Source organism: Canis lupus, chromosome 14 (assembly GCF_003254725.2).
Source record: "Canis lupus dingo isolate Sandy chromosome 14, ASM325472v2, whole genome shotgun sequence".
Classification (NCBI taxonomy): Eukaryota; Metazoa; Chordata; class Mammalia; order Carnivora; family Canidae; genus Canis; species Canis lupus.
The window spans coordinates 34,686,862-34,831,040 of record NC_064256.1 but is presented as its reverse complement, the minus strand read 5'-3'; the positions used below and the strand labels follow the sequence as shown (position 1 = coordinate 34,831,040).

Sequence of the window (144,179 nt, the reverse complement as noted above, 5' to 3'; positions counted from 1 at the left end):
AACAGTTGCTTTGGGGAAAATGCATTTTGTGTGTGGATCAGACTGCAATGGGGCTGTATCTGCCAACAGCTCAGCGACAGGGAAAGCCCTTGCTGGATGGATGGAAGACCTGCTTCTGTGCGAGGCACACGTGTCTAAACCCCCACAGAGGCAGGCACTGAGCAAACCTCAGGGGAACAAGTCCAGTGATAGATTTCTCTTACAACCAGTTGACATATGTTAAGACAAGGTTGCTCTATGTTGGTGTCTGGAAGGAAATGAAGCCACTGAGGTGTTAGAATATCCACCTTAGCAAAGAAAGTCATTTGGGGCAGTTTGGAAGACCTCTATGAAATCACTGATGGGGGTATTTGGCCATATTATAAAAGAATGAAAACTAACTTTAAAATGCACATGGAGACTCACATTGTTATTCTCTCCTATAGGGAGCAATGTCTCAATTCTTAGAATGCCATTCTTAAAGTTATCTTCTAAAAAAAAAAGATGTACCCACTGAAATACATCAATCTTAGAAATATTTAAGTTGGTAAGAAGGTAAGCCTACAAAAGACTTCTCCACTTCCTATGAAAAAAAAACACCATTGCGATACAACTCCAGATATTTCGAGGAAAGAGTTTTTGTTTTGTTTTGCTATGAAACATCCACACTTGGACTCTGAAATTTTATTTTGCCAGGCAATAATAAATTTCCAATAGCAGCAAATGTAATTTAAAACTACTTACTGAAAAACTCCTCGATGCCAGCCTCTGATAGACGGTGAGGATACACATGAAGAGTTATAGCTACTTTCCTAGGCTGAATGTACTGGGAAAAAGGGACAGGTCAACAATTGTCTTAATTCATCGTGGTGAGTGTTCCATAAAAGTGTGCTGTGCTATAGGAACACAGTTGAGAGGGATCAAAACTGCCTGGAGAAGAAAAGAGGCTTTCATGAAAAAGAACCAAGAGAAAACACCATTTCATTTGGACCTTGAAGGATGAGCAAGAATTTTCCAAGGTGAGCTGGGAGAATGGAGAGGAGAGGTGTCCTTGTCGCTGGGAACAACGTGATAAGACAGGTATGGAGGTGTGAGAATGTGTGCCAAGGTCCTGCAATGGTAAAGATTTCAGGAGACCAACAGAACAAGGGATAGTAGGGCACCAGCACAGGTACACGCACTACTTGTGAACTTGTCTAGAGTAGCTTAAGATGACTGTTTCTCAGAATGGGAAAGTGTCAACACTGGATGTGTCCGTTAGACAAATCATTGCAGAGGCAATGAGGACACAGCTGTGACAGTTCAGGCAAGGGATGACCCAGCCCTCATCTCCAGGAGGGCTGCTACATTTATATGTCCCCCCAAAGTTTTTTCTCTATCTAAGCACATTAGTTTCTCCTGTTCAGAATTTTATAAATGCCCTTTTTCCCTGCGAATAATTCTGTTGTGCTTGTTCTAGATAAAGAGAACAGATCCATGATCCCTGGGAGCAGTGAGGCAGTACAGTGGTTAAGAGCCGAGATTCTGGAACCATAATGATTCAGTGTTTGGCTCTGCTTTTTATTCATGATTTGATTTTGGATAAGTTACTTACTTTGCTGGGCCAGTGTGTCACCCAACATGAAATGGCCATAATATTAGCACTTACCCTTTAGGCTTGTTGTGAGGATCAAACTGGTTAATGAATTAAATGCTTAGAAGAGTGTCAGATTGCCAGATCTCTTTCATCAAATCTGAAAAAGGATTTCAAGACTAGCATAATGGAAAAATGATCTAGACCTAAATATTATAATACAGTCAAATATGTTGACCAGTGATTTCAGGGAGGCCCCTCAAACTGTTCTAAATGACTTTCTTTTCTAAGATGAATATTCTATTACCTAGCTGGTATCCTTCCAGGTTAATCTAAATATCTTGATATGTATATTGCTCCATATGACGATTCAGATCCATTTTGATACATATCAGAGGCATTAAAAAATATCATGGTCTAAAAAGTGAGGTTGCTGAGTCATGGCAGGTGAAACCCAAAGAAAATGAGTGGGGTCATTAAAAACTGTCAGGGCACACACAATGTTATTATTTGCCTCCTCACATCTGAGTCAGAGAGAACCCAGCAAAGATGCTGCTACAGAGGACTAGAGACTCTCCAGAAAGGACATATTCTGGAAGATAAGACACTGACAGAGTCAAAGTGGGTCACTTCTGGAAGGCAAGAAAGACACCTAGTTTCACCATATCAGTATGAGCATGTGAACATGGCACTTAAACATGGGACTTTGGGGACGCCTGGGTGGCTCAACAGTTTAGCATCTGCCTTTAGCTCAGGGCGTGATCCTGGGAGAGTCCCACATGCATGGAGCAAGCATGGAGCTTGCTTCTCCCTCTGCCTATGTCTCTGCCTCTCTCTCTCTCTCTCTCTCTCTCTGTGTCTCTCATGAATAAATAAATAAAATCTTAAAAAAAAATTTTTTTTAAACATGGGATGAGGTAACAAGAACCCTTTAGTAAAAATGCTGAAAGATTTCCCTATATGACAGTGTTAAGAAGTGGCCTTACCAACCCTTTGTCCTTCTAAGTTTTTTAACTTTTTCTTTTCTGGATTTAGAATTATGGCTTACCCAGTTGTGGGTTTTTGTTTTTTGTTTTTTTGGACATTTTTCATCTGACTAGAAGTTCTGCAAAGTGAACCAAATCTTTGTCATCTCCACTCTCTGCACCCCGTCTAGGGCTGCATTCCAACTCTGCATGTAGACTCTATTATATGACCTACTCCTGTTCCCAGCCCCTTCTCTAGGCCAAAAAACAAAAACAAAAACAAACAAACAAAAAAAGGAGGCAATAGCACTCACCTAGTGTCAACAAGGATCTGTGAAAGCAGAGCTGGAAGAGGAATTCCCATTTCTTGGATGGTAGTAGCAGAGTTATTCACTTCTCTTGTTCTCTAGAATATTACAAATTATTCTCCCTGGATGTGAGTGAACTTGGATTTGGTTCCCAGGTAAGAACTAAGATAATTTAAGAACTTCAAATTCTATCACATATATGTTACTGAGTAAAAGTGATTTATAAACTCTCAAACTGGCAATAAGCAGATGTAAGTCACATGACATCCATGAGGAAAGTTAAGTTGAAATCAAGAGACTTACTTTCCAAATTCACTCTTATTTTGAAAAAACCGGGGGCTCAGTGGTTTAGCACCGCCTTCAGGCCAGGGTGTGATCCTGGAGACCCGGGATCAGGTTTCACATCGGGCTCCCTGCATGGAGCCTGCTTCTCCCTCTGCCTGGGTCTCTGCCTCTCTCTCTCTCTCATGAATAAATAAATAAAATCTTTAAAAAAAAAAAAAAAAAAGGGAAAACCACCTGAACTAGTAGATTTCACACTTTGAAGTTTGATTTAAAAGTGAAACTAAGACATTGTAATTGTCTACACTTAACACATGGTACAGACTCAACAAGCACTTATTGAATGAGTGCTTCTGATTTCTAAAATAGCAATTAATTCCAATATGGATTTTTAGTTATTTTACTTTTTATTAAAGTAAAAGGTCTCCAATAGTAAACTGGAACACATGTCAGATATATAACTAATTCAATGTCTACTATCATTTAGAACAAAATTCATATAAAATTAATGAAATAAAATGAATTATAAAATGAATGACACAACAATATGGGTATCATTTACCTTTAGATTTGTGAGGCACAGAGAACCAGGCTTCAAGTGTTCAGTTTCAAAAAATCAAATGTTAATTTGTGTTATCATTCCAAAGTGATGGCTAGATAACCATCACTTCTATGATGTAACTCTCAGGCATGTAACTCACCAGCCTTGGTTCAGTTTTTTCTTATATAGGAGAATATTTATACTCTCCTTGATATATATTTTACTGTAGTGGTTTTCTTGCCTTCATTCATTCATTTTTAATTGTGGTAAAAAAAAAAAAAAACACCTTACCATCTAACCATTTTTAAGTATACGGTTCAGTACCATTAGGTATATTCACATTGTTGCTACCGTCACCACCATTCATCCATAAAACTCTTTTCATCCTGTAAAACTGAAATTTTCTACCCACTAAACAATGACTACCCATGTCCCCCTCTCCCCTGCTTCTGGCAACTACCATTCTACTTTCTGTCTTTATAATTTTGATGACTCTAAGTGCCTCATCTAAGTGGAGTCACACAGTATTGGGTTTTGTGTGTACATGTGCCTGGCTTATTTTCACTTAGCATAATGAGATTCTACTTCATACCCATTAGGATGGCTACTATCAAAAAACAGAAGGGGCTACATGGCTGGGTCAGTCAGAGTGTATGACTCTTGATCTAGGGATTTTGAGTTTGAGTCCCATGTTGGGTGTAGAGCTTATTTTTAAAAAATCTTTAAAAAAATACTTCTATTTTTGCCTGGGTGGCACAGTTGATTAAGTGTCATGTCTCCAGCTTAGGTCATGATCTCAGTGTCCTGGGATGGAGCCCATGTGGGGTTCCCCACTCATGGGGAGCCTGTTTCTCCCTAGCCTCTGTGCCCCCCAACTCGTGCTCTTTCTCTCTCAAATAAATAAATAAAATCTTTAAAAAAAATACTTCTAAAAAACCCAGAAAAGGGCCACCCAGGTGGCTCAGTGGTTTAGTGCCGCCTTCAGTCCAGGACATGATTCTGGAGACCTGGGATTGAGTCCCACGTTGGGCTCCCTGCAATGGAGCCTGTTTCTCCTTCTGCCTGTGTCTCTACCTCTCTCTCTGTGCGTGTCTCTCATGAATAAATACATAAATCTTAAAAAATAAAAAAATAAATAAAAATAAAAAATAAAAAACCCAGAAAATAACAAGTGTTGACAAGGATGCAGAGAAACTAGAACGCTTGTGCCCTGTGGGTGGAATGTGAAATGGTACAGCTGCTGTGGACAACAGTATGGTGGTTCCTCAAAAAATTAAAGACAGAATTATCATATAATACAAGTTCATTTGTGGGCATATACTCTAAAGAACTGAAAGCTGGGACTCAAACAGATATTTATATATCTGTGCTCATAGCAGCTTTATTTACAGTAGCTAACATATGGAAACAATCCCAGTGTCTACCAATGGATGGATGACTGGACAAGGACAATATGACATATGAGCAAATTGGAATATTATTCGGCCTTTAAAAAGAATGAAATTCTGGCATGGACATGGACACACCTTGAGGATGAGAATTGATTTCTGCAGATTGCTACCACAGCCACCTCACCCCTACTTTAGGTTACTGTGGATACCAAATGAACTGTATGCTCCTGAGTGAACTGTATGCTCCTGAGCTAGTAATATTGGACAAGGAAGGCAAAGGAAGGCAAGTACTCATTTTATCTCTCACCTTTTCATTTGTGTAAAAGGAATACACAGATGTTTTCATTTTCCCAGCCAAATGGTAAAGAAGTCATTTCTTTTTCCTCATCTAGCATGTGAAATATTAAGGAGCGTTCCTTTGTTCGAATCAATTAACAATGTATTAATGAAAACCACATGGTTCTTGGTGAATACTCTGAAATAATGAATGCTTGATAGTTTCTTCTTCATTCTAACTTTATGGCTTTTTGGTTTTATCTTATATATTTATATACTCTATAAATGCAAGTTTAATTTTTTAATGTCTGAGTTCAATGTTATGAAGTTGCATAGGATAAAGAACCATGAAACAGTGAAACGGGCATACTAAAGTAAACCAATCACAAAATTCAGTAATGTTTTACTGTGTACCATGTAAGCACACCCAGTTTAATTTAACTCAGTGCTACTGCATATAAATTGTAAGGATCTGGTCCAGAAGGAGATGAGATGAAGTTATAGTCATTAATTTATTCTTTTTAAAAATTCAACCATCAATATATATTGATAACTACATGTATTCTCAATCTGAGTCAGTTACTGGAGCCTGTTTTTATTCTTATCCTAATAAATATTTCCATATGGTCATTACTCTTCCCAGAAAATTCTATTCGTTTGTCCCGTTATGTTCATTTTCTTATGAAATCATTATTTTATCAATTTGATCTCTATATTGTTTCTTCAGATTGAAGTCTGTCCCATGACTACTTAAAGTTTTCTTTCTGTTGAAAGAAATAACAAGAGATAACAGAAAAATAATGCTTCTGAAATATTTTCTCAATTAAGTTCAACTAATCCCACTTAACTTTGTCTCATGTAAAGTATTTCCTGTTTACCAATTAAGTTTGTTTACCTTCTTTAGCAACCTAATTAATACTCACTGGAAGAAGGTAAACAACCCAAAATTTAAAAAGCACAAGGAATGTAGAAAATTATTTAAATTCACTAATTTGCTATAAGTCCCTTTCAGAGGTTTGCTTTCCATCTCTCTGCCGCTCTTGCTCTTGCCGTTTTATTCTCTTGGTGATTCAGACTCTTCAGGAATGCCAAAGGAAAATCCCATATGGATAATGTTCCATTTGATTTTGTCTGTGCTAATGATTGCCCATGATGCAAATACTCAGGAAATGTCTTAACTTACAAATTAGATATTTTTAAAAAATGAGTGAAATGATAAACACTAACCTATTTTATTTTACTATTTTTCTCCTATCATATTATCCATACATATTCATTGTAGAAAATGTAGAACAAGAAAAATAAGGATCCAAAGCATCCATAATCTTAACATTATACCCAGAAATTATCACTGACAACAGTGTATGAAATTCTGGTCTTTTTAATGCATGTTTAAATAGATCTATTTTAATGTTTTTACTGAGATAATGTAAAGATATTTTGTATCTTTTTTTAAAGTAAATACTTTTTCATTAACATCTTTCCTATTTGATAAACACATTTGTTTATTTTTTTATTATGGAAGGGCTACACTTTATTTAACCAAACTCCTATTATTGGTCCTGTAGGTTATATTCAAGTCTTAGATATTATAAACTATTAACATCATCAATTAAGTTTTGCACATTATCTTCATTATTTCTCAAGTGCACTTTTCTAGAAAGTGAAAACATTTGATAAAAGGAAGTGTCAGTAATTTTTTTAAGGTGACTCTCTCTACTTTTTCTTCAAGAATAATCAAAGCAATGATAAACTGATCCCCTAAGTATCTTTTTGAGTATTTTCCCTTCCTATGAAGGCAGAGTAAAACCCATCGAGATCCTTTTTTTTTTCATTGAGATCTTTTTGACTCCGTTTTCTTCCAATGCAGGGCAGCCCCAACTTTGAGAAATCATAATGACAGAGGAAGCAACAGGTGCTTAGAGATGTAGATTAAACTACATAAAATTGCCATTTTTGTAGGCCAAAAATGTCTGGAAACAGGCAATTTTATGTTGCTCAAAATCACTTAATCTAATAGTGCAAATGGCTTTTTCTCTGGTCTACCTCATTTAGAGTATTTTGTTAGTGTCATGTGTTTTGGTGCCCTCAGCAGGTTTTTTGGGGGGGCGCGGGGGGCTTGTGATAGAGAACATTGCTTATTGTATCAAAGTGGTTAACTGGCTTTTGTATAGTATATGTATCAAGTCAAATAAAATATATTCCCAAAATGTAAATAGGTTCTGGGTACATTCTGAATGATTACAAGTTATATTAAAGGAGAATAATAAGAATGCTCCAACATAAAGTTGTGCACATTAATTGAGAGGATGTTCTGATTTCATTTTAAGGAAGAAACTATCCCAAAGTAGTACTGGGCATTCTGAGCCATCTAAATAGATACCAGCAGTTATACTGTTGGCTCAGAATTTAAAATTATGGAAATTCTACATTGGCATGCTCTGCGGGCCAACATAAAGGTACTGTAACGTATGCCTATGAAAGAAAATATAGAACTTTCATGCATCAAATGAGCAACGCTTGACAGGCAGTTCCATTTTGATATGGGTCATGCAGCTGATAACTACCACGCTTTTTAAAGGTTACATTTTAAAGGTTACATTAATGTTGAAGCTGTGCATGAAGATGAGTACCCTGTGTAACCATAAGCTTTATATTTCATTCATCTCTTGTCATCTTAAAAATATAGTTAGTGATACAAATGGGACATAACATTTTGAAGAGCTCACTTGGTATGATAAAGACTTACCCAACCAAAGTACCATTTTTTTCTGAGTAGTAATTCCATTAAGGGGGAAAAAATCCGTATGACCTTATTTTTTTCCTGTCTGCTTTCAATCATACCACAATATTATGAAACAAATTACTACTAACAGTGAGACTCATATTCAGGAATGAAATGGGTGAGCCCATGGAGGCAAATGATTGGCACAGTGCAAGTTTCCTTTTATCAGTTACATCGCTCAACAAAATACCAATGTTTCCTTTTATCGATTACATCACTCAACAAAATACCAGTGGCTCTACAAAGTCGTGAAATACGATGCACCCCATTTACTGAACACTAGGATGTACTCATGTAGATTCATTCTAGAGCTCATCGATAAACAGATCAGAAATTCAATCACTTTAGATCATAATTCTCACCTGCAAAAAGCTAGGTCACTTCCAAGAAGACACTTAATTGTATAGGGTCCTGGTATTATCTATAAAATGGAGATAACAGTGTTCAATTTCACCACAAAAATATGCAGTACTAAAATCAAACTGATGAGGCATGAACCCAGAGCCTTAAAACCTGCATCTATTAATAATTTGAGACTTTTCATAGATCTCTCCAGACACACACTTTTTACTTTGATAAGTTTTTTAAAGTGACTCATTCATTCCACAAATATGTATTGAGCACCTGTTGTGTACTAGGCACCGTGCTAGCTGTTGAAGATAAAGCAGGGAACTGGACAGACATAGCCTCCTTCTCATCAGGAAAATGGAGAGAAAAACACTGAACTGAGGGAAAAACTTAGAAACACATGGAGTCTTTTGGTTTCATTTTTGATCTCCATTGCTCACCAGTAGTCCCCCGATCAAAGTTTAAGATTCTGTTACTGAGTTGAGTGGTTTTTAAGCTCTGTTCACTGCAGTACTACAGCTCTTTGGGTGGGAAATGTGAGAAGAGTAGAGAGTGCTGAGCAGGGTCTATGAGAAGAACCCTGACTACCCACTGCAGACTCCACCATCACAATTCACTTTTAACTGTTTTTACCTATCACAAAGATTTTATTTGGGGGATGACTGTACTTTGCTATTTGTTAGAAAAAAGAAGAAACTCTCAGGATTAAAACAAATCTTTTATCTTTCAGATAGGGCTATTGAGAAAGAGAGTAATAAATAGACTTGTTAAAGGTGTTGAAATAGTAGCACACCAAGGGTTCTAACCCAGGCCTCTGAAGAATTAGTGTAGGGCTTTTTGTACTTTGTTCTTCAGTTGGTTAGGCATATACTCAGCTGCCTGTGGAGTAACTTGCAATTTTTAGCTTTTGAATATTATAATCTTAGAGCTAGAAAAATGTTAAGAGTTATCTAATGCAAGCCCTCCATGCTATGTTAATAGTGTTTTTCCTACTGTGGACTATGATCATTAGTTGGTCAAGAAATTGATTTAGCAGGCAACAACCAGCATATATATCTTTTAAGATGAAAGAGAATAGGACAGAAAATATCAAAATGCATATTGTGTGGGATAAGACTTAAGAGTTTATATGTCATAAAACCTGTACATAAGTGTTTAAAATATATATATACACATGCACATATAAAAAAATTCACCAAAAATAAAAAAAATTCATACACAGATAAATACATATATATGTGTATACACACACACACACACACACATATATATATGTGTGGTCATAAATAAAATAAATGTATTTCTCACTATGGACATGGTCAAAAAGGTTCAAATATCACTGATACATAGGAACCCCTTTACCATTACTCTAAGATGAAGACTCCAATAACAGAGTCACAGAGCTCTCATTCCTTCATCAGGCAACCATTTCTAGTCCTATTAGATCAAGATAGCCATAAAACATTATCCCTTGATCATGTTATTATTATTATTATTATTGCCAATTAATCATTTCATATTTCCTCAGTACATCCCCCTGTGTTAATTTCCAGACCTGATTTCACACCCTGGATGTTGCCAACGGCTTTCTCAGAATGAAACATTCTTAATTCAAAATAATCCTTTTGCTCAAATCAGCTACATAACGAAAATAGGGAGCCTTCTGTTCAAAAATTCTTAAGACTTTTAGAACAGGGACTACAGAACATTAAGACAAGCATGGAGTCCTTATAGGCACTGGGCCCACAGGTAGCGTGTCCATGAAGTTGGCCCTGTCTAGAGACTACCTGCCTCTCACAAGGTAGCCTGGGTGTTTGTGGCTGGTGTTTCAAGACTCACTCCTCTATTATCACAGCTCTGACCACTGGAGCTTATTATTTCCAGAGTGAGCAGTGACTGTAAATGACCCTTGCCTACGAAACTCCAGCTAGTCTCCTAGCACACTGGGAAGAACTCAGCCTGCTTTGTGCATTCTCATTTGCCTTAGCCATACCACCCCCTTGCATCCCTGTTCCTCCAGCATGGAGGTCTTTGATGTGAAATTTCATGCTCAATCTCATGGTAGCCAGACCCATGAGTTATGCTGTGCTCAGGGTTCCATAGACAGCAGTGTTTAGCATGCCTGGCTACCAAGATCAATTAAAAAATGCTCTGTTTAAGTACTGAGTTGCTCATTAAAATGCCCTAAGTTGATAAGATATCCTTAAAATAGATGTTGTGTAAAAAATCCCAGCAAATCTGTGAAAGCTGAATACTTAATGAAAACTAAATGTGATATTACTTAGAAAGATGGCTATGAGAAGTCTATCTCACATTAACAAACAAGCCAATTAAGATAATTTCATCCTAAGATAATGAAAGCAATCAGGTCTTTATTTTAGAAGGATATCATGAGTAAGAAGTCTCAATCTTTTATTTTAGAAATATTCTTCTAAATTGCAAATATTTTAAAACACAGGTCATTTGAAATTTTAGGATAAATATTCATTGAATATCAAAATAGTATCTAGGGACCAAAGTTAAATTAACTATATTCTTTCAAAGTCATTATTATGAAATTTCCCTTATATCTCTTAAAGCGAGTAGAAATAAGTATTGACATATGCAATTTAATGTATTATAAGTATTGGCACACTTTTTAGAATGGACTGTTCTAGGTAAAGTAAGTCTCTCTTTAATATAAAATTCTGTTCTTGGGTCTGTAATTTTTTGCTTTTGTTCCACTCTCATTTAAACAGAGATTGTTCTAGGGATACCTGGGTGGTTCAGTTGGTTGAATGTTCAACTCTCCATTTTGGCTCTGGCCATGATCTTGTGATTCTGGAATCCAGCCCATGTGCATGAACTCTTTACTCACCTGGGAGTCTGCTTCAGGAGTCACATCCTCTCCCTCTGTCCCTCCCCCCATGCTCTTTCTTGCTCTCTAAAATAAATAGATAAATCTTTAAAACAAAAACAAAAACAAAAAACAGGGGGCAGCTGAGGTGGCTCAGCGGTTTAGCGCCACCTTCAGCCCAGGGTGTGATCCTGGAGACCTGGGATAAATAAATAAATAAAATCTTTAAAAAATAAAAAAATAAAAACATAAACAGGGACACCTGGGTGGCTCAGCAGTTGGGCTTCTGCCTTCAGCTCCTGGGTTCTGGGATGGAGTCCCACATCGGACTCCCTGTGGAGAGCCTGCTTCTCCCTCTGCCTGCGTTTCTGCCTCTCTCTCTCATGAATAAATAAATAAAACCTTTTAAAAAATAAACATAAAAAATAAACATAAAAAATAAAATAAAATTTAAAAATAAACATATTATTCTCATGTTAATTTGTTTAATTAAAAGAAATTCATTATTTTTTAAAGATTTTATTTATTTATTCATGAGAGACATACACACAGAGAGAGAGGCAGAGACACAGGCAGAGGGAGAAGCATGGTTCCTGCAGGGAACCTGATGTGGGACTCGATCCCAGGACTTGGGATCAGGCCTGGAGCCGAAGGCAGACACTCAACTGCTGAGCCACCCAGGCGTCCCAAAAGAAAATTATTTTAACGCTGCATTCTAAAAGAAGTCTCTGTCATAGCTGACCCAATGCATGCCACCAGACTGTGAGGCTCTTAGAGAGGAGCTGTGACTCTCACTACATATCCCCGCAGTGTTGGACTTGCAAAAAATCATCAGCAAATATTTACTGAATGACTGAGATACTGAATGCATTCTCCACCCAGGCCTCCACAATTTGGAGACTCTCCTTACTGAGAAATCATCACTCTGATTTACACACATTTTTTTCAGTGTTAGGAAAATAACTTTGCATTTTGGTTTTTGGAACTGCTTCCCAAATAGCTCAACATGAGTGGAGGGCATCTCAAACATTTGTCTCCTTCAAGATCTTCTTGTACAATACATATTAAATAGAATGAATGTCTGTATCATTCAGGACTTAGGCAGAAGTAGTAGGTTTAATTTGTTTTAGGCTCCATCTCCCTGGATTTTAACAGCCCTCTCCCTCCTGAGTCTTGCCATTTCTTTATCTGCTGCTCAGCTAACTGAAGATGAGCCCTTGAGAAATTCACCTTAAGGGGCACCTGGGTGCCTCAGTGGTTGAACATATGCCTTTGGCTCAGGTCATGATCCTGGATTTCTGTGATTGAGTCCCATATCAGAGTCTCTGCAGGGAGCCTGCTTCTCCCTCTGCCTATGTCTCTGCCTCTCTCTCTCTCTGTGTGTCTCTTGAATAAATAAATAAAATCTTAAAAAAAGAGAAATCCACCTTAAGAGAGAGAAAGGAGATATTTCTATGTACATGGCTCTATTAATAGCCTTTTCTTAGGTGGAAATCTGCTTATATCAAGATACCAGTACCATCTACTACACCATTATGTGAGTGACAATAATGCTTGTCACCCAGAAGGTGAAATGTAAGGAATCCTTCACTGATCAAGAGTCAACTGAAAAAAAATTGTAAAGACAAGAATTATACTGATTCCCAGGGAAGGACATACTTCTGTAAAAAATAATCTCACAGAAACCTATGGAGAATTCTGGAGGCACCTGCCTGGCTCAATTGGAAGAGCATGCAGCTCTTGATGTCAGAGTTATGAATTTAAGCCCCATGTTGGTTGAAGAGATTACTTTTAAGAAATAAATAATTTTTAAAAAGAAAAAAGAAAGAAATCTATGGAGAATTCTAAATCCTGTTGTGCATGATCAGACACTCAGGCTTTCCCTTCCTTTCCCTTTTCTTCCTTCCTTTCCCTTCCTCTTTTCCTCCCTCCCTCTTCCTTCTCATCGTCCTCCTCATTTAGTGGGAAGGCAATAATAACTTGCAGACTGTCCACAGTTAGAATCTCAGATCCACCACTTACAAACCATCTGATTTTAGAAATCTTGCTTAATCTCTCTGAACCTCAGATTCCTCTTTTATTAAATGAGAGTGATAATAGTATCTACTCACACAGTTATTGGGACTATTCAATGGATTAATAATGTCAAAAAGTACAGTGCCTGGCTCATAATAAACCCTAAATAAGCATTAAACACTGTTTATTATTATTACAAGTATATCAAATACCTATATTCTCCCTCAAACAAACAGAGCCAACGAACTAACTCAGAATTGTCAATCCTGTTCCACAAATTTCATTAAGTCTTCTCTATGGCATACTATTTCCATCTGTTCTTAAATTATACAACCATCCTGAGGGTGAGCCACAGTGAAAAATTATCCATTAATTGGAAATTAGAGATGTGAACTATTTTTTGTGGCAATGTTCCACAGTTTATCTTCTTGTAGAGAAGGAATGAAGGCCAAGTGAACTCAGAGAATTTTCTGCTTCCTTAGGAGTATCATCAGTGGTGAAAGTGCATTGCATCATCATACAGGCTATAAAAAAAACAAAAACAAAAACCTTAGTCTCTATGAGGGGTCAGTTAGTACCACAGGGTTCATCTAGTTTATTCTTTATTCCTGTTTGGAGCGAATGGATGCTATCTGGTATAAGGAGTATGTGATGCAAGAGGATGAATGACCCCCAGGACTCAAAAGCCCACAGGAGTGCAAGGAATGGCTTGTGGTGGTGCTGCAGCACAAAAGGGCACATCGAAAGAGCTAGATTTCTAAGCTATAGAGCAGACTGAAAACTTTAAATACACTATTTTTTGTTCATAAATGAAAGAACATATTAAATCCACTCAGGATATTTACTAAAGATGTCATAAATTCTCAGGGAAATCACCCTTTCATATGGGGATATTCCCCACAACCAACCTCAAATCCTTTTATTCAGCTTTGTGGTAAATACAGAAATTGGTATATGAGTCTGTATAAAAGGGAATATAAGGTGCTCTCCAGCCTCTTGCTTTTTTCCCCACATTTTCCCCACATTTTGGTTATTGGGTCTTATAATATGAACCCTCAGAGATAGAACACATGGTTCATTGTCATTTAAAAGAATCAGGAATACACACAAGTGTCCACTAGCTACCCATGGCAGAGTGAGGATTGGGATATCAAGCAGGAAAACACCTAGGTTTTGCTTAAATCAGTGACACATGTCTCATATACAATCTCAAAAAACATTTCATTGTGGCTGTAATTTATTTGCAGATCACTTGAAGTGGAACCAACAACTCCTATTCCCCCAACCTTATTCCAGCCACTCCCCCAAGCCCCGCCCTGCTCATTACAGGAAGGAATCTGTTCATTATTCTTACTGCAATTACTTTGAAAGAGCTTTGGACTACAATGAGGTGGTTCCAACCATCAACAAACTCCAACAACAAACCCAAGAGTATATCATTTAACAGGAATGAGCTGGACTGGGTGGATATTTACTATACTTAGAGTGTTTAAGAGCCTTTCTATAGGAAGGAAGAAAAAAAAGGAGAAAGAGAAATAGCTGCCGGAGCCTTTGTGAGCATTGGCATTCATAAGAATTCTTCCTTCTGCAAGGAGAAGTTGAATTCGAACACTTGAGTTTATCTTAGAGTTTTGCATGTAAAACATGAACATCAGTACCAGAGCCTAATCATGTATAAAGAGATGAAAGAGTGAAAGATTCAGGGACTGTGGGGCACACTCCATCCAGTTCCTCAATAACTGCTTAAAATATTCTGGAAAATGCAAGGTGTCTGCTAGCCAACCAGCTTTGCCTCCACAGCTTGAGGAAGAAAAAGTAGAAGCTTGGAAACAAAGCTCTTCGGGTAGCAGGTCACAGGCTCCAGAGCCGGACAGCTAAGGTTCATATCCCAGATGCATCTCTGGTTCACTGCGTGCCCTTGTGTCAGCCTCTAAGTCTTCTCAGCCTCAGTATCCTCATCTATAAAATGGGAATACTAGCAGGACTGCTGGGAGGAATCAATGAGATGAGCCAGTTACAGTGATAAGCATACTACCTGGGAATTCATAAGCCTGAGCTACCTTAGCTGACGTAACTACCATCCATTTCACCATCATGAGAGTCAGTATTGGTTTAGAAAGATGAACGATGGGCAGCCCAGGTTGCTCAGCGGTTAGCGCTGCCTTCAGCCCAGGGCATGATTCTGGAGTCCCAGGATCGAGTCCCACGTCGGGCTCCCTGCATGGAGCCTGCTTCTCCCTCTGCCTGTGTCTCTGCCTCTCTCTCCTCTCTGTGTATTCTCATGAATAAATAAATAAAATCTTTAAAAAAAAGAAAGATGAACGATGAGAATGATGGTTCACAACCAACCTCTGATGGTAACATTTCCAATAACTGCAGTGTGTGCTAACCCATGAGCTTTTCCCCTCTCATAAATCTCCACTGCCCCCCATCCAACAAAAGTAAAATCATCTTAAGGGTCTTTCACGATAGTTATTTAACAAAGTCCCTCCACAAGATGAAAATTTTTCTGGGTCCTGCACCCAATTAACGACACACTCATTTTTAAGTCCCATGGTTTAAAACCCAATAAAATACCCCAGCAAATGTCATTTTGTCATCTATAAACATGTGACTATGTTTAAAGTTAGGAAATCGAATCAGGGGTCTAATTGTTCCAAAAGAATATATGTTGCTGATAGAAAATAATAACTGTATTAGACCTCAATATCACAGTAAAATTGGTTGTTATGAACACTTTCAGAAGCAGCAGATAATAAACACATTTCTTTGCTTTCAAAGAATAAGATGCTGTGCTGTAAATAAATCATTACATTACATCAAAGGTACTAAAATCAACAATCACCTGATCATCATTGGCAAGCCTGGTCTGAACTCCATTTTTTTCCTAATTAAATGAGAGAAGAGAGTAAAAGAAATCTTTGCAAAATGTCCCTCACACAATAGAGTTTCTAACTGTAGGGGGTAGAACGATGCATCCATTTCCACTTACTGTATTAGAGAATGACTAAATTACTTGAAGCTCCCTTTCTGCACGTACGCCTAGGAGTAATGATATAATTTTCTAAATCACATAAAAATACGTAAACAGGATTCACTCCAGTTCCATGCCCCATCTTTATGAGAATCCATGTGGGCGTTAATTTTATAGGCTGTTTCTTAAGGGAACTTTAAAAAGAGGCTGTCTTAGTTCTGTTGCAATTCAGGCTACATGTCTGGATTGTACATATGTTAAGCTTTGCATGTGTAGAATGGTGGTGTTTTGCTGTGTTTTGGCATCTATATGCAGAACCTGAGATCTTAAAAATTCACTATTTCTCAGCTCGCTTACCACTTTCTCTTATAAAATTAAGCTTTCATGCCAAGTCTTAATATTTGAGTTATTTCAAGCTCTTTTTTAAATGCTGAGTGACCATAAGACCAGCAATGTGAATTTCGTTTTAATTGATTTTGTATCTTCATCGCCACTCCTTAAAAAGAATCTTGTCTTATTACTAGAGATAATGTATGTGTCAAAAAAGAAGCCTCAAATGCACTTCCTGTGCACTTGACAGGGTGACAAAATATTTCTCCTATCCTTTCCTAATTGAGCTGCAGTACAAAGGAGGACATTATAATAATATTAATAATAGTTACATGGATATTTGTAGGTACTGTGTAACCCTTCAGTCCATTTTCCCAGACAATAGTGGCTACAAAGAGGCTTCAAAATAGAACATCGCACAATATGAATGCCACTTTTTTCTATCTTACATTTTAAAAACATCATTGAAATCAGAAAGTTCATTTACAAAGGACTGGCAGTTGCAATCACAGCAATAATGTAGTGCTGAGAAAAAAAGGGTAATTGGTTTGGTAAAGATCGCTTTCCATTACACCATAAAGCACTACACAATAGGAAAGGTCGCCAATTAAGCAATCATGAATACCAAGTACTGAAGCTGATGAAAATAGGGCAGTGGTTTAAATAGATTTGCAAGCAATTTACCTTTTCACAATGTTGGCAATCTGATGCAATTTGCTTGCAATTTTGTCTGCTTTCAGTAGCACTCGCCGCTGACACTACACAGACCAAATGGCAAAGAGGCCCTGCATAGAAAATGTAAAACTATCTTGGCTGCATCAGGAAACCAGAATGGTGGTTCATCAGGAAAATTACAACAATTAACATAAGTGCTGCAAAAATCAACACTTTAAATGTCACACTCACTAGTCTGTCCAAAGACTGTAAAAGTACCATCCCCATCGCCGGACTAACAGTAAATATGAAGCAATCACCACCAAACCTTGGGGCTGATGGCTTTACAATTGATGTGACATTCTCTGAGTGATAAAATAGCCTCTCATTTTACAAAAGTAAGTATTTTTCTTTTTTAGACTTAACCTGGATGATGTCAACACAAAATTTACGTTAGTTTTTTTTTTTTTTTCAACTTTTTCGACAAAGCCATTCTGTGCTAGTGTGGGTGTAGTTGGTCTTGACATTTAAAAAAATAACTTTATATTTCAGAGAATTAGAGCCAAGTTGATAAAAAATAATCCCTCCTCAACTATTGATCTGGTGCTTTCAAATGTAAATCATGTTCTAGATTTATGTCGAAAGCTGTTAGACTGTGTGAGGTACAGTGTGTCTGACCAGAGCCTGTTTTATTATCTTAGAGAGGACTCCAAAAAAGCGTCTGTGGATATTCCCATGAGGACTGGCTGGAATTACAGATGCCATCACATATCTATATCAATGTTCCCAGCTAAAAGTTAGACACCTTGAAAATAATTGATAACTTCTACTTTGGCATCCATGTTTTGAGAAGCTATAAATTTGTCAGGCTTCGAGGAGAATTGGCTTATAGTGTAGACCTAATGATTTCTCAGTGAACTGGGAGGATCTAGTAGGGAGAAAACAAGAGTGAAGTGTCAGAAACTCTAAGTTTAATTTTCCTCTCTATATTGGCTGACTCTGGGCCATGTCTACAGAGGGCCTATCTTCTATTTTGAGTGAATTGACTGATTATTCAGCTTAAGAACAAAGTTGGACTCTCCTCCCCACCCCCCAAGAACATCTCTGTCTTACTTGGGTTTAAACACCAGGATTTCCATGCCAGAAGAGAAAGAAGAGTATCACACATTCATGTGTGTGATATGCACACAATTAAGAGTAAATAATTTTATTATGAGCTTAGTGAAAAGGTCCATTGTGATAACACGCCATCCCCTGTTCACTTGCACTGCTCAGTGGGGCTCATCTTTTACTTCCTCTCAGTCTATAAAAAAATCATTCCTTAAAAGAGAATCCTGGCCTGTAGACCCCAGGTTTGTCCAAAACTATGGGATCTAACGTATTGTGGAACACCTATCTCCCCAGAAGACTCCTCTCATCATCACTAATAAGTTGTCTCATTCTGTCAAGAGTTACTTCACTCCAAACATCTTATTCCCTACTACTCTGTACTAAGCAACAGTGTCAACTCCAGGGAAAGGTTTTATCAGCTACCCCTTGCCATGATCATCTTAACGAACATCAATAAGCAGTACTCTGCTGACAGGGTCTCTGTCATCCAAGCTGCCCAATGAAGGCCAACCCCAGACACTGAGGGCATTGTCCAGAGGACTGGGGTTCAATGGTGCCATGCTAGCTCTTTATTGCTTGGCTGAAAGAGAGGGCTGAGCCTCTGTAGGGAACTGCACAATTCTCTTAGAAGGGTTTACGGTTTCTGTGAAGTGAAGCTGGCAGAAGTAGGTAAGAGTTTCTTCCCCAGTTTTGGGTGGCCTGTGCGTAACCATTTTCTAAAAGTATGTATGTGTTTGACACCTATTCTCTGACAGATTCGGAGAATAAGTCACTCCAGAAAGGGAGTGACCTTCTGTTGCCATACACAACACGACAGGGATGATTCTATGGAATGGTGGCATCAGTAGCCTCAAGAGTAAATTACAGGCTGGGAATAGCAGTAAGACATTTGCTATCTCACCAATCCAAAATACTCAGAACTTTGTAATATTGCTTCCAAAGAAACAGACATTGAGAAGAATTAGCTCCCCCCCCACCGTGTGTGTGTGTGTGTGTGTGTGTGTGTGTGTGTGTGTGTAAAATGCAGCATGATCAAGAGAGTGGTATACAGGAGGGTGAGGAGAAACTATAGTTAATTTTGATAAATATAATGACCTGTGGGGTTTTTTTCTCAGCTGTTGATTGGTGCCACGAAAACAATTATTACTGGTTAATTTAGTTGCTGGCATAGTGCACAGTAAATATTTTTGTTGTATCACTCTTTATTAACTGCAGAAAAAGCATTTGGATTTTACTTATCAAGTTAGTTAAAAATCACACACAGCAACTATATGACCATAAAGCAGATAGTGTCAGAATTTTCAAAGCTATTTTCAAATCACTATTCTAGTTCCCATGGTCTATCTCAGAGAAGGATCTGAATTTAGTGTAATCATATCCTCAGAGACTTGAATCTAAAAGATAAGATTTGCTAAAGAGGAGGTTTAAAGATTTCAGAATCTTTACTAGTTTGGATTGAACTAAATACATTCATTGGTTAGACTTGCCCAATAAGTCATGTAAATTCTTATAAAACTACTCAGTGGGACTTGCCACCACCAAGCAAGCAAAATATATAAAAACCATCGCCCCTTTCAGGGAACAATGCCATTTATCCACGTAAAAATTTTTGGTCCTCAAAGTATTTTAGAAAACAATGAAAGTATTTCTAAATTTAAAAAGTATTTAAAATGTCAAAGAAGATTCCCTTGAATGGCAGTTACACAATCACTTAAAGGTTAGATATGGATTGAATTTTGGCTCTGCTACTTATTAGCTGTGGAGCCTTAGGCAAGTCACATAATCTCCCTGAGTCCAAATCTTGTCATCTGTAAAATGGAAAAAATAAACTTACAGAATCTGTGAGCAGAGACAGTACTGCATGAGATGTGTACATATTGGATATTTAATAAAGCTCTTCTGCTATTATGATTGTGATGGTTGTTTTTGTTGTGAATGCTGCTGCTGCTGGTTGGAAATCCAACCAGGTAAGCATTTAAAAGCTTCTATCTTAATGGGTTTTTTTTTTCTATGTATTTCAAATGCAGACAGTGTATCCTTGGATAAACGTGGATATAGCTACTATATTCAAATGAAGTAACCTATTAAAAATGTTTAAATGTGCAATAAAACTCAAGCAACATTGTACTATTTCTTTTTCATAAAGAGAAAAACTTTCTCAAAAGGTATTTTTCAAGTCAGAATAAAATCACATTTCAATTCTTTGTCTTTTGGTGAGTTGCTACAAGGTAGTTTTCAAGATAGAATGAACAAAATTCCAAAAGCTTGGCATATGTTTGAAAAATGTAAATTGTTTAGTTTCTCTAAAATCCACAAAGTTAAGCAGAGAGCTGTGTTCCTACAGTATTTTCTATCCTCTCGGTTCTTGATAAACCAAGAAACCAGTGCAGAAGGCTCTGTGGAATGTCAGTGGGAAGCATCTTGGGGAGAGAGGTGGAAGTGAGACAGGAAACCCACTGGGCTCCAGAGCATCTCTGAGCCTCCGAGCAAGGCTACCACAGAAATCCCAGTTCACAACAAACTGGGCCAGCCCTAGACAAGCAGGATCCCCAGTACTCTCCAGGTGTCACTGCTTTAGGGCAGTCAGACAATTCTCAATGCTTTGGGAATTCTGGTTATCATTGTTCAGAGAAGTCTGGCCACTCTTTTTTTTTTTTTTTTTTTTCTTTTAAAGATTTATTTATTTTAGAGGTAGGGCGAGGGACAGTGGTAGAGAATCTTCACGCAGACTCCTGGCTGACTGTGGCAGCCCAATGCAAGGCTGCATCTCACCCCCCTGAGATCATAACCTGAGCCAAAACCAAGAGTCAAACTCTTACTGGATGAGCCACTCAGGTGCCCCTGGCCATTCTTAACTTGAGTGGAATACTGGCAGATGTTTCTGACACTACCCCATACCACTCTGGGCTCCCGCCTGGCCTGTGGTAGTTGTCTCAAGGCAGCTGGAGATATCAGTCAATTCTCATCATTCATGAGTTTTTTAGTTGTAGCAGATACTTTAACCAAGAGACCTAACACTAGGTCTCTGAGCCAAATAATACAGACTCAGTAAACATTTACTAAGACCTTATTGTGAACTATACTTTATGGGATACAGAAATAATTCATTGTCCCTGTCTCCAGGGAGCTTACAGTCTAGTATAAGAGACGAAAGATATTTTATGGCATATAAATATTTTAAATAAGAGATAGAAATGGCAAGTACCATAAAAGAAATGCAGAATGCCAACTGTTGAGAAGAGGTAGATGATGTAAGTAAAGCTGTAGTATAGGATGTAGTTATTTCAGTAAATTTTGCCCTTTCTTTGAAACTAGATCAATGCTGTTATATAACAGTTGGTGCTTGAGATCACACTTAACTCCTTGACTAGGTAAGCTTTGGAAGGATAGGGGAGGTATTCCAAGGTAAAAGAAAGAGTAAGAAGGAAAGAAGGAAGAAGAGAGGGAAGGAAGGAAAGGGAGGGGGAAGGAAGGAGGAAGGAAAGGAGGGAGGGAGGGAGGAAGGAAGAAAGGAAGAAAAGAAGGAAGGAAGAAAGGAAGAAAAGAAGGAAAGAAGGAAGGAAGGAAAGAAGGAAGGAAGGAAGGAAGGAAGGAAGGAAGGAAGGAAGGAAGGAAGGAAGGAAAGAAGGAAGGAAGAAGGAAGGAAGGAAGGAAGGAAGGAAGGAAGGAAGGAAGGAAGGAAGGAAGGAAGGAAAGACCTCGCTTAGTCCAGACAATTCAAGTCCAGTTTGGCTAGAGTGTTATAACAAGAGCATTCAGAATTCCTGTTTGAGTTCACCTGAAAAATTCTGAAGGCTCTGGGTAAATGAGTTTTCCCATTTATAACTTACACATCAAGCATTTCATAAAGCATGTCTTCAATTACAGAATTGCAGCATACATTGTAATTATACTTCACGTATGCTTGGGAATAATAATCCTGTACTTGAATTATCTTGAAAAGATGATACCAAGTTAGAAAAAAGGCTGATTTTTCATTCTTCCTAGGTCAAATCACACGCTAATAAAATCTGATGTTGTAATCTTATATATTCTTAATCTTTCAGGTTGAATCTGAACTTGGCCCCAGGCAAGCCAGCTCTTATATAAAAGGTTGTTGCAGAGCAAATGAGGATTTCACCAGCTCAGGAACAAACTGCACTTTCCAGTTTACTGCTAGTTTGAACAGGAAGTTATGATTTGTGCCCAGCCACAGGTCAATGGAAGTTTTTATTGACATTGGAAAACCCTCCATACACTGGACTAATAAATTTGATAAAATCAGAGCTTTTGATTTCACTTGCCTCCTGTAGCTGTCAATAGCCACAGGACTGGCAGGCAAATTCTGCTTTCAAAACACTCAGTTTCTTTTTTCTTGCCTCCTTTTTAATAGCCGATCCTCCAGTACCTCGACACTTTGACAGTACACTACCATGTTTCCAGATTAGCTGAGAGCTACTCCTACTTAAAACAAACAAAACAAAAATCAGTTTTTCAGAAGCTGTAGATTACCCTTCAGTCCCCCAGATGGATTCTAAGAGTCTTTCGGATGAAGATCTTGGAACCAGGATTATCAAATGTCACCGAGCTAACAGGTCTAACGGCCTCACTGCTGTTGAACTACTTGATCTCTCAGCTCCCAAGTTTGGTGGGAATAAAAATATTGCACAGATGGGACTATAAGTGACCGTAGCCTGCTCCATTGTATGTCCAACCATCTCTAATTACAGCAACACACGAGAGGAAGAGATTTGAAAGGGCAGGTGACGGGAGAGGAGAGGAACCTGGTCTGACTTAAACAGCACAGGATCCCTCACCATCAGGCCTGATGTACATCAGCCTGACAGCTAATTAGGGTAGACATGAATTTTTCCAATGTAACAGATGTTCGCTAATCAGGCCAGATTTGGAGCCCTTGCGCCAGCAACATTTCATGCACAATTTAACTATCTAAAAGGAATAAACTACTTAATGCATTGTACTGAAGGCACAGCTGTTTCACAATCAGAAAATTTGCTGTCAAAGATGTTCTCTTTAAAACTGACATGTTTTTATATAACTCTGATGGGGTGTTTATAATGTATTAATAGTTGTCAGCAAGAGCTGCTGTCATCATCAGAAGTAAAATATTTCTGAAGGTATATTAAAATGAACAGACTCCTTTCTCTTCCCCCAAAATCCATTCAGATAATTTAACTAGGTCGAATGTGGTCTGCTGGGTTCCAAAATGTATTTGAAACAAAGAACATCAACGTATTCTTTCAGTTTATTTTAAATTTAAGACAAAAATGCCTGTGCCTTGCTTTTTTGGTTAAAATGTTTAAAACAATCATAGGTCCACATTTGTTTATAAAGCCAGATTTTTTTAAAAAAATTGTTTTAGTTTAATGGAAATACACCAGGGGGAACATCATTACCACACCAAAAATGCTTTATTGGGTAAAGTGAAGGTTTGACATCTTCATAAGCACAAACTAATTTGGTTAAGAATGAAATGGGATTTCTCTTTCTCTCTCTCCCTCTCTCTTTGCACCTCCTGTGCTGACCCTCTATTATAAGAAAGGACTCCTAAATGTAAACTGGAAACTTTTTCCTTTTGACAGTTTAGTTTTGAAATTTGTTGTTTGTATTTTTTAAATGGTAAAGCTATTTGATACCTTAAGGATATTGAAAAGTTCACATCATTTATGGATTGCAAATCTTAGGAATCCATATTTGAAGTAGGTGTTATGTTGGTGACTTCAAATTCTACAATAAAGACCAGTTGTAGGGCTTTAGTAATCCATTTGTATTGCACACATAATTTAGCAATTTGTTCATTTTTGTAACGTTTTTAGCAGGTTCCCTCACGATTTTATGATTTATAACTTGTGTGCATTATTTTCAACCAATAATGTTAACAGTATCATCAATTACGCTTTATCAGGCAAGAGAGCACTGAAAGGTAATGTAGTTTCTATGGTGACTACGTTACTACTGATCCTCGTTTTCATGTGCTGGCCCAAGAAGATCTGTGACTCCTGAAAGGTATTATATTGAATGAATAGCACCAGTAGCTCAGATCTTTTGGCAAATTCAGGGATAATATCTTTAGAATCCAGTCTCAGAGAACTCCTAGATAAAGCAGTCTAAGATTCTCTGCTGAGACTTGAGTATCCTATTTTTAGGATATGTTTTTCTGATGGGATGACTTATCCACTGGAAACTGGCTATAGACCAAATGTTTAAAAAGTCACATTTCCAGATGATGACAAATGATGCCATACCTAGAAATGAGAGTTTTCATATCTGTATTCCAAATCCAGTTAGCCCTGAGAGATATTAAAAATTAACTTCACAAAGGTTAAAAATGAGATGCCTTGACTCTGTCACTCTCTCTTTGGATGCTCTATGTAAGTAGGTTGTTTGCCATCTTCAATTCCAGTATCTTGAAGACATGAATCTTTCAATCTTTAAGCCAATTTCATAACTACCAGCAGTTCTTTCACATGGGGCACCTTTTCAACTAAATTGTAGATAAAGCTTTTAAAAATAATAAAGCTCCAGACTATCAGCCACTTCATCTTTAGGTAATTTAACTTTGCACTAAGTTTTATGGGATAATTAAATTCTTAAAAGATTATCTATAGACTTAGATTTCACTTAGAATAAAATCCATACCCTTTATCACAACCTACAAAACTCCACATCATCCAGTCTCTCCTATCTACCAACATCATTGTCTGTCACTTGCTCTATGATCTAACCATAGATCTTTCTGAGACTTCAATACACCAACGTCCTTCTCTTTCTAGGGCTGTTTTACTTGCTTCTTTCAGTCTAGAATGTCCTTTCCCCTCCTCTTGGCGTGTCTGACTCCTTATCTTCACTCAGGTGTCAGTTTAATGGAAACTATTCAGGGGTGCCTGCATGGCTCAGATGGTTGGGGTCTGCCTTCAGCTCACATTGTGACCCTAAGGTTCAGAGATTGAGCCCCATGTCCATGTCAGGCTCCCTGCTCAGTGGGGAGTCTGCTTCTCCCTCACCCTATACCCTTCCCCCTGCTTTTGTGCTCTCTCTCTCTCTCAAATGAATGAATAAAAAAAAATCTTTAAAAGATAAATAAATGGAACCTATTCAGTGAAAACTTCCCTGAAAATCCTAATTAATATTGTCACTCAACCATCCCATATATCCTGCTTATTTTTCCATAGCACTCATCAAAATAAAAAAATTAATTTGCTTATTTGTTTATTTTCTGTTTCCCCAAATCCTCAAACCCTCTAGAACTGTGAAGTCCAATACAGTAACCAGTAGCCACATATGGCTATTTAAATTAATTAAAATTTTTAAAAATTGCAAATTCCATTCCTTAGTTGGTCTCAATAGCACAGATAGAGAACATATCTCACAGAAAGTTCTATTAGACAATGTTAATCTAGAATACAATCTTTGAGAGCAAGAGAAAGCTCTGACCAGTGTCTGGAGTAGCAATAGATCAATAGTAGTTCTCAGTTAGTTAAATGGATGGATGGATGCAATGATAGGTGGTTTGAGGCATAGGTAGATGGATTGGTGGCTGTAATGGAACTTCCATTTACACATAATCACTGAGAAATATGATATTCCAGCTAATGTAATACTATGACTTCTACTCAATCTTCTATTCCTAATATGATTTCATTTCTTAAAAGATAAATTTTATTTATTTATTTATTTATTTATTTATTTATTTATTTATTTATGAGACAGAGAGTATGAATGGAGGGAGGGGCAGAGGGAAACAGTGAAAGAATCTCAAGCAAACTCCGCACCCAACACAGGGCTCAATCTCATAACTCTGAAATCATGACCTGATTTAAAAAACAAGAGTCAGATGCTCAATCGAATGAGACACTCAGGTGCCCCATATTCCTAATACTATTTTAATAGAGTGAGATAAAGTACATTGACTCTAAAGTGTATTTAATATGATTTCATCTTTTTTGAAAGTACTCTTGAAAGGAGGGGATCCCTGGGTGGCTCAGCTGTCTAGCGTCTGCCTTCGGCTCAGGTAGTGATCCTGGAGTCCTGGGATTGAGTCCTACATCGGGCTGTCTGCATGGAGTCTGCTTCTCCCTCTGCCTATATCTCTGCCTCTCTCTGTGTGTGTCTCTCATGAATAAATAAATAAAATCTTAAAAAAAAAAGAAAAGAAAGAAATTTGCATGACTTGAACTAGAACCAAGGATCATAAAGATCCCTTAGAAATAAAGAAGCCTTAAGCTTTTTTTTTTTTTTAAGATTTTATTATTTATTTGTGAGAATACACAGAGAGGAGACAGAGAGAGAGAGGCAGAAGTATAGGCGGAGGGAGAAGCAGGCTCCATGCAGGGAGCCCTAGGCGGGACTCGATCCAGAGTCTCCAGGGTCACGCCCTGGGATGAAGGCAGGCGCTAAACCGCTGAGCCACCCGGGCTGTCCAGCCTTAAGCTTTATATCACAGCTATGGCAAAAGTAGAAAGAGCAGGAGTTTGTACTTTGGTAAATGCAATCTCAAATCCTAATTCTTATAGTTACTAGTTGAGTTTTTTGTGTGTTTTGCTGTTGTTGTTATTTTGGAGAATTTACCTAGTCTCTCTGAACCCTATTTCCCTCATGTAAAATGGAAGGAGTACCAACTTCACAGGGTTATTCTGAGATTAGATGCTCTCAGTGTATAGTAGGCTCCTACTATCTGGTAAATGCCATTATAAATTTTCTTGAATTAATGGCATGAAGGTAATTAGAACTTTGGAAATCCTAGTCTATCTTGTATCACTTCTTCTCTGGCATTGTTCTTTGACTCCGAAATTTTAGAACTGAAGCCCTGCCCATAAACATAGTCATTAACTCTTGGAGCCTTGTCATAAGCATAGTACTAAGGATAGAATATAGAAAGTGTTAGGACTGTGGATTAAGGTTGTGGGCATAGGGGAATATGCTAAATCCAGAACACCTACTTACCAGACAGCTCTTGAAATGGACTGTCTTGTGTTTTAAATGTTATTAAAATCCCTGAAGGTATGGAAGGTTTCTAAGGCTCAATAAGTACATAATTATATGCAGTATCCACTGCATCACTTAGAGAGTTCAAGTAGCTATTGTTAAGCTTAGGAACCATGCAAAATGGATCCTAAGAGATCAAATGGCAGGAGATTCTAGTTGTATGTGTTTCTCTGTTTATAAAAACAAAAGGGTAATTTTATAATGTCATCAAAGACCATGAAAATCCACCACCCTTATTACATTTTCCCATAGGGAGAGGGCTTATAGAAGATCAACCTGAAGTTATCAGATTGTCCTCGTAAGCCTATAAAAAACAAAACGAAACAAAAAAGTAGATGGTACACACTTGGGAAGGACTATATTTTAAATCAGAATATGAGTATAAAATGAGAACTTTCACTACTAGTGTATTTAGCTGATTTTCTACATTTCCAAAAGGTAGCAAGGGGTGGGGGGTGTTTTTTTCTTTCTTTCTTTACAATTTCCATATTATCTTAGACCATGATCTTCTTTGAGGAAAAGAACAGGAGCGAATTCTGTCTTTAAACTCTAAAGTGATCATTCCTAACTACCTGGATTCTTGGGAATATTTGGAAGTTATTTAGTTTAGAACAAAAGTATAGGGATGCCTGGGTGGCTCAGTGATTGAGCGCCTGCCTTCAGCCCAGGGCGTGATCCTGGAGTCCCAGGATCAAGTCCCACATTGGGCCCCCTGCACAGAGCCTGCTTCTCTCTCTACCTATGTCTCTGCCTCTCTCTGTGTGTGTCTCTCATGAATAAATAAAATCTTTTCTTTAAAAAAAGAACAAAAGTACAGAGTGTTAAATATTTTCTTGAATGACAAGTGAGAATTCCTGTTCTTCCATGATGAGTACATCTTTTGGTTTTTGTTTGCTTGGTTTTTCTGAGAGTTAAGTCCAAAATAGAATGGTCTACATTGGAGGAATCAATTTTACTGTTAAGTCACACATGAAGGTTAAGAATATCTTTGTTGTAAACCTTGGTGTGATGTGGGTCCAAGAGCTGGGAGAGAGAACATATTCTTTTTAAAGATTTTATCCATTTATCTTAGAGAGAGACAGAAAGTGCACAAGCTGTGGGGGGAGCAGAGGGAGAGGGAGAAACACAGAACTGGTTCAATTCACACAGGTTCAATTCCATGACCCTGAGATCATGACCTTGAGATCACAACCTGAGCCAAAACCAAGAGTCGGAAGCTCAACAAACTAAGCCACCCAGGTGCCCGAAGAACATATTTTTGTACTAAGTGTGAGGAGGAAAGAGTTTACTAATGTTCTCCTGTTTCTGGAGTAAAATATTAAACGCTTCCTAGTCCACCACAGAGAAAAACACATAAGAAGAATAAACTGATTAAATAGCAATTTGGGGGAAGAACTCTGCCTTAAAAAAGAATATATTGAGAAAAAAAAAAGGAATATATTGAGGAATATTCTGGAAGAGTTTTTTGTTTTGTTATGTTTTGTGCGGTTACTTTTTTCTTTTTTGGTAAGATGCCTGCAGTAGAGTATATATAATATATTATAGACCTAGAGTTTCTGAGGATCTATAACACTGTATGTTAACTATGCTGGAATCAAAATAAAAGAAAAATAAAGACCCTAAGGGAGAATTCTTTCCTTTATGGCTTATAGACAATAAGAGATGATTTTTTAAAAATCTCTTGGCACCATTTTACAGAAAAGCCTTGCAATGAGAATAGTAGAGCCATGGTCACACAACTTTTGAACTTTGTTTCTCAGAACAAGCTTCTTTGGGCCTACTTCAGCACAAATAATATTTTTTGTGTATGTTTATTTCATATGCATGCCCATTACTTGCTGGTATCATTTTACTTTCACTTACAAAATTAATCTCTCTCCCCACCCCCTCTTCCCTACCCTCCTCCTGTTTTGTAGAAATAGTCAACAATGATTACTCATGCTAAATGAGAACTTCCAAATGAAATAAAATGGAGAATTAGAAAGAGATACTACATGAAAATAAACAAGCAAGTAATGAACAAAACAAAACATAACAAGACGCTAGACTGGAAATCTCAGACATGTTTTTTGTAATCCTAGATTGATCTCTTCACAGTGCAAGGTCTTGTCTTCCTTTACTATAAAATGAGGACCTCTCAATATTGTGGCTTTAAGGCTTCTGCTCTACCTCTTGGGAATCTTTGGGATATTTCTCAGTCATGACCTCTAGACAAATCCATGTTAACAGTCTCATGTTATATGCATTTCCCTGATTATGAGTTATCTGCCTTTTCTTCTCCATTAGCCTTTGAGTAGATAGTTTCTTTGGACTTTCCTGGAACCTGTCTCTCTGCATGTGGGTGTTGATTTTACATATGGGTGCTAATTCTGGCATCTCTACCATCTGACTTCCTTCAAGTTTCCCTTTCTCTTTACTTCTCTTTTCCAATCCACTTTCAATGTTATTTCCCTGTACGTTTTCTAGGAATACTTTTCACCATTTTTAAAGCAAAAACATGTTGACCCTGAATAGGATCTCAATCATTTTTATGTCCTGGAACTTTCCCTCTACCCCAGCAAGGGTCAGGTTACCAAAAAGCATTGACCATAGTGCAAAGAGCACATCAAAAATGCCATTCCTCCTGTAATTTCCAATCCTATTTGGATTACAATGCATGAAACATGATATGGCAGAGGCTTTCTTAGTGATTTTACTCCAGGACTAAAGTTTACAAAGTTAACCACTGGTAAAAAAACAAACAAACAAAACAAAAAACAAACAAAAAAAAGAACCAAGTAAATGCAAATCCCCAATGGCTGAAATATGTTAATCACCATGCTAAATGAGGTGGGTAGACCCTTTGAAAAAATTCTTGGATGGCTAATATATCTTCATAATTTAAAAATCAACAAATGTTAAGACATACATGGTAAAAGCATTTGCTTCTACTGCTGTCTCCCTTTGGCAGTTCCTACAATCTTCCAAACAGTACAGTTTTATTAGTTTCTTTGTATAATTATTTGTATAAATAATGTTTTATGCAAGACAAATATACTTCTCCATTTTCTCTCCCAGAATAAAAGGTAGCATATTATATGCACTGTTTGGCACATTGCACTTTTTTTCTTCATATATCTTAGAACTCTATCTATATTGATAAACAGAGAGACTGCTCAATTTATTTATTCAATTGCATAGATAGACCATGGTTAAACTCAAACAATCCCCTAGTGGTAGATATTTGGGTTGACACAGTCTTTTGCTATGAAAAACAATGCTGTAGTACATAACCTTGAACATATGTGACTTTGCATGTGTGCACGTTTATCAGTAAGTAGGAAAAACCCCTAGAAGCAGGATTGCTAAATCAAAGGACATACACTTTTGTTACTTTGAAAGATAATGCCAAAGTTCCTTCCAGAGATGCTACATCAATTTACACTATCAGCAAAGTATGAAATGGCCTGTTTCCCCACAGCCTTGAAAACAAAATGTTAGTAAATTTCTGCATTTTGGAAAATCTGGAATTTTGATTACACACTCTGGTAAAATTGTGGTATCTTGGTGTGGTTTTACTTTGCTTTTCTTTTATATTGAGTGAGGCTGTGCATTTTTTCATATTTAAGGGCTATTCCTTTTCTATAAAATGCTGTTCCAATCCTTTGCTTATTTTCCTGTTGGGGTTTTAATCACTTATAGGAATCTTTTTTCATATTAAGGCAATTAGCTATTTGGATGCCATGCAATCATTTTCCTGTTTTGTTATTTTTCTCTGAATTTGCTTATTGTTTTGTTTCCATTCAGAAGTTTAAAATTTATTCTTCTATAAATTTATTGAGTGTTTTTGTTACAGTCTTTAGACTTTAGTCATAATTATAAAGGTCTTTCTCAGTCCAAAGTCATAAGGGTTCTCTCATGTAATCCTCTCCTACTATTATGGCCTCATTTTTTAAATCTTTGAAATTTTTGGAGATAGTATTAGAGTAGGATAAAAAGAAGGAATTATACTTAACTTTTTTGGATGGCCTTACCATTGTCCAGCTTTATTTATTGAATAATATATCTTTTCTCCCACCAATCTGAGATTCCACCTTTGGCCAATGCTAAGTTCCTTATATATACAGCTTTCTGTTTCACTGGTGTATACACTCACTTTGGATTTAACTAGAGAGAGCTTTCTTGTTTTTTTTTTTCCAACCATCCATGCTCTAGCATTCAAAAGTACTCTTCCATTCCCAAGTCTTCAACAATGGAGCATCCCAGTTACATTTATGCCTTTGCACAGGCTGTTCACTCTGCATGGAATGTCCACCTTGCTCTTTTCTGTCTAGCAAACATTGTTTGTCTGCTAAGACCCAGATAAATTATCACAGTTCCAAAGAAATGAGGAGCAGAAAATGCTTCTGTAATTATCAGGTTGGGGAGAGGATATTATGTACATATGTAAACAAGAAATGATGAGAGTAGTTGCCTCTGGGAAGAGAAACTGTGACATTATATGAAAAGGAGATAGACTTTTCACTGAGTTTCCTCTGTACTGTTTGAATTTTTATCACATGAATGTATTAGGTTTTTGAATATATAGTATTTTTTCAAGAACAATTTCATGTTCTAGGAATGGCATGTAGACAGTTTATCTTTGCTGTCCAATAAAATGAACAGTGTAAAAATGTAATAAATAAAAGACCATGAGAGAATTTTTTGTATCAATAACATAATCTCCACTGTGAAGCACCCCTCACCATTACTCTATTCTCTACAGCAATTAAAGGCTCTGTCAGCTATGTTCCCAAAACACATCATACAAACTTCCAAATGGAAGCATATTGCGCATTTTGGTGCTATCATTTGCCTGTCACTCCATTGAACTGTTGGCTTGCTGTTCATCTTTGGAGCTCAGACTCTGAACACCAACTGCTGCCTCTTACTAAGTGTACAATGTTTGAAGAAGGAAGGGAGGGAGGCAGGAAGATATCCAGGGATGTTACATTAGAGGTACCTGGAAAGAGAGGAATGAGGAAGGAAATAGGCGTATAAGTAAATAAAGCAAGTAAGTGGCTTTACATGGATCAAAGATGAAAGTGTGCCATGAACCAGAGTGTAACCACTCAAGTTCTCCCTTCTCTCATACTCCACTCCCAATATTTCTAGTCTGCATTTGGCAGCTAGAGTAATCTTGTTTAAAAGTATGTCAGATCATGTGTTTCCTCTGGATAAACTCTTAGCCACTGCCCCCGGCCAATGGAATCCGATTTTTACAGCATATACATCAATGTTACAATGGTCAGTGTGGCCCCACATAATGGTTCCTCATCACTTCTCTGACCTCCTCTCTTATTATTCTTCCCCTAAAGACTTTTTCCCCCTTCCATGTTGTCTTCCTGGCTATTGTTCCAACACTCTATATATACTCCAACACTCTAGAGCCTTTGCATTTGTCTCTTCTGCCTGGAATATTCTTTCCATTGCTAACTCTATGATTCCCTCACCTCATTCAAGTCATAGACAGTACTTTTCCTGTAAGCTGCCCTTGAACCCTGATCTGGCATTCTCTATCTACTTTCCTTGCTTTATTTTTCTTCATAGTACATAATAGCTTTTAATATACTTCATAGAGTGCCAAATTACTTTGTCTATTCCTACCAGAATAAAAGTTCATGAAGGAAGGGGGCACCTGGCACAAATTAAGTATACAGTAAATACTCACTGAATTAAAGAACAAAAGCATCTTAAGATCTATCAAGCAAAAACGACCTTGCAAGAAGCAGCAGTAGACTTACCATATGTTTTACAAACTGCTGCTCACCCCTGCATCTACCACCAAACAATGTGTCCTGAGATCTAATGGGTTTGGGCTGTGATCCTCTTTTCTTCTCACGTTCTTACTTAATAGTCTTCTCTACTGCCCTGAATTCAATTTCCACCCATATTATCAAGTCTATTTTCAAATGATATCTAAGTGGAACTCTAGCTCAGAGCTGTCTCCTAAATTCCAGATACCTTTGGACCTTTCTGCTCTGATGACTCACAGGCCCCTTAAATTCAACATGTCTCTACTGAATTCATCCTTGGCTCCTCTAAACCTGCTGCTCTAGCTTCCTTTCTTAGAGAACAACATGACATTCTTGCCAGTTGCCCCAGTCATCAATCAATCTGCATGTCATCTTGACTTCTTTCTCACCCAGACTCATTCACTCAACTGCAAAGGGCTACCAATGCTAATTTCTCCATATTTTTTTGAACAATTCACTTTCGCGGGGACCTATTTCCATTGTCCCCTTGTAGGTCATTACTACTTTCCATTTGAATATTGCAACTTGGCCTCACTTTTCCCCCTAGTTATTCAAATCTAATAAAAGTAGTTAACTATATTGGGCACGGTCTAAGCACTTTACACCCATTTAAACCCTACAGAATCCTATACAATAGGTTCTATTATTATCCCCATTTTATAAGTAAAGAAACAAAACCAAAGGCAAGTGTCTGTGTAACATCTCAAGGTCCTGTCCCTACAAAGCAGTGGATCTGAAATTTAAATCCAAGTAGTCTGGCTCGAGAGCCCATGTTCTTTACTATTATCTACTTAGGTTCTTTAGATTTAATTACCCTTGCTTAAACATTTTAGTGGTTCCCACAGTGCCTGGCTGGTTCAGTCTATAGAGCATGTGACACTTGATCTTGGGGCAATGAGTTCAAGCCCCATATTGGGTGTAGAGATTACTTAATAAAATCTTTTAAAAAATTTTTTAATGGTTCCCCATTACCTTTAGGATGAATGCTCAAATTCCTTATTATTCCCACCAAAATCTGAATCTTGTTCATCTCTCCATCTCCTTACTATTCCCACCAAAATCTGAATCTTGTTCATCTCTCCATCTCTATCTTTTACTTGAGCAGCCACCTTCACCCCCCTCCTACTCATACTTCCCTCACCATACCCTTTGCTCTATCAGTAATGAACTTCTTGCAGTCAGTTCCTTGAATGGTTTTGTGTGCTTGCATGTGTTATTTTCTGTGCCTGAGATGCTTTCATTCTACCCTATGCTCACTGGCCTGACTTCTCCCCATCCACCCTGCATGTCTTGCCATAGGCCTTTCTCGAGGAAGCTTCCCTGATCACTCTCTCTTGTACTCCCACATCTAGTTCTTGGGACCCTCCATTTTGTTTCTATGCCTCAAGATTGTGCTCTAGGACTCCTTCTTTTTTTTCACTATACATGGTCCCACCATGAATTGGTCCAGCTTTGTGTCAGTGGCTCCTAATCTGTATCTGACCTCTCTCTTCGATGTCCGAATGCTAATCTGACATCTCTTCCTGGAGATCAAAAAAGCCCTACTCAAGCTTAATACATCCCAAACAGAATCCTCTCCCCATCACCATCTATTCACCTGCCCACATCTAGAAGTTATTTTTACTGCTCTGGCATCTTAACACTCTAATCTAATCCTGCAGCAAGCCTGGTTAACTGTTTCTAAAAGATATCCCAAATCTATGGACTTCCCTCATTCTCTCTTGCCTAGAATATGTCAACAGCCTTATAACTAGACTCCATGCTTCACACTTGCCACATGGCAGCAAAGTAAATGTTTAAAATGTAAATCAGATCATGTACCCTCCTTCTCAAAACATGGCTTCCCAAAATGGCTTTCCATCGCACTTTAAATAAAACTCTACTTGTTATATGGCTTGGTCACTATCCTGACTTCATCTTCTACAATCCTCTCCCTGCTACTATCTTCTAGTCATACTGCTCTTGTTTCTGTTCCTTGTATATGCATCTTATATCTGCTATGTTTGGATTCTTCTGCAAGAAATAGAAAATACAAAATAAAGATGATTTACCCATATTGGCTATTACGCTCTCAAATAAGAGATTCAAGAGTAGTCCAGGGTTAGTACGGTAGTTCCATCATCATCAGGGTCCCAGGTTTCCTCTATCTTAGAGCTCTATTATTCTCTACGCATGGCTTAAACTACATGGTCCAAGATGTTAGTTCGAGCTCCAGCCATCACATTAACAATCCAGCCAGCAGGAAGGTTAAAAGGCATATTTCTGCCTTTACAGGATATATGTGTTGTTATCCCATTGACCCAAACTCTGTGATATGGCCACAATACACTTCAAAAAAACCCAGTATCAATAGTTACTTTTCATTGCTAAGTAGTATTTCATAGTACAGACATACCACAGAGTGTTTATTCATTCGCTGTAGGATACTTGATTTTCTTCTAGATTCAGCTATAAATAAAACTACTATGAATATTCATATGAAGGTTTTAGTATAAACAAATTTTCATTTCTCTGGGATAAATTCCCAAGACTGTAGTTGTCAACTCCTATGATAAGCACTTGTTTAGGTTTTTAAGAAATTGTTATACTTTTTCTAGAGTAGCTGTACCATTTTACATTCCCATTGCAAACGTGTGACTGAATCAGTTTCTTCACATCCTCACCAGCTTTTATGGTTATCATTATTTTTTATTTTAGCCATTCTTATAGACACAGAGTAATATCTCCCTGTAGTTTTAATTTGCGTTTCTCAAATGGCTGATTGTGTTGAACATTTTCCATGTGCTTATTTTCTATCTATATATCTTTTCTGGTGAAATTCATGTCACTTCATGTCTTACAGTCATTTTTTAATTGTCTTTGTTCATTTATCCTTGTTGAGTTTTGAGATTTCCTGATATACTTTAGATACAAGCACTTGTCAGTTATATGGTTTGCAAATGGTTTCTCTCAGTCTGCAGCTTATCTTTTCATCCACATCACAGGGACTTCCACAGAGCAAAAGTTTTAAATCCTGATAAGGTCCAATTTGTTATTTTTTTCTTTTTTGGATCATGCTTTTGGTGTCAAGTCTAAGAACCCCTTTCTCAGTCCCAGGTCCCAGAGATATTTTTTCCTATGATGTTGTCATGGTTTCCTATAAGTTTTATAGCTTTGTATTTTATATTTAAGTCTATGTAAAGATGTTTTGAGTCAACTTTTGTAAAAGTTGTGAGAATTAGATCAAGATTCTTTTTTTTTCTGTTTTTGGATGTCTAATTGCTTCAGCAAGAAAATATTTGAAAATAAATCATTAAACAGATCATTGTCCATGCATAAAAAAGAAAGTGATGATTAATAAGAAAAAAAATGGGTTCACTAAAACTCAGGCCAAATTAGCTTTTCTCTCTCTCTCTTTTTTTTTTAAACAATAAGATTTCTATGGGCAGCAATTTGGAAAATGCTGGCAAAGTAAAATAAACTTAACATATATAGACCTAGATGGAAATATAGTGTTCAGTGAGAGAGAGAGAGAGAGAGAGAGAGAGAGAGAGACATCATTGCCCCACTATATTTGATACTTGTCAGAGCATTTCTGGAGTAGAGCTCTGCCTGTCAGTAATATGTTTTAAGAGCACATCAAGGTGTGTGTGGGAAGAAAGGCCAAATGGTGACAGGTCTGCAGCCATGACTTTTGAGGATTTGCTGAAGAACATGTACTGCTCATTTCACTTTCAATGGATAGTGAGATAGTGGGTAATGAACCTAGGAAACAGTAAGCATAAAGAAGACATGAAGTAAATTTGAAATGTTCGGCAGGCCATCTCACTAAAGGAGTGGTGGGTTATGCACAGCTTTGAGGAGGACAAGCCAGGACAAGAGGGTGGAAGTTAGAGGAAGCTTGATTACAGTTCAATGTGAGGAAAGTCTTTCAAATAATTTATGCTAATCAATCACAAGTTACAATCTATCTCAAAATATACACATGGAATAATCTACTTCAAAACATAGTGAATTCCCTATAGATAAAATGGCATGAGCTATAATGAGATGTTGACCCACATGACCTCACAAGTCTCTAGCCAGGATGAGAAACTTTGAATTTGGTGGAGGAAGATTTTCTTACAGGCTGGAGAAGTCAGGCAAGATTTCAGAGTGGAGAGTGCCTTTTAGGTTTGTTTGGTTTTTAAAAAAGATTTATTTATTCATTTGAGAGAGAGAAAGTGTGTGTGTGTGTGTGTGTGCACACGTGCATGCGTGTACGCTTTTGCAGGCAAGCAGAGCAAAGGGCAGACGGAGAGAGAGAATTCTTAAGCAGACTCTGAGCAAGGAGCCAGACATGACTCAATCTGAGGACCCTGAGATCATGACCTGAGCTGAAATCAAGAGTTGCATGCTTAATCAACTGAGCCACTCAGGCTCCCCATCTTTTAGGTTTCTTAAATGGTTAGTGACTCTGTGTTTTAAAGACATGAAGGTAGGGATCGTGGTCAAGAAAGAGATAGCAAGTTGTTCTTTCTGATTGAAGCAGAGACTTTTTCTGTGGGGAGTATCATCTAAAGTCTCCTAGCTCTGAACCAACAGTTAGGTCACATCTAGACTGTGATTGTCTGAAGGAATGTTCGTCTAGACATAGACTCAACCAAATGGTTGTAATAAGGACATACATAGTAGACTGAGATCCCAGCTTGAGTTTTATTGTATGAAGTCAACATTCATACATTCTTCTAACTACACTTTAAATGGAAAAATAAAATGTTAGAAGTAAAGGGGCCTTAGATACAATCACTTCTAATATACCCATTTTATAAATGGGAAAAAAGAAAAAAGAAAAAAAGCAGACTTAAAGAAGTTCACATTTTTCACTCAAGAAACATTTTTCATATGTAATTAGTGATAGATAGCCTAGCCTCCTTATTCCAAAGAATTGATATTTATTGGGTACTTTCTATATGCAGAGCACTTCATATGGATTATATATTTAACAATCATAATAATTCTATGATTTGGCTATTATTATTAATGCCATTTTGCAAATGAGGAAACTAAGACTCAAAGAAAAAAAATTACTAGCTCTAAATTACACAGCTAGAGAGCAGAGGGGCCAGGATTTAAAGCTAAACTACCAGAATGGCTAGAATAAAAAAGACCAGATATAACAAGTGTTGATGAGGATATGGACCAAAGGGAACCCCGTGTTCTACTGGTAGGAATGTAAATTGGTGCAGCCACTGTGGGAAACAGTATGGAAGTGGGACACCTGGGTGGCTCAGTGGTTGAGCGTCTGCCTTTGGCTTAGGTCATGATCCTAGGGTCCTAGGATCTAGTCCCACATCAGATTCCCCACAGGGAGCCTGCTTCTCCCTCTGCCTGTGTCTCTGCCTCTCTTTGTGTGTCTCTCATGAATAAATAAATAAAATCTTTAAAAAAAAACAGTATGGAAGTTCCTCAAAAAATTAAAAATGGAAATACCATATGATCCAGTAATTCTATTAGTGGGTATTTACCCAAAGAAAATGCAAATACTAATTCGAAAAGATATATACACCCCTGTGTTTACTGCATCATTATTTATAATAGCCACAGTATGGACGTAATCAAGTGTCCACTGATAGATGAATAGATAAAGAAGATGTGGTATATACACAATGGAATATTACTTAGTCATAAAAAAGAATGAAGTCTTGCCATTTATGACAACACGGATAGATCTGGAGGGTATAATGCTAAGTGAAGTAAGTCAAACAGAGAAGGATGGATACTATATGAATTCACTTATATGTGGAATTTTAAAAACAGAACAAACAAAAAGCAGAAACAGACCCATAAATACAGAGAATAAATTGGTAACTGCCAGAAGGGAGGGCTGTGGGGGATGAACAAAACAGGTGAAGGAGAGTAGGAATTAAAGGCTTGCAACAATGGAATGAATAAGTCATAGGCGTAAAACGTATAGAGAATATAGTCAATGGTATTAGAATAGTGTTGTACAGTGACAGATGGTAGCAGAGCATAAGGAAGAGAGTTGTCAAATCACTATGTTATCTGAAACTAATGTAATATTATGTGCCAACTCTATTTCAATAAACATAATAAATTAATAAAGCTATCAATTTCTAAGATTACATTTTTTAACATTTCTATTTTATTACTAATTTTTAGTTACAAAGGTAATTTGAGTCCAACATTACAGAGATGTATAAAGAAAAAGTTAGTAATTTGCCTCTCTCCTCTCCCCAACCACTTTCCTTGGGGTAAACAGTGTTTCCAGTTTGGTACATAAGATCTCAGAATCTTCTCTAAACACTTGGCCTTTGTGTTACATGGCCTCCTTAATTTAGCCTTATTTCTAGCACAGAAAACTACCTCCAAATAAAAAAAAATGGGAAGGGAAGTTTTAGAAATGACACAGTAAATAAGTATCAACTGCTCTTAGTAAATCGATATTTAACAAAGTATATTAAACTCACCAGAATAAGAGGCTTCATGTGGGGCTAAACATTTTCTGGTAAGATTTACTCTGATGAATGTGTGTAATTAAACTGAAATGGGAAGGTCTAACTGTGTATGTGACTGTGCTATGGACAATCATTACTTTGTCCCAATAGCAAACAATTATTCCTTGTATGAGAGCCAGATTTGGATGCTAAATTTCACTCTGGAAAATAAGTGATCATAGATAATTGTAGGAAACTCTGAAAATAAGTCTTTTCTAGTGGGGATTCAAGGGGGCCTTATCTAATGTGGTAAGATCACAGTGTAGAGCTCTCTTTCATCCTATCAAGAAGCAAGGTACACCTTTTACTTTTCAGGGAAAAACAAATTTCCATTTTCCATGGGACAACTGTATTGAAATACCTGTTTCTGAAGAAGTGACAGATTAAAAGGGACAGAATTAGTTAATTCTGTATAATCTGATGTTTAGGAAATAGTGCACAATATAATCTCACAAATAAAAACACATATTTACCCAGTCTTTCCTATTTTGATTCGTCACCTTCTGTTGCTTTTAAAATCTGGGGGGAGAAACTGTCACAAAACTATTCTGACTATATAGCACGAGTCCTCCAAAATGTGCTTTTCCCCAATCTTTTCTTATGAAACTTTCTGTGGAATAATGTCTCCCTTCATGGTTTCAAACAGCTTAACAGCAGATCAAAATACAAGCTTAACATCAGCATATTGAGATGTATCCAAAATAGGAACATTTTTCTTGTATCTAAAAATAAACTGCGACTATTTCAATTTGTGGAACAAATAAAATGGATCAGGAAGGGAGAGCCTGTAGCACTACCTACAGCTTGACTGACTATTCATTTCCTTCCTCATAAATTTAACAATGCAAATTTAGTGATGGCTTTGCCCAACGGTTGCCAATTTGGGCACCAACTTTCTCGAAGAAATAGCCTGATTAGGAAATAATTGTACTTCTTCCCCGCTACTGTTACCACACCTGCACTTTTCATTTCCTATAAGGTACGGTGGCAAAACTGCATCTTTCAACTCTGCCTCTTTTATCTGATGTAGTGGATGACAGGTAATCTAGCTGAAAGTTCCGACAATTGCACCACCAGAAAAACACTGGCTGATGAAATCTGAGCAGTTATCACACTAACCATCACCTGTCAAGCCTCTTGCTTCAATTTAAGGGCGCATCAATTTTCTGAAGAGGAAATCAAGGACAAAGAATAAAAGCGCTTCAGATAAACACTGACAAAGGCCCTTTCTGCCTTTTTTTTTTTTAATTTATGATGGGATGTACTATCATAGGTTGCTCCGTGAGGTTTTATCAACTGTCCTGATACATCCCAGATAGCTCAGAATTCTTTGGCCATTGATGAAGTGCTATACTTGCACTTACTGAAAGGGCAGAAGATTTCCAACTGAAAATTACTTTCACTAAATACCACAAAGATATTGAAGGCAGAGAGAGCGGGGAGATGGAACAAATGACAGCTGCATATAACAATGAACCTCTCAGTTCTCGAGGCTGGCAGACAAGACTGATTAGAGCAAGAACATGAAATAATGTTTTCTTAAAGCCAGGGAGCATATTGTGTAAAGTGTCAGGCACAAAGAATTCATATGTCCTTTGTGGCAAGTTGGGAGCTCAGCGCTGGCTGCCAACTGTACTTACGGTGTGTCCTGTCACAGCTTCCAGACCCAGATTGTTTTCTAGATTTCCTACAGTGTGTCTGGTTACCTCCTTCAAGAGACACAGGCAAATGATGGTATTCGGTGAGAGGCAAGATGAAGGCTAGGGAAGTAAAGTAAAGGACAGTGAAGTCGATTCTGGGAGGCACTTGGAACCTGGCCCATATTAAAACAGATCAGCTCTTCTTTGGGGATTGAAAGCCATAGGGCTGAGGTGCTGGGCCTTCACTGTAATTCTTTTGGCATATCCGTGGAGAGCATTTTCAAGAGGGGAAACAACATATTAGAGCAAAGACGAGCTCTTGATTGGTGTCGGGGTCTAAGAATGGATGTGAGGCTAACTGTGATGTCTCCCCCCCTCCTGATGGATTTGGTAACTCTTCTGCCCAATGGAAAGTGTACTTGGTGTATCCTGGAGGCTGCTGGAGTTTTCAAAGGAAGTGCCAGTTACTCACTGTTTTGATTCCTTCAAGTTGTGAACCCTTTGGGAGATAGACAAGGCAGCCAGAGATGAAGACAGCAGCTTTATTCGCAATCAAGGGAGACTAGAGAACGTAGGTGGAACACACCTGTCCCCAAGGGCTTAACCAGCAGCACAGAGGAGACCGGGCACAGCCTGCCCTCGGGCAAGTTCTGAGCGAAATCACCAAAGGCAGTGGGGGCCACCTGTGTGCACCTCTTTCCAATTCTCCCCGACATGTCAGCAGCCTCTCCTTGAAGGTGGGGTGAAAATGAGGACAAGGCAGAGAAACGAGGACAACACATTCTGGCAGGATAGAAATCTGAATTTTGTGAACTAAAGCCCTATACTCCGCAGTGTTTTTACCTGTTTACTGATTTGCTGGTGGGCCCACTTGGGTAGGAATGAAAGGAGAGTACGAAGCAGCCTCTTTTGCCTTGGAGGGCAAGGCACATTCTCCAATCCAGTGCCATCAGGAGTAAAGCTGATTCTCAGCTGACGCCCACGTTTCTGCTCTCACATCTCAGAGGAGAAAGCAATGTCATTAATATGCTCAACAGCTCAGACTTCTCCAGATCTCAACTGGACAGTTTCCCAGAGGCCTATGAGAGCAAGTCTCTAGAGTAAGGGTTGAAACTATTAATGAGAAATTTTTATTTTGGAACAGTGACGCTTCAGGTCCGGTTCAGCTCTCAGTTCCCTCGGGACAAAACAATTAAAAGGGATATATTCTAAGCTCTGGTTTACCAGGGAAAAAGCAATTGTGTGTTTTTGACCTGTTGGTATAATGGATTTCTCATTTGCATTTTTTCATGAAAATCTAAATCCAAACCACAAACACACTTCGCTGTGTTCCCTTAAATGAGACTGTTTTCCTTTACCATTCACACATAAAAGGAAAGCATGGACTTCCTAGGACCTCGCAATTATAATTGTAGAGCATCCCTCCTTCTTTCTCATACCTTCCCAAAGTAGGGTTCTGTCGTAAGATGCCACTTTTTGTATTTATTCCTTCTAAGGGGCTCAAAGCACTTACAGACAGCTCCTCAATTTGTGCAATAGTCCTAAGACTAATGAATGAGAGAAGAATGAAGTTGGAATTAAAAGGAGGTGTGCAAACAGCCATGATGGTACCCATGTTACTCAGTGAAGCCATGCCGCAGTGGAATACAAGACCCCCCATCCCAACCCCAGTGCTGTGCTTTCTGCATCCACCCAAAGCATGTGGCTCTATGATTTTGATCTATCTCACAGTCGTTATGATGGAATTCCTCCTGCCTGTGCTTGTTACCCTCATCAGACTGACCAGAGCACCGAAAGGCAGAACTGATTGTACGTATTTCCCCCCAGCGCACATTAGATTGGCTAGAAATATTTATCCATTTTCACATGATAAAGGAAGCAAATTCACAAATGTACAAGTTTTTGAACAGAGGGTCTTCATCTCTATGAGGATACACTTGGGATTCTTGCCTTTTTTAAAGGTGGGAAAGGAAGAGAATTGTTTTACTTTTTCATTTTTTTGTCATTTTCTAGATATCTTTTATATGGCAATCTTGCATTTTCTGCTTATTTCAATGCCCCCTTGACCAGAGGTACTCTATGAGCATGGGGTGTGGGGGGGAGGCAATTATATTCAAACGGAAATAGATTCAACTGCCACTTCCGAGGGCAACATTCTGAATAGCTGGAACATTCAGCTCCTTGTCTGAAATTCATTAAGTTTGTTGGGGTGATTAAATAAGATGACATGATGTACATGCACCCCCCAAAAATCACTCATGAATGTTCTGTTCATCTGCTCATTTTCCCTTCTCTGAATATTCAAATTATCAGTGTTTACTCCAATTGTATTTACGCTTGGATGAATCCATCTGAAGGCAGCATTTCTGATTTTTTGTTTGTTTTGCAGGGGGATGTCTTTATTTAAAGTGGCATTGCTTTCCCACAAAAGTCATGCAGTGTACCAGTGACCCAGGGGTTGAATCTATAAATGGGAAATATTTATTTTGGAATAGTGGTGGTTCAAGTATGATTTGACTCTAGACTGTCTTCTATGATAGTCCTTGTGCCACTAATTTTGCCATAATTATTGACAAAAATAGGAATCACCTCATTTATGGGCATGAGCCATCAGAGGCAGTTCTATTCTTTTCTATACTAGAGAATTATTTTAATAGCGGTAAAGGACAGGGTGGCAGAAGGTCTTTTGTCCTCTCCAATTTACACATTAACAAAGACTTGAGAATCACTGTTTTATGGCAATGAATACATACTCTTGGTCAGAGCTAGCAAAAATGAAGGACCAAGTATTCAAGTTTGTTTGATTAGGTAGGAAAGCAAACTGACTAAATTCTTTCCCCTGGACAATGTCTTCTTTTAGCAGTCCTAAAAGAAGGGTGGGGCTGGAGATTATTGTTCTTTTTTATAATGGACATAAAAATAAGACAACTTTCTCTCCTCTGTGGATGGCAGGATGGGTGCTCTTTCCATCCAGTGGAAGAAGAGAATAGAAGATATCTCTTGCAGTTTATTTCTAGCTCTAGACAAAAGTTACTAAGTCAAGAGAATTGATAATATAACCCAAGGTCTTTTTTCCTGTCACCTTAAATTTCTGGGCATGCAAGCCAGGAAAAAATTTTTTAAAAAATTAAATTTAAAAAATTAATCTGCATTTCCACTTTTAAAGTGCCTTTCGTTTAGGGCACCTGGGTGGCTTAGTGGTTGAGCGTCTGCCTTTGGCTCAGGTCATGATCCCGGGGTCCTGGGATGGAGTCTCACATTAAGCTCCTCTTAGAGAGCTTGTTTCTCTCTCTGCCCATGTCTCTGCCTCTCTCTGTGTGTCTCCTATGAATAAATAAATAAAATCTTTTAAAAGTAAATAAATAAAGTGCCTCTGGTTTAATGTAGTTAATTCCTCCATTTGGGGGAACCGTAATATCCCCATTGTTGTTCAGGCGATTCCACATTCCCCTCCTTCAAGTCATTTGGGGCTCGAGGTAGGCCAAGCACAAAATCTGGATGCAGAGATATACTAGATTTCCTTTTCTTGATAAATGGAACTGCTCTCCTAGAAATATGAAATGTATGACTTCTTTTTTCTTCCTTAATAACATAGAGGCTTGGGTTACATTTGCACATGTGCCTGTCTCCTCCTGAGCCTATGTTACACCTGCTTGCTCCTTATTTCTCTCCTCAGGTTGCATAATTAATTCTTTTTTTTTACTCAGGGAAATTATTATATTTTTGTATTCTAAAGCCCCATTTCAAATAAGAGATGCTAATGGTGCTCAGAATTGCCTAAGCTGAGCTCTCATGCACTCTCACACAAGCAGTATAAAATGCATATATAAAAGAGTTTGCTTGGCTAGAGGTGATATTTGAATAATCGTTACCAAATCATTATACTGGGTACCATTAACATAAACTCTATTACTCGTTATTAAATATTTTTAAATAAAAAAGAACTAACATAGTAATACAACATGTTTAGACACTTGGAGACTATGTTTTAAAACCTCAAATATCTTTATGACATCATAGATCAAAAGTTTCAGTTTTATTTCACCATAGATCCATAAGATTTTTTATGAAGAGAACCTGAAATGAAATTAGTTACCTTCAAATAGTTTACAATTGATTGTTGGAAAATCATTTTTCTAAGCCTTCGGCTAAAGACTCAGAAAGGTACAGAAGAAATTCTTTCCACATTAATTTTTGGTTGAATTATATTTCACTTAGTATCATAGCCTTGCTGTTTAGCTAGAAGAAACCATCCGCCGGCTTTTAAATACACAATATTCTATGTAGATACTTAATTATCTCTAATTTCATTAAATGCCAAAGCTACTTGGAATGTGTTCCATTCAAAATCAATTTTAAAATTTACTCTTTAAGAAAAAGAGATTGCAAAACATAAACATCATCTATCCTTTAAGGGCAGAGAGCTGGTCTCCTACTGCCTTAGCTTCTACATACTCCAGGTCATTCAGCAGATACTCAATGAGTATTTCTTTTAAAAAATGGAAACAGGGAACATCATAGCTCCTGATTCCATAATTCTAAAATCTAAGGAATTCATGTTTTTAAAAGAAAAGCATTAAATTATACACCTATGATTTTCATTTGCCTGAATGGGAGAAATGAAGCAATTCTTTTAACAACACAAATAGTGAGTTGCCTTCTGACTGAATGGAATGATACATCTAAGTGACCATGCTGGATGCCATCATAAAACTCATTTGCACTATTAAGATTAATGTTTACCTAACAGAAGTTCTTGTTTTTACAAGAAAATATTATTCTAATATCCCACTTCCAATTTATAAAATTCCTCCTCAAAGAGCAACCAGACACACGGATTGTGGTACTGGGCAGGATGACAGTAGATATGAAAAGAAAAAAGGACTAGACCAAGCACCCTATATGAAAAGATAAGAGGGATGCCTGGGTGGCTCAGCAGTTGAGCGTCTGCCTTTGGCCCAGGGCATAATCCTGGAATCCTGGGATCGAGTCCCACATTGGGCTTCCTGCATGGAGCCTGCTTCTCCCTCTGCCTATGTCTCTGTCTCTCTCTCTCTCTCTGTGTCTTTCATGGACAAATAAATAAAATCTTAAAAAAAGAAAAGAAAGAAAAGACAAGAGGTCTGGGTTTAATTTGTGCTTTTTTTTTTGGTCTCAACATGTTTCGTGTTAGTCTCCCTTCCACATGCACAATCACCAAAGTCATAGACAATGAGAAGGCAGTCGAGAGTTTAACAGGGATTACTAACTAGTTTATTTTTCTGTGATGCTAGTTGTGCACACTGAGTTGAGTGATGAACGTGAAATTGCCAAAAAGCACAAGAACCTTGGCAAATATTCACAGAGTAGAGCACAATGCTTAAATACAACTAAATGATTTAATGACAAGTAGGGAATTACTGTAAAATAGAATGCTGGAGAAAGGCAGCAAACAGCACCTGCTGGCTAGACTAAGAAATCCAAAATGGATTCCAGGAAGAGAGTACAATGCCCAGCTGCTGCGGTAGTTGCCTGTTCCCCCTATACTGTTATTACTGTTCAACAGTCCTGAAATCTGAATGACAGTGGCCTGAGCCCTTTCAAACAACAGAAAGAAGGTCAATTTTTGTAATGAGGAAATGGAAGTGGTGGCGCCGAAGATCACTGACCCTTACAGTTTCTTGTGCGATGAAGGAGCAGTGAAGTGCACCAGGAAATTATGGTGTAGGAAAACAGTGACACTACCATCATAAAACACAGAACCAAGGAACAAGTAGCAAATGTGCTAAAATGTGCATAAATCAAATATATGCTATCAACCCTGGGTTTATTCCTCTTCTCAAACTGTGAGAAATTGGGCCAACACTTCTGTGAAGAAAGGAAAAGGCAGAAGGCCAAAACTTAACTTCAGGAGTCTAAAAGGATACTTTTAACCAGGGGTAATATTTTAAATATTTAGCTACTAGATGGTCTAGGTACTGACCGATCAGAACACATGCTGATCAAGATGCTGGAGGTGAAGGCTTGCTGCTCTGCCAGAGGCTAACTGGTTAATTCCCAGGTCCTGGGTGGGTCTAGGACTCCAGAGAGAAGCCAGGGCAGCTCAGGCAGAGAGGTGGGGTGGGAGGACTTAGGGCTGGGCCAGTGGTTGTTTACCCACTGACCAAAAATTATTTCAATATTTGAGCATCTCATATAGGCCACCAGCTCATCAGCGCTACTCTTAACCCTGCCTCAGTCTACTGCTATACCTATTTACACAGCATTTCGTGGGGTAAAGCAGGGCAATAGTAGCGTGTTAGCAGGGCCAGTTGAAAACTTGTCTTTGATTGATATCTGATGGCCTTTCCCATTTCGTGTCCTTTGGGATTATGTTACCAAGTCATCCTCATAGTCATAACTCAGGTGTTTCTGAATGAGACAGGGGATGTGTTCAACTCACTGATAGACTCAGTGAAATTTATTTCACTGGATAATAATGACGCTTGATTATCTGATGTTTCCAAGCATCCTAGATTTCTCTTTGGTAATGAAGCAGGGTTGTGATTCTGAACAGGTCAGACCAGACACGGCAACAACGTTTACGGATTTGATGACTTTGCATTTATATTTCATTTTTATCAGTTTAGTAGGTGCAGTGATTTTAAATCGCAAAATGTGAAATATTAGCAAATGGGATATAGAAGGAAGGTTTGGAAGAATCAAAACTTCCAAACTTGGAACTTCAAACGGACACAAAAACCAAATGTTAGCGATCTTCTAATATAGAGTAAATGTGATCACTTAAAGATGATTCTACTGAGAGTGGCTGAGAATCTTAAGACACCTGGGAGATAAAGAAGCTGTAATAAAAGCAGTCACTTCTCCAAATTTATTCCCCATGTGTGACAATGGAAGAAATGCCTATCCTCATAAAGAAAAGGAGATGCCTAATCATCAGGAGGAAGCCAGGATGCTCTCAGTTTGTGCAATGCACAAGACTGGAATGTCATTCATAAATATCCAAAAGAAACATTTAATTAAACATGAATTGAGCTTCCAAGCAGGTAAGTTATTCCAGGGAAAAAAAGTTTTCTCAGGCCACAAAGAGATAAATATTTGATTCGAATTTTCAAATACAGTTATTAAACACTGAAAGTGCCATCATTGTACTGGACACTTTGACTACAAGTGCTATTGGAAAGCAATCAGCAAATACAGAGTAAGTGCAGGAACTGGTGATGAAAATGGGTAATGGGGATCCCTGGGTGGCGCAGTGGTTTGGCGCCTGCCTTTGGCCCAGGGCGCGATCCTGGAGACCCGGGATCGAATCCCACGTCGGGCTCCCGGTGCATGGAGCCTGCTTCTCCCTCTGCCTGTGTCTCTGCCTCTCTCTCTCTCTCTCTGTGACTATCATAAATAAATAAAAAAAAAAAATTAAAAAAAAAAGAAAAGAAAATGGGTAATGAAATAATGTATATCTTTAGTCTACCTTGCAATGTACCAAAAATTGAAGTCTTTTTTTTTTTTTAATAGTCAAAAGGAAATAAACTGAATTCTAAACTTCTTTTAAGTGTCAGCCTTCAAGGGGCATCTTCTTTGAGGCTACACATCTAAGGAAGTGGGAGAAAATGTCCATAAATTTGAAAAACTAGGTGCTCCTCATACATTGAAGTTGACATCTTAAATTAATCATAAGTGAAAATAGTTGTAAAGGATGTAATATTGACATTTTAAAATACAACTTTACATCGCTCTTTTCAATGAATTCAATGGGACATAAATGCCATAGTGATTTTACACCCACCATCATCCATTGAAAAAGAGATTTCAACCAAGTCTTCTCAAATAGTTGCAAATTTCATATGATTCCTTTGTCTCATTGAAATTGTTTCCATTCCTCTTTTCTCATACAATTTTATCTTACTATAATAGGTGTTTAATATTTGAAAGCACTCTATTGATTATGTTCTCATACTTCTCTGCAGTCACAAAAAAAAGCATATAAATTGAATTTTTTAACGTAAAATTATCCTGTTATCACATGGTACTGAGTATTAAAAAACATTCTGAGTTTTTTTAAGTATTGGTAGTATACAATTTGACAAAATAATATAAATATTTCAAAAATATGTGATAAATATTAAATATAGAAATAAAATTTTATTAGAAATTCATCTTCTTATGAGATGAAGGAATAATTATGCAGTCTTAATACAGGAGGCTTCTTCCACACACAAATAAATTGTCCCTTCATGTAGCACTCTGGAAGTTTTTAAACCCTGGGGCTACTGGGGAGCATTATAGCGATGTCTCTAACTTTGGAGTGTAATGTAATCTCAACACTGCATAGCACTGAACTTTCCACTGTTCAGCACAATTCCCAGCACCTCATAGGTATTCAATGAAAAATTGAATTTTCTTGGTCTCATTTCTCATCCTTCCAGCGTTCAATCTTGCTTGGGCAACCAGTAACCTAACAAATTAAGCCGCCCCAACATCAAGAGCTTCGTTTTAATAGGGATCTTCTCAGATAAATGGGTATAAACAGAACCTTTTCCTGATGTCCTCACATCCCCTTCATAGCAGGAAACAAAGGTTTTTAAAAACAGGTTTATACGTGTGCATGCACATTTAATCAAATGGTTTAATGTAATGTATGCATATAAAGCTCTAAACCCAATGTTATTGAAAAATTAAGAAGTTCTATGTAAGGGCATTTAAATGGTGACATTTATTGCAAAAATACACTAACTCAAAAAGCTCCATTTCTTTTCCAATAGTAAATGCTGATAGTATGTCAAGCAAATGGAAACTGCACTTGGATACACAATACCTGGAACATTTGAGTCACTTTAAAAAAACACAGATGGTATTTTAGAAAGAGCCTACCTTTCTATTAGCATAAGTAGGCTGTGGTTTTTTCAAAAGTAATGACTTCTGTTTCTACCCCCTGCCTGAGTGTACCGCCTACTACTGAACGGTCTGAATCTACACTTCCCCACTGGTCTCCCCTACTCTTCTCACACAGGGAAACATATTCCCCAGCAGGTACTTTTTATTTTAACAGATAAAAAAAATATTAATGGCTCATTATCCTTTTTTAACCACAGATTATTTTTCACTCTTATTATTATTATTATTTTGACTAGGATATTTCTGCTTCTCTACCAAAGAAGTGTGCCAAGTATTTAAAACCTCTCTAAAAAATAAAATCTTGTTTCAAAATAAAGATTTTAGGAGAATTTCTTTGTAGAAGCGAACCATTGCATTTTAAGTGTCTTTTTTGTTAGCAAGCCCTAATATAGCAACTCAGCAGTAATTGCTATTTTATAATCTCCTGAATATTGAACTATTTATTATGCAAATTAATGCTCTTTGGAGTATGCACCCGCCTAGCCACTGAGTTCTTTTTTGTTTACATATTTTACTTTTGCAGCTTTTGCCAGTCTGGGTAAAGAGGCATCTTGATATTTACCAAATCCAGGCATAAACAGATTTCTGCCAGACACGTAGCAGCTACACTTCATGTCTTTGTTTTTAAATTAAAGAAAGACATATGGAAGATTTGCAAAATAGGAGGAAACAATATTTTGGTAACAGCTAGACATTCTCTTCAGCAGACTTTAGTCTCATCATGGCTACAGAGCTCCGGGACCAGGGTATGACTCCACAGTGCCCAGCAGAATGTGGTGGCTTAAGAAGATGAACTGGGTTGAACCAGTAGAAACTGTCATTTTGACCCAATTTTTATGGAACCAAAATGGTCAAATATTGCAATTTCATATGGTTCAAACAAACAGTTGCTGCCTATCAGCTCTTTCCTCAGATGAAGTTCCACAAGATAGACCTCCTGGGGAAAATGCTATAGAAATGCCCCCTCAGGAGCTATTTCCTAAATTTGGTACATTTTCATAATATATTATTTATTTTATTTCAATATATTCTATCAAATTATTTCATGAAGACTCGATGAACACGTGTTCTCCTCTTAGAACAGATGTCTGTTAAATCCTTCATGGCCTTTCTTCCTCCAGGAGGAATGGGCCCCATCCCAGTCCCAGAAGTCTCGATGGGGGGTAAAGGATGCCCATCCTGGGCCAAAGTAGAAGGGAGTCAACAAGGAAAAATGGTCTGACCACACAAAAATATACTGACCATCTTAAAGATTGTTTATGATCACCACACTGGTCCCAAAATCATTCTACCTTACCTTGGTATGAATACACACCCAAGGTAAGCAGGGTATACTATTATTTCCATTTTACAGATTAGGAAACTAAAGCTTCAAGATTGCAAGCAACCCAACTCAGGGGCCCCAGTGAGGTAACAGCATATCTAAATTAGAACTGCTCTGTCTCTTGGTTGATTTCACTGGGAGATAGTATTTGAACATTGAGGATACTAGGCAGAGTGTCCCTCCAACTTCCTCCTCTAGTGCCCTTCTCCTTTCCTCCTCTCTTAAGTGCCCTGCCCACAAGCTAAAGCTAATGCAGTAAGAGGACTTGGGGTGGCAGGCTGGAAAGGACTTCACAAAGAATCAAGCACTTGTCTGTTTCTATGAAGCAAGGGATTAAAATGGCAAAACAAACAAACAAACAAACAAAAAACAAAAAAAAAACCCACATATTCCTTTGGAGAGAAAAGAGGGTGAAACAGAAAGTGAGAATTTCATAGATTTCATGAGAAGAGACATCAAGAATCCTTGTGTCAGTGCAGGGGGGAAGAAGAGAGAGAAGGAAAGACCTGTCCTCTTTGGCAGAGAGAGCTGTAGGGTTATTTCTGGGTTTCATTTTCACCACAACTTGAGTTGAGCACACTCTATGGATAAAGCCCAGTGAGACAAAGGAAATCTCTCTCACGCACACACATACACTCTCTCCTTTTCTCCTTTCTCTCTCTCTCTCTCTCTCTCTCTCTGTGTGTGTGTGTGTGTGTGTGTGTGTGTGTGTGTGTGTGTCTCGTTGACTTTAAGAAATGTACAGTCTGGATAAGCTTGGACAAACAAATGAAAAAAATGCATGGCAGAGAAACATATGAGTGTTAATATGGATGCTCAAATGCTTGGAATGATAGATGCCATAAAAGATCAGCTATAAAAACCTTGAGTAGAAATTGACCCTCAAAAAGCTGGGAATTCTAAAGAGATGCTTAAAATTTCATATAATTGCCAAACACTGAGCACAGTAAGATCAATACAGCACACTTCTCTTTGAGAAAAAGCGCTTACCTGTTGAGGTGCCAAGTAGCCTGGCTATACCTAGCAACACTTGACTTTAAACTCTATTCCTCTAGCTCCACCATAACATAAGGGTCAATAAAAATAACTTGAATTTGTGTAGTTAATTTTCTTCTGCAGATGCAAAGAAAAACATAAGAGAAAATGGCAGATGTGCTTAAAAATAAAGTCCATCCCTTCTATCAAAAAATATGCTCAATATTTCCACCCCAAAGTAACTTTTTATTTTTGCAATGTTGTGTAAAATGTTCATCATGTCATAGTAATCATATCAATTTTAAACCAGTTAATCTTAAAGGCAAGAGACACTTGTCACAATGTGTAACTTTCTGTATACATAATCACTTTTCTTTTTTTTAATTTTTTTTTTCATAATCACTTTTCTTAGAATACTCATCTACTCTGAATCCTACGTCCTTATGTCCCTGACTTTTTGTGCTACATCAATTTGTGGAGCTCTGTTTGTATAATGTGGATAAACTGAATCTTACAGAAAAGCAAGATGTGAGAGAATAAGGTATATGAGAAATTTGTTTAGAATGTGTTCTTGTCCTGTCTGTAAAAACTCAGAAATCAAAGCTACCAAAGCCTGCAGAGAAAGCCACCCTTGACCTTCCCAGACTGATCTCTGAGTGGGCACAGAGTAAATGAGGGGAAAAGGATGTCCATCCCGGGCCAAAGTTGGAAGGAGTCAACAAGGAAAAATGGTCTGAACATACAAAAATACATTGACTATCTTAAAGACTGGTCCAGGGACTTCATGCAGAACCCGGAACACAAATACCAGGAAATATGGATATTCAAATATTCCAACCAAACTTAGACCAACTTCAGGGCTTAACAAACAGAGAATGTCCAGTAACCGAAAATCTGTAATGCGTGCAAAACAGCTGGAAATGTATTTACGCTTTAAATATTTTTAAATGACTCAGTTGTCACTTCTGATTTTCAGTGTGTGTCTCCAACACTATTCCTGGCCAGAGTATTTGGGGGACTCTAAATCAGAGATGAAGCAATAAATCAGTATTCATTCTGATAGGTTTAACACAAAGGCCACCGGAAGACCAAACATATTTTATCTCAATTTTAAGTCCTTTTCTCCCTCGTCACTAGAGCCTTCCAATATGACTTTATGGGCACCTCGCTATTTCTTTGTGTATATTTTTATCCAGGCACACATATCATTGTATTTTCCTTAGTCATATCTATCTCCTAGCCTAGTGCATTAGTTTCCTGGAACTGCCATAATGAAGTACCACAAACTGGGTTGCTTAAAATAACAGAGATTTATGGCCTAGCAGTTCTTGAGACTAGAAGTCTGAAATCAAGATGTCAGCAGGGCTGTGCTCCTCTCAACCCCATACGGACATCCTCCCTTGCCTCTTCCTGGCTTCTACAGGTTTGCTGGTAATCTTTGGCATCCCTGGTTTGTTAGATGCATCACTCCAATCCTCTGTCTTTATACACCATTCTGCCTGTGTATGTTGGCCTCTGTTCACATTTCTCCTTTTCATAATGACCCAAGCCATATTGGATTAGGACCCACCATAATGACCTCATTGTAACCTGGTTAAGTCTGCAAAGACTCTATTTCCAAATGAAGTCAGTTCTGAGGTACTGGGGGTTAGGACTTCAGCACGTATTTTGGGGGATACACAACTCAACTCACAGCATCTAGAATCAAGTGCTCCACTTGAGAAGTAACTCACTAACTAAATAACCTGTTATGCCAGATACTGGAAAAATTAGAAAAAAGCAATATGATGGTTGAGTTAATGCAAATGACCCTTTAACACCATGGGCTTAAACTGAATAGATCCACTTATTATTTTTTTTTACCACCATAAATGTATTTTCTTTTATGATTTCCTTAGTAACATTTTCTTTTCTCTAGCTTACTTAATATACTAAGACAGTATATAATACATGTAACATATAAAACACATATGTTTAATCAACTGTTTATGTTATCAGCAAGTCTATCTGGTCAACAGTAGGCTATCAGTAGTAAAGTTTTGAAGGGTCAAAAGTACATGGGGGCCAGCACCCCAAATAACTATGCTATTAGTACAAGGGTCTACTATATCTTCATTTTTAATTCCCTCTGCCAAGTATAGTAAGTAGCACAAAGTTGTATTAGAGAATTTTATCAATTGCATCAAGAAGGAGTAAAGGGAAGGAACAAATAATTCCAATGTTGAGATCCTAAACTTAAACCCCGCGGGATGCCTCCCCCTTCCTGAATTTGGTACCAGTTCTCAAATGGGTCAATGTACAAAAGTGCTGAAGAAACAGAGCAAAATCAATGTCCTGGCCTCTTGTTCCATGTGACCTCTGGTTCTGGTAGAGGCACCAATGGTGACACCCCACAGCACTCAATAATCATAGCTACTCATCGTTATCATAGGCTTAGTGTGAGCCAACCATTGTGCTAAGTACCTACCATTTATTACCTCATTTTATCCTCACAATAACTCTAGGTAGGAGGAAATATTTATAATTATTATTATTATATTATTATTAGTCCCCCTCTTCTGATGAAGAAACTAAGGCCCGATACTTCACAGTTGGTAAGCAGTAGAGTTGGATTATAAACACAGATCAGATCACTAGTGTTCTTGCCTAATGGGCATACTGTCTACTGCATGAAAATAGCCCGAGGTTGAAATCGAAGGGCTCAGTCAAGCCCTTATCAAGGGAGCTGCCACAGCTGGTGAAAGGTCTTGTGGCAACTACAAGACAGGAATCTGGGGCGGCAGCAATGACATTCTTTGAAGCAGAAAAACTGCCGCTCTTGCCTAGTCCATTGGCACAGTGACCCGAACTCATCTGTTGTCATTTTTGCCTCCAACTCAGTTCTCTCAACTTCCTTTTTAAATCTTCAATTGCCAGGATGTGAATGGTCTGTGCACAGCCTGATGCGATTTTGTAGATGACCTCAGTCTCTGCCAGAAGTGACAGGCTGAAGACACTAGCGTCCATCTTCTCCATAATCACTACATAACTTAGGAACTAATATCAACTGTTAGAACCTCATGATGTCATCTAACTAGACAGTGCTTCTGGGGAAAGGGGCGCATTCACTTCCATCTCCTTCAAAAAGGAAGGAACCAAGATTTCAAGAGTTATGTAGCCAAACTGAGGTTGACAGTGCCAGGAATAGAATGTAAGTACCCTGACTATCTTGCCAATTCCCAAAAAAGATGAAATGCCAAGATGTCTCATCTAACTTGATCCACAAGCAGAATCAGAGGAGCTAGTATCCTTACATCAGGGCTACACACCTCCCCATCAACGAATTAATCAATATACTTTGATCACCTATTTGTTTAAGGCAACTTTGTCAGATGTTGTGGAGGATGCCAACATCAATTAGACATTTCTATCCCTGGAAACTGACTCTCCAATTATAATCCTGGGCTGGAGTCTGGAGCAGTTCCCAGGATTAAATATGATCCATCATCATAGAACACATAATCCAGAATCTTTTCAGAGGACTGGCCTAAACTAGGCTACCCAATGGGTGTCTTTCTGCTTGCCCTAGTCTAGCTTTTGTGAAGGCAATGAAAAAATGCAGGTTTTGGAGTTGGGATGGAGTATGAATTTAGAGAACTTCACTTGCCTAAGTTATTCACTTGTTTGAGAGTCACTTTTCTCATCTCCGAAAGTGAAGTAATAAATATCAATCATGCAAGCTGGTAGGGGTTCTGAGTGAGATAATTATGTAGAAGGCCTAGCACTCAGGAGGTATTCATTACAGGGCACCTGCAGGATCATTGCTGCCATTTTCTACAGCCTGGATTGGATCATAGGTAAGGATCAAAAACATCCAAGTCTTTGAGGGCCATCAGAAGAAAAGGGAAATCCTCAGGCTTGCAGAGGCTTGAACACAGACTCATGGCTGCCTCTATGGCTGGCAGGAGCAAGGAGTAAAAACTGTATCCTTCTGTGTTCATGGCAGAGGGAACACTTTGGTGGCAAGTTGTATTAGGAGGGATCTTGCACCTCAAGGCTGGGCAGCAGTCTTTCTTGCCTCTGGGCGGGGTCCAGCTGTCATTACATGCTCTGGCCAGTGTTAGTCTCCCTACTAACTAAGGCACGGTGCCTGGCCAGCTCAGTAGGTGAAGCATGCCACTCATGGGTTTGAGCTCCATGTTGGGCCTACAGCTTACATTAAAAAAAACAAAAACAAAAACAAAAAAAAAACAAAAAAAAAAACCCACACACATAGGACAGGGGATCATAAAAATATTTGAGATACAGAGAAAAAAGAGCATGCTAGTTCAATTGTGGGAATGTGTCATTGTGATGGTTAATTTTATGTGTCAACTTGATGGGACCAGATATTAGGTTAAACATTTTTTCTTTTGGTATCTCTGATGGTGTTTCTGGAAGAAGTTAACACTTGAATCACAGTCTAAGTAAAGCAGATTGCCCTGCTCAGTGTAGGTGGGCTTCATCCAATTCTTTGGAAGCCTGAATAGAATAAAAGCCTGAGTAAGAAAGAATTCTTTTTCTTGCTTGACTATCTTTGAGTTAGGACATTAGTCTCCTGCCTTTGGGCTTAGACGTGGACTAGTATTAATTACACCATTAGCTCTCCTGGGTCTCCAGCTTACGGACTGCACATCTTAGCACTTTGCAGCCTCTGTAATTGTACAACTTGATTCCTTATAACAAATCTTTCTCTCCTTCCCTCTTTTCCCTCTAATAGTTCTGCTTCTCTAGAGCACTCAAAACTAATACAGTCACCTATGAAAAATAGTAGAAACTATATCCCAGGAAACAAACAACCAGTGGACTTGCCTGTTAGAGAAGGGGAAAAGGTATGCATAGGGAGCAGTTACACACCATGTGGAAGAGCAAGTGGGTATAAATGCCACAGGCTAGCCAAAAGAAAGAGACCTGGCAGTATGGGTGATTAAGGACTGCAGCCAGATCACAAGGGTGGATGAAGGACCCAGTTCTCATAAAACTTGGAGAACAGCCTGAATAGCCATTTTTCTTGAAATCTGGGGAGATCTTGCCTGGAGGTAGAATTTGGGTTGAGTCACTCCATAAATTTCCTTCTCATACCAAAATGGGTTTATGTGACTATTCAGAAGTCCAGAGGAACTTCTAGAAATTAGACGTAGGTGGAATTTAATATGAGCAAAAGAAGGAAACACTCATATAAATAACAATCTGGGGCTCAAATTGTTATTACTGACCATGATTCTTCTATGTTTATACATGATTATGTGCATTGCTCAAATCACATAAATGCTCAGCTCTACTATTTTTTTTAAAATACACCATTTGTATCCTATGCTTCACTATTAGGGATCTGTCATGGAGGAAGAGAACTTACACTGAATTAGTTTCCCTTGTGGAGAGGCAGGGTTAGCATTCCCCTTGGGTCTTCTAGAATTTGCATAGAATGACAAGACTGAGGATAAGAAATACCCTTGGCATAGCAATTTTCAAGTTCTACTTGTAGGACAGTAGGGTTGTATTTTAAATTTTTCTAATAGACTAGCTCTCCTAACCACCTTTGTCCATTATTCTATTCATGCAATCCATCATCAATGAATATATGAATATTTATGTGTAGCTCTAATATGTATAGCACTTTAGCAGGCAATCCCCTTAAAGACCACTGCAGTGCTCTGTGAACAAATTTCAGTGGGTTCCAGTGACCCTCTTCCAGGCCAACTTTTAACCTGATTAATTGGAATTATGATATCACCTGACAAGCAATAGTGGGGAAACAAAATATAAGGCAGATTAACAAGCCAGTAAGTTAGAGATGCAAGTAGGAGCCAGAATTCCAACTGACATAACTAACTGATGTTTGCGGACCTGGCTCAGTGGAGAGGAGAGTCAAGAATGAAGGTGTCCAGTGAACTCAGCCTTGATATTGCTTGGCCATTCCAGGAAGTTCTAAGGACTTCTTTGTTTTCGTTTTCTATGTGAATGTACATTTACAAACTTAACCCTGCCACAATCCCCAAAGCCTAAAATTCATGCTTCCTAACGTTTTATGTACTTTCATTATGCTTCCCACAATTATATGTTTTGTTAACTGTTGCATGAGGACACCACAAAATGCTTATACATGTACCCTCTGGTCCTATCCTCCTTCCCCAATGCTGAAGAACAAGACAGAAGTCCAAGTGACTGAATTAGGGCATCTCAGTAAGGAGATGGATTTAATGAATTATTCCCCTTTCCCATCCAAGGGAGTATGGCAGGCAAAGATCAAATATTCAGCTTCATGCCTAATCAAACTCTGGAGAACAATGCTTATATGCAAGCACTGTTGGATTCTCATGACACAGTCTAGAATTTGGCTAGACTCACCACCAGATACTGGTGTGGGAGCAGAATGCTCTGCTTTACTGCAGAGAATGGCTGAATGTACCCATCCTACAGAAGGAAGAATTCAAAAAAGGTATTAACAGGGATGAAAACACACGGGCCTTCTCCTTGTCTATTGTTTACATTCCTGCATGTCCTAGTTAGCCATGCTTCCTTCCCTTGGGAGGAGTCAAAGGGTGAAGAGAGGCCAGGAGTGTGTCTCTAAACTAACAGTTCTTCAAGTATGATCCAAAGACTAGCATGATCAGCAACTTCTGGGAACCTATGAGAAAGGCAAATTCTGATGCCAGGATAGAGGCCTAATGATCTGTGTTAACGGGCTTTCCTATAATTCTGATGCTCACGAAGGGTTGAGGACCACTACTCCAAAGAGTAATCTCAACATGGAACCACCTGAGGCGTTTTTTAAAAAGATTTATTTACTTATGGGAGGTGGGGAGAAAGAGTAGGGTAGAGGGAGTAGAAAAGGGAGAAAGAGAATCTTAAGCAGACTCCGCACTGAGCATGGAGCCAAAAGGGGTTTGATCTTACGTCTCTGATATCAAGACCTGAGCTAAAACCAAGAGTCAGATGCTCAACTGACTGTGCCACCTAGGCAACCCTTGAGGTATTTTTTAAATGTCAGGCTGTCCAGGCCCTCCTCCAGACCAAATAAATCAGTTTCTCAGGTGGGGCTAGGCATCATTTTTAATATATATTTTTTTTAACTCTTTGAGGAACCTCCACACAGTTTTCCAGAGCGGCTGCACCAGTTCACATTCCCACCAACAATGTAAGAGGGTTCCCTTTTCTCCACATCCTCTCCAACATTTGTTGTTTCCTGCCTTGTTAATTTGCCCCATTCTCACTGGTGTGAGGTGGTATCTCATTGTGGTTTTGATTTGTATTTCCCTGATGGCAAGTGATGCAGAGCATTTTCTCATGTGCATGTTGGCCATGTCTATGTCTTCCTCTGTGAGATTTCTGTTCATGTCTTTTGCCCATTTCATGATTGGATTGTTTGTTTCTTTGGTGTTGAGTTTAATAAGTTCTTTATAGATCTTGGAAACTAGCCCTTTATCTGATATGTCATTTGCAAATAAATATCTTCTCCCATCTGTAGGTTGTCTTTTAGTTTTGTTGACTGTATCCTTTGCTGTGCAAAAGCTTCTTACCTTGATGAAGTCCCAATAGTTCATTTTTGCTTTTGTTTCTTTTGCCGTCGTGGATGTATCTTGCAAGAAGTTACTGTGGCCGAGTTCAAAAAGGGTGTTGCCTGTGTTCTTTTCTAGGATTTTGATGGAATTCATTTTTAATATTATTGATGGTAAATGCATACGAGGACTTTGTGCACATAGCAGATATGTTTAAAACTAACTCTTTCGGGATCCCTGGGTGGCGCAGCGGTTTAGCGCCTGCCTTTGGCCCAGGGCGCGATCCTGGAGACCCGGGATCGAATCCCACATCGGGCTCCCGGTGCATGGAGCCTGCTTCTCCCTCTGCCTGTGTCTCTGCCTCTCTCTCTCTCTCTGTGACTATCATAAATAAATTAAAAAAAAATTAAAAAAAAAAAACTAACTCTTTCATGAACATGTTTGTGAGTTTAGGGAGAGCTTCCCCCATCCACCCACCCACATTGCTTGGGATTTCCCTCCTATCATTATCTAGAATGGTAGTTCTCAATGCAGGGCGATTTTGTCCCTCAGGAATATTTGGCAATATCTGGAGACAGTTTTGACTGACACAACTGGGAAGGGACATGCAAATGGCATTTCGTGGGAAGAAGCCTAGGATGCCGACAATACCCCACAATGCACAGGAAACTCCTCACAAGAAGAATTACCATGTACACAGTGTCAATAGTGCTAAAGTTGAGAAAACCTGCTCAGTAGCATATATTTCTGAATCTATAGTATAGTTGTGTACACCAATAATAAAGCTATATTTTAGAACAATTTATAAAACCCTTTCCTATAAATCATACTATTTTTTCTCTTTCCCATTTTGGGTAAATGGGGGAGATTATGGATTCTTGATCAACATTTCTTCAAGCTATCTCCTTTATGATTCCATTTCAGTATAGATGTCTACATTAAAGGCTGACAAAGGCCATCCGCCATGTTTGTTTTCTCACTTTGTGAAAACACTTGGCACAGTGTTCCATGTACACAGGCACTTGACAGATGATATTTGATGATGACTGAATTAGCTTTCCCTAGTTGGGAAACGCAACTTTTTAAATGCAAGTGCCACCTTACCTCCTCAGTATAATTTCAAAGGCATTTTATTACATGTAACCTTTGTATCCTACAGCTCTATAACTCTGCAGCTAACATTTCTTGCCATATCTTTGGAATTCCAGAGTGGCCATCTATCAAGTATGCTCAAGTGATCCCACTGTGCTGGGCTTCTATAGCATACCCTTTTCCTCTCTTTTATTTAACATCTTCAGTAGGATACTGATACATTTCCTGCTAAATATTCTATTTAGGGTCACCACATAGCATACAGGGCTCATAGTTAAATCTGAATATTGGATAAACAACAAATAATATGTTAGTATAAGTATGCCCCAAATATTTCCTGGGACATACTTACACGAAAAAAAAAAGTATTTGTTGTTTATCCAATAGTCAAATTTCATGGACATTTCATGACTTTCCCTTTAATATATGTATCTATCATCCCTTTGAGGAAATTTAAATATTTTTCAGTATGATTACTAGGTAATTCTCCATTTGCATGAGGGCTGAGGGTTCAATGGCATACCCAGAACAGTCACAGTATTTGCTAAAATATTAATATCTTCTGTACATGTTAGAAAATGCACACTGCTCTGAGCCCGGGAAGTGACTTTCCAACTTCCTGTCACCTTCTCTTGATTCAGCAACCAAAGCGTTAACATCTGGCCCCTGGCTGGGGTCTTCAAGACCTGGCTCCAGGTTATCTATGCTGACATCTGTTCTGACTGGTCCATGCCTGGACACACTGCTATTAAATATTTTTAATACCGGCCCTAAGTACAACTCTCATTTCAAAGCACACAAATGATTCCCCCAAAGAATCCAAACCCGGATCTAATTACATCCTGTGTATATATTTGAATAAACACATCTAGAAAGTCAAGTATGCTTTCATCTCATTTTCCAATCATGTCTTCTCCCATCATTCTCCTTCTCCTAAGTAAACACTGATGGTGCCTCCTTTTTTGAGGTTGCTTTTGCTACCATAACAATTCTCCAGCTTTCCCAAGGGATTAGCCATGGTGCGATTTACTTTTCAAGGAGGGCCCATTTATCTTCCCCCTGACAAATTTCAACACATGCACAGCTCTAGCATGAACATTTCTGCAGATTAATCCCTCACCCTTCTCTAAGAGAAGAATTATTCTTAAACAATCTATTTCAATACAGAGTTCCTGGTGTGAAGTTAATTTCCACAAACCTTGTGAGCATGCTACCAAAACACCATCTCTGTTATTCACTGAGAACAACAGAAGCCCTCTGGCTTGTAGTTTTTCATCCTTATTGTTTAAATGTAAACAGGAAAGAAAAGCCAATGTGTGTTTTAAAAAAATCAGTATTTCGTCCAACCTCTTGGAATGGTTTCTGTGTGCAACAGTCTGTGGTCATTAACTATCGATAAATATTTATCCAGCATCTACTCTACTCTACAAGCACTACATATATACAACATGCTATGAATGGTGATCTTTTACATGTATGCGTGATTGGACATTACATGGTTTCGATAAAGAGCGATGCAAAAGCAGCTATGTGTTCAGATCAGTCAGCTAACGACCCAGAGAGATAATAGTGCTTTATAAAACATACCCATATTTTGCCATAAAAAGAAAATAATTCTTGATTAGATTATTAGGAACAGCTAAAAACTATTTAGTAGGGCAAGTACAGAGTAATATACCCAGGAAAAATTACCAGGCAGTAACACATACATAATGGGGAAAAGCAAGTATGAACAAATAAAGCAGAAAGCTAGCTAGGGGACAGCCACAAGCCGAATGTGAATCAGCAATTCAGTGCTATTGTGATAAAAGTCAATATGATACCAGCACAAATCAATAGGAGTAGAGTCGGCGAGGCTCAAACATAATTCTTCGTCTCTCCTCCCCATTAGTCAGAGGGGAGAAAGTATTCTGTTTTGGACAGCACACTCGAAAATCTGTGAGGAACCCAACAGCATTCAAAAAGAGAAAGCCAACTAGGTAAAGGGGTGGGAAAGGAGCCTGAGCAAAAAAAGGTGAAAAAAAAAAAAAACGCTTTAAAAAAGAGGCTCTAGGATGACGTGAAAGCTGTTTCTAAGTATCTTCAGGTTTTCAGGATAATTCTGGCCAGTGACTCTGATGATGAGAGGTTCAAATAAGAAAAATTGTCATTCTAACATGAACCTTAGAGGCATTTCTGCTAGACATAGACAGAAGGAAACTCTTGCCTGCCCACCAGGACAATAAAACAAAAAGGGAGGTGTTGTCCTGAGACAAAGATTCCCAAGTGTTTAGAGCCTAATTTTGTCAAAAATTTTGTATGCAAGCCTCATGAATTAATCACTCACATGAAGGTTAGGTGAAACCTGATAGTCATCCTCACCTATATCAAAATTACACAGAGAATATAAGACTGACACAGCTATACTTGAAATGAACATTTTATTATAAAATGCTCAGAGTGCATGCAACAAGGGTCAGCTGGGAAAAGTGGTAATATACTATACAGCTACTTCTCAATAAACACATCACTAATATGAAAGCAGGCCATGCCCCTCTCTCAGGAACACCCACAAACACAAATCCCCTGTTTCTTTTTCTGACTCAGGCACAGAGCTATACAATAATTGCAGAAGAGCTAGATAGAGTTTTAACTATCTTCTAGACCATTCTTGATTATTGCAAATTTACTGATCAAGGAAATCATATGGGATAAATATTGATGTGTGGGGTGCACATTTTTGTTATTGGATAATAGAAAAATTACACTCATTAATTTGACTAATAATATGGCTATTTTTTTAAACTTCAATTTTTCAGTTTCATGGATATAAAGACCACATTGAATTGGGTATTAAGGGGGTAGTCTTTTATGATGAGGCTATAGTTTTTCTCTTTAAAAATCTCTTGTAAGGAATTTTTTTTAGATTTTTTTTTTTAAGTAATCTCTACACACAACATAGGGCTCAAACTCACAGCTCCATGATCAGGAGTCACATGCTCCACCAACTGGGCCAGCCAGGCATCTTAAAAAGATAATAGCACTTTCATCCTTAATTTCACTTTTCAGTCTTTCTTGAAATTGCCTTACTTTTCACATTTCTGTTTTTTAAAATTTATTTATTTTGAGAGAGAGAGAGAGCAGAGGGAGAAGAGAGAAATCTCATGCAGACTCCCCACTGAGCACAGAGCCTAACATAGGGTTGATCTCAAGACCCATGAGATCATGACCTGAGCTGAAGTCAAGAGCTGGATGCTTAACAACTGAGCCACCCAGACACCCCACTCTGCACATTTCTATTATGCTCATCTAAATATTAAAATACTCATAGAAGGAAGAACCAGGCTCTGTGGTCTGGATTATATTTTTAGGAGAAGGGAAGTTACTTTGGTACAGATTACAATGCTAATTATGCACATAACTGCTTCCTAAGAAGTTTTAGCATGAACATACTACCTCACTGTTTAAAGTTCTTTTGCAAAAAAAAAAAAAAAAAAATTTTTTTTTGCATTTAAGTACTATTGCTAGTGTTGAATGAAATAATTGTCCATATTTCTTAAATTGTAGCTGCATTAATGTTTTAGCATGAACCTGTTCAGCTATTTTGTCAAACAAGCCCTGTTCTTGCAGTGATCTCACTCATCCTCACAAGATGGTCCAAGTAACTATCTCTCCATAACCTACCCCTCCCCACCAGTGGGATATAGAATGACTGAGTGTGAAGAGGCAGCACAGCAAGAAATGTCCTGTTTTTCTCCAATTTATATTTCTACTTTTGTCTTCCTGGGACTTCCTAAGGAAACATCTTGACAACTCCCATAAGTCAGCTACTCAGGAGTCTCAAAGAGGACTCAGAACTAAAACCAGTGACTATGGGCATAGTGACTACGTATTTGGAGCAAATATGGAATGCTTATCAAGGATCAGACATTGTAGTAGCCATTCTGTGGGAATGTATAGATAAATCAGAATCGTATTCTAAAAAAAAAATTAAATAAAAATAAATTTTAAAAAATCGTATTCTACAGGGAAAACTCAAATTCTTGGGATTTGCAATATTGAATTTTGAAATTAGCCTTTCTTTGACCAAATTTGTTGCAGAATATTTGAATCTTGAGATAGCTTTAACTCTCATAACACAGAGACTTTCTTTTTTTCTTTTCTTTTTTTAGAGGTAGGGGAGGGGTAGAGAGAAAGAAAGGAGAGAGTCTTAAGCAGATTCCATGTCCCAGTGTGGAGCCCAACTCAAGGCTGGATCTCACAACCCTGATATCATGACCTGAACCAAAATCAAGAGTTGGGTGCTCAACTGACTAAGCCACCCAAGTACCCTTAACACAGAGATTTTGATATAGTCCAAGTTCAAGATCTATATATTAATATTTAGAAAACACTATGAGGAAATGATACTACATAATCTTCTGGTAGGTGGAAATATTTTTTATGCAGAATCATAGTGTGCAATTGTATTGATTGGGAGAGAGATTTACTTTCTTGCCAACCTTCACCATTGAGAATCTTAATTCAGGACGTGTGTAGCCAGCAATCAGGCTCATGTGTCAGGCTTCTACCTGAAAAACAGGTATTAAAGGCAGCTTAACATGTTTTTGCATCAATGTATAAAAATTGCCAGAGAGGTGTCTTGATATGTATGTGGTCTTATATCATAAGACAAAATGACTGTGGGGACAGATGCTTAATACAACCGAGTTACAGAATCTCGATTCAGTGATTCAAATGTGACTTCTTTTTTTTTTTTCTAAGATTTTATTTATTTATTCATGAGAGACACAGAGAGAGGCAGAGACACAGGCAGAGGGAGAAGCAGGCTCTATGCAGGGAGCCTGACGTGGGGCTGGATCCTGGGTCTCCAGGATCACACCCTGGGCCTAAGGTGGCGCTAAACCGCTGAGCCACCCGGGCTGCCCCTGAAATGTGACTTCTTATCTCTCAACACTTTTCTTTATCTTTGCATTTTGTCTCATTCTGTGTCACTGGTATATGCTTTAAAAATCAGGTACAAAATCGTATTTTGGGGCTCAGTTTCCCTAACTACCCTTTGTTAGACCTTCTTTGGAAAACTCTCTTCAATATTGAAGTAAATAAGATGAAAGTTCTGGTCAATAATTTCATATATATTGATTTTCAGGAAATAAAATCATACGTTGTCATTAGGCAGCCAATTCTAGGTTCTATAACTCTGGATTTGTTAACTTACCTGTGTATGACACATTGGTAGTCCTAAAATTTGAACTTGGTATTCTGTATGTACAAAATGGAAAGAATATGACCTCCAGATGAGTTAGAAGAATCAGTGGCACTTCATAAATGCAATGTTCTAAACAAATATTTCAAGTTCTAAACTGATATTTCAATTTCTCAGTCCAAGTAAAATCCTTTTCCCTGTTTTTAGCAGTTCTAATATCAGATCCCTACTTAAAACCATTTCTCCCAGGACACCTGGGTGGCTCAGTTGTTGAGTGTCTGCCTGTGGCTCAGGGCTTGATCCTGGAGTCCTGGGATCGAGTCCCCCATCAGGCTCCCTTCATGGAGCCTGTTTCTCTCTCTGCCTGTGTCTCTGCCTCTTTCTTGCTGTGTCTGTCATGAATAAATAAATAAAATCTTTAAAATTTTTTTTTTCTCCAGAAGCCAATTTATCTAATCTCCATGTATGAGTTTCCTATTGATGCAGTGACAAATTATGAAAATTTTCATGGCTTCAAACAGTACAAATTTCTTCTCTTAGAGTTGTGGAAGTCAAACGAGTGTGATGGGCTAACCTCAGAGTGTTAATAGTGCTGTCTTCTTTCTGGAGGCTCTGGGGAAGAATTCATTTCCTTGTCTTTTCCAGCAAAAGGCTGCCTGCATTCCTTGATTTATAAACACTTCATCTTCAAAGCTGATCGCTTCAGCCTCTTCATTTAAATGGTGTTGCTCCAAATGGATTTGTATTTGCCTCTTCTAGGAAGCACAGACCATCTCAGTCTGGATACCTTTCAACTATATTATCAGTCCAAGTTGTTTCTGTTTTTTCATATAATATTATAGTAGTTTGAATTCTGGACCCAAACTCAGGTGAACTGGCTTTGAGGATCAATCCACAAAGGAGAATTAAAAAAAAAAAAAAAAAAAAAAAACCCTTTACCCAGAGCTGAGGTCAATATGGACAAGTATCTGCACACTCTCACTGTCTAGGGGGAGCAGTTCTAGGTCACTCTCTGAACGTCTTTTTGATGTCCCTTCTTCACCAGTCTCCAAACAAACTCTCATACCATTCTAGAGTTTGCTGCAGATTTTGCTTACCATTTCCCTGCAGATATAACCCACTTTCTAGGGTTTCAGCACTTGCTTAACTCCACATTCTCACCTTCTCCTTGTTTCTGGCCTCCAAGAATTTCCCTTATGTTCCAGTGGGTTCAGTCATGCATTTACATTAAAAATTTTTTTTATCCAGCATTCTTGAAACTTCTGTATTGAGAAAGTTTCTCTAAATATTTAGTCCTCCTTAAATAGACCTCCTTAAAGTTAAACTTTGAAGAATGGGTCTTTGGACTTTAAAAAGCTAACATGTTGAAAAACACAGTAGGTATTTTTAAAAATAAGATACCATAATTGTATAAAATAATAAAACAAAAAAACCTTATATTTTTAAAGTGATAAAGTTAAGCAGAATTACCTAAGTCAATTAGGTTATGTTTCTCTGGTTTTAATTCTAAAAGAGCCATAGAGATGGAGAGAAAGAAAAAGAGACAACACTCAAAGAATTACAAAGCCGATACAAACTGCTCAATAGATAAATTGATCCTAAGATAGACTTGTTTTAGACAATATGGTTGTTGCTTAATTGACACAGAGCTGTTCTGTCCAAAGGTCTCTGTTACATCTCTTTCTACAATTTTTATCTTAGTTTTTTTTTTAATTTGTATAATTAAGCTGGCTTGAATGACATGTGGGCATGGCTCAGCTTTCTACTGAATAAAATATGTCATTTTCTTCATCAAATACAATAGATACTTGGGAAACCCCACAAGGAGATGATTAATGAAACAATGGGATTGAAATATTTTCCTTTTCTTTGGTTTATATACCTGACAATTACTGCCTAATAATATTTCAAACAAATCAGTTAACTTCTATAATATTTAATTTAATGATAGCATTGTTAGAAATATATGATTGCCATCAACAGAGACATATTAACTTTCTCAATAACCAGCATCATAAAACAACTGGCCAAGTACCTATGCTGTTCAATGATTCTGGCTCCTTCATTTTGAAATTGCATTTGAGTACTCAATGTTGAAAGAAAATTGACCATAAGAGACATTAAAATCTAAAAATGCATAATGCAGTTGATTCATAAAGCCAAGGTTGCTAATTGGGTAATATTGTGCCTGCCCATGAATTGGCTATCATAAATTTGACTAAGGTATCTTAGGATATTACATGGATTCTTTCACACATAAAATATATTTCATTAAATTGGACATTGTCTGGCACATTATGTATTTATAGTTTAAACAAAACTATTATACTACCACAAAACTGTTTCTTGAGTCACTTAACTAGGCAGCACAAAATCCATGGACACAAAACAGGAGTCATTACAATAGGAAATAAAAAACTAATTAAAATCCCATGGTTGTGTGCCAAAATTTTTTTTCCTAATAGCAATATTAGAAACCTAACATAATTATCTCTCATTTGTTTCAAAAGATTTTAAATTTCCCTCTTACCTGCTCTGGCATAAATGAAAAATCATTTATGTCTTCTATGCGTAAATTATATACTAGTTTAATAGGATATTCTGTTCTCTTTGTTCATTCTGGTTTGTATACTAACTTATTCTTTTTTTTTAAGATTTTATTTATTTATTCATGAGAGACACACAGAGAGAGGCAGAGACAGAGGCAGAGAGAGAAGCAAGCTCCATGCAGGGACCCCGACATGGGACTCGATCTCAGGACTCCAGGATCAGGCCCTGTGCCGAAGGCAGACGCTCAACCACTGAGTCACCCAGGCGTCCCTACACTAACTTATTCTTCTGTGCCAAAGGAAACTATGCACCAACAGCCTATGAACTGGTCAGAGATACGGCATTTCCATGTTACCAAGTTATTTCTATAGTTAGTGACTGTTCAAAACTGTAAGTATCTCCAAATAAGGAACACTATTCTATTTGTATAACTATCTATTTGTATATATAACTATAGCTATACAAGTAACTTAATGTAAAAAAATAAGAACAGACAATATAAATCCAGTACACTATAAAATCCTTGAGGGAAAGCTAAGACTGCTTCCTTGGCCACGCCCAGCAGAGTTCCTTATACATAGTGGACATGCAATGCATATAATTTTTAAAAATATTTTATTTATTTATTCATGAGATACACAGAGAAGAGAGAGGCAGAGACCCAGGCAGAGGGAGAAGCAGGCTCCACGCAGGGAGCCTGACATGGAACTCGATCCCAGGTCTCCAGGATCATGCCCTGGGCTGCAGGCGGCGCTAAACCACTGCGCCACCGGGGCTACCCAATGCATATAATTTTAACAAATTTTGTAATGTTTAGTACAGAAGAACCAGTTTCTCTAAAGCTCACAATATGCATACACATACATGCACACTTACACACCTATGTCTCTTTTGAAGAGGAAATATGATCAGATCCAGATATTTAGAAAACCTACTCCCTGCCTCAATTTCAGCTAACCTTCTCTAACTAAACCGAGACTGAGAAACATCTCAGCAATTTCCCAAAAAAGTAAACACCTAAATCCATCTTTTAAAAAGTGAGTCCAAATTCTTCAAACAATCTCAATGCGACATAATTCCTAGTGTGAAAAAAAGATGAACAGAGTTCATGTTCTAGTGAATGTCCTAAGGCAGTGTGCCTGTGGCTGTTCTATATTTTACTTCCTTGCCTTTTTATTTGGGGAGGGGTATTCAGTGATGACCAGAACCACAGGTCTAGGGACAAATTGAAGACATGTTATTTCTTCCTCACAGAAGACCTAGTCATGAAAGATTTTAGAATAGTGCTGTGAGAATCTACTTTGAAAATGAAAGAATATTTATTGAATCTTCAATATAATAATTATGTTTTTTCTACCAGCTCCTCAACAGTGAGGAGTGAGTACCTCTTAAATTCAATGCTTGTGTCCAAATGACTCATGAGTCTAGAGACAAGAATATCAGTATCTTAAGAACCACTTTTTGAAAGTCTCCCTGAGGCTATCCAAGTGTATTAATAGCCAAGACATGTGCTGGGATACTGTCAAATGAGCGTTTAAGGTGAAAAGGACCCTATTTATCTTACCTGAAAAATGATTTTAGAAGACGAGTATTTAGCTTCGTTTATTGACTTTTTGAACTTTCTAACAGCTGGTAGACTTCTTGTGCCTAGTTTTGCAATCTTCTGCTCTTTCTCCCAACCTTCTAAACACTATATTTTTATAAGATTATTATTTCTGTGAGCTGAGATTGGAAAATGTTTTATCGAGAAGCATTTTCAGTTGCCTACAACTTGGTGAAAAGATACTTACTCTTGTTGCTGAGATTTTGCACCGTTATGGTATTTGGAGAAATATTGATTAATATGAGCATATTTTAAAACTGCTTATAGTTCACCAGTCAACTTTTAACCTTTCTTTAGACTGCAGTCTCCTAGCAAGATGCACGAAGGAGTGTTTTTGTTACTAGTTCTTCATCTTTCCTCTACCATTTTTTTTTTCAATCTGTTCTAAATTTTTCCACTTGGGAAAAAACTTTACATTTTTATGCTCAGAGGCCTAAAGTGATTTGAAACAACAACCACCAGAAGCACACACACAGACACACACACACACACAACAGAAAGATGACAAAACGTATGGGAAGACATGAATGTATTTCAAGCATTCCGGGCATACTAATTTTCCCATGGTTTAACAAATACCCAAGTGAACAATATATGTATAAGTCAGGAAACAGATACAGGTCATTCCTATTTATAAAATCTCTGGAAATCTTAATCACTATTATTGCCATTCACCAAGGGACTTCATTCTTATGATTCCCAAAGAAAATAATTTTAGTTTCTACCACTAAAAAAATATGTCGTACAAAGTACATTTGCAGGAACAACATGGACAAGTTAGGAATGATATATGGACATTAATCTTGTAATTTTAAACACTGTACTGATTACATTATCAGCCATTAACTACTAAGTTACTTACGTCACTCTATATCAGGGAATTCAGATCCTTCCCAAATACAAAAGGGTCTAGAAAAATAATGCGTCCCTGTTCTTTATCTTTCTATACACTATCTCAACAATCTCTCTTGAGAAGCTGTTTCCCCGGTTACCCTTTGCTGCACAACAGATTACCACAAAACTCAGTGGACTGCTTTAATAAAACAATTCCTACACTGATTTTTGCCAGGCTCATTCATGTGACTGAGTCAGCTGGAAGATAAGAGCGACCAGAAGACCTAATGTGGCCTTACTCCCAAGCCTGGTACTTGGTCTGGCTGTCACCTGGAAGCCTCAGTTCACCAAATAGCTTCGCATCCTTCAATAAACAAGTCTCTTCCAGTAGAGGTCTCAGGGTAGCATTCTGGGAATACAAAAGGCAGAAATTGCAAATCTTCTGAAGAAAATTCACAAAATATCATCACTTCTGTCACATTCCGCAGGTCCAACAATTTTCAAGATCAGCCCAGATTCAAGATGTAGAGAAAAAGACTCTATTTCTGGATGGAAGGAACAGCAAAGTAATATTGCAAAAGATGCTGGAGGAATTTATGGTCATTAAACCACCTACCACACCTGGTTAGAAAGGCCAACTTCCCAGTTCATGGAGCAGGGGGACATTTCATCGCAGACATTGGACTATGTGTGTCAAGCATTTAAAAAACATGTTGTACAATACTATAAATATTAAATATTCCACACAATTTTCAAGTAGAGTAATCTAGAACTATGGCAAATAATTTTCTCCTGGTCAAACCAAGAACTTGATGTCACAAGACTCAGGCTTCAATCCAATATTTCCTATTGTGTGACTAATAAGAAAATTCAGTGGTCAGAATTCAGCTCAAAATAGGCTTATTAGGCCACAATTTCTAAACTAGACAGTGTTTTGAATGCTCTTTTGAACAAGTGCTATATGCCAAGAGATATGAGATAGGCCTATATGAGCTAGGCTTTGGATGGCAAAAACCAGTAAGGGCATACTGAAACAGTAGAGATTTGCCACAGGTATTTTGAAAGAACAGAAGAAAGGAATCTCATCCACCTTAACCTAGAAGACAATTGAAATAATGATTTGACCACCATAAAGATACATCTCTGTTTTCATCCTTTGTATTATACTTTTCAAATGTCAGATTATGTCTACAGAAACTATAAGAAAAGCATCAATTTTTTTTTAAGCCATGTAAACAAAACAGGTTGGGTAAAATTCAGATCCACTTCACGTTATTTAAATCCCAGTGATAGCATCTACATTATACAGGCTAGTAAACTTTCACCAGCTATGCCTTGATGTATGTGAAGATAGATAAGGACACCTGGGTAGCTTGGTGGTTAAGTGTCTGCCTTCGGCCCAGGGCGTGATCCTGGAGTCCCGGGATTGTGTCCCATATTGGGCTCCCTGCATGGGCCTGTTTCTCCCAATGTCTCTGCCTCTCTCTCTCTGTGTCTCTCATGAATAAATAAATAAAATCTTTAAAAATAAATAAAGATAGGCAAATAACATAATAGTATTTATTCTATGTAATTCAAAGATCTCCATCATATATGCACTATAAATAACACTGGTCGTTAATACTATAAGTACTTTTTAATTTTACCTCATTATAGCAAATACTTACAAAACACAGCTTCCTGTCCCTTTCCTTCTAGGTAAAGAATCTCTAGATTACAGAGAGGGTCATTTTCTACACATATGCATATGTCTTTGTGCACTGGAAGTAGAAGATTTCTTTCAATTTTAAATGTTTCCCTTGGACAATGATCAATTTTTTGTGAGTGGTATTTTATCTTTTAATTTATTTTAACTGCTTGAAATGGACCAGCTGCAGAGTGGGAAGTGTGTTGACATTTATCTGAAGTCTTATCTTTATTAAATCACTTGTATTATTGCACTACATAAACAACTTAATAAACACAGCAAATACTTATCTAGCTAGAGTCAGTAAGTCTATTGAGCCAGCCAATTTACTCTTAATTTTCTGAAAAAGATAAAACGTCTGGTATCAGTTGAGTCACTGGGGAAATTAAGTCTTCAGTTATCAAATCTGTTACCAAATCCAAAGTACCCCCCATGAGTACTTGGAGGGCTTTTGATTCTTTCTTTTCTATAGACACTCAATGGAACTGTATAGTGACCTTTCTACTCATTCCACTTGACAAATGTAAACAGTCAGAAAGGCTTCTTTTTTTACCCTCCTACAATACCCCAATAACTTTCAGTTGCCCTTTGCCATACTTGATATTAGCAAGAGATTATTGTTTTTTCTTCAAATATGCACATCCACAATCATCATGAAGAACAGTTAGATAGGGTTTTCCCAAATGAAGTCAATGTAAGGCTTATAATGTTCTTTGTGGTCTGTGCTGTCCAGTATGGTAGCCATTGGCCATGTTAAAATTTAAACTAATTTAAAATTGAGATTAATTAAAATTACATAAAATTTAAAATTCTATTTCTCTGTCACACTAGCTATATCTCAAGTGCTTAGTAGCCATATGTGGCTAGGGGCTCCTGATTGGATATCACAGAGATAGAACATTTCCTTCATCAAAGCAAGTTCTATGGGATAATCCTAGTCTAAATAACCGAAAAAAATGACCGATACATAGTATAGTCTGAAAAATTCCATTTTCTTTTATTCTATGGCTATTATTTCCAATCATATTTTAAGGTACTTTTTATTGCATATTTTTAAAATGCAAAACAAGTATATTGAAGACTATCTGTCCCACTTCTCAATACAATTCCCTTCCTCCCCTATGGAAACCTCTATACTGAAGTTAATGAGCAACTCTCCCACCCGTTTTTAAAATGCATTTTTCCTAAATTATAGTAGCATTTTAAAATTTTATATTAATAACAATCTGATTAAAAATTTTCAGACACTTGAATTTAGAAATTTATGCATGTTAATAGTTTGTTAAGTATTCCATTGTACATAGGTCTCAGATCATTTTGTTTTCCACTCCATGAATATACCCTATTTATTCAGGTATATTTAACCTTATATTTATTTTTAAAATATTTCCCTTCTCAGGAACAGCCATTGATGTGGTTAGGTGATCAGGATAGAAAAAGATAAGGGAATAAAAATTAAATTTAATTTGACAAGTATATCTCTTGCTACTCACAGCCAGGTAAAGACCTGGGTAATCAGGTGCTATTAAACATAAAGGCTTCTATGCTTCTCTCCCCCAAAAACTATTTATTTAAAAGACAGCAAACATTTGCAGAGATTAAAGGTATAAAATAATGAAACTTCTCAGTGAAAAAAGAGAATTCATAATGTTGTCTTTTCATAGTTTCGAGTAATGCTTCTTATACTTACTTTTTTGCTCTACTAGAGGAGAGGAATATTATCTGTCATGTGGTGAAAGGTGCTTGAATGAACCCCCAATGGCAGGCTCAAGTAGTAATCATCCTGTAACCAGTATGATCCAACTCATCTTCCTGACAAACAACAACATAAAAAGCTAAGTATTTATCTTTAATATTCAAATTAGTCACTTGAATTCTTACCGCATTTGGGTTAGACGGCCTCCTTCCTGTGACATGCAAACGTCAGATTTCTTAGTTTGAGGATGGAAATTGTATTTCCAGTTCTCTCCAAGACAGAACTGGAGAATATGTTAAACACATCTCAGATCCTTGTTGTCCTCTGCATGTTCTGTCTCCAGGATTTGGCAGCCATATTCAAAATAGGCCATCCATACAATCAGAAGCTATCTGTCTTGAGTTATTGTATGCCAAGTACTTTACACATATTTTATCTAAGCCCAATAGAAACCCACAGAAGAATGCATATTTTTTATAGATTTTTATTTATTTATTTGAGAGAGTGAGAGAGAGCATGAGCAGGTGGAGGGACAGAGCGAAAGGGAGGAGCAGACCCCTTGCTGAGCAGGGAGCCTGATGCAGGGCTCAATCCCAGGACACTGAGCAGATGCTTAACCGATTGAGTCATCCAGGCCTCCCTGAAGTGAAAGCTCCTTTAATACCAATTTTCCAATAGTTATTGAGTGATATATTTAATTAAATAATTCAGAAAAATAGATTCCAGGCCATTTTGACCAAATTAGCTATGTGAACCTGGCAACAATAATAATGACCACAACTCTTTGTAGTATTTTATTAAACAAAACAACTCCATCACTTACAGCCTCCATTGTCTCATCTATACAACTGGAAGATTAAATTAGATGATCCTTAAGGTTTCTTCCAAGGCGGGGCAGCCCCAGTGGCTCAGCGGTTTAGCGCTGCCTTCAGCCCAGGGCATGATCCTGGAGACTCGGATGGAGTTCCATCAACCTCCCTGCATGGAGTCTGCTTCTCTCTCTGCCTGTGTCTCTGCCTCTCTCTCTGTGTCTCTCATGAATAAATAAATAATTTTTTTTAAAAAAAGTTTTCTTCCAAGGCTAAGATTGTGTGAATCTAAATGAAAAAAAATCATTAACAAGTGTTGAATAAGATACATTTGTTATAATAAGGCTTCTACCAAAGAGAGAGAGAGAAAACAAATCCCTATACACAAGAATCCAATAATCTAAAGTACCAGCAAGTCACAAATACAAAAGATGAAATAGAGGGATAAACACATATGACATACTTTTTAAATCTAGTGAATGGCAAAAGTTCAAATAAAGAAATACTGGAAAATGTGAATTATAATTCAACATTCAGTTATATACTGATATAGCCTTGTTTTTAACAAGAGACTGAAAGCGCTATGAGAGCAAGAACTATTTCTTTTTGGTTTGCACCTCACCACTGTACACCTAGAATTGTGATTCACAGCAAATAATCGCTCAATAAACCTTCTGACCAGATAAATGAATGGATTAACAGACATTATTAAATAAATTGAGGGGGGAAATGTTGGGTAGCAGGAAGAGCAGCAGCCTCCACGCAGCCCAGCCTCACAAAAGCTCTGGGCACCAGGCATCTGGCATGTGCCCTCCTCACTGCCCACAGGTCCAAGGGGGAAGGTCAGTGCAGCCAAAGGGGCCATGAAGGAGGAACTCTAGAGATCCGCAAGGGTGTCAGCTAAACCTGCTCCTGCAAGAGTGGCAACAAAACCCAAAATGGCAGCAGCAGGGAAGGTTAAATCTTCAGACAAAAGAGTGAAACAAAAGGGAAGAAGAGAACAAAGGGAAAGCAGGTGAAGTGCCTAACCAAGAAACTCAAGAAAACAGAAGTAAAAATGAGGAAAGTCCAGTCCCTGACGAAGCAGCAAGGAAAGAAGCCAGTCTGATTAACATCACCCAGCACGGGATCCCTGGGTGGCTCAGTGGTTGAGGGTTGAGCGCCTGCCTTCGGCCCAGGGCGTGATCCTGGAGTCCCGGATGGAGTCCCATCAGGCTCCCTGCATGGAGTCTGCTTCTCTCTGCCTGTGTCTCTGCCTCTCTTTCCATTTCTCTCATGAATAAATAAATAAAATGTTTAAAAAAAATCACCCAGCATGTCATATCAGTCCTTGTCTTGTCTCCTTGTCTCCCTTTCTGATGATCCAGAGGAATATTCTTACCAATTATTTTGTAGATGGGTGTTCTTTAGTGAAAACACTTTGAATAAGGAGTGCATCCAACCTCATCCTACTTTTGTAAGTGCGAGCACTTTTTTTAAGAGGCAAAATCATTTGCTTGTTGTTTATGTTTTGGTACAACCATAACATAATGACATACTGAATTATTCCAGGCTTTGACTGTCTTGCATGTCAGCTTAACATTCCATACATTAGGGGAAGGCTAGTTTTTACACCTGTAATACAAGCATACTGAAAGGCAATTTGGAGTCGCAGTGTGCATTTAATAGGTCTTGAACATGTTAAGTCAACTCTATTCCCATGTGGTTTTTAATAGAATTACTCCAGAAAGAAAACCTCTCCTTGATCTTGGCTCTCCCTGTCAGAACTGCGTATCCTCTGTCACACATTCACTGTCATCATAGTCCAATTTTTCTAATAACTTTGTTTATGTGCCGTGAAAGCCTGAAATTTGGGGCATGTAGTATACATATTACATTGTGAATTAGTGGGACCTATAATGTAACAGCTAATCAATATGTGAAGACATTGGTACTTGATATCCTCTTGAAGAAGATCTGCTTATAAATTTTGAGCTGGAAAGTCACTCGAATCACTGTTTAGAAAAGAATCACAACTACAGGACTTTTAAATTTTTCAATATGACTTTTAAGAAGTGTATAAATTGAAATATCTATGTACTAGTCCTCAAAATAACCAATAAAACCTCAATTATGAAAGAAAGGACAGAGAAAGAAAGAAAGAAAGATCCTTGATATCTCCACTAAGCACCTTGTGGGGCCCCTATGCAGCAAGAAAAATAGTAAAAGTATAATTTACTGAAGCCAGTTTACAGAGGGTGAGAGATGGAGCTTAACATCTGTTCACTTATTACAAGGGAGCTAAGAATACCTACCTATCTTAGTCTGTTAGAACTTCTATAACAAAATGCCATCAACTAGTGGCTTAAACAACAAACATTAATTTCTCAGAGTCTGGAAGCTGGAAAGTCCAAAATCAAGGTATTGCAGATTCGGGTCTTGGCGAGGGCCTTACTCCTGAATTGCCATCTTCTTGTATCCTTGCATGGCAGAGAACAGAGGGAGAAAGCAAGCTCTCTCATGTCCCTTTTTATAAGGGCACTAATTTCATCATGAGGACTTTACTCTCATAACCTACTTACCTCCCAAAGGCCCATGACTAATACCATCACATGAGGGATTAGGATTTCACAAGATGACTTTGGGGTGCAGAGCAAACATTCAGTCTAGCACTAGCTCAATGGGCTCTTGCTATGTAGCTTCATTGGTATGTTTGTTATTAAAAGGTCATCCTCCTCCAGCCTGACATTGGCAGGCTGATGAGAGAATGATGGTGGAGGACCGGAAGAGAAGGGATGTTTCTGGGTGGGGGCCCATTGGGCAGATGCACTGGATTAAGTGCGATCACCAGAAGTGATGAGCACTCTCAGTGCCATGTGGATGTCTTCCTGCGGGCATTTCTTCAGGCCATCCTCAGGGACTGGCAGCTGTCCTCATCAGAAGTTTTCACCATTGTAGACTAAGGACCCATTTTCCCAGCTGTCCACCGGGCATTGCCCAGTAAGACCTGTAACCCTGCCTTGAGACTTAACTAGGCTCCATGCTAACTGCCCAGTGTACAACTAGCAAGCATCTTACAGGAGAGAGTGGGTATGATAGTGTCAAGGCAAAAGCCCACCCCCACTCCATTGACCAGCCAATCAGGGAACCTATCTCAGGTATGAGAAAGTTTTTAAATCTAAGATACTTCAACAGATTATCTATACTATGTGTTTCCAAAAGAAAAAGAATCCATAGCCATAAAAACTCTACATATACATTCACCATTGACATTAAATATGTTATTATTAACCAAAAATTTCCATCACCAACACAACAACAACAAAAACCAATTAGCAAATCAGAATAATGGTGGGTGTTTATTCTAAATTGTTTATTTGCTCTTATGGCTAATTGTAGCTAGCATTTTAAAAAATGTCAACACTGTATGGAAGCTTTTTAGAGCAGTAATTTGACACAGAAAACATTTAAATAATCTTTACTCATTTCCACATTTTATGAATGGGAAACTGGGGTCTGGAGGGGTTAAATAACTTGTGGCCAGGCTGGGAACATACCTCCCTTTCACCACAGACTCAACCATTTTTCTGGCAAGCAGTTTTTTCTATTGCCCAAGAAAGAAAGGTGTATGATTTTTCAAACAGCTGGAAAATTTCTGACTGTGGAGAATATTTTGATTCTCTGTGAACTCATCAAGCCATGTCTATTTTTCATAACATGCTTAAATCATAAAAGAAGGGGAAAAAAGCAAGTACTTCTGTACTTCCAAAAATGCATAGTAGTACCACATGGCCTCTAAACATCTAAAAAAATTTTAGCTGTGTTGCTCTGACTACAAAAATACACGTGCACATGTGCACACACACGTACACACAATCTGTGTATAAGAAACCTGAACCAGGAAAATTTTGGTAGCTTTAAATAAATTAATGAGACTTTTAGAACCACATGAATGTGACCAACACATTCATTTAGAATGACCCCTTTGTCTCTTACTGCCAAATAAGGTTTAAGAGATGATGTCCTTAAAGCAGTTCAAGAACATCTTGAAGGAGAATTAAGAAATGGGTGATAGAAGTCCCTTATCTTGATTCTTACTAAATAAAGCTCCAGCTATAATTATCACTATAGACAGATGAAAAAGATGAACTCACTTCCATCAGAATTAATGTGTGGGTGCAGGAGTCATCAGGCCTCAGTAGCAATTATGGAATCCTGGTGCTAATCTAGCTCAGTGACCTCAGGCAATAATACCATTTCTCTGAGTCTGTTTCTTCAACTGCAAAATGAGGGTAATAACAGTAACTTCTTCCCAGGATTGTTGTAAGGATTAAAGGAGTGATCTGTGAGTACTAAGAGTCTGTGTTCCCCACCAAAAAAAAAAAATATATATATATATATAATATATATATTATATATATATTATATATATATATATACTGAAGTCCCAATTCCTGGTAACTGTAACTGTGACCTAATTTGGAAAAATAGGGTCTTTGCAAATATAACCAAATTAAGATGATGAATTAAGGTGGGTCTTTAGCCATTATGATTAGTATTCTTCTAAGAGGAGAAGACCTACAGAAGGAAGAAATGCCTGTGAAGACAGAGGCAGAGATTGGTGTTATGCTGCCACAAACCAAAACACCTGAGCTACCAGGAACCAGAAGAGACCAGGAAGGATCTTCCCCTAGAGTCTTTGGCAGGACCTTGGCCCTGCCAACAACTTTGGTTTAGGCTTCTAGTCTCTAGAACTTTAAAAACATAAATTTTTGTTGTTTCAAGTCTCCAGTTTGTGGTATTTGGTTATAGAAGCCCTAGAACACTAATTCAGTAAGGTTTTGACATAGTGCTTGGCACTGAGTAAGAGCTCAGTATATTATTACTCAAGAGTGATGTGTATTTTGCTTTATACAGGGAGTGATAAATCATACATTATGTTATAAATCATATCATAAGCTTCAGGGTATTCCTTTAGCAAAGATCCCCAGGGACATTGCCTTTCCAGCTTCCAGGGCTCTTAAGAGCTACCGTGTCCTATCAAGGAAGTACTACCACTTGTTACATAGTAGGAAAGTCTGTGGAATCCCTTCTGGTCCAAGGTCCAACCCAAGGTATTTATTTCTAGCTCATTCTCAAATCCTCACAACTGCAATTTCCCTCAGAATTACCAATGGCATCCTACAAAAAGTGTTGGATTCCCATTGGTGTGTGGAAAATCCACACATCCACTTGTGGCCACAAGATTCTGCTTAAACAAATTGGCTTTTTTGTTTTGTTTAAAGATTTTTTATTTTATTTATTCATGAGAGACACAAAGAAAGAGAAGCAGAGACATAGGTAGAGGGAGAAAGCAGGCTCCATGCAGGGAGCCCGATGTGGGACTCGAACCCAGGACTCCAGGATCACAACCTGAGCTGAAGTCAGATGTTCAGCCGCTGAGCCACCCAGGCATCCCTACCTAAACATACTGAAACACACCTTCCGCACACCCCCTGCCCACCTTTCAGAGTGCCCTTAGACATTTTAAATTAGAGAAAAGCCTTCAGAACTAAGCAAATGTATATAGATTCTTCCAATTATTAGTTACTCATAGATTCTCAAAAGATCATTCTTTGCAAAATTCAGGTTAAATCTGGATTTCCATAAATTGGATTTTCTTTTTCATTTGAAATTTTATTTATTTATTTAAAGAGAGAGAGAAGAGGGGAAAGGGAGAGGGAGAAGGTCAAGCAGACTCAGTGTTGAGCACAAGGCCCTACACAAGGCTCGATTGTGCAACTTGTAGATCGTGACTTGAGCCAAAACCAAGAGTCAACCAACGCTGGATCAACTGAGCCACCCAGGTGCCCCTACATTGGGTTTCCTTAAAGCAGGTTATGTCTGTGCAGCAGCTGTGAGGAGAAATTGTTCTGATGGGCCTATCTAGTTCTTTCAGCTTATTATAGGAGCATGCATGGATTCCATTTAAAAAAATACCTAAGAAGGCATGAGCAGGCCAGTTGTTAATTGTTTCTTCCTTTACTTTTTACAGATCAGCATCACACAAGGCAGCAATCCTAGGCTGGGGAGATCAAGTCAAGCTTGGATGCAATATTTCGAGGAGATTTCAGTAAATCAGCAGAGTTCACCAGTTAACACAGCTGCCTCTTGACCATGCGGTCCCAAAGGAAACTGCATATGGGGAATTCAAAACTTTTCACAACACTTTCTATGAAAATCCTTGGAAACTGCTAAATCTTCTCTTGACTGTTGGAAAATGGATTCACCAAAAAGCTTTATTTGGTTGGGGGGGTGGGGGGTGCAGGCAAGGGAGAGGAAGGGATGGGGGAGGGGAGGGGAGACTAGGGCTTCAGCAGGATAGTTTGGGGGTAGAAAAGCAGGATTCTAGAAAGGGTTGGAATAGTAATTTATCTTTATCCTAATCCCTCCGTATTCCATCACATCCATAGCGAAACTCACATTTACCTCATGTGCAGAACTCACTTTTACTTCAAAGGGAATTCCACCTTTTCCAGGAATAAAAAAGCTATGAGGCACACTCGTTATGAAAAACAATCCTAGAAACATGATGTAAACCCCAGAAGTAATGCAAACTTGATAGCACTGGTGCATGCATTTCCATTTTAGGTCAGAACACCAAGATGAAGTCCTAATCGTGTTCCAATTCATTTTGACCTGAAGTAGATTAGCAATTGGATTTTGAAAAATGTGTGCCACGCTACATTGTTAAATCACTGTAAATCAAGGGATGATGAACTAACCTGATGTTAATTGTGAATATTGCTTCCAGGCCTCATTTCTTTAACAATGTAGAACTATGCTTTATTTTCAATAGCTTTTCCAATATGCTTAATTGCATATTATAACTGAAGCTCTTTGTAAAATTCTAAAGCCTTATCTATTAAAGCCTTATCTATTAAACATTCTTCCATTATTATTTAACTACATTCAATTCTTACACAGAAAATCTTCCCATTTACTACTCTCAAATAAAACTTTAGTAATTCTGTTTTTCTGAAAAAGAAAAAAAGATCTTTACAAAGCCCAATAAACTCCTCTCTTCTCCCTTTGATTGATAGAGATTTTTATCTGATAACACAACTCAGCAAATATCCGCTTTAGTAAGTACTAAATATAAAACACAGGAACATTTATTATTGGAATACCTCTAAATCCTTCATTGAATAGATCCTAATACTAAAAGCATTTTCAAAGTAAAAGGGGAAAAGACATAATAATCTTGTTATTACATTCTTTTCTTTACACTGGACAAAAAATTCCATCACCCACTGTATTAGCACTTTTCCAAGCCAAGTTGCTAATGATTTCTGACCTCTGCCCTTGGGTGCTTTCCAAGGGATTTCGAGGGATATATCACCTTGACTGGTATGCGATGTAACTATTTAGTAGAGCTATGAAAGTAACTATACGCTCCTTATCCTGGGGCTTAATGGGATCCAGGCTTGATATCATGAGCATTATTTAATAACTCAACATTCAAACTCTTTGCTTTATGAAGTTCAGCACTTTATTTTTTTTTCTTTTTTTTAAATTTTTATTTATTTATGATAGTCACACAGAGAGAGAGAGAGAGGCAGAGACACAGGCAGAGGGAGAAGCAGGCTCCATGCATGGAGCCCGACGTGGGATTCGATCCAGGGTATCCAGGATCGCGCCCTGGGCCAAAGGCAAGCGCTAAACCACTGCGCCACCCAGAGATCCCGAAGTTCAGCACTTTAACACATGCTGACCACTTGTTGCTTTTGCTGAGAATCTCCATAGCCTCCCAAACACAGAATATGCTTCCTACTCATTCAACAAATATTTGTTGAGTACGTACTATGTGCCCCGTCCTAGAATATGATGGTGAACCAAATAAACCCACTCCTTGTGGAGTGTAGAGTGAGAGCCTTTCCAGGAAATTGCACAGCATTCAGGCTCTCTTAAAATTTCCGTGTAGACTCCCTACTACATTTAGCTACTTTTCGTTCACCTGAAATTCTGGGCATTTTTTTTTTTTAGTCATTTCAAGTCCCTGTGCTTATAACACAGTATTACATTTATGTGGGAGAAAGGCTGAAGAAGTCCAAATAATTCAGTTTGTTGTGAAGACGTTGTATTATACATGAAACAATATTTCTAGATCATACTTTTCTCAGACAATTTAAATTTATGAGAGAGCACTGAATTCCATGTTACCACTGTAGTGTTTTAGAACCATCATCTTGTTACATGACTTTACTTCATTGTTTCTCATGAATTGGAGGTGGAAGGGAGGCGGGAGAGAATTAAGAAACTTAGCAACTCTGTTTTAAGGTATCACAAGCATTTTTTGCTATGTGTCCCCACAGTACTCAACACATACATCTATATATTGCATATTATTTTCTATAACCTGCCTTTTCCATTCCAATTTCCAATTTCTACCCTGTAATTTCTAAGTACACATAATTACTACTTCAGGTGTTAAATTCTACATTTGAAAGTATCTACACCCCAGCCCTCCAAAACAAAAGACATCCACTAGCTAGATACAATTACCACATTATAAAATGTGCAAATTTTAGCAATAATCATGATCTAAGAATATTCAAACATAGACACTCTTCTTCAAGGAGCTTAATTTAAAAGGCCTAATGGTGAAATCCAGGCTTTGTTTCAACAATTTTGACTTCAGTGTATATCTTTAATAAATGACCAATTTCCAAATGTTAAGAAACAGAAAATATTTAACCAAAAAAGCAAGTGTTACTATGTGAATATTTACAACCTTTCAGCATCCTTGTAGGGGAGAGTCTTTATCTCCCTGATTCTCAGTTCAATGTCCATTTATTTAATCAGTAGGGAAATAGATTTTTTGCACTCTGACTACCACGAGGCATTGTTCTAGGTGTTGAAGATAATGTTGCAGGAAATAAAAACAACTTACTGCCCCATGAAGCTTACCTTCTAATGGGAGAAGCAGACCGGCCCTTTGCTCTTCTCACTTAGTTACATGGGCAGGGACTCCTGCAAGGCATTAATGTTGATAGGCAATGCTGAATTTGTCTTTGTTATGAATAGTTTACTACATTTATTTTTTTTAAAAAGATTTTATTTATTTATTCATGAGAGACAGAGAGAGAGAGAGAGAGAGAGAGGCAGAGATAGAGGGAGAAGCGGGCTCCATGCAGGAATCCCAGAGTTCCAGGACCACACCCTGAGCCAAAGACACACGCTCAACCACTGAGCCACCCAGGCATCCCAGTTTACTACATTTAATATGTAGTTTGAATATGGCAATTTACCACCGCCATCTACCAGTGGTCTCCAGGTAATATTTTGTTGGCAATAATGTCCATACAAATACTGTTGAGATTTAGTAATTCTATAAATGGAAATAATAATGGAAGAGCATGGTATGTATTCTCATCAACCTGATTTAAAGGAAACCAATCAGGCAGCCTGGGTGGCTCAGCAGTTTAGCTCCACGTTAGCCCAGAGCCTGATTCTGGAGTCCCAGGATTAAGTCCCACATCCGGCTCCCTGCATGGAGCCTGCTTCTCTCTCTGCCTGTCTCTCTGTCTCTGTCTCTCTCTCTGTGTCTCTCATGAATAAATAAATAAAATCTTAAATTAAAAAAAAAAAAAGGAAACCAATCAATTACATCGGAGGGGCAGTTTGACAGAGTTCACATCTGATATCCAGCCTTGACCAGTTGCCTGCGGCTGGCATCCATTCTGACTGATTACAGCCCGTGCTGTGGCAACTGTTAAAGATTTAAATATCACCCTGGCAATGCTTGCCAAAACTTCAGTTAAACATGCCCTTCGACCCAACAATTCCACTCACAAATATAACCTATAGATATACTTACATATATAAGAGAAATAATCTGTGAAAGGATATTTGTTGCAATGCTATTCATACAGCAAGGTATTGGAAAAGACCTAAACGTCCAACAATGGAGGTCTGATTAAATAAATCATAGAACATCCATAGAGTGAATTATTGTGCAGTTTTTTTTTAAAGTATGAGACAGGGGATCCCTGGGTGGCTCAGCGGTTCGTTGCCTTTGGCCTGGGGCGTGATTCTGGGGACCCAGGATCTAGTCCCACATCAGGCTCCGGCATGGAGCCTGCTTCTCCCTCTGCCTATGTCTCTGCCTCTCTCTCTCTATGTCTATCATGAATAAATAAATAAAATCTTTTAAAAAAAAGTATGAGACAAATGTGTGTAATGACATGGAAAACTCTTTTAAAAGCATCGTTTAAAAAACAACTCAAGGTGGTGAACACTGCAATGTGCTACCGTTTATGTATACATGCACACATACGTATATACACACGTAGCTGTAAGTGCAGGAATGTGTTTCTAGAAGTACATTCAAAAAACAGGTAACTAGTTGCTTGCAGGGAGGTGATTAGGTAAATAGCTAGCTACTGGAGAGTAGAGGGAAGACTTTTCACCTCAAATCCTTTTGCTACTTTCTGAATTTTATAATGTGTGTGTACAGCCTGCTTATACTAATTTTTGAAAGAAAGCCAAATATACAGTGTCCCTTATTTTCTTTACATCCAGGGAATAATTTACGCTTATCATGTATTTTAAAATGAGGGACGTAAAAATCAAACATTCTCAGGTAACTTCTACTTTAACCACAAAGTCCACCATGCATATACCTGCTGTGTTTTTTTTTTCTTTTTCCCTCTTTGTCTTGTCATTCTAATAAAATGTTACTAAACTGGATATTCTATATTTCTCATGATATATGATTCAGAAGACTGATAAATAGCTCACACGGAGTTTAGAACCTATCCCTGATTTTTTTCTTCAGGCTTAATTTTGTTAAATAGGATGGAAAGTTACTTGCAAGGCCAGCACACTCCATGATAGAAGCTAGTTCTTAGGGGCTCTGGCTCTGTCAAGATCAAGCCCATTATTCATCCTCTAGCACATTACTTGTCAATTTCTACTCATTCATAGGCATACAGAAAAGACTCAAACCTATTGAACTTGACATTTTGTTTTTAGAAAATTCAGAATTTCTTTAGAAACCACCAAGGGAGACACTTGCAATCTTTTGGAAGGAAGGAGGGAGGAGGAAGGGAGGGGAGAAGTAAGAAACTCAATTTAATTATTTAAGGGCAATGTCTTTAATTTTTCACTTTACTTATTGTCAACCGTTGATGCATATTGACATAAGTACAAATAGATTATTTTCAAAGGCTGTCAGGGAAGATTTTTAATCTATAATAAACAAAGAAAAGTTTGCATCTCCAGAAAAGTAATGAAACTTTGTGTCAAGATAAATTTAGCACTTAACATTTGCTACAGATTTAAATCAATGCAGATAGTGCTAAATAAAACAAAACAAAACAAAAAAAATACAAGGGAAGATTCAGAAACATTGATCACGGCCAAAATACGCCCCAACACTGTTAAGAGGTTTACTTCGGTAATATCTGTGGTCATTGACTAGATCAATGAAACTCATTCTTTCAAGAGCATCCAATTACGGTTTACTGTAGAGTGAGCAGTCTAATAAATCAGCATACTTTACATAGAATTAGACAAAGCTAACATGCAAGTTAATAACACAACATGAAAAACCTAGGATCAACTCCCCTTAGGCCCAGAAAAAATAGTCTTCTGATAAATTATTTAAGTTTGATTCATAGATGCAAACATTTCAAAGCCATGTCTTTCTGATGGTTTACGGCCAACAGTATTAATAGAGTTTGATTAAGCACTTAAGAGAGAAGATCAATATACTTCTGTCATATTTACACAGTAAAAAAACGGCATGTTCAGTGAGTGCAAACCAACATGAATTGAGGTACTATATTATTCAGAAAGTTAACTGATATTTTTCACAACTACTTTGGTCATTTGGAAAATGGGCCATCTTAATAGAATTCAACAGCTTAGATGCAACAGACTGAAACATAAGTAAGAAAAATACCAGAAACAGAATAAATCAAGTCAGTTAATATTGGCTTGAGAATTTTTTTTTAAGATTTTATTTATTTATTCATGAGAGACAGAGAGAGAAAGAGAGAGGCAGAGACACAGGCAGAGGGAGAAGCAGGCTCCATGCAAGGAGCCCGATGCGGGACTCAATCCCAGGACCTGGGGACCACGTCCTAAGCCAAAGGCAGATGCCCAAACGCTGAGCCACCCAGGCGTCCCAAGAATTTTCTTCCAAAGAAATATACACTGATTATGGGTAGAGAATATTGGTTGACAGCCAAGAAAAATACTAATAATAACAAATGACTTAGGGCTTTTGGCCTCTGGTGGTGAAAGAAGGAATTCAGACCTTAGGCTCTCCGGCAAGATGTATTAACAATTACAGCTCAGGGGTGCCTGGGTAGCTGTTTATTAAGCCTCTGACTCTCAATTTCAGCTCAGGTCACGATCTCAGGATCATGAGATGGAGCCCTGTGTCAGGCTACATGCTCAGCAAAGAGTCTGCTTGGGATCCTCTTTTTTTCTCTCTCCCTCTGCCCCCTCCCCCTGCTTGTGAGTACGCTCTCTCTAAAATAAATAAAATCTTTAAAAAGAAAAAAAGTTACAGTTCATTACAAGAATGTTTCACTACAATTGACATCTGAGTTTTACCCAGACAGCTGAGTGTAGATGGCTAGCCCTGATCATTAACATCCCAAAAATGACGACACAATGTACAGATGATTTAATTCCTGATGACTCACAGCAAATGTTTGCACAAGTGGAAAGCCGCTTCTAAAAGTGCGTTATCTAGAAGTTCAAAGCACTACCTGTTGTTCCTCCAGGATTGGAGGCACTGGAAGGCTCCTAGCAGTTGAAGAGTGTAACTTCAGGATTTGAACTAATAGACACAGTCTTGATCCCAAAAAGCAGACCAGTAGGGCTGGGTCATGACTGAACTGAATATTAAATTTAGGTGTTAGAGCATTAGGGTGGAGAGTCAGAAATGCTAAGTCAGTGTCTTGGATTTGTATTGAAGAAGCAGGGAATAGGAACCAGCTATTGGGAAGTAAATGAAAAGAGAAAGCTTTTTTTTAAAAAAAAAATATTTATTTGGGATCCCTGGGTGGCTCAGGGGTTTAATGCCTGTCTTCAGCCCAGGGCATGATCCTGGAGTCGTGGGATTGAGTCCCACATCTGGCTCCCTGCATGAGCCTGCTTCTCTCCCTCTGCCTGTGTGTCTGCCTCTGTGTGTGTGTGTGTGTCTCTCTCATGAATAAATAAATAAAATCTTTTAAAAAAATTGTTTATTTAAATAGTCTCTGCACCCATCGTGGAACTCAAATTCACAACCCTGAGATCAAGAGTCACATGCTCTTCCAAGTGAGCCAGCCAGGGGCCCCAAGAGAAAGCTTTTGAAAAGCAATACATTAGAGTGGAAAGATTATGAAGTTTGGAACCCAAAACATCTGAATTTGACTCTACTGACTACCTCCCTGCTTAGACTCAATATTCTGATCTATAAAATGGGGATAGTAATGGTACTTTTTTGTAGTGTTGTAAGAATTTAATGAGAGCATATGGAAAAATACCTGTGACAGGGCTTAAAAATGAATATTTAAGCAGGTGCACATGTTTTCTAACTATAATTCAGAAGTACAGGGGAAATATAGTTTCCTGATTTTGTCTTTAAATATTCTTATATCAGGGATGCCTGGGTGGCTTAGTGGTTGAGTGTCCGCCTTTGGCTCAGGGCATGATCCCAGAATCCCTGGATCGAGTCCCACATCAGGCTCCCTGCATGGAACTAGCTTCTCCCTCTGCCTATGTCTCTGCCTCTCTCTCTCTGTATCTCTCATGAATAAATAAATAAAATCTTTTTTTTTAATTTTTTTTAATTTTTATTTATTTATGATAGTCACAGAGAGAGAGAGAGAGAGAGGCAGAGACACAGGCAGAGGGAGAAGCAGGCTCCATGCACCGGGAGCCCGATGTGGGATTCGATCCCGGGTCTCCAGGATCGCGCCCTGGGCCAAAGGCAGGCGCCAAACCGCTGCGCCACCCAGGGATCCCAAATAAAATCTTTTTTAAAAAAATTTTTTATATCAAAGAGTGTGACTATTATATCAAAGAGTGACTATTAAATATAGTTGATTTGTTTTAAAATTTAGTGACTTCAAAAATTTAAGCCAATGATTTTCATCCATAGCTGCTGTTGGGCTTTCACAAATATTAATATATACTATAATAATATACATGGTATAAAATAAATATAAATACTAATGCTCTGTCTCACTCACACCCCAATTAAATCAGTATTTTGGGGGGTAGAGGCCAGACTTCACTATTTTTTTAGCTCCTTAGTTGAATGTAATATGTCACCAAATTGGACAACTGTTGATTTATACAGTCTCTTTTGAGCACTTCTCAGTTATTTTAGATTACTGTGATTTACTTAAACCCTCAAGTTTCACCCCTTGAGGCGTGAAACTTTTGGCAGCACAATGGCTGCCTCAAAAGTCTGAATTCTGTTAGCAAGATTAGAAGGAGGGAATAACTATTAAGGAGGCAACCCACACTGTCTTCCACATTTGCTAGGTTTCTGGTGTCCTCTAGTAACCAAACTTGGTTTTCAAGACTCTTCCTAATCCTGTTTTCTCCTGCTTTGGAAAAAGTAATCTCTTGACACAATCTTAGAGGGGTTCACAAATATGTGTTTAGGAGGAAATTAAAGAATATCAATTTGATATTTGCTAAAAATGTATTCTCTATGCATTATTTTGTTATCAGAAATGGGCATCTTGCTCAAAACCATGACAGTTGGAGCCCATGTGTTTGTGTCCGAGTGTGTAAGCAAACACATATAAGCACAGTTTTGCCACATCTCTCCTTTATTCTGCTCCCCGACTTCTTCTGACATACCATGGTGGCAGGGTGCTGTTTGTAGGTACAATAGCTGCTATACAGTAATATGCATTTAGAAGGGGAGTTAAAATTACAGGGCATCAGACCCTAGTTGTTACTCTGACAAGCATTAGGGAAGAATGCCAATTATTAAAAACCTGAATCAATTAAAATTGATCCTGGTTTGCTCCCCATTGATTCTCTGGCTGGAACTTGGACACTTGGACAAGAAGGAGGGCCTCTAGGAGACAATAACTATGAAGTAAAGTTCTTCCTACCATATCCCTGGGAGCTGCGGTATATCGAACTCCCTTTGCAAGTGGCAAGTACTTGAAGATGCAGATCATATAAATGTGAAAAAATTTTATGTGGAAAAAAATACAAAAAAAGGAAATGTTTCCTATGAGCCAATACTCCATAATAGCCTACTCTATTAGCAATCTATCACTATTATTCATATTTTCAGAGAAAACTAGATGTAACATTACTGACTGAGAAAGGTGTAAACTGATAGAAGCTGATAATTAACTAGTTCAATGTGTAACTGACCTATAGATTGTTATTCTGTAAAGAAGGAACTTGGCTGCCAGTTAAGCTTCTTACCATAGTGGCTTCTTCTCTAGGCTTAGGTGCTCAACTCTGACAGCCAAATTCCACTAGGAACACCTTCAGCCATTACGCTTTTTTTTTCCTTCTCTATTGTACTACTTTGACTCTCCTTGGGTTAGTCTCTGTAGACTACCTATTGCCACCCCTACTGTAGCCAGTACCCTTCACCTGTCCTTATAAAAGCGACCTAACATCTTATTGCAACCTCACCTTTCATTCAAATGGAAGGTGCCAGTGTAATTACAGTGAAGTGTTCTTCAAATCCAGTAGGCCATTGATTCTCAAAGTGTGGTCTTTGGACCAGCATCATCAGCTTGTCTGTGCATTTAAGAAAAATACAAATTCTTGTGCCCTATCCTAGACCCACTGAATCAGAAGCACTGGAGATAAGGTCCAGCAATCTGTTTTGACACATGGTTCTCACACATACTAAAATTTGAGAACCAATGCAGTATAACAATCTTTGCTCTGAGATCCTTCTGTCAGTGGCCATCTTCTTCTATTTGAGGGTGAGTATGGATGGCTTGGTGAGTTCTGATCTTGTTCTTAAAAGAGATGTTGTTGGCAGTTCCCCAATGTCATAGCCACATGGTAAGTTGGCTACAATTGCCTCTCTGTAAACCTTTACCTTAGGCTGAAGATCAATGTCAAATTAATACTATATTCCTCTATCTCATGCTCCAAGGAACATTTTGAACTTCTTAAAGAAAATTTGTCTTTTACTACTAAGCATCATTTGTCAGAGGATGGATGACAAGTAGTAGGTTTAGTAGAGAGCTGACACTCCTGATTTGCATGTCTCCTTACATAGGCAGATGAAAGGTCTGAGTTATTAGTGAGCAGAAACTTCCAGATGATTGCCTCTAGAACTGTTCTTTTTTTTTTTTTTAAGATTTATTTATTTATTCATTCAGAGAGAGCGAGAGAGAGGCAGAGACACAGGCAGAGGGAGAAGCAGGCTCCATGCAGGAAGCCCGATGTGGGACTCGATCCCAGGTCTCCAGGATCACACCCCAGGCTGCAGGCGGCGCTAAACCGCTGCGCCACCCGGGGTGCCCTAGAACTGTTCTTGAAGACTGTGACATGTAGAGTGAAAAGAGTTTGCCAGAGGATGAGAGGCAGATTCAAACAGGACTGTCAGGTAACTTGGTACTTCTTCAAGTAAGCTGCATAAACTAGAACAACTAGAACTGGGCCAAAGAACAATGTGGTCATCTCATTTGCTAAGAAAGAAGGGCTTTGATGAGATGACAAACAGGAATCCAACCAGCCACATCTTTAGACAGTAGCCTTTGCACCTGGGTGGGTCACCATCAACTCCCAAACATAAAATCAGGGAATCTGAGAACTAGCAGAAATTTTAGTTAATATAGTACAAGTCCCTCATTCTGTAGACTAGAAACCTAAGGCATAGAGGTGTTAGTGCAGCTGAGGTCATACAAGTAGATTGTGGAAAAGTGGAGACTAGAACCCAGCAATCCTGTATTCTCCTCAGTGTCCTTGCACTATTCGTGCCAAGCCATCTGAGACCTGCTAGAACTAAAAATCTATTCATGCCAAGGGATGCTATCATTAAGTAATGACAACTCTTCCTGACAGGAATTCTATGCATTACGATTGATATTAGGACAAAAGTTATATCCCCTATACTTCCTGATGGACTTGATCATCTCAATTAAGAGTAGGGGTGACAGAGCAAACACAGAGCCAAATGGGCCTTAGTAATTTCACTTTTGGAGTATGGCCTGAGGAAGTTACCTAAAATGTGAACAACAGTTTATACTTTAAAAATTTATAAAGAGCATAATTGTGAGACAACAGAGGAATGATTGCATAAATTTTGCAATTTCTAGATGGAATACTGTGAAAATATTAAAACTGTATCACAAAGAATTGTTAATGATCTGGTTTAAAGATGCTTAATAAGCATAATGGCAAGGGAAGAAAAGCAAGACAAAAAACACTACATGTAATATAAGTTCAACTGCATTTCAAATTATATAAATTTCTATTTTATATTTAGAAAAATACTGAAATGAAATAAATCAAAATATTAATAGTGTTTATCACAGTTGCTTAGGGAAAGATTTTATTCTTTTCTTTTTACTACATGTATGTATGATCTATACTTCATAATCTGAGCATGTATTAAAGACTGTCATACAGAATAAAAAACTTTATATACAGAATAAAAAACTTAGAAGGGAGAAAATGTGATCGATTATTCTTACATTGGTGATTTCTTAAATTCCCTTATGAACAGGGAAATAGGGCAAATGTATTTTCACCTTTCATGTCTCTATATCTACCACAAAAACAGCTTCTTTAGAAAAAATAAATTTCAATCGCTCTCAAGAATGTCTTTTATAAGTCCACTGGAGAGTTTAGTTAAAGTTTAGCTTTTGAGATAATTCACATTCCCAAACTCAGATGGATTAGAAACCATGATAAGATAAAGGCAGCCTGCAGGAGCTTCTGATTAACCTTAGGAATTACATTCCTATAAAGAGGCATGTAAAATTTTATAAGCCACATACTATGATTATCTGCTTTACTGAACATGACTTTTTCTTCCCTGAACATGCTTTTTAATTTAGTAATAACACACAGTATATTAGCAATTATTTCAATATCAAAATGCTTCTGATAGGTTTGCCTGATGTATATGTAGGAGTTTTTATGTCCATAATTAAAATCCTTCTCCAATATTCTGGTCAGCCACTAGATAACTATAATATAGTCATAGTTAAGTGGCTAGAATCCCCTCTGGAATGAAATAGGGTATAAGTAAATAGCAAAAAGACATTTCTTTAAAGATAGCTTCATGTCATAACTGAGAATGGATGAGTTATTGAGAGAAGTGATGCTGGAGAAGAGAACCTTTAAGATAGAAAAATCTCCATAACCTGAAATCTATTGCCATCCAGGACTATGGGGAGGCAGGATCAGATATGCTAGCCCGATGAGGATGATGAGGACAGGAGATCAAAGAGAAACTGGACTCAGAAAGCAGCAGATTTAGAGCAGGAAGAGATAAGATTATTGTTAAGGTTATCCAGGCTAAAAAACAAGGGGCAAATCAAGAAAGAAAAGATGGGTCTTACCTTTAGAGTTTCTCTGTGAGTAAAATGAAGGAAACCTCATTGCTGCATATATTCTAGTCATCCAACATTTAGTGAATGCCTATTCCAAGCAAGACCAAGTGCTGAAGCCTTGTATGTGTGGCAGAAGGCAATATGGACAAGAAATGAGGAGGTGAACCAAAAAGACTGGACTTCTTCAGAAGCTAAGAGAACTGAATATGAGAAATCATGTTGCAACTAAAAAGAACTAGGAGCTCTTTTCCTCTCCAGGGGCTTGAAACTCGGCTGCCATCATGAACGACATAGTAACTATCTGGACCCGGAAATTCATGACCAATTAGCCATTTCAGTGGAAACAAATGGTCATTGATATTCTTCACCCTGGAAAGGCAACAGTATCTAAGACAAGAAATTTGGGGAAAACTAGCCAAAATGTACAAGACCACACCAAAGATGTCATCTTTGTATTTGAATTCAGAACCCATTTTGGTGGTGGCAAGACAACTGGCTTTGGCATGATTTAGGATTCCTTGGAAAATGCAAAGAAAAATGAACCCAAACATAGACTTGCAAGAAAACAATGAAAGGAATGCAAGAACAGTATGAGGAAAGTCACAGAGACTGCTGGCAAAAAGTAAGCTGGAGACTGATCCCAGGGTCCTGGGGTCAAGCCCCGCATCAGGCTCCCTGCTCAGTGGGGAGCCCACTTCTCCCTCTGAAGCTCTCCCTGCTTGTGCTATCTGTCTGTCTCCGTAAAATAAATATATAAATAAAATCGTAAAAAAAAAAAAAAAGAAACTATGGAAGAATAAGCCAAAAAACAAAAATACTTACCTACCTGGGATAAGAGAAAAAAAGAAGAGGACTAAGACAAAAGTTAGATCTCTCTGAGCTATTTTATGGTTTTGACTCAGAAACTATTTAACTGTTTTACATAATTTAAAACAAGTTTTTATAAAGGGGAATCCTTTAAAATTGGAAACATATTGAAAATGAATCTAGTTATTTATTAATATGGAGGCATAACCATATTATTTCAAATGACTTTAAAACGAAGAATTTAACTATACAGTTCTAGCAGTAAAAATCAAAAAGACAAAGGAATCACAATGAAATATTAAACTGCTTTCAATTTGAGTCTCTTACATAGAGCTGTGGGTAAAAATATCATATATATTCACATACCTGTAAACATACATATTCATATGCAAATGGAGAGAAACAGAGAAGGATAAAGCAAATAAATGATCATGGATTATGTTAACATTATTGGGAAGCTAGATTTTCAGTTAAGAGAAAAAAGATACAAATATAAAAACAAAAGTATTAAATAAAAAAGGGTGTAATTTTGTTTTGGGATTGGAAATATTAGTGCATGTCCATGATTTATTTCTCTCTTTCTTAAAAACATATCATATCTGCCAAATAAAAAGATTTCGAGCCAGTGACAACCCAGTAGCAATAAGCACCCCTAAAGCCCAGATCAGGACCTTTAAATACCATTCCCACTAAAAAGGAACCAGGGCTGATTCCAGGGCTGGAGCAGAAATTACACAGAATGTGTCTAGGATATCTGATTGCTATCAACGTCTAATAGAGTCACATCAAATGAACAGAGCAATCAACTTGAAGCAGTTCTTCAAGTTGAAAATGGGACAATGTAAGAAGAAGAATTATGACTACAAAAAGAAAAGTGAATTTTCTTTAAAGATTATCAGGACATCAAATTCATTACTCTGAAAATTGATAGGAGAAAAAAACCCAAGCATTTTACTATATACATTAATTTCAGATTAAATAGTTGATGAGCAAAAGTTCTCCTACTTATAGAAGAAATGTGGTTAATAAATGCAAAAGGAAGAGTTGAATTAGGATACCACTATTTTGCAAATTCTGATGACATAACTGATCTTGCAACAATCTTCAACAGCTAAAAGCCATTAGGTGAAAGGTTGATGGGAAACTTTATAATGGAAGTTTCAGAGTGGCGACGTTTGACTTCACTGATCATTTTTATCATCCTTAAAAGCTGGACAACCAGGTATTACGTTCCTCCTGCTGTGGTAGGAAATACAAATATTTATAAAGTATCCTTTGTAATCAGAGTCCCTATGTAATCAAGGGTCTAGATCTTAAAAACCATTTACAGGAAATACAAGGAATAGAAAGTATGCTAAAGAACAAAACACAATCAGTTAAATCTAAAATGCAGATAATTCTAGGGGAACCTGGGTGTCTCAGTGGTTGAGTATCTGCCGTCGGCTCAGGTTGTGGTCCTGGCGGGGTCCTGGGATAGAGTCCCATATTGGGCTCCCTGCAGAGAGTCTGCTTCTCCCTCTGCCTATGTCTCTGCCTCTCGCTCTCTGTGTCTCTTATGAATAAATAAAATCTAATAAATAAATAAATAAACAGATAGATAAATAGATAAATAAAATGCCGATAATTCTATAGGAGAAATGTTGGAATTACACCAGTGGTTGAACAGACAAGGCATTCAGGAAGCCCTCTGTCTGTGGCTGTCAGGACCAACCATGATCACAGTTTGATTTATTTGCAAATGTAGAGACCTGGGATCTATTGAGTTTGACTCTTTGGCATTGAGAATTGGTACCTGAGCAACTGCTTCCTGCCAAAGGACTGTTGGCAAGCTTTTACAACCTTTAGAAACTGTGGTAATGCGCATCTACAGGAGGTGGGTGGGAAATGGCTCCCTCTTCAGGGCCTAGAACAGGACTTAAAAGGTTGACTGTACATCAGAATCACAGGGGGTGCATTTGAAAGGCACCCATGCCAGGGTCCCACCCCCCAGAGTTTAATTCTTCTTTTAAAATACTCCTTACAGAGCTCCTGGGTGGCTCATTGGTTGAGCATCTGCCTTTGGCTCAGGTCATGATCCTGGAGTCCTGGAATCAAGTCCTGCATCGAGCTCCCGGAGGGAGCCTGCTTCTCCCTCTACCTATGTCTCTGCCTCTCTCTCTGTGTCTCTCATGAAATCAATCAATCAATCAATCGATCAATCCCCCTTGAGTGAATGTAATGAAAAGACAGGATTGAGACTCACACTGACCAAAGACCTAGGAATACAACTATCAGTCACTATCAGCCCCCTGATAGACACCATGGTCCCCTCCAGACACCATGGTTAAGAACTCAGCTCTGGGGTCAGACCACATCAGTTGAATCTCATCTCCACAACTCAGCAGTTGTGTGATCTTGGGCAAGTTACAGAACCTTAATTCCTCATCTCTAGAATGGAGATAATTGAATAAATACTAAAAAAATTTTTCCTCATCTGATTTTTGGGAAGATTCACTGAGTTAGGCATGTAAAGTCTTTAGAACAGTGTCTGGCATAATAAGGGCAATCCCTGGGTACCGGGATAGCTCAGTGGTTTAGCACCGCCTTCAGCTCAGGTTGTGATCCTTAAGTCCCAGGATGGAGTCCCACATCGGGCTCCCTGCGTGGAGCCTGCTTTTTCCTCTGCCTGTGTCTCTGCCTTTCTCTCTCTGTCTCTCATGAGTAAATAAATGAAATAAAATCTTTTAAAAAATAAGGGCAATCTTTATATCTCACAGTATTTTCTAAAAAAAGAACTGCCTTTGAGGCCCCTTTTACTTATTTAGGTACTTAACTCAGGATGAATTTTAATCACGCTTACTGAATTCTTTGAGTCAGGCAGGAAGACTACTCCTCAACTTTCTAGGATGCTTTAACTGATCCTCAGATTGGCTGAATGTCCTTGCACTCTGAATTCTACAACTTGCCATTGCACTTGTCACAATATCCCCAAATATTTTTTTCACATCTAAATCCTCCCACTACACTAAGTTCTTCATGGCACTCTACAGTGAACAAATTATTGATAAAATCCTAAAGGCAATGATGTGGGAAACTGTGCATGTTAAAATCAACCATGGACTCCTTAGCTACCTGTCACTCTATCAGAGAATGGAGAGATTGAGGGATAAATTATAGAACATGTAACTTTTAATGGCAGAAAAAGAAAATAGAGTGGGAAGAATGATTTAGGAAAGAGACTAGTGCAAGCTAGCTTAGGACATCGCCAGAAAGGTGGGTGGGGTTGTACCCAGAGAGGATGATGTGGGCAATAGGGATCCAAGATTAAACCTCGGGGCAGCCCGGGTGGCTCATCGGTTTAGCGCTGCTTTCAGCCCAGTGTATGATCATGGAGACCCAGGATCAAGTCCCACGTCGGGCTCCCTGCAAGGAGCCTGCTTCTCCCTCTGCCTGTGTCTCTGCCTCTGTGTGTGTGTGTGTGTGTGTGTGTGTGTGTGTGTGTGTCTCATGAATAAATAAATAAAATATTTAAAAAAAAAAACAAAATTAAACCTCAGATTCTCCATAGTACTACAAACAGGTAGAGATTCCATGTTTCCTCATTTCTTAGCCAGAAGGATAGTTAGAATCTGCATCTTACACAAAATGCAACAGCCTAAAAATGGTGGAGGATTAAGAAGCTAATGAATCAAAACATACAACCAGTAAATTAATGCCCATCTTTGATTATCTCAACTAGGAATGCTGTCATGGAACTGTGATGTTCAGAGGGAGCCGCCCATAAGCAAAAACCACAGAGACACTTGGTACTAGAAAATGCAATTTATATTGCATGCTTCTTACTTAGCTAGCATTTTACCCAAGTTTTTATTTACCCATCAGCATAGCTCCCGTATAGAAAGTAGCATGTTTGCATGTAATTGGCACCCTAAGTTTCACTATACACTCAACTGGAATATTTCTTCTTATTTAGGCAGCTGCATAAATGTTCTGCTTTTCTTTTCAATCATACTCCAGGCTTCATCTCATCTCATGCATAAAAATATTGTGTGGAAACTATGAGTTCATTGCATACACATTTTTTTAGTTTAAATGAATTTAACTTATATCTGAGTGAAAACTGGACTATTCTTTTGTGAGAAAAAGATTTAACAGCCATCAATACAAATGACTGCCTGATAAGGATTTTACCATTGATCATCTGTTGATTTCTTATGTGGTTTGTTTATATAACACTCTGTAGCATGCTGGGAAAGGATCTAAGCAATATCATTTTCCTATAAAGAAGGCTGGCTACACTGAATAGAGCATAGAGCACCTTGATAGTTGCCTGCACATCATTAGCAGAAAGCAGTGACTCTACAGAAGAATAACTAGGAAGAAGAAAATCAGATTAAATAATTAGTGTCAATTAGCTCCAGCAAAATCATTCTATAAACAATTGGTCTCCAGTGCCCTGCTTAATTATGTGAGACTTCCATGTTCCTTACCAAGACTGTTTTGATTCATGTTGACTCTTGAGCTTCCCAGAGGTATAATTAATTATTGTCTTGTAAATAAACCCTTGCCAATTAATGGAAGCAGAAAACAATCAGTACTTAAAAAAAAAAAAAAAAGTGTTCAAGGAGAGGACCTTGACCATATGAATGACCTTAGCAGTATTTTTTAGGGGAGACCCATCTTAGAGTTACTGGGACTTGTGAATGAAAGCTGTAAATGACAATGCATCCTTCCTACTTTACATACCAAGAAGGAAAACACTCTATGTTGTGTTGCTTTTGAAAATATTTGGTATTCACTAGACACCATTCTAATTTGATCTCGGACCTAATTAAAATACATTTTCAAACACCCAATTTAAATAATCGAACAGTTCACTTTGAGGATATTGTAGGTATTGCATTCAGAACTCACCAAAACAAAAACAAAACGCAGACATGAAAATAACATTCCATTATTCAGGTGTGCCTTCAAAAGCTAGCACTTGATTTCTCCAGCTCTTAAATGGTATTCTAATCTCCTCCCAAGAATGGTAGATGCTGACGAGGTTATCACCCCCAAGAAACAAAGCTCAATATTTTGCACATCAGTCATGGAAGTTTCTTTCATATATGTATTTAGGCCTAACTGTTAAAAAGCATTACAATATCACATGGGAATCCATTTTAAAACAAACCCTTGAAGATTCCAACTTAATAGGACATTAGCCAAGTTCAAGCCATGGTCATCAGTATACAGTTGTCATACTGGGATATTTTAGGAAGTTTTAGGACTCTGCCCATTTTACCAATTGGCATGCGCAATTCACAGGATTACTAAAAGTTACATGACAAGTAACCTAGTCTCTAAATTCCTGCTCAAAAATTTTAATATTAAGACTACATTCTATGTGGTCATATTTCCCTTGCCATGTACTTCTTGCAACAACCATTGATGTTATGGCTGAGATCCTGGCCTCTAGTTCATTGCATCTCATAAATCTTCAGTGATGGGGAGAGTCTACTTTTAAGTGAGAGTGATAAAGCATGATTATATTGAATTCCATGTATTAGATAAATAAGTAATGTGGAATGATTAATCATAATTTTTTATTCTTTCACAAAATTTTTTTCTTTAATAAGCTGTCAAATCCCATTCGATATTAATAACATTGGCAAGTTTAATTTTATAAAGTAAAGAAAAAGATTAAGTAAAACTAGAAGCCAAAATCGCAGTTCTATACTTTTAGAGAAAAGCTTCATCACATCTAGAAAAATTAAAATCATTGAAAAGTAAACCTCTGAAACCTGATATTTTAACTACAACACACAAATAAGAATATTTTAAAAATAACAGGGATTGAGTTAATGATTTCAAAAGCTTTTTCCATGTCACATCAGATTTTAAGGCATATCTATGATCAAGGAAAAAGAAAAATTCCAAAGAAAAGAGTTTTCTAATAAGTTTTATTATATAAAGTATGAAGGGAACCCATTAAAGAGCCAGGATATACTTTTGTCCCAAAACATATTAAGTAATGTATATGAAACGCTTCACATGTTTAAAAAAATAAGTGTGCATAATAGAAAATGTACAGCCAAAGAGGGAGGCTTCTGTGCAGAACTCAGTGGCATCAGGATACAACTTTGAAACTCAGGGCCGTACACACTCAAAGCAGACAGCAAGCACAATGACATGTTAAATTACCCACATGATGTATAGCTTAATGAACCCCCTTGTGTTGATCACGCTTGGCATTAATCAAGAACCATGAACAGATTCCCTTATTTTCTCAATGCTGCTCTGATAAACTGCAATTTCATTTAACCTTGGACAGCAACTTTAATAGCTTCTACGGGACAACTGTCGATACCTTCCTGGGTATACAGTGATTAAACCACAAGCCAAGATGCATGTCATGAATTTTCTTCATTTGAAATTAGAATTTTTATTCTTAACAACTATTTGCATAAAATATGCTGAAGACACAGAGATGTGTAGAGATTTGCATTTATCTGAAGTCAGTATTTGCCACACTAAGTTAGAAAATATTAATTAATACCATATTCACGAATGTGTTTCCTGGTGTGTTTATCTTACTCCTTCCAAATAACCCCTACCCTGGACAGAAGCAGCAGGAAGAAGAAATTCAGAGCCAAAGTCACTTTGAAGCAAACCTCCTCAACTGTATAGCACGAGTACCTCAGGTACACCCTCCAGTGGGAACAAACGGGCAGATCTTCCCATTGGGTCCAATGGGGAAGTGAGTGATGTCCTCCCTTCATTAAAACTGCACGTGTAATGGCTACATAATATGACTAAATCTGACTAAAGATGGATTGCTAAATATAAAAAAAATCATCCAGTTTCAATTTCTTTTCTTCACCTTAAATGTATTTCTTTGCTAAACATATCTGATGGCTGGTCCCATTTCCTAAACTTTAAAAACAACAACTAGATGAAAAATATGATTAGGCCATTTTCTTTACACATGATGATCCACAAAGCTAAGACACTTCTACCCAGCCAATTCTCCTGAAATTAGATTATGTAGATCTTTCAGATGTGGATTTTATTTCAAGAGTTCATAACATCTCTAAAATCAGTAAAAGGTATAATAAAGAGTCCAAAATTCATCAAAGGATAAACAATGACAGAATTTCTTTGCTTCTGAAAGGAGAGAAATTAATAAGACAAGAGGCATAAGAGTGAGCATGATGAAGAGTGGAGGGGTGGGCAGGGTGCATAGGAAAGGTGCAGATCTGGTCACATAACATAGGCAATCCTCTATTTTATGAGAAAATACTCATGACAATCAATGTGATACAGCCAGTATTTTCAAAATTTGAAAACTGGCATCAGTGGCTACAAATTGCATTGCAGGTATTCAAAATGGTAGCTTTTTAATAAGGTACCTGAGATTAGATATAATCTTATGAATCATTTTGTATTAAATGTATTTTTTCTTTTTTAATGTTGATACATGAATTTAGTTATTTGGGGGTCAGTAAGGCCTAGTGAGAAAGGCACTGGACTAGAAATTAGAGTACTTGAGTCTAGACCTAGCTCATCTCTGACTATCTGTGTGTCCTGAAGCAAGTCATTTCATGTCTTTCCATAGATAAAGAGTCACTTCATCTCTCTGAGATTCCATATCTATAAAATGAGGGAATTTGGATTCTGCATTCTTTGAGCTTTTTTCTGGGACTCATAGTCTATGATCTATGACTAACTTCTGTGACTTGGGTTTGGGTTGGGAGTTACATTTCCTTATTGTGAGAGAGATGACTATCCTATAACAGAGCCCTAACTTCCTCCTGGGGGCATGTGACTTCCATTGTTCCATGTTTGATTTCACATATACACTCAAAACCTAGATCATTCCTGCCTCTGTTTAAGGCTGTGGCTGGCTGGTTGGCAATTATTTAGAAGACCACAAAGAACCAAACACAATTTTCCTCTAAAGCTCAATTGCTATCTCGAAGAGAGACTTTTTTCTACCATTCTTTATACAAAAGGAAGGAGGTATTGGATGGATGGCCTCTTTACAATACTTGCACTAACTTTTCATTCTATGCCTCAAATTCCTGAGCTGCTAAGGAGAAAACCCAGGAAGTTTTTACTAAGATAACAAAGTCATTCTTTTATAATGTGATCAGCACATATGCCAGCCAGATTCCAATCAGAAATCCCATAAGAGCAGAAATCCCTGAGTCAAATGCTATGGAACAGCATATACAATTTATGTATATAAACTGTCTTCCAAGCATACACATTTTGCTCTGCCAATCAAGTCTGCATAGAAGCCAAATCACAGCTTTGCAGGGCACAGGCAAATAACCTACCATAGACCAGGCAGGTTTATGATTTGGCCTGGTCAAAGAGGCCAGTATTTCTGGTTTTCATCCATATCCTCGAATATGCCAAGCTTTTTCTTCCTCAGGGTCATAACACATGCTATTCTCACTGCCTGAATTGCTCTTTTTCTTGTTCTTGGACTAATTAATCTCGTCTCAACTTTCCCATCTCAGTTTCAATTGTCATTTCCCCAAAGAGGTCTCCCCCCAACAGACTCCTCTATTCCAATCAATGAAATCTGAATTATGTTAGTTACAAAACAAATAAATTTTAAAGAAACATATCAATGGAAAAAAAAAAAAGAAACATATCAATGAAGTGTCTTCCTAGAACCTTTGAACAATGTACTATAGACAAGTATCCTAAGGTCATTTGTTTACAAAGGAATGATACTAAATCAACTCGGGAAATGTTCACTGAGTTTGTAATCATTGATAGTTAGTGGAAGATATGTATTAGTCCTGCCTTTAGGTTCATATATTATTATAAGCAGAACATCAGTCTGTTTCATGGTACAGAGATGTGCTTTGTTTCCAATGCAGAAAAAAAAAGAAAAAAAAAAAACAATATGGTGTCCAAATTAACATATCAGTTTTTGTCAATTGGGCCAGGGCTTTCTATTTGACTCAAATATTTAAAATACATGGGGATCCCTGGGTGACTCAGCGGTTTAGCACCTGCCTTTGGCCCAGGGTGTGATCCTGGAGTTCCAGGATCGAGTCCCACATCGGGTTTCTGCATGGAGCCTGCTTCTCCCTCTGCCTGTGTCTCTGCCTCTCTCTCTCTCTCTGTATCTCTCATGAATAAATAAATAAAATCTTTAAAAATATGTATATATTTGGGGATCCCTGGGTGGTGTAGCGGTTTGGCGCCTGCCTTTGGCCCAGGGTACGGTCCTGGAGACCCAGGATCGAATCCCACGTCGGACTCCCGGTGCAAGGAGCCTGCTTCTCCCTCTGCCTATGTCTCTGCCTCTCTCTCTCTGTGTGACTATTTCAAAAAAAATGTATATATTTAAAATACTTAATAAAAGTTGTGGCCCATTTTATTTGAATAATAATTTTGATTTTTAGCTGGGGCCAATCAAGCAGCAAGTTATATAAGTTATAATAGATAAGTTCAGAAATTTGGATGCTTCTACAAATACTCAAGTTAAAATGATAATTATTCCATGATAATGAGAAAACAAAGATACCTTTTCCAATACAAAAGCTTAGATTCCTTGAATATAGTATTATAAGCACAAAGTGGTTTTTTTCCCAAAAAAGATGAAACCTCAAGAATCTGTGCTTAAAAAAAAAATATCAGAGCTAGAGAAGAAATTTTTAAATTTAAGTCCAAAAATAACAGGGAAATGCATATTTCAATAATGTAAGATAAAGTTTAAATAGCTTTTATTGGAGGAATCTATGATATATAAAACAAGAAAACATTCTACCATCGTTAATATTTGGTCTTATCACCATAAAAAACTCTTATTATGTAGGTAACATATGATGTAAATGTATCTCTCTCTCTCTCTCTCTTTTTTTTTTTTTTTTACAGGTTAGACAGATTTAAGTTATCTTTCTAAGATCACACTCAGTACATATCAGAGTCAAGATTTCAGCCTGTGTCAGTGTCTCCAAAACCAGGCCTCTTAATAATAAGCACCTATACCAAATTACATCTATTCCACTATTGGGAAGTGGAGTTAAAGGGAAAAAAATCAAATAGAATTTAGAGAGTTACCTAAGTTGTTACACATTATGATTTAGTGAAGTACAAATCATATCAATGTGCTACCCAACTAAAATCAACAAGTGAAAGTTTATAAGGCAAGATATGATACCTCAAGAGTCAGAACATAGAATTTCTGTTCTCATTTATCCCTACTGATTTATGAATTAACCTCAAAGAGTTTGGCTTACAGTCTGTGTATGTGGTTTTTCACACACCCAGTAGGAATTTTGACAAATATCTCCAACTTACTTTATAGGAAAGTTCTTGAAATCAGCAAGATCTGAAAAGCTTTCATATCTCTTAAGAAAGAAACTATGAAAACCTTTTCTTATCCCAAACAATCAGAGAACAATGAAAGTTCATTTTAAAGGATTAGAATTTTCACTGTTTTATAGCATATTAAAAATTAAAGGATAAAATTCATAATCCATCAGTAAGAGGTCCTTGATGCTGGGCTAGCAAAGCTTAAATATCAACCACACCCATAAAAAAAAACTTGAAAAAAAATCTACTCAAAAAGCTGTCTGCTGCTACAATTTAATACCCTCAAGCTATAGATTTTTTCTAGTATGATATTTACTCATGACCTATATTTGTCCTTTCTTCGTTGACTCTATTGAGATTTTAGCATTTCCTTAACTTTGTTAACAAAGGAAAAACACTCTATAAAACAATACTTATATATTCCTACATAATTATAAGAATATGACTATTCTTTCATGCTTTATTGTAATAAATAACTTAATAATTTTAACTTATTTTTCCTTCTTTTAAAATCTCTATTAAATTTGAAGCTCTAGAAGTGCCTGGGTAGCTGTCAGTTAAGTATTCAACTCTTGGTTTTGACTCTGGTCATGATCTCCTGGCTGTGGGATGGAGCCCCCACGGGGCTCAGCTTTGGACATGAAGTCTGCTTCAGATTCTCTCTCCCTTTTCCTCCCCGTCTGTTCTTTATTCATCCAAATCTTCCCCCCCCCACTTGTGTGCTGTCTCTTTCTAAAAATAAATATATAAAATCTTTTTAAAAATAAGTTTCGAGCCTTAAAGAAGGAATTTTACATCCAGATAATGGAATGCAATTAAGTGCTAAAAAGAAATGATCTATCAAGCCATGAGAAGACATGGAGTTACCTTAAACGTATAGTACTACAGGAAAGAAGCCAATGTGAAAAGGCTACATATTGTATGATTCCAACTATACGATATTGCAGGAAAGACAAAAACACGGAGGCAGGAAAAAGGTCGGTGGATGCCAGAGGTTATGGCAGAGGGAGGGATGAAAAGGCAGAGCACAGAGGATTTTTAGCACAGTGAAACTATTAGATATATTTAATGGTGGGTACATGTCGTTACACATTTGCCAAAACCCATAGCATGCACAGCACCAAGAGTGAACCCTCATGTAAACTATGGACCTAGAGTGATAATCACATGTCAGTGTAGGTTCATCAACAGTAACAAATGGGACTCTGGCAGGAGATGCCCTCAACGGGGGAGGCTGGAGAAGGGGGCGGAGTATATGGGAAATCTCTGTACCTTCCCCTCAATTGTGCTATGAACCTAAAACTGCTCTATAAAATAAAATCCATTTTGAAAAATTTTTAAAGGAATCCAAAACAGGCCCTGTGCTCCTTGTTTAGAAGATTTCTCTTACTTTTCATTTCTATATCTATTATTTTAGCTATTATTTTAAAAAGGGGCACCTGGCTAGCTCACTCTGTAGAGCACACGACTCAATCTCGGGGTCCTAAGCTCAAGACCCACATTGGGTGTTGAGCTTACTTAAAAATAATAATAGGGACACGTGGGTAGCTCATTTCTTTGAGTGGCTGGCTCTTGATTTCAGCTCAGATCATGATCCCAGAGTCATGGGATTGAGCATTGAGCCCTATATCGGGCTCTGTGCTCAGCAGGGCGTCTGCTTCAGGATTCTCTCTCCCTTTGCCTCTTCACCCCCTACCTCTAAAATAAATGAATAAATCTTTAAGATAATAATAATAAACAAAAAATAAAAATAAATAAAAGTGAATAAAAATGCTTCTGGTTCTGAAACTATCTTCAGAAGAGGTGAAAAGAAATGGATTTTTCTAATTCTTTTTATATTTAGTGAAAAAATAAAGGAAAGAAAACGTACTATCCATCAAATGAATGTGTCGCTCACCTTTTAAGGTGCAATCATTTGGCCTGGTCACTGGGGATCCACTTAGTGTCCTGGAAGAAGTAATTAAATAAATGGGCCCTTGTGGCCCAAAGAAGCTAATAGCACTGCCTTTTCAATAATAAAACATACCATTTCATCCTGACAACATAGCAGTTAATTTCTAATCTGAAAAATAGGAGCTGCCAGGCTGGGCTGTGTTGCTCCTTTCAGATATGCTGTTGATGACTCAGAATTATAGTTTTTTAGCCAACTTACCTATATTCAATTTTAAACTCTTCACTGAGTTTAGATGAAATGGAAAATGTGAAGATGCAAGAGATGTTTTTCTAAGCTTCCGACTCCATTCCTTTAATACCCCACATGATCATTTTCTGCTTTTATGTCTCTACGTGTTTAATTGACTCTGTTTTCAGGAGGGACAGCCATCCCTGCGTCCTGGGCGTGGCAAATGCAACTTCGGGCAAGTAACTTGAGCTTTGGGGGACTCAGGTGGACTACCAGAGCTATAGTTTCAAATGTAAAATTATCAGAAAAGTCATATTAAACTCTGAAGATTGTTTCCAGAATAATATTCCATGCCTTTTTTACATGTTTGATTTCTTCTCATTTTTCAGGCCTGTATCTCACCCTCGAAGGAGGACTTCCCTGACTACTCATAGTATCGCATACTTTAACATACACGCACACCCACATACACACACACACACACACACACACAGAAAACATACATACATATACATAAACACACACACACAGGGGCATATGCCCCTGCACTTAATTTCCAAAAACAATAACTCTGGGCACTTTTCCTTCATGGCACTAATCAAAATATCTAATTATGTTTTTTACTTCTTTTCTATCTCTCCCAAAAAATATAAGCTCCTTGAAGGGTGAGAATCCACCCATTTTTTTTTAAGATTTTATTTATTTATTCATGAGAGACAGAGAGAGAGAGAGAGAGAGAGAGAGAGAGAGAGGCAGAGACACAGGCAGAGAGAGAAGCAGGCTCCATAAAGGGAGCCTGATGTTGGACTCGATCCCGGGACTCCAGGATCACGCCCTGAGCCAAAGGGAGATGCTCAACCGCTGGGTCACCCAGGCATCCCAGAATCCACCCATCTTATCCATAGATATATTTCTGGAGCTTGATACAGTGTCCAGCTTGTGGAAGGCCCTCAAATAGTTATTAAATCCATGACATAAACATGAAGCCATACTGCATGTATTACAAAAACAAAATTTAAATCTCAGTCTATGATGACTCCATGTTAGCAATACATTTGCGTGGACGTTTGTGGATATACATAAAACATTAAAAATAGGGATACCTAGGTGGCTCAGTTGTGTGTCTAACACATGATTTTGGCCCAGATCATGATCTCAAGGTCGTGAGATCTAGCCCAGTGCCAGGCTCTACACTCAGTGCAGAATTTGCTTGAGATTCTCCCTCTCCCTCTCCCTCTGCCCCTTCCCACCCCATGCAGTACCCCCCTGCTCCCACTCTCTCTCTAAAAAGAAACATTAAAAACATTATAATGTCTGTTAATTGAACAATCTCTATGTGCCAGCACTAAATAAATGTTCTAGATGAATGAACGAATGAATCCTAGATTTTCAGTGCACCACCATAATAAGGCAAACTAAAATAGAATTCCAAAGACTAAGCTGTAATCAAACCATGCCGCCCTAATTTCAACTGAAGTTTTTTATCAAGAAGTCATCAATTATTGCCTTTGTTTCCATTCATGTACATTATGGTATAAATATGAGGAAAAATCTACATGGTCCTAATTAGATATCTTATATTGAATATAATGTGTATGGGCCATTCTCTTTAGTTGCACTTTTTTTGCATATTTTTAAGGCTAAAATTCTATACTCATTTTAAAATTATCTAATATAAATTTAAAAATTTAAAATGTATGCATAAATGAGTAAGCCAAAAATGTCAAGAGGCTGAAAAAAATCTCAGAAATTGTATGGGAACAATTATTATTAAACCATCAACATTACATAACTTTATATTCTGGGTTACTCTCACAAAGATATAAACAAAAAGGAAAAAATACAACATGGTGAAATAATGAATAAAGCAGAGGGCACTCGTTAATTCACTGATTTTTCAGCCCATCACTAAACTGATCAATAGCTGAATACACAGATTCACTGGTTACTTTATGTGCACTTTAAAAAAATCATTAAAAATATTTTTATTGCCTTATATATCAGCGCCATTTTGTAGAGTAAAGAGAAGACACCTATGGTCTCCTACTTTTCATATCATCCTTTACAGAAACAAATCTCTTTCTATCCTATTTTTGCTTCCAATGAGAACGCACCTGTCTTTTATTAGAGATGTTTAACTTACTGACTCTCTATATGTAGAGTTTTACATGCTTAACAGAAGACTTTAATACCGTTTTAGCTGCTGCTTGAGATAAATCAAACTCAAACTGACAAATAAGCAACTGTGTCTGCAGGAAGTGGGGGGTTGTCTGATTTAAAACTCCGAGAAGCTTAGAAAGCTTTCAATCTCAGGTCGCACAAAATACACATTTTATTCAGCAAGACATGATAGATACTTTATTGCAGGGTTGTTCTTTTTTAAATTCACTAGATGCAACTGAGAATAATCGGAAGCTATAGTATATTAATAAAATTAGCCAGATATGGAGAAAGAAAAACTAGGAATATGAGTAGCATAATTTATCAGTTGCTTTAGAAATTTTACATAAACATTTTCTAATCTTAAATGCCTTACCTGCTTCCCTTGTTTTCATATTTCTCTTCTATTATACTTGGTGCCAAGCTTTTTGTGTGTGTGTGTGCATTCCAAATATTTTCCTGATTATTACTGTGCATGATTGTGTATAAATGCAAAGCAGTTTAAGATTATGCAGGAGAAAATGGTTGATGCATGCATTTTACTTCATATATCTAACTTATTACCATCCTGCTGCTTGATGAAAAACGCAGAGCATTTGTTGCAATATCTTTGTTCTTCAATGGGGTTAGTCTTTACTTTTGCCTTTCCAGATTAATCACCTGTGATTATATTGCACCCTTCTGATTGTCTACAGATGTATTAGTCCCCTAGAATAATCTCCTTTTTTACACTTAAAAAATCAGTAAAAATTTCTGCTTGTCTAAAATTAAAAAAAAATATTTGGTAGCTAACATAGTAATAATTTAGGCAAAAGTTATCAGTAAACGTTGCAACCTCTGGGCAAAAGTTAATAGGAGAACAGGCTTAAAGCATTGGTTTACCTATTAAGTACCAAAGGGAATGATATCTTTAAATAGAGACAGTAGCCTACACTTCCTGAAGAAAGTGGTAAAGTCAGCGTCACCAATAATGGGATCCACTGGCACTGTGACACGGCATGACAGGCTTGAGAAGGACACAACACAGCGCTGTTAGTACTCCTGACAAAAATGCATAACCTGAATCTAATCATGAGGAAACAATCAAACGCAAATTTAGGGATGTTATACAAAATAACTGACCTGTTCTTTTCAAAATGTCATGAAGAAACAAAAAAACTTGACAGGTTAGTCCAGATTAAAGGAGACTAAAGAGACACAATAACTAACCACTGTGTAATTCTGGATTCATGCCTGGATAGGAAAAAAAAAAAAAAAAGGTTTCGTCTGTTTTCTCCTAAAGGACATTATTAGGACAATTGGAAAAATCTGAATATAAACTGTGTATTAGGCCATTTGTGTTGTATTAATATTAAAGTTCCTGAATGTGATAATTAGACTACATTAAATTAAGTTATAATTATGAAATTGATCATCTGTACTAAATTAATACATGAAACTGTGAGGACATACGCTTTAAGTATTTAGGGATCAAGAGTCATGATGTCCGCAACTTATTTTCCAAAAATTCAGCATAACAGATCAATAGAGATAAGGTATACATATTCATGAAGACATATAACAAATGTGAGAAAATATTGATGAACGGAGAATCTAGAGGAAGTGTATATAGGTGTTCTAAAATTCTATAAAGCTTCTTATAACTTTTCTGAAGGTCTAAAATTTTTCAAAATTAAAAAATAGAACTAAGAAAATTTTCTGCAAGTCATATCACAGTGATAAACGTACTTTATAAAAATACTTTATTTATTTATTCATGAGAGACAGAGAGAGAGAGAGAGGCAGAGGCACAGGCAGAGGGAGAAGCAGGTTCCATGCAGGGAGCCCGACGTGGGACTCGATCCTGGGACTCCAGGATCACACCCTGGGCTGGAGGCAGGCGTTAAACCGCTGAGCCACCCAGGCTGCCCGATAAACGTATTCTTAAAGGAAAAAAATCAACATTATAAAACATAAAGGAAAAAATCAGTATGCTTAAAGAAAAGGAAAAAAAATCGACGTTAAAAGACTTAAGTAGTCCACAGTTGAGTGGACTTGTTACCGTTTCTTCCATATTGAACTCTACTGTTCATACTGAATTATTTTTAATGTGCTTGATTTTCTGTAAGTATGTGAGAATTTTCCATCTGTTCAGTCTGGTATAAATGCCTCCATGTCTAAATTAATGTACTACCTTAACTGCTGAAGTTTTTCATTTACCTTTGCCATAGTTAGCCAGAAAATCTGAGACATTTTTCAAATTTTCTTTTCTCACTTATAATTCAACTTAAACTTTAAAAAAATCCCTTGATGTCAAAGAGGAAAGTACTGCTTCCAAAATAAAGAATTTAAATATAAAGTTTGAGTAACAATTTTATGTCTTTACAGACTCTTCTTTCACCCATACCCATCATCTCTCAATCCCATTGTGTGTGTGTGTGTGTGTGTGTGTGTGTGTGTAAATGTTGAAGAGGTTTTTTTTTTTTTGAAGAGTTTTAATATTATTATTTTCTATACAGTTAGAGAAAAGCCATTAACATATTCCTGGTCTTCCTCATTTTTCCATCTTTAATCTTTGCTTTGACCTAAGATTCTGAAGAAAAATACCTTTAATTATAATTTTACTTCTTGACTCCTGTCCTCAGGTCTAACTATTTTCATTTCTTTGCTAACGTGCCTGTGAGTCCTTATAAACTGCCTTAACTGTGAAAAGCAAATCTTTTACTCTAGGAAAATCTCTGGGTTTTTTCCTTCTTTTGAGTTTTGGGGGTAATAAACAATGGATGAGCAATATGCAAAGGGAATCAAAATATGCTCTCTTCCTGAGAGCCAATTATTATATTAGGATATTCTACTTGTAAAAGCAATGGGAAAGACTTCAGTTTGAGCTGCGTTCATTACAAAGATGGAAACTATGAAACTATCTCAAACGGTAATATGTATGCAATTAGGAAACTGGACAAATGACCATAAGATCCCAAAGTCTACACTGTACTATAAACTCCAACCTCCAACCAGCAATGTTTGAAAAGAGATACCTTCATCCTTAGCAACGTTACAATGTAAAGCTTTCATATTACATAGAGTAGGCCAAGCTCCCTAGATCTAAACAACAAAAATTTTAGATTCTCTTAATGCTAATTTTTCTGTTTTTAAAAGAGATAATGATATAATTCATGACAAGCTACTAGCATAGTGTCCAGCACATAATCCACACCATCTAAATGTTAAATATTAAATTTTGTCATTTTTTACTCTCTGCCTACAATCAGGACCATTTTTTCTTTTCTTTTTTTTTTTTTTTTTAAGATTTTATTTATTCATAGAAAGACACAGAGAGAGGCAGAGACATAGGCAGAGGGAGAAGCAGGCTCCGTGCAGGGAGCCTGATGTGGGACTTGATCCCAGGACCCCAGGATCACGATCTGAGCCAAAGGCAGATGCTCAACCACTGAGCCACCCAGGTGCTCCATCTTTTTTTTAATAATGATTTTTATTTGTTTATTCATGGGAGATATACACAGAGAAAGGCAGAGACATAGGCAGAGGGAGAAGCAGGCTCCCCACGGGGAGCCCGATGGAGGACTTGATCTGGGGACTCCAGAATGATGCCCAGAGCCAAAGGCAGATGCTCAATTGCTGAGCCACCCAGGCATCCCAGAATCATTTTTTCTTTTCATCATATGCATTTTTGATCCTCAAGCTCTAAAAGCACACTTCAGAAATCTATGTACTCCTGATATTGGGCAAGTTCAATTTGCCAAATTTAGAGCCATAACGTGGATTTTCCATGTTTTTATCAGCTAGCTGAATAACCAGTCACTCAAAACTTACACTCCCCTAGAAACATAGCAGGCTTTCTGTGTGTCAGATTATAGTCTACTCTATTGAGCATAGGACTAGCAGATTGTTGCAACAATAGCCCCAAATTTGTTCATACCTTTCTGAATTCATCACCTCCTTCAATGTAAGCTTTTGGATAATCCCCTCCCACACTCACTCCAGTCTGGCCCTGGCCATATGATTTGCTTTAAATGATGTGACAACAACAAATGTGACATAACAGAGACTTGAAAAGGGATTGTACATTGGAGCCTGCCTTCTCCAGCTGACCTTGGAAACCCTGCCAGCATTGCCATGTGAGCAAGCCCACGCTAGCCAGCTTGATCATAAGAGACATGCAGCCCTGTCTCCTGCTGCCCTCTCAGTAGCCAGCGAGGATCTGAAGTCAGGCCTCTGCTAATTGTCCAAGACCACAGATGCATGAGTGAGATTGGCCAAAACCAGGGAATCTCTGTCCTGAGTTCAGCTCAAATTTCCCAACACACACATGTCACATGTTAGAAGTGACACAAATGATTGCTTTAAGCCACTAAGTTTTGCAATGCTTCATTTTGGAGCAACAATAACTGATAAAGAAATTGATACTTAGAAGTGGGGTGTTTTGGTAACAAAAAACAAAATATGAGGCATTGGCTTTGGTATAGGTGGCTGGTGGAGGCTAGAAAAGCTGTAAAGAAACTACGAAGATGGAAAAAATTGACTATACTGTTATAAGATGCTACGAAAGTGACAAGGAAACTGCTATGGCAGGCTAGAAAGTACCTGAGTTAGGTAGTTCTGAAATAATTAGTAAATATATTGCTTATAACTAATAAACTGGACTTGGATAGGGAGATTGCCTCACAGAAAATTAAACTTGTCAATTGGCTTCCTTTAGTTGTCAATGATAAGGTACATCAGGAAAGATGAGCTCAAAAAATTGTTTGTAAGCAGAACTTAGGGAGAATACAAAGGAACCAGGACATGCGGGGAAGTAAACTGTTCCTTATCTCCAATCCCCCCCCCCCCCAAAATCATCAAAGTAATAAATGGCTTCAGGGTAAAGATTAAATCAAAGTCTGACTGTAAGTCCCTTGTTAAGAACTCTAAGAAGTTGGGCAGCCTGGGTGGCTCAGCGGTTTAGCACCACCTTTGGCCCAGGGCCTGATCCTGGAGACCTGGGGATCGAGTCCCATGTCAGGCTCACTGTGTGCCTGTGTCTCTGCCTCTCTCTCTTTTAAAATTCTCTTTTAAAATTCTTTAGGAAATTTCCCCCAGCCGCCTGACACACTCAAGTAAAAAGAAGTTTGTCTCGGGGATCCCTGGGTGGCTCAGCGGTTTAACGCCTGCCTTCGGCCTGGGGCATGATCCTGGAGACCTGGGATCCAGTCTCCCTGCATGGAGCCTGCTTCTCCCTCTGCCTGTGTCTCTGCCTCTCTCTCTCCCTCTCATGAATAAATAAAATCTTAAAAAAAAATTCTCAATAAGAATTGTGGATCTAGTTTCTGGACCAGAATTAGATCCATAGAAAGCTTTCTACTGTTGCAATTAACTGTATTGATAAAAGCACTGCCATCTTGGATTGAAAGAGATCATGTCAGCTCAAAACAAAAGGAGGTCTCTAGGCCACCAACCCCCAACAGAAATGAAGAAGGCTAAGGAAGATGTTCAGCTGCACACACAAGCAGTATCTTATGAATAAGAATGACACTTGAGAGGGTCAAGTCAAAAACCGTGAAGAACAACGGACTAGGGCACCACTGCCAGAGAGCTGTAGAAAACAATACACTGGACAAATACTCCCAGGAAGCAGAGTCTCAGCTTAATCAAGGAGGATGACCCTGGAGTACGGGAATCTGCCAACAGATGCCAGGCTGAATTTCAGAATATGTATGGACAAGTGGCTGCTGAGTGTCCCCCATTCTTTCCCTTTCAAATGATTCTCTCCAGTATAATTATCAATTTCTTATCACTGTATGTTATAACTTATCTTTCTAGTGCAATTGGATCAAGAGAAGCTACATCTAAAAAGTCACGTCCAGCCATGATTATATATGAAGAAATCCTCGACTTTGAACCTGATGTTGTGACTAGATAAAATGTAGGGTGCCTTAGGAGGGAGAGAATATATTTTATGTGTGGGAGAGATATAAACCAACAGGGCAGAGGCCTTCTGTGGTGGGTTGTGGTAGTAATAAACTAATTATTCACAGTTGTCTGGATCCATATCTTAGTCCTCTGCTACACTGGAGTTGGTCATGAGACTTGTTTGAGACAATAGCAAAATGGAATTAGCAGAACCTTGAAGAATTCTCATACAATGGAACTTGCATGTTTTGGCTGCTCTTAGAACCACCATGTGAATAAGCACTGACCAGCCTGCTGGATGATGCAAGACACTCGCCCAGTCAGCTTGCTTACCCCACCCAATAGCCAGTAATCCTTACAAGCAGAGCCAAATAGATGACCAACCGCTGACCACAGATACATGTACGAAACTAGTAAAGAACCACCCAGTTGATACATAGAATTGTTGAATCACTATACTGTACACCTGAAACAAATGTAACATTGTACGTTAACCAGACTGGAATTAAAAATTTTTTTGGAATTAAAATTTTAAAAAGAAATTAAATAAAATTAAAACAAAACAACAACTACAGCAGCAGCAGCAGCTGTTATAAAGCAGCAATAAAACAGATAACTGGCTTTTCATATGTGGTAGTAAAATAGACTTAAGCTTAAAACAAAAAACCAGAACTACTCAGTTGAGCACATCCCAAATTGCCAACCAATGAATGGTAAGCTAAGAAAGAGTGTTTTAAACCATTAAATTTGTGGTGCATCATAGCAGAGCAAAGAATAATGTTCTAGTTTTCATCCAGCAAATTACAGCCTGCGGGTCAAATCCAGCCCACCCCCTGTTTTTGTACAACCTACAAACTAAGAAAGGTTTTTACAGTTTTAAGTGGTTGGAAAAAATCAAAAGAATATTTTATGAGACGTGAAAGTTATATAAAATGCAAACTTCAGTATCCATAAATAAATTTTATTGGAACACAGTCACACCCATTTGTTTATATATTACCCAGGGCTGCTTTTGTACTTCAATGGCAAAGGTGAATAGTTACAAAAAAGACTATATTGCCTGCAGAGCCTAAAATATTTACTATCTGGCCCTTCAAAAATTTTTGATGACCCCTATTCTAGCTATAGCTCATGACGGTTTACATGTGATCAAAATTGCACAGCTGAAGTTTGGCATTAAGAAGGAAAATCTGTGGGGCGCCTGGGTGGCTCAGCGGTTGAGTATCTGCCTTTGGCTCAGGTTGTGATCCCCGGGTCCTGGGATTCAGTGCTGCATCAGGCTCCCTCCAGGGAGCCTGCTTCTCCCTCTGCTATGCCTCTCCTTCTCTCTGTGTCTCTCATGAATAAGTAAATAAAGTCTCAAAAAAAAAAAAAAAAAAGAAGAAGAAGAAGAAGAAGAAGGAAAGTGTGTTCCACATCTGGGCAGCCCAAGCATGAGCTTCAGGTGACCATCCATACCCACATGAGGCCATCTGTAAGTTCAGCGAGATCCTGTCAGAAAAGCAAGTGTACTACTGATCACCCGGACCCTTCAGCAGTGAATGAGAAAGGAGTAACAAGGCACAAGTGACCTAGGAGTCGATGAGAAGAATCTGTTTGCTGTCCCTAGCTCTTTTTGCCTCCTTACAATATTGAGGTTGAGCAACTAGTATGAGCAGAAATCCAACTGTAGCAACTCAACAGCTTTCTACTGCATAAGGAAATCTAAGTTACATCAAAACAAACAACCGACTAAGATTTTAATCTCATTATAAATATTCCACAAGTGTAGACAGGGTGAGAGAGGACAGAGAATTGGAAGCAAAGGACTAATGTAATTTCCATGGCCTTACTCTAATTATTCCCATAACAGTGTCTTTGCTCACTCATTCTTCCTTATGTTCTCTTTTTTCCTGACTCTTTCCATGGCCCCAACAAAACAAACCTGATCATTGAAACTCATTAAACTTGAGTTTGACCAGTGATACAGAAGAAAGAAACGAGAATATTTACCAGTGGATACTCTATCTCCCTTCATACCTTCACTGGTCTCTGACAATCCACTTGGCTATGGGAATGAGAGCCAGCAAGAAAGGACAGAGAGAAAGAAAACAAGAAAAAACAAAAGAAGGGGGAGATGAGAAAGAAAAGACAAAAACTAAAACAAAAACAAAAACCCATTCTCAGCTCTTTATACATGATCAAAAATAGTACAAAGGAATCTCAGCTGTCAGAAGAAGGGCAGGGATGTTACTCCCTACAATCCCCATTTTGGGAACTGTCTTTCAATCTATAGTACAGTCGGATGGCCACAAATCAGAACCAAAGTCACCAGGATTCTGAAGTGCCTTGGCCACTTAACGTACCTGCAGGATCTTCTTAGAATACCTGGAGAAAATAGTGATAAGCTTCTGATGGAAATTCCTACAACATTTGCCTGACTTTTGAGCTGTTGGGGGATTCCAGGGTGGCTCAGCAGTTTAGCCCCTGGTTTCGGCCCAGGGTGTGATCCTGGGGTCCCAGGATCGAGTCCCGCATCGGGCTCCCTGCAAGGAGCCTGCCTCTCCCTCTGCCTGTGTCTCTGCCTTTCCCTCTCTCTGTGTGTGTCTCTCATGAATAAATAAATAAAGTCTTTTAAAAAAAATAGTAATAAGAAAGCAAGCAAGCGAGCTGTTGGCTTATTTCTAACAACAGAGCAAGGTGGGAGGGTGGGAGGAGCAGTCTGCCTAGGTGTCTGCAATCAAGTGGCACATTCACAGCAAATTTTAAAATGTAATAAAAGTTAATAAAAACTAGTCTTTTTAAAATCACCATGCACAGAAAATTCTAAATGATGTCCCTAATAGAATACTTCTTCCTACCTGAACGAACCACCCGGCCACACTTGGCCTCTTACTATATCCCCGCTTCTGTTAAAACTCCGGTTTCCACTCTTTCATATCCATTGACACTTTAAAGCCACATACATACATACAGAGTCATAAACAAATAGAAATCCTTCAAAAGCACAGACCAACAACTGAATTTTACTCAAGGTTTTGTGGGGTTTTGTGGGGAGAGAGGAATTACTCAATAGAGGACACAACAGATCTTAAAAATTCTTTCCCTCCTCTCTCCTATCCCTTTTCTCTTTTTTTGAAATCGCCCAGACTCTCTTTTCAATTCCTGTCACCTGAACCTTCTTCCTTTGTCTTCTCAAACTTTGATCCCCCTGTAGTGTCTCTATCCCTTTCTTGTTTGAAGAAATTTCTCCAATCTACATCTTCACCCATGAGCCTCTCCACAAAGCAAATAATACATATGTTCCTGGGATGATTTATCTCCTTTGGCCTAAAAAGACCTGAGGGAAGAGGAGGGTATAAATAATTAACACTATTTTAACACACCTAGTTGATAAAATAACGTGGGGGACTAAATTAAAATTTAAAATATATATAGGATGAACAATAACACCTATTTAAATATATTATTTAAAAAACGACAAAGGTCATAAAATATAAGGGAAGTATTTCCTAAGGGTATTTCTTTTCATTTGCACCACATCTACTATGAAGTTAACGTATAGCTCATCTATATTAGTTTAGCATTTGTGGTTTTCAATTTTATAACATGTACAATCTCAAGAGAAAACTCCTGATAAATTAAAAGAAAGCAGGCTTGCATTTTGAAACCATATGAGCCATCTAAGGGCTTACCACAGACGGTGTTTTTCTGTGGTATCCCACTTTGTAAAGTTGCTTATAGTAAAATTCCCCAATAGTGAAGTGGAATAAAAGGCCTAAATTGCCTCAGCACAATTCAGAGAGGTTTCATTCTACTTACTGAAGTATACTTTTACCCACAAGTACGCACCGCTGTTAAGTGATGCACTTACACGCTGCATGGGTGAAAAGTGCTGATACTGAAATGCTCCCTGTCTGCTTTCCTGGAGAGCAAGAATGTGAAACAAAAGTAGGTTCTCTTCTGGGAGGCTAACATGACCAGGAAACTCTGCTGGATGAAGTTCAGCTTCTCTGCATTAATGCCTTCCAACATTAGGCTAAAAAGAAAGGGGCGGGGGGAGGGAGTTTAATAAAAAAGATTCAGTTTCATCAGGTATTCATTGTACCTTGGTCTATTTTCAAGATGGAGAACTAAACATCAATTCTAGATGCTAGTATCTAGATGATAGTATCTGACCTTTCCAGAAGCATGTTATCTTTTGCAGTGTATGATAAACAGAATCCTTGTAAGTTGCCATACATGCATAGCTATGTTATTTTAGAATAGATTCTAAAAGTATCAGATGCAAGTGATCTACTAGACAATAAAACTAAGCCAGGATCCAATTCTCTTATCTATGAAGGACCAAAGCTATGTTCCTGCTCTAGAGGCTTTTCATCAATGGACAATCAGATATGTGTTATTTCCCACACAGTAATATGCACTGATGATATTACAGAATAGCCTTAATATTCTAGAATGTCCAAACTTGTTTCAGATAGTACACTCCATCAATAAAAAAAATGTTCAAGGGGTGCCTGGATGGCTCAGTTGGTTGGGTGTCTGCCTTCAGCTCAGGTCATGATCCCAAGGTCCTGGGATTGAGCCCAGCATCAGTCTCCCTGCTCAGTGGGGAGCCTGCCTCTCCCTCTCCCTCTGTACCTCCCCCTGCTTGTGCTCTCTCTCACTCTCTCTCTCCTTCTCACTCTTAAATAATAAAATTTTTTAAAGATAAAAAGGAATAAAAAATGTTCAAGCATGAACTGCAAATAGTCATATTAATGTACTTTGAAAATATATACTATTATAAATGTATACTAATATATACATCTAAAACACCAAAATAGAAGAATTTACAGAAAAAGATAATGAAGCATACAATATCTTTAAATCTTTTATTGGCCAACAGTATTTTTTTAAAACATGATTCTCACTAAAAACGTAATGTTAATTAAATTATTACCTAATAATATGCTTCAAAAGTTTCACAAATTGTGGTTTAACACCTTGTGACAGGATTTGAAAGTCTGCTTCTAAGTTCAGGTTCTTTTGAAACATGGTTTTTATAAATGCAAAAGATTTATCATAAAATATCATTATCCTAAATGAAAAAAGCGCATCCCTTGGCTGCACTTACTACATCATGATGCTCATTTTTCAATCCCACCCAAAATTATAGGAAGGTTTTCAGTGAAATTTAGCTAGTAAATTTCCACCTTCTCTTATATCCAACAGTCATTGCAAACCAATCACAAACTCCAACACATGGAAACTCAAGTTGAAAGATTTTTAAACAGATTTTTCAATTGTTTCCAAATTAAAGAGTGCCAAAATAAGCATTTTCTTAGGAAACAGATCATTTTCTGCACTACAATCTAACAGTGGAAATATTTCCCAATATCTGTTTTTAAAATACTTCTTTAGGGATCCCGGGGTGGTGCAGCGGTTTAGCGCCTGCCTTTGGCCCAGGGCGCGATCCTGGAGACCCAGGATCGAATCCCATGTCGGGCTCCCGGTGCATGGAGCCTGCTTCTCCTTCTGCCTATGTCTCTGCCTCTCTCTCTCTCTCTGTGACTATCATAAAAAAAAAAAAAAAAAAAACTTCTTTAAAAAATGGAGTTTTCTCACTAATTGTGAAAACTACCTCTATTTTGTTGGTAGAGAGCAACTGAGTGTTGGTGTCTATGATAATTTCTACTAGGTAGCGTTCTACTCACAGTTACTTATCACAGAAAGGTAAGAAAACTTGGAAATTTATATTTTGTAAAAGAAAAACGCACTATTCATCTTGAAATCTGACAATTCCTCCAAGTATTTTGTCTCAAACACTGAACTTCTGTAAGACATAGAGATGTCCATGGTTACTCCCTATCTTAGTAAACATGAAGATTCTTTTAGGATAAGACACCATAATCTATAAATCTACTTAGAAGGGACATATGTAAACCGCAATGCTCTGAAAGAAATAAAAGAAGACAAAGGCAGCTCCTCCTTGTGTTAGAAGTTCCTCCTAGAAGACAAACCATGACAAACTCCTAACTCTGGGAAACAAACAAAGGCTTGCAGAAGCGAAGGAGGGTGGTGGAATGGGGTGACTGGGTAACGGGCATTAAGGAAGGCACTTGCTGGGATGAGCACTGGGTGTTATACTATATATTGACAAATTGAATTTAAATTTTAAAAAGAGGAAAAAAAAAGAAGTTCCTCCTATTTGAAGAATAGTATGCCCTGTGAATCATATGACTACCAAATATAGAGGATATTAATAGTCAAGCAGTGTTTATGATTTTTTAGAGCAAGGAAATATATAAATAAAAATTCAGACATTTTCTTCATACTTGATAATAAATTTCTTAAGCATTCTCTGGGTGTGTTTCAGAATAATGATCCCAAAAGGTGGTTCTGAAAAATACTACCTGACATTTGAATTACTCCAGGATTTTGTCGAAATACTGATCCCTGGGCCTTATCCAAACCGACTGAGCCTGAAACACCATGGAAGATGCTAAGCTGTCAGCAATTAGTAACCAGTAGGTTATTTATTGTTTATTGTTGATAACTAGCCATTCGAAGACATAGTGGCACAAATGATAACTGATTTATTTTTCTTAGAATTCTGTGAGTTGGCTGTTTTGTGTGCCACATGGTATCTGCAGATTTTACTTATATCGCTGCATTCAGCTGGAAGCTTACTGGTCTAAATTATCCACCAAGGTCTCATGCAGTTTGGGGCATCCCAGGCCTTATTCATTTGGCATATCTTTCTCCCATGGTCCCTCACTAGTCAGTAGGCTAGCCTGAGCTTCTTGACATGGCAGCTGGTTTCCAAGATCATAGAAGCAGAAATTGCTGGATCCCTTAAAGCCTAATCCCAGAACTCAGAAACTCTTCAGCTGCATTTTACTGGTCACATGGACTACCTAGATTCAAGGGGGAAGGGAAATAAGATTCCACCTTTTGATGGAAGGAGCAGCATGTATGTACAGAGATAGGAAGAACTATTGATGGCCACTATTGGAGATAGCCTTTACACAGATCTTACAATTAAAATTTGAGAACAGCTCTTATAAAATGACAAATCCAGCAAAGACTGTTGAATTTAACCTAAGAATAGTTTTTAGCATTTATTATTAGTTGTTACATAGTTTTTGCATCAAACTAGCTAGCCATTACTGGTAAAAGTAAATACCCTAGATCAAAATATATGTACACACACAATACAATATTCTAGAAAAGGAATTTCTCATGATGCTAAATTATATTATTATTTCCTAAGATACTTCTTTTATCTTTGCCAAAAAAATATAAATAAATACACTATTTGGGTTAAAAAAAAGTTTATTAATGAAAGAAAATACAAATTCTTTCAATGCCATGGTTTTACCTAAACCAAACCAGCCATGTAGATTGACAAAGTTGGCAGTGGCTGCCCTCAGTGCAAAACCCTGCCATTTATGGCCAAATAGCAGCTGAAATTCTACCACAAGAAGATTAATCTCTTCATTAGGTTTTTAGAGGCAGGCCATGTGGGCACTGGACAAGAATAGAAAGATCTAGAGAGGGTCACAAATACAGAAGTTACTTGGCTTCAAGGATTTGATTCAAAGTTTCCATTAGAGATCTTAAGATGCAGGCTTATAGGACTATGTCATTTTCCTAAATCATGAATTTGAATTATATAGTCGTGCAGAGGAGCATTTAGACAGCCTGGCTGATTGTCCAGCATCTGCTCTCATTTGGGCATTGTTGCCCTCTACTTGTAATGAATAAATGTTATAGGAGGGAACTGTATGCTTCAGATCAGACGTCAAAAATTGAAGACCCATAGGCCAGATAATGACAGATTTGTAGTTTGGTCTGAACATTTTTTTTAACCTAGAATTAGTTAAATTCATTAAAGAAACTTTAAATTTTAAAAATGATAATTTTAAAGATAAAAAAATTATAACTAAAAAATTATAGGAACTTGCATTATGGGACTTGTATTCTCCCACAGGCACACAGAACTGGATCTGATTACAGACCACCTTCTAGAGACAGAGCATGTGCTTTCCAGTGTGTCACAGTCCCCGCTGCCCTCTATTACTTACTCCAAGATGCTTTCCTCATTTACATTATCTACCTGGCCTTTGGAAGTTTTTTACCCCCATTATGGTTTTTAAAAACTCAGGAATTTAAAAGTGACTGGAAGATACCATTCGTAAGGATTTATGAATATAAAAGAGGGCAGCCTGGTGGCTCAGCAGTTTAGCACCGCCTTTGGTCCAGGGCCTGATCCTGGAGACTCAGGATCTAGACCCATGTTGGGCTCCCTGCATGGAGCCTGCTTCTCCCTCTGCCTGTGTCTCTGCCTCTCACTCTGTCTCTGTGTCTCTCATGAATAAATAAAATCTTTAAAAAAGGGATCCCTGGGTGGCGCAGCGGTTTGGCGCCTGCCTTTGGCCCAGGGTGCGATCCTGGAGACCCGGGATCAAATCCCATGTCGGGCTCCCGGTGCATGGAGCCTGCTTCTCCCTCTGCCTGTGTCTCCGCACCCCCCTCTCTTTCTCTGTGTGACTATCATAAATTAAAAAAAAAAAATCTTTAAAAAATAAAAAACAAAAAATAAAAATAAATAAATATAAAAGATTAGTTATATTTAAGAGCAAACTACTCTGGGGTGCTTGAGTGGCTCAGCTTGTTAAACATCCGACTCTTGATTTCAGTTCAGATCATGATCTCAGGATCTTGAGATTGGGGCCCATGTTGGCTCAAAGCTGGATGTGGAGCTTGCTTAAGATTCTCTCTCCCTCTCCCTCTGCACCACCTCTCCTCCCTCTCCCAACCCTTCACTGCCATCCCCCACTCACACACTCTCTTTCTAAAAAAAAATACCCCTACTCTGATATACATCTTAGTACATGTTTGATACATAGTATGTATGCTACAAATGAAAACTTTTTATTTGTTCTTATCACACCAAAAAAAACCCGGAATATTACTTATTAGGAATAATAATGGAATTTTTAGAAAAATAAATCAACCTAATGAAACTTAGTAGCATTTTTTTTTTCCAGTTGAAGAAAGAAAAGGGTGAGGGTGAAATCCTGAATTATGCAAAGGGCAAAAAAACAGAAATGTAAAGTATGTGGAATTTTTCTACAAAATAACTATCCTACTTAGTCATTATTAGGAAATCTTAAAAGAAAAACCTGGGACTCTGTCTACTTCTGTGATGGTTAATTTAAATATTTGGGTACTCAAACATTTGGTTAGACATTATTCTGAGTTTGTCTGTGAGGATTTCTGGATGAGATCAGCATTTGAATTGGTAGAATGAGTAAAGCCGATAGCCCTCCCCAGCGTGGGTAGGCCTCATACAATCCACAGAAAGCCTCAAAAGAAAAAGTATGAGTAATGGGGAATTTGCACTATCTGCCTATTTTCAAACTGGGACATGGGAGTCTTCTTTTGCCTTTGGTCTCAGACTGAACTAGAACTTTTACCACTGGCTCTCCCTGGTTCTTAGGGCTTTAGACTCAGACTGGAACTCTACCATCAGCTCTCCTGGTTCTCCAGCTTACTGACGGCAGATCTTGGGACTTGTTAGCCTCTGTAACTATGTGCACCAATTCCTTATAATACATCTCTTTTTGTATTACATATATATCTCCCTTTGGTTCCATTTCTCTGGAAAATCATGACTAATGCAACCTAATATTTAATATCACTCCAAAGGGAATTAATATAATTTCTGTGCTTACCAGAACTGTCTTGCCAACATATAATTAGAATAGCACCCCACCACCACCACCACCACCACATCCAGTTCACTGTGGCTGAAGTTTCCTGTGATCCTAAAGCAGGTGATCCTCCTTCTGACACATCCTCAGAAGGTCAACAATAGCCTAAAGCTACCTCACAATGCATATGTCATTTGCCTCACCTCATCTCATCTGATCCCACAGACATTTTATCATCTCATATCATCATCACAAGAAGTATGAGTACAGGAAGATATTGAGAGGGAAAGACAGAGACTACATTCACATAACTTTTACTATAGTATATTGTTATAATTGTCTATTATTATTAGTTATTATTGTCTCTTTCTGTGGCTAATCTATAAATTAAACTTTATCATAGTAATATATTAATAGGAAAAAAACATAGCTCATCCACAGTCTGTTACTATCAGCGGTTTCAGGCATTGAGGAGGTCTGGGAATTTATCCCCACAGATAAGGAGGGACTATTGTAACATATTTATCTCAGGGATAGTACTAACAAATAAAGCATTCCGATCAGAGTAATCAGAAGACCCAGATTCAAATTGTAACTTTCCCAGTTATTGTCTGTAAGACCTTGGGCAAATCAATTTTCCTCTATTGATCTTCTTTCTTAGTGATGGGACACAGCTGGGGACTCAATATTTAACATCCAACTAATTCTTATATTTTAAGATTGTATAATTTATTATCCTAAATAGAAACTTTCTCCCAGTCCAATTTGTATATGAATCGCCAAAACAGTTTCACTCACATTTGAGGAACTAAATGCTCTTATTGACCTCTTTTAACTTCCTCTAAGAGAGCTCTCTCTGTAAGTTAGTGTTTCCTTAAAAAAAAAAGGGGGGGGGGCAGGATATTTGAAAGATATGGCTTTGGGGAGCAAGCGCTGCCATTAACATAAAATAACATTAAACTCTAGAATGAGATTTGAAAAGCCTAGTCTGGGTAGAGTTTCCAGTGAATCTTAGCTGGAATAACCAGTCTTCAGCATTATCAGCTTTGTACTGACTGAAGAGTCATTTGGCTACATGTGACTTTTACACATCTGTCAACTAAATCAGAGCTCCAAATGAAAAATCTGGCACCTAGAAACATTATGGGGATTTGTGAGTCCCCCTGGAGAATTTTGGGTCCATAAACCAATGAATAGATTACTATGACACATAAATAGAGTATTTTCATCTGTGACAGATATAATCCTGCTCTGGTACTCTCTGTGTCATGTTGTAGAAAACTATACTTGCTCTCTCAAACCAGGTTTAGAAAAGGTTAAAAGATGAGCAACAACACTGAACACAGAACAAATCTACAGGAGAAAGAACTGAGCCACGTTTGAGAAGACCTATATCCAATCTCTATCAACGCCACTAACTTCAATCTTCGAGTTAGGCCACTAACTCCAGTATAATGTAAATACTTAACAAAACACTTCAACAGTTAAGATCTCATTTACCATTCCAAACAATCTGTGACATAGTTTTACTAGTAAGAAAAGCAAGACTAACTGAGTTTGTAACTTACCTAAAGTCACAGAGATAATAAACACTTCCCTATTCAAATCTAGGTATTCCTTCACTATGTCATAAATCTCTTTAATCTATAAAATGAGAACATAGTAAATCTTTATTAAGTTTTAGATTTTGTTTATTCATTCAGAAAATATGTTATTCATAACTTGGATGGATCCAAACATGGGTATATAAAAAGAGGAATATATGTGTGTATGGAAAGCAAAGAAAAGGTTGCATGGGAAAGACTTAATGTTGTTTGGAAAGCACATTAGTATCCATCACTGCAGAAGCACTCCTGAATGTGGTTATATAGACAGAACATGCACCCCAAGCTTTCAGAACACTTTTTTGGGTAATTTTTTGAGATCAGGGTCTAGAGAACTCTGAATTCACTGTGCAGAAGAGTGTTTAACATGTGTACATTGAGAACAGTGACATCTCTTTAGAAAGTCTCTGTAAGTATGCCCAGGGTTCCTGAAGATAGATGAAGTCTGTGTACAAGTTTGAATATTCTGAGGGGGCAAATTACTAGTATTTTAAAGTAGAAATTTTACATTTGTATATTTGTAACTCCACAAAGAGATAATGTATGGAAAAGCCATTGTTTAAATTTGTTTTTAAATTAAACAATTAAAAATAAAATCCTCCCATCAGAAATATTGGGATCTTGATTTTTGTCCTTTTGCCAATTTAACAATGATTGACACAGCTTAGTACTGACATACAGGTAACAGCACATGGCTCATGATGTTACCTTCATCAACTCAGCTCTCCCACTCCAAAGACAAAAACAACCTATTTCCCAAGTTATTCATCCTAATTGGGGGCTAATTTTTTTCTACTTTTTTATTTTATTTATTTATTTATTTATTTATTTATTTATTTATTTATTTATTTTAAAGCTTTCATCTATTTATTCATGAGAGACACAGAGAGACAGAGAGGCAGAGACAAAGGCAGAGGGAGAAGCAGGCCCATGCAGGGAGCCCAATGTGGGACTCCATCATGGGTCTCCAGGATCAGGCCCCAGGCTGAAGGCGATGCTAAACCACTGAGCCACCCGGGCTGCCCCTCTACTTTTCATTTTAAAATAATTATAGAACTACAGAAAGTTGCAAAATGTTGTTCCCTGGCAGCCACTCATCTCCTCTTTATCTTTATAGTTTTGTTATTTTGAAATTATAAAAATAGATTAATTCAACATACAGCCTTTTTGTTTATAACTTATTCTCATTCAGCGTATTTTCTTGAGATCCACTCAAGTTATACATGTACTCCAGCAGGTGATTTCTCTTTGTTGGTATTCCAGGGTGTGGATGTGACACACTTTAACCTTTCACTTATCCATTGAAAGATACAGGATTCATTTCTAATTTTTGGCTATACAAATAAAGCTACTAGGATCATTCACATAGACATTTTGGTGTAAACGTAAGTTTTCTTATCTCCGAGATAAATGCCTAGGAGTTTCATTTCTAGTTGCATGGTAAAAGTATATTTAGATTTTTAAGGTTAGTGCCAAAATATTTCCCAAAGTGGCTGTACCATTTTTCACTCTGACCAGCAATATGTGAGTGATTTAGTTTAGCTGCATCTTTGCCAGTATTTGATGTTACCACTATTTTTCTATTTTAGACATTATGATTCTAACTGGTTTTTTTTTTTTTTTTCCACTGTTGAGTTTTCAGAGTTCTTTGTCAGATACAGGGTTTGTAGGTCATTTACAACTGTTTTCAGTCTGTAGCCTGCCCGTTTATCCAGGGTCTTTCACCAAGCAAAAGTTTTCGAGGAGCCTAATTTCTTGGCTTTTGGTGTCAGGTCTAAAAACATTTATTCTAGTCCTAATCCTGGAGATTTTCTCCTATGTTTTCTTCTAACATTTACACATACACTATATCCATTGTACTAATACATTTTTTTAGGTTTTTTGTTGTTGTTGTTGTTGTTGTTGTTTTTAAGTAATCTCTACACCCAACATGGGGCTCAAACTCACAACCCTGACATCAAGAGTAGCATGCTCTACCAACTGAGCCAGCCAGGTGCCCCCAATGTACTAATCCTTTTATCCTAATTTATATCCCATGTACCGAGGGTCTCAGCAAAAACAAAATGACACAGTTGAACAGATAATTGCAAAAGCTTAATAAAGTGATATTTTACAAAGGTGTAGGAAGACAATAGAGAAATCCACAAGGGTGAAGCACTCCAAAGGGTAGCAACAGGGGAGCACTATTACCACCCCCAGGCCTGATGGGTCAAGAGGGAGAACACATATTAGGACCCAAAAGGAGCAGCTGCAGAGTCCTCATGGAAGGAGCTGTGGCCTATCTAGCGACTTAGCAGGGAGGGAGCTAGGAGAATACATACCTGAACTTCACCCTCTTCCCTCCTACCTGCTGATACCAGAGGCATGATAGTAGTCCATAACGGACATAGTGTCAACTCAACTTGGATTTTAGGAAAAGTATCAGAATTCCTACATTTAGATTCTTAAGGTGCATAGATAAAAAGTGACCAAAAGAAACAGAGAAATGAGAAATTCCAATGTCAATTAGACTTTTCTCATCAGATCAGTGCTGTGTGTATTCACTGTGTTTAAAATAAAGTATATGCAGGACACCTGGGTGGCTCAGTGGTTGAGTGCCTCCCTTCTGCCCAGGGTGTGATCCTGGAGTCCCAGGATCAAGTCCCACATCAGGCTCCCTGCATGGAGCCTGCTTCTCCCTCTGCCTGTGTCTCTGCCTCTCTCTGTGTCTCTCATGAATAAATGAATAAAATCTTTAAAGAAAAATAAAAAATAAAGTATATGCAATACAAGAAATGCTTATCCCAAAAGCAAAGCAAAAACTCAAGCTGTCCTGAAAATATTCACTATCTACTGTTTTCATTCTCTCCAAATGCAAGCAATTCTGACCAGGGTTGAGTAATGGCATTGCTTTCCCCAGCCTGCAGGCCCGTTCTGCACTGCCAAGCAGTAATTAACTTGAGAGGGGGTGGGATGGCATAACTTGGTAGAAAGTTAGAGAGAGCCAGTGCATGGCAGATGGTTGTCAACTAGGTATTCCGTCCATGTGGAATGAGATCTTCACCAAGGATCATGTTGGATCCCATGCTACAGAGACAGGGGTGAGGCATAGGGTGGGAGGTAAGAGAACCAGCAGCAGCACTCTTGGAAACTGGGACCAATGGAGCATAACTGGCCTGGGACCACTGCTGAGTCTCAAAGTCATTTGGAGACACAGCAGTCCATATCTCAGAGCAACCAACAAAACTCTCCACCCTTATCAGGAGTGGGGTCTGCAGAACCCAGGGCTGGGCTCATGACCACTGCATCCTCCATCTGAAGGGAAAACTAAAGATGTTTACATTATACCCATTTATGTTTAGATTGGTCTGGAAACTGGATGGCCGAAGCATGTAAGATCTCATATGACAGCTGAGAAAAACAACGATGTGGCATTTACCTGGAGTTCAAGAGTGTTACTATGAATGGGAACTCCTTTTTTTTTTTAAGATTTTTAAAATTTATTTCACAGAGAGAGAGAAAGCGCATGCACAAGTGTGGGGAGGGGTGCAGCAGGCCCAGGGAGAAGGAGAAGCTGGTTCCCTGCTGAGCAAGGAGCCCAATCCCAGGACACTGGGATCATGACCTGACCCAAAGGCAGATGCTTAACTGACTGAGCCACCCAGGCACCCCAGGGAATTCTTTTTATTCATTCATGAGACACATTTATCCAGTTCCAACTAAGTGCTAGTTACAGTTTTGGGTGCTGGGAAACAGTATTAAGTAGTCCAGCTTTCACGGAGCTTACATCCTCATAGGGAATGTAATCAAAGAAAAAAAAAAGGGAAAAAAGATAATAGAGATAATTTACAAAGAGTGATAAATGACATGAATAGAGCAGAGTGTTTTGATCATAACCGACAATGAGAGATAAAGGACTGCCATACTAGTTGCAAAAGACCTCTCTGAAAAGGGGACCTTAGAGTTGAGACTTATTGATGGGATGGTGTGAGTGATGCACAGGAAAATCTGGGAGAAATGCAAACAGCAGGTACAAAACGTTGGCCAACTTAAGAAACAGAGGTAGTAAGGCTGGAGCAGAGTGAGCCAGGAGAAAATCATATAATACCTGAAAGGAGAAATGTGAGCGGCTGGCACCAGATCTTCCTCTAGGAAGGGCTGGAAGGCTCCCTGCTCCATCTCAAACCTTAGCTGCAGAGCACAGCCTCGGTGCTGATTAAATGCAACCCATTGATAATAAAGTCCTGTTGCTTCTGACAATTACTGCAGCCAAACTGATGAATCTGTAGTCAAGAGCCTATCTGAACCAACACCACCAAACCCTATTGCCTTTAAGCCAATCAGTGTAAAAGGACATTGAGACCATTAAGATGAGCCAACACAGGTTTTCTAGATGACTGCTCAAGATTTATCAGGCTTTGTTCCTCCAAGTCGATCCACAGGAGCCTGTCCCATTTGATTATCATAGGGGATCTTAAAAGTTTGCTTACATCCTGACCAAATTTATCAAAAGTCAGGATTCAGTAAGACTATACTCTGAAATGCTGCTCTTAAGAAATATTATCTTAAGGGGGACCTGGGTGGCTCAGTCGGTTAAGCATCTGCCTTCTGCTCATGATTCCAGGGTCCTAGGATTGAGCCCCACGTCAGGCTCCCTGCTTAGGGGCAAGTCTGCTTCTCACTCTTCCTCTCCCCAGGCCTGTGCCTCTTTCGCACTCTTTCTTTCTCTCAAGTAAATAAATAAATAAATAATCAATCTTTTAAAAAGAAAAAGAAAAAGAAAAAGAGGGGATCCCTGGGTGGCTCAGTGGTTTAGTGCCTCCCTTTGGCCCAGGGTGTGATCCTGGAGTCCCATGATCAAGTCCCACATCAGGCTCCCTGCATGGAGCCTGCTTCTCCCTTTGCCCGTGTCACTGCCTCTCTCTCTCTCTTTCTCTCTGTCTCTCATGAATAAATAAATAAAATCTTAAAAAAAAAAAAGAAAAAGAAAAGAATTATTACCTTAAGACTTCTCTTTGCTGGGAACTTCTACTCATTCTGAGTAGAGGGTATGAGAGTCACCAGCTGTGGATAGCAGATGTACTAGCATCAAGTTGCCATGTTAATCTCTTCTCAAGGCATTCATTCCAGGGAGACATGGGGACACACACAGAATCACATGATGCACTACCTCTAGAGTTCTCAGATGGGATTTTCTTTCATTTTGTTTTGTTTTTGTTTTTTTGAACAGACTTCCTGAGGACTATGCAGAAGAAGGAAGAAATAGATCTCTGACCACCAAACTGCTTACGTGCTTTTACATGGAAAAACTGCTTACTGCTTTTACAACCACTGGGCAGCCTCTGAAATATGTACTCTTCTAATTGGTTAAAAAAAACCTAGGAGAGTTCTGGTTTTGCATGTAACTTCTGAGAGTTGTCACTTGAATAACAAGTAAAAAGCTGAACAGACTGGAAAGAAAACAACTCTTCTGGGAGCCATAAGAGAAGGGAGGACACAGAGCAAAATGCTACCCCATGACCAGAGAGCCAGATGAGAAGTCCCACCCTCCTGGAGCAGAGATACACAAGCAGAAACCAGTGCTAGGGGAGAAAAATTAGAACCATAAATGACAAATTGCTAGAGGCTCAGTATGGACAAGTCTGAGATTTAAAAACTTCAGGGGAACGCAATCATAAACAGGGTCCCACAATATTCTAAGACTTACCTCCAGGAGCTCCGCCAGATTCCCACAAAAAATACTGGATAAAAACGCCCTTATGCTTCTAGAAGAGGGAGGGGAAAAGGAACCGTTTTGAAACAAATACAACAGAGCACTCTATTCTTAACAATGCCTGCTCTCAGGGGAAACTAGTTAACCTAAAGCCTAATCTGTTGGAATATTATCAGAGGCTAACTAACCAAAGGGAAGTGAAATAGCCAACTCCAGCCCACTCTAGCTATCCTATTCCACCTAATGGGGGAGAAAAGAAACTCAGAAACTCTTGTATAGTTCGTAGTCCAGAGGCATACCCTCACTAAAAGATTAAGACTTGGGGCACCTGGGTGGCTCTATCAGTTGGGCATCTGCCTTCTGCTAGGGATCCCGGGGTCCTAGGATCAAGCCCCATGTCAGGCTCCCTGCTCAGTGGGGAGCCTGCTTCTCCCTCTCCTTCTGCTGCTCCCCTTGCTTGTGCTTTCTGAATCTCTCTCTGTCAAATAAATAAATAAAACCTTTTTAAAAATAAAAAATTTTTTAAAAGACTAAGACTTAATCATAGGAATATAGAATCTTTCCCCTCCCCAAATACCTCACTACCACATTACTAAATATCTGCTTATAGTAGCTACTTTTACCTGGTAAATCATATTAGGCTATCAAGAAATAGTATAAGACATACCAAAAGATGAAGAACACAACTTAAAATTTTTTTTTAAGATTTATTTATTTTAGAGAGAGAGCATGTGTGCAGGGGAGAGGGCAAGAAGTGCAAGGAAGGGCAGAGGGACAGAGAGAGAGAGACTCAAGCAAACTCTGTGCTAAGTGTGGAACCCCATGTTGTGCCTGATCCCATGACCCTGAGATTATGACCTCAGCCGCAATCAAGAGTTGGTCATTAGGGACGCCTGGGTGTCTCAGGGGTTCGGTGTCTGCCTTTGGCCCAGGGCATGGTCCTAGGGTCCCGGGATCGAATCCCGCATCAGGCTCCTGCATGGAGCCTGCTTCTCCCTCTGCGTGTGTCTCTGCCTCTCCCTCTCTCTCTCTCTCTCTCTCTCTCTCTGTGTGTGTCTCTCATGAATAGATAAATAAAATCTTTTAAAAAATATTTAAAAAAAAAGAGTTGGTCACTAAACCAACCACACTACCCACGTGCCCCAAGGAACACAATTTTAAAGAGACAGAGCAAGCATCTGAACCAGACCTGGCAATGATGTTGCACTTATCAGACTGGATATTTTAAAACAACTGTGATTAGATGCCTGGGTGGCTCAGTGAGTTGAGCATCTGCCTTCAGCTCAGGGCGTGATACTGGGGTCACAGGATCGAGTCCTACATTGGGCTCCTGCCTGGAGCCTGCTTCTCCCTCTGCCTATGTCTCTGCCTCTCCCTCTCTCTGTCTCTCATGAATAAATAAAATCTAAAAAAATAAATAAAACAAAACAACTGAGATTGATATACTAAAGGTTCTAATAGATAAAGATAAACAGCCTGCAAGAATAGGCAATATAAGCATAGAGAGGGAAATCCTAAGAAAATATCTTGCTAAAGATAAAAAATACTGTAACAGAAATAACACCTTTGATAGGCTTATTAGTAGACAAGACACTGTTGAGGAATGAATTTCTGAACTTGAAGATATATCAGTAGAATCCTCAAAATCTGAAGCAAAGAGAACAAAGACTGCAAACAGAAACAGAACAGAATATCCAAGGACCATGGGAAACTTTAAAAGATGTAACATACGTGAAATGGGAATGCCTGAAGGAGAAGAAAGGAACAGAAGAAATATTTGGGATGGTAACAGAATTTCCCAAGTTAATGTCAAACACCATGCCACACAGCTCCAGGAAGTTCAGAATAAGTGCCCCCTTAAACATACCTAGTCAAATCATTTTCAAACTACAGAAAACCAAATGTAAGGGGAAAAAAATCCTGAAGGAAGCCAGAACCTTTCCTATAAGTATTATGTCTGACTTCTCCTGAGAAATCATGCAAGCAAGAAGAGAATGGAGTGGAATACTTAAATTGTTAAGAGGAAAAAAATCACTAACCCAGAGCTCTGTACCCTTCAATTATCCTTCAAAAGTAAAAAAGAAATACTTTCTCAGACTAACAAAAATGGAAGGAATTTGTTGCCAGTGGACCTGCCTTGCAAGAAATATTAAAAGAAGTTCTTTAGAGAGAAGGAAAAAAATACAGATCACAAACTGGGATCTACATAAAGAGATAGGATCAAAGAAAGAATAAGCAAAGGTAAAATAAAAATGTCTATTTCTCTTATTCTTAACTGATCCAACTGATAACAATTTGTACACAATAATAATAGTGTACCCAATTATGTATGCTTATGTATAGCCTCATGCAAAAAAAAAAATGAATCTTGGCACATGCCTTATGCCCTTCACAAAAATTAACTCAAACTGGATCACAGACCTAAAACTATAAATTCCTATGCTATAAAATACAAATGGATGCAAAACTATCAAACTCCTAAAAGATAACATGGGAGAAAGCCCAAATGACCTTAAGTATGATAATGACTTTTTAGATATAATCACAAAGGCACAATCCACAAAAGAAGTAATTGATAAAATGACTTCATTAAAACAAAAAACTCCTCCTCTGTGGAAGACAATGTCAAGAGAATGAGAAGACAGCTGCAGACTGGGAGAAAGTATTTGCAAAAGACATAGCTGATAAAGGACTGTAATCCAAAATATACACACAACTCTTAAAACTTTACAATAAGAGAGACGCCTGAGTAGCTCAGTTGGTTGAGCATCTGCCTTTGGCTCAGGTCGTGATCCCAGGGTCCTAGGACTGAGTTCTGCATCGTGTTCCCCACAGGGAGCTTCTCCCTCTGCCTATGTCTCTGCCCCTCTCTGTATGTCTCTCATGAATAAATAAAATCTTTAAAATTTTTAAAATTAAAAAAAAACTTTATAATAAGAAAAAAAATCTGATATAAAAAATGAGCCAAAGACCTTAACAGACACCTGACCAAATAAGATATACAGATGACAAATAAGCAGATGAAAAAAAGTTCCACATTATACGTCATCGGGGAAATGCAAATTAAAACAGCAATGAAATACCACTAAACTCCTATTAAAATGGCCCAAACCCAAAAACTCGACCAGAGCAAATGCTGGCAAGGATGTAGAACAACAGAAATTCTCATTTATTGCTGGTGGGAATGCAAAATGGTAAGTCAACTTTGGCAGACTGTTTGGTGGTCGCTTATCCTTACTCTTAAATTTTTACCGTACAATCCACCAACTGTGCTCCTTGGTATTTACCCAAAGAGGTTTAAAATGTATGTCCACAAGAAACCTGCACATGGATATTTATAGCAACTTTATTCATAATTGCCAAAAGGACAACCAAGATGTCCTTCAGTAGGTGAATGAGTAAACAGTAGTACATTTAGACAGTGGAATAGCATTCAGTGCTAAAAAGAAATGAGTTATCAAGCGATGAAGACATTGAGGAACATTAAATGCACATTACTAAGCGGAAGAAGCCAGTCTGAAAATGCTGTGTACTTTATGACTCCAACTATATGACATTCCTAAAAAGACATTAAACAGTAAAAAGTTCAGTGGTTGCCAGGGGTTGATCGGGAGGGTAGAGAAGGGATAAATAAATGAACAAAGAACCCTCTTGCACTGTTGGTGGGAATGTGAGCTGGTGCAGCCACTCTGGAAAACTGTGTGGAGGTTCCTCAAAGAGTTAAAAATAGACCTGCTCTATGACCCAGCAATTGCACTGCTGGGGATTTACCCCAAAGATACAGATGCAGTGAAACGCTGGGACAACTGCACCCTGATGTTTATAGCAGCAATGTCCACAGTAGCCAAACTTTGGAAGGAGCCTCGGTGTCCATCGAAAGATGAATGGATAAAGAAGATGCGGTGTATGTATACAATGCAATATTACTCAGCCATTAGAAATGACAAATACCCACCATTTGCTTCAACATGGATAGAAGGATACCCACCATACCTTCAACATGGAGGGTATTATGCTGAGTAAAGTAAGTCAATCGGAGAAGGACAGTCATCATATGGTTTCACTCATACAGGGAATATAAAAAATAGTGAAAGGGATTATGGGGGAAAGGAGAGAAAATGAGTGGGAAATATCAGTGAGGGTGACAGAAGATGAGAGACTCCTAACTCTGGGAAACGAATAAGGGGTGGTGGAAGGGGAGGTGGGAGGGGGGATGGGGTGACTGGGTGATGGGCACTGAGGGGGGGCACTTGACGGGATGAGCACTGGGTGTTATATGTTGGCAAATTGCACTCCAATAAAAAAATTTAAAATAAATAAAATAAATAAAATAAAATAAATGAACAAAAGGTTTTTAGGCACTTAAAATACTCTGTGTGATACCATAATGATGGATACATATCATTACACATTTGTCCAAACCCGGAGATTGTACAACACCAAGGCCAAATCATAATGTAAACTATGCACTTGGAGTGATTACAATGTGTTCATGTGGGGTCATCAGTTGTAACAAACATGACACTGGTGGAGGATGCTGACAATGGGAAAGGCTGTGCATGTATGGGGCAGGAGGTATATACAAAACCCCTGCCTCTTGGTTTTGTTGTGAATCTAAAAAATTGCTCTAAAAACAGTTTTAATTAAAAAAAATATAGGAGATAGTCATGCATATAGATATAGATATATGTGGCTGTTAAGGGTCTCAAAGTTTTTTGTGTGTTTTTTGTTTTTTTTTTTTTTATCTGTAGAATCCTTTTTGTTGGTGACTACCAGTGGAGCTGCTCTCATCCCTACCCCAAAGATCCACTGTTATTGAAGGACTATGTTTAACCTCTTTGCTGCTGTCTCAATCCTTCAAAATGATGTTGTAGGACATTAAAATACCATATGTTTTTATGAATTGGCTTCCATTAATGTATTCTTAAGCAAATTATTAGCAAATTTCTCACATTGTTTTAAAAAAGAATAGATTTCTCACCTCTACAATCAGCAATTATCCATAATAAGAATCTTGAATATTTGTGACAATCTGTTATCTAAATTATAAGCACTAGAAATAGCCTCATAACTGTGATTAGTAACAAGTCTATTAATATTTTTTAAAATTCAAAACTATAGGATTCTCTAGCACTGAATATTTTTACATGTTCATGAAAAAAAAAAAAAGGATACACAATCTAATATGACCAAAACACACTTCAAGATTAAAATCTTTATTTAAATGATCCATGTTGCCTGACCTTCCTTCAGAAAGTTCAAGGCTTTTTGTGGAAAAGCTCTTCTTAGAAAGCCCTAAATTGAATAGCCACAGCTGAATAGCAATTTTCTACATTCCACTAGAAGTCATGTTGGCCTGCCTTTTTCAGACATCATCAGCTTATCTGGCTGAAACTCCAGCCTCTTCTGATTGCCTCTTCCTACCCCATGAAAATGTAAAGTCAAAGCCATCTTTTCAAGAAGCTTCCTTCTTTGGAGAAGTTGGCCTGGTCTCTTCTCTCGTGACATGGGGGATCATCCATTCTCAGGAAGAAAGATGGAAGGAGATATGAGTATGAAAAAGAAATTCCCTGCCCAAGGCCCTACATGTAGACGGGAAAATTTTCTCTTTTCTTAGCCATTCAGAGATCCTGACTGGCATCACCTCCCAGGACTCCAAATGCTTCCTTTCTTGTTATAATCCTCTTAAGTTCTTTTTTTCCTTTCCCCCTGCGATTCTGTCAGTGTTTCTCACTCATTCTCCGCTGGGTTTGATGCCCCTCCTCCACCCTGCAAGCCTCACCCAGACACAGGGAAAGAGGCTGAGGAGGCTTTCAAGTTTATGGCCCATTATAGGTGAATGCTGGGAGGTGTTCAGCGGGGCTGCGGAACTAATCAGTTATCTTAACACTAAGGACAGTAGGGCCAGGGTTTGTCGATGGCTAAATGTCACTGCTTATTTTAATTGTAAGGAAAAAAAGAAAATCAGTTTTATGAATCACTGATCAGTGCTTTGAACCAAAAAAAAAAAAAAAAAAAAAAAAAAAATCCACAAAATCACCCACCAGAGCAGACCAATTAAGAAAGAAAGAAGTGGGGGGTTTGGGGGGGGGGGTGGGACTCAAAAGAAAATTCTTTGCTTAGCGAACAAAACTAAAGTGAGGTAAATCAATGCAACTGCAGAAATTTTAAATGAAACAATGAGACGTACTTTATGTTCAGATGAGGCTTATATGAAACCGACACTAAGATTCCATATTCAGAGTTAATCACAAAACCATAGAATGTGGGTTAAGCTACTGTGAAAGGTAAAATACAAAGCGACAGGACAGAGAAATTTTAATCAGGAACAAAGATTACCATAATCCCCAAATGGGCTTACTTTTGAAAGAGGAGACATTTGTAGGGGACAAACATTCTTAAAACAATAGGAGTGGTGTATAAAATTAACCCAAGTAAGGTCTAAACTAATGTTTTGGTGCATCAGTAGAGGTACTTTCTAAAAGCAATATGTTTTTCCAAGAGAGACAAAAATGAACTTTTTCTGGTCAGCGTAGTCTCATTTTTCTAAGATTAGAATGTGAGCTTTTTGAAGGCAAGGGTATCTTCATGCTTCATGGCTTCTAATATGCAGGGATTACCTAATCAATAAAAAATTAAATAACTCACTCACCTAATACTATTATATTCTTGGGCACTCTTAAGGAATAATTATTACTGTAAAGCTCCTCTCCCATTTTCTTTTGGAGAAAATTGCACGTAAAGAGTACAAAAATGCAAATCATAAGTGATTATAAGAAGTCATTACTGTTTGACAACAATCATACCATTCAACGATGATAACAGAGTACAAGAAAAAATAAATTGGTTATTTAAAAAAAAAGAATTTCTTTTTTCTTTTCCTAAGAACTAGCAAGATGTTTACAGGTTTCTTCTTACCTGCCAGAAAAGACACCCAGCTACAGGACAATCAAGCTCCTTTTGTTGGGAGACCAGTCTATGGAATGACTGCAGGAAAATTAAGGGTTACTTCTTCAAAGAACATTCTAAACAATTATGAGAATCTTGGATGGAAAAGCCAGTATCACAGTAAATAAAGGTAAATTTTAATGAAAACTTTTCTTAAAAAGAGCAAATCATAAGAAATAAACTTAATTTGTGGGAAACTAGTATACTAACAATACCGGAAATTTTATGAGTTCAGAACAAGAAGGTAAAACTGCATAAATACATAGATTATGATCATGAAAGCAGAGTTTCACTATATTATTCATTTCTTTTTTTTTTAAAGATTTTATTTATTCATGAGAGACACAGAGAGAGAGGGGCAAAGACACAGGCAGAGGGACAAGCAGGCTCCATGCGGAGAGCCTGATGTGCCACTGGATCTGGGACTCCAGGATCACGCCCCTGGACCGAAGGCAAGCACTAAATTGCTGAGCCACCCAGGGATCCGCTATTATTCATTTCTGTAACCAAGTCTTTTCTATTTATCATCATATTTTGGTCATCTTTGCCGAGTACACCTAACTCTGGAGGACAGACTAGTCAAGTGAACTGGGAAGGTAAATAACAAAATGCCTTTCTTTATATGGAGTTCAACTTCTTATTGACCCAATACACATAATAACCCATAAAGAAGAGACCACTAATACTTACATGATAATAATACTTTAATAATAACAATCTTTACATTTATACAAGGCTTTACACTTTCCAAAGTACTTTTACATTTGTTCTATCTTTTTGGACATTCTCAAATAGTAAGAATTCATCTTTGGGCCCTGAGGAAAAGGTATCATTCAGAAGATTTTTGGGCTATCTGGCTTTGTTTAAGGAAATTCAGCCCAAATTGAAAAGTACTTTCCTCCCAAGCATAAGTTTTGCTCTCCATATAGCATGATAAAATAGCAGTCCAGCGGAATATGAAAGCAGATGTAAATTGCTATGAATCAAAGAAAAAGTTTTTGAAGTAACAAAGTATTTATATTGGAGATATAATTCTGCAAATCAACAAAATAATACATTGAGTAAACACTGCTAGCAGTCTATCAAAATCTATTTTTCTTCTTTTTCTGGCACATGACTACTGAGCTAGACCACAATTCCCAACATCCCTTGTGGTGAGGTGTGGCCATAGAGCGAGAAGAAAAGCGACAAATGGCACAACTTGGCCTGAGCCTTAGGATGCTGGACATGTTTCCTTATGTCTTCTTTGCCCTTTTCATTTGAAGGAAATTGGATAGATGGCAATCCTACTTTGACTAAAACAGATGGCAATAAGCCCTAGGAGATGCTTATGTAAGCTAAAGGAAGGCACTTGGGTCATTAAATGATCTCATGTAGCCGAATTGCCCTCAACTGTTCTTCTTTTTATAAGAGAGAAATGTGAACCTCTATGTTCTTTAAGGCATATATTTAGCATCTGTTTCTTATGTTGGTTTATCTTTAATAACATTTCCCTTGAAGATGCAGGGTTTTCTCATGATAATGAATGTCATGTATTTGTGAGGACATAGGTAATGGGTAGAGGCTCCAGGCCATACCTACTACATGGGGCAAAGTTCATACACCCATAGTGGTATTCAATCATGATCAATGGTAAGTAATTAAGTTAACCATCCACGAATGCTTATATATTTTAGTAATATTAACAAAAGAGTTTTGGTCATCTTAAGCAATTAAATACATAGCTTATTAAAGCAATCTAAGAAACAAAGGAAATAAAATGCCATTAGCATTTCACATACTGAAGAGACCTGGGTCTTACCTGAAAATTGTTAATATTTGATAAGTGTTCTCAGAGTTAACTATTCAGTCTTATTTTTACAATAACCTCCACTTTTGTCCAGAAAGTAGGTTGGGAAGATATAACACCTTTTTTATATCTCGACTCTGACATCCATGCACTTATTGAGGTAATTTGCCTCCTCATTCATCTATTGCTGGCTCTGCAACAAATGACAGCTCTAATTTTGTGATATGGTAAGTCTTTGAGCCTGCTCATCTAACAGAAATGCTTATATTTACTTGTGAAATGTTTATTTACTCGTGTAACCTGTTTCTAGTTAGGAGAGAGAGGGAGAATACTGTAATTTTTTAAACAGAGAGGGGTTTTTGTGTTTTAAAAACCCCCGAAATTTATTTATTAATAATAAATTTATTTTTTATTGGTGTTCAATTTGCCAAAATACAGAATAACACCCAGTGCTCATCCCGTCAAGTGCCCCCCTCAGTGCCCGCCACCAAGTCACCCCCACCCCCCACCCTCCTCCCCTTCCACCACCCCTAGTTCGTTTCCCAGAGTTAGGAATCTTCCATGTTCTGTCTCCCTTTCTGATATTTCCTACCCATTTCTTCTCCCTTCCCCTCTATTCCCTTTCACTATTATTTATATTCCCCAAATGAATGAGACCATATAATGTTTGTCCTTCTCTGATTGACTTATTTCACTCAGCATAATACCCTCCAGTTCCATCCACATCGAAGCAAATGGTGAAAACCCCAGAAATTTAAAAGAGAATGATGCTACCATATAAGATTACTTCATAAATAATAGTAACTAATATTTAGGGGTGCCTAAATATCTGGATTTAGGCTCAGGTCAGGATCTCAGGGTCCTGGAATCAAGCCCCTGGTCAGACTCCCCGCTCAGCAGGAGAGCAATCCTGCTTGAGCAGGATCAAGTAAGTCTGCTTGATTCTCTCCTTCTGCCCCTCCCCCCACTCATGCAGGAGTGCATGTGCATGTTCTCTCTCTCTGAAATAAAACAAATCTTTAAAAATAATAATTATTATTTGTTGAGTGCTTATTACGTGCAAGCACTGTCTTGAATTTTACATGTATAAACTCATTATCCTCACAACAACCTTGTAAGTGGCAGAACTATGATCCAGCCAAGATAGTCTGGTTCTTCTCTTAATCACAACCCTACTCAGTCGAGGAGGGACTAGAATAGTAAAAGGAACAATAACTACTAACTTGTTAAACATTATAGAATGTTTTCGTGTACATTATTAAACTGAATCTTCACAGCTTCATGAGGTAGAAAATATATCTGTTTCACAGATTAGGAACGATTTGAAAAATTCTATCACTTACCCAACATTATACAACAAGAGATTGACAGACTAAGGGCATAGGACATGAACCTAAATTTTCTGATTCTACTTCATCCTCTTATTTCAACAAGTTATCAGAATTTTATTCATCTAAAATATAAATAAGGCCTGCTAATAACTGTTTTTTGCTTTTACTATTTCCTGTTGCATATCCAGCATATATAGCACAGTGCCTGGCACATAGTAGGGATTGATCAAATATTTATGCATAAAGTGAATGCATAGAGTGAATGCATAAATAAATAAAGCAGACCTTGAAGACTGAGTAGAATTTGGCTTTACCTGTCAGGCTTGGCGGCAGGAGCTCATAGAAATAACCCTCAGAACTTACAGAAGGGCCTTAGCCTATATGCGTGAAAGCTATTTGCCTGCTGAGCATCTGGAGAAAAAGAGGCCTAGGGATATATTCCAAATAAATAAAAACATGGGTACTCACCTAAAGTTGAACCTGAATACTCAGAGTAGCATTATTCACAATAGCCAACAGGTAGAAACAACCCAAATGCCATCAACTGATATATGGATAAACAAAATGTCATATATCCATTCAATGGAATATTATTCACTCATAAAAAGGATGAAGTATTGGTATGAGCTACAACATGGATAAAATTGAAAACATAATGTTAAGTGAAAAAAGTCACAAGGGCCACATATTATATGATTCCATTAATCTGAGATGTCCAGAGTAGGAAAATGTACAGAGCAGAAAGTAGATTAGTAACTACCATGGCCTAGGGGAGAGGGGAAAACAGGACATTTGCAAGGTGATAGGGTTGGAGTATCTTTTGGGGGTATAGATATAAATGTTCTAAAATGTATTGTGGTAATGGTTGTACAACCCTATGAATATACTATAAAATGTTGAATTGTACACTTTAAATAGGTGGATGTTTGGTGTATATCTCATTAAAGTTATTATTTAAAAAAAAAGAGTTGATAAAGTCCCAGAACAGAGTAGAAGTAGAAACAATCCTTTTTCTTTTTCTTTCTTTCTTTTCTTTGGGAGGGTTAGGCAGGGAGGCCGTCCTTTAAGAGATCTCTTTTTTGAAGAAATGCCTGATTTGTTTTCCTTTATTTCACAATCTCTTGTAAATCTGATGTCCTCTGACCTCTCTCTGACAGCTTCTAAATCCCAGGAAGTTAATTTCCTTGGTGGAAAGATTTTTAATTAGCAGACTCTGTTGATATTCAGTGGGTTCTCTAAGAGGTGACAGTGGAATCTGATGGTTTTCACATTGGCCAATTCTTTCCGCCAGGTATTAAACAAACAGGGCCACTTATTTCACAAAAGAATATAGTTCACGCTTATATGCAACTTTTAAAAAAATTTTTAAAGATTTTATTTATTTATTTGAGGTAGAGAGAGAACATGAGTGGGAGGAGGGGCAGAGGGAAAAGCAGTCTCCTCACTGACCAGGGAGCCAGACAGGAGGCTCAATTCCAGGACCCTGGGATCATGACCTGAGCTGAAGGCAGATGCTTAACCAACTGAGCCACCCAGGCACCTCTATATGCAATTTTTTAGCTGAAAACCCTTCAGTTCTTTTTGTGTCTCTGAAGTCATCCAAATAGCTATTCTGAGTATCATTTCACTATAAGAACATTTATCATGTGTTGATTCTGTGTCTCCCACTGTGTTATATGCCAATATTATAAAAATTAGGTTTCTTTGACAAGGATATCTTAATTCAGGAACAAAAGTAACCATGAACTAACTATACACCATAAGAGGAATATGTTGTAAGAACCCAGAGGATAGGGCTGGCAGTCTCCAGAGACTGAAAGAAAAGGATGAGAGAAGGAAGAGGCAAGCTGAGGAGGGTGTTAACACACAGGGCCTTTTTCTTCTTTTTAATATTTTATTTATTTATCTGAGAGAAAGAGAGAGCATGCAAGAGGGGTAGAGG

General features: G+C 37.9%; 2 long non-coding RNA genes across 5 annotated transcripts; both read right to left on the bottom strand.

The window, feature by feature from the left end:
* Positions 1-13,518: 13,518 nt before the first annotated feature.
* On the bottom strand, positions 13,519-41,980 carry LOC125752476 (uncharacterized). Its single transcript, XR_007402044.1, has 3 exons — positions 41,244-41,980; positions 15,361-15,600; positions 13,519-13,824 (listed from the first exon to the last, which is right to left on the bottom strand). It is a non-coding gene; the product is annotated as an uncharacterized LOC125752476 (long non-coding RNA).
* A 28,586-nt stretch (positions 41,981-70,566) lies between these two features.
* Positions 70,567-125,006, bottom strand: LOC112670868 (uncharacterized). 4 transcript variants are annotated; one of them, XR_003143257.3, is made up of 5 exons: positions 124,895-125,006; positions 119,022-119,208; positions 84,318-84,380; positions 74,575-74,696; positions 70,567-71,606 (listed from the first exon to the last, which is right to left on the bottom strand). It is a non-coding gene; the product is annotated as an uncharacterized LOC112670868 (long non-coding RNA). The 4 variants fall into 4 exon arrangements; XR_003143256.3 differs by having other exon boundaries at positions 119,044-119,208; XR_003143255.3 differs by lacking the exons at positions 70,567-71,606; positions 74,575-74,696; positions 84,318-84,380 and adding an exon at positions 117,967-118,509.
* Between the last annotated feature and the right edge of the window lie 19,173 nt (positions 125,007-144,179).